This window comes from Paralichthys olivaceus, chromosome 9, assembly GCF_024713975.1.
Source record: "Paralichthys olivaceus isolate ysfri-2021 chromosome 9, ASM2471397v2, whole genome shotgun sequence".
NCBI classification, from domain to species: Eukaryota; Metazoa; Chordata; class Actinopteri; order Pleuronectiformes; family Paralichthyidae; genus Paralichthys; species Paralichthys olivaceus.
In genome coordinates this window covers 830,476-974,654 of record NC_091101.1, presented here as the reverse complement: position 1 = coordinate 974,654, position 144,179 = coordinate 830,476, and the positions used below count along the sequence as shown (strand labels likewise).

General features: G+C 39.7%; 2 protein-coding genes and 1 long non-coding RNA gene across 3 annotated transcripts; 1 reads left to right on the top strand and 2 right to left on the bottom strand.

Moving 5' to 3' along the window:
* Window positions 1-34,144: 34,144 nt before the first annotated feature.
* LOC138411432 (uncharacterized) lies at window positions 34,145-113,649 on the bottom strand. The gene is made up of 3 exons (XR_011244075.1): window positions 113,253-113,649; window positions 111,606-111,718; window positions 34,145-34,262 (listed from the first exon to the last, which is right to left on the bottom strand). It is a non-coding gene; the product is annotated as an uncharacterized lncRNA (long non-coding RNA).
* LOC138411430 (tissue factor-like) lies at window positions 69,909-72,295 on the top strand. Its single transcript, XM_069531744.1, has 3 exons — window positions 69,909-70,520; window positions 71,755-71,936; window positions 72,031-72,295. The coding sequence occupies exons 1-3, from the start codon at window positions 70,304-70,306 to the stop codon at window positions 72,130-72,132; spliced, it is 501 nt and encodes a 166-aa protein (XP_069387845.1). The 5' UTR covers window positions 69,909-70,303; the 3' UTR covers window positions 72,133-72,295.
* LOC138411431 (tissue factor-like) lies at window positions 105,440-108,889 on the bottom strand. The gene is made up of 2 exons (XM_069531745.1): window positions 107,382-108,889; window positions 105,440-106,137 (listed from the first exon to the last, which is right to left on the bottom strand). The coding sequence occupies exons 1-2, from the start codon at window positions 107,596-107,598 to the stop codon at window positions 105,956-105,958; spliced, it is 399 nt and encodes a 132-aa protein (XP_069387846.1). The 5' UTR covers window positions 107,599-108,889; the 3' UTR covers window positions 105,440-105,955.
* Window positions 113,650-144,179: the final 30,530 nt, after the last annotated feature.

Here is a 144,179-nt window from a genome sequence, read left to right as displayed (position 1 = left end):
TACATGGTAACTTGTGCATCTAATGTTTTTCAGTTCATAGTGTTACTTCGCAGTAAGTGAAGTACTGGTTAAATGATTTGTTCCTAAGGTCAATTGGTCAATTCAAAAGGAATTGACCATTAGGCCTGTCAGCTGTATCCCACTGAAGCATATATACCTTGACTAAAACCCAGGTAAACTTGATTGGGTGAATGGCTGTGTTGCTGTGTGCAAGCAGTGCTGCCAGTAACCTTGGTGTTGGTTTCAGCTCATTTAGGTTGACAAATACACCCGGACAGAAATGAAACCACAGTACTTCAGGAGAGATGGTAATTATTGACTACCATGGTGGTGGAGGTTGGTTGCAATGATCTGCAGCATGCCTATCTTTATTGTGCCCATGCCTTTCCTCACTTCTCACCGGCCTCTGACAGGGAGAGGATGACAAGTGATGGTAAATGGTTTGTATTCATATAGAGCTTTTCTAATCTTGATGACCACTCAGAGCGCTTTACACTACAGTTTGCCATTCATTGTCGTTCACACACATTCATACAGTGCGTCTATTAGCAGAACTTTTTTTTTCTATTCAAGGACACTTCAGCATGCAGATGAGGCAAACTGGGGATTGAACTGCTACCCTTCTGGTAACCGCTCTACCCCTCCACCATAGCTTCCCATGATCAGGACAACTTACCGCCATTTACTTTAAATGTGACATTAAACATGTGACAGATCCCACGTTATTTTACATTTCTAATGGACATTTATATTCTGCATGTGCATGTGTTTGCTAACTTTCTGAATTTTTAATTGCTAAATGCACTTACATGAACAAATCAAGGCACATTTACATTTTTACTGAAAGTATGTTATTAAGTCAACAGTGAAATTTACCAAAGCAGCTGCTGGGACCTTCCAGAATGCAGGAGGGGGAGGAGTGGGAGGGGAGGGAGGAGTGGGAGGGGAGGGGTTCTGGTTCAGTTATAGGAGAGCCAATTCTAAAGGTTGAAATGTGTCTGTATATCTTAGCTTTAGCACTGTTGTTTTCAATGCTAGAACGGGCTAACGTTAAGTCAGTACGATTTAGCCTGATGATATTATGGCTCAAAAGAGTTCATGTAATTAAAGGAGACGGACGTCTGTGAAGAGAGAGAGAAACTGAGATGGTTGCTGGTGGATGGACCCTGCTGTTTTATTCTTCCCTGGATTTTCGCCACTGTGTGTGCTGCCTGTGTTCGGATTGTGACTGCCATCACCCCTTTCTGTGACTGTCGTTGCCCCATTGCTCCTCGTTTTGGACCTGTGAGTATCGAACTGATATGACAATGCACGTGCTTTTATTTTATGCTCTTGATTGAGTGAAGTGGCCACTCAGTTTTCAGGCCTCACCGCACCCGAGCATCACTACAGGCCTGCAACTAAGTTTCAAGTTGATCATTTCTGAAGTGGGCCCACATGTGATGTTTGTGAGTTAATTTACAGTTGATAGGAATTGTGTTTGTTTTTATTCAGAGACCTGTGAAAGGTAAAGATTTTATTTAACCAGTGAATTAAAGGGTAAATTGAGAAGTCAAAGGAACAGTTTAAACAATTTAAAGAGACCCTGTATTTTATTTTGTGCATTTATTTTGTTTTGTAAATATTTTACTTCCTGAGAGGAATTCACAGCCTTTTCATTTATTTCCTATTGTAAATAAACACCTGTGAAGGTTTTGACTTTTAAAATACAGTTGTGGTGGTCTTTAATATTAATTAGAGGAATTTAAACAAAAGATAAGATTCGTTTCAAATATTCTTCTGAGATCATATTAATTTTTTTTTTGTGTTTACGAACTCAGGCCCAGGAGAACTGGGTTACATAAATATAAGACTTCATTTGTCCAATTGTTTAATAAGGTTTCATTGAAAACCCGAGATAACAATTAGCACACATCCAGTGCTCACAGACAAAAATCTATGTCCTTATAAAAATCAATTAATTAGCTTAAACTGTACCTGAGTCTTCACCTGGAACAAAAGTTGTGTTCAAGGATCAATTTTAAAGTAAAAGTAAAATTAAAATAAGTTAGTCATTGATTAGGCACTCCCATGCCCTTGGTTTATTATTATTTAGGGTCAAAGAATAACTCAGACTAAAGGTCCCATTCATTTAGATAACATATATAATCATATTCAAACCACTACTTCAGGTGATTTTCAGTTGCATAACCTGTGAGCCACCGCTTTTCCCACACTAGTTGGCTGCCTAATCACTCCTGGCCCTTTGCTACATACATCAGAAGGGGGTTATCTGTAATCAGCATGATCTTTCACAAGATCCATGAGTTTAATTAGCACAAAAAAAAATGTTGTTAATAATAATAATAGAAAACAGTTCAACATATCTGAAAATAAAATATACAATTATTTGAAACAATATGAAATTAAGAGCAAAGTATAGTGATAAAAGGCTGTGTAATGTTTTAGAGTTTAATATTTAGAAAGTAACAAAATGTCCTTTCAGTTTGTCTGATACAAATACATTGTGTATACATCAATCTCTTGTTCTGATTCTGTTTGATGAGTGCATTTGATGGCTCATCAGATTTTTTTGGTAAATTGAGTGGATTTATTTTGAGAATACTCGAAGTGCACAGTATGACACTGCACCCCACATTATCACGGACAGCTTTGGAAAAGTACTAGTTTGCAGCAACGTCACTCACATGAGAAGATACTGTAGCTCTGTGCATCAAACAGTGTCAGGTCTAGGATATGATAAGCTTTTATAACATAAAGACTGGAACTGCAAGCCTAGCTACATAGTGTAAATATTTTATTTTTTTTAAACTCTAACACTGTCTGATTTACACATTACATACTGTGAGCTGGCTGGTAAACGAGCAGCCTGGAGGATTTAGTTTGTGGTAGTAGTTAGAGCTCTAGACTCTATTAAACGAACAGGACTTTTGAGCACACAGGAAGTGTTTGAGAATTTAGTTCAGTTTGTGATAGATAGATAGATAGATAGATAGATAGATAGATAGGGAACCTCCAGCCTTAAAATAAAAAGTCATAACATTTTTGATCTGTGATAACACACCCTGACAAGCTTGACCAAATCTGAGACAGTCAAAGCCATAGAAAGTCAACTTGGATCCTTGTTCCTGTTTTACCCATTTAGTTTTTTATTTTTCTGCATCATTTGGGCCTCTGTCTGTGAGAGAGAGAGAGAGGAGCCATACAATCACGCCTGTTGTTATTCTTTGGATGTTTACATACTGAGTTCTCGTGCAGCAAAGCGCGCTCTCTGATCTCACCCCGTATCTGGTTTTTATTCCCCCTCACTTTATCTATTTTTTTTTTTACCATTTTCACATTCAGTATGGCCAGAGGCATTACGTTTTCAAGTTGTTTATCCATCTGTCTGTCCCATTCATGTGAATGCGATATCTCATGAACAACTACGTTATGTTAGTCAAAGGTCAAAAGGTCAAGCTCACATGACTTTGCATTGTTTTGAATACAATTTATCAAGATTGTCCAAAGGAAATATCATTACATTTGGCACAAACATTCATTTGGACTCAATGATGACTTGAATAGAATTCAGTTGTCAAAGATCAAATGGCAAGGTCACTAAGACCTCACAAAGCACACCACTTGCCTTCAGGGAATTCTTTCACATTCACATGAATTTGGGTTTCATTTTGGTAGCCAAATGTCACAGTGTTCTCACAAAGTATGTAAATATTTTTCCTTAAATTGATATCTAAAGATCAGCTTATGGGAATGTCGTCAAACTTGGTAAAAATATTAACTTCAATTCAAAGATGAAGGATTTTATTCCCTTCGAAGTTAAAGGTCAGAGTAACGTCACTGTGAATGTGATATGTTAGGACTGTCAGTAGGGAATTTCATTATATCTGGTAACTTGGACTGCTTGAGGGAATTTCTTGAGATTATATCAAAGAATAAAGTGATTGAACAGAGTAAGGTATTGAGATGAATCGCATATGATTCAGACTTCACACCAAACACAGCAGATAGTAGATTCAGTAGATGGGATGCGGGACCAAAAATATTTTGTGAACTTTTTAAAAAGAAGACCATCAAAAGTTTTCAGGATCTAAAAAATCGGTATGGATTAAACAATCAAGATTTATACAGATATCTACAGATGCGGCATTATATAGAGAAAACTATAAAAAAGTTTAATTCAGATGAGCCTGAGTCAGGAATCATTAAGTTATTCATCTCAGCATATGATTCAGACCAGGGAAAGAAACTAATCACAAAACTATATTAAGAAGTCGAAAGATTAAAGGGTAACAATATGACATATATAAAAGAAAAGTGGGGAAAAGAGGCTGGGTGGCAGTTATCAGAGGAGGAATGGGACAAGGTAAATGAAGGACAGTGCAAAACAACATGCTCCCTCTCATGGAGAGAATATGGTTGGAAGAACATTGTAAGATACTTTATTACACTAACACAACAGAATTCTCAAGACACACAACGCTGGAGACTGTGTGGGGAAAATAAGGCCAACCATTTTCATATCTTTTGGGGATGCCCTTGTATTATACCTTTTTGGCAAGAGTTAAAGAAGAGTATGGAAACAATTCTGAAAGTGCAATTTCCACTTTCATTTGAAGTTTTATATTTGGGAAAAGAGAACCAGGAGATTAAATACATATTTCGAATAATGGTGGTGGTGGCTAAAAAGGCCATCACCAGAAAATGGCTAAAAAAAGATCCACCAAAAATAGAGGATTGGGTAGATGTAATGCTCGATATATATAGAATGGAGAAGCTGACTTTCTCAGCTAGACTAAAATCAGAAACTTTTAAAAACTACTGGGAAAACTGGATTGATTTTGTGTCTCCATTGAGAGCAGACTTTGTGCAATAAGGACAGTGTGTATTGCAGAGTGTTGACCCCCTTGGTTCAGGCTACAAACTTGTTTATTGTTCATTTATTTATTTGATATGTTTACCCCAATCAGGAGACAAGGAACAATGCAGGAGAGGTGTGAAAATAAGGACAAGAGTGAAAAAGCGGTTCATTTTACTTCACATTTACTCTACTGTAACTTTACTTGAGAATTCATGTCCAATTATGTCTCTGCTCTGCGGTGGACAAGCATAGGAATGTTTTATACTGTTGTAAAATTATACAGATTATGTAAAATATTGATGGAATATTGATATGTGGAATCAATAAAAAAGATAATTTTAAAAAAAAAGCTCTGGGTGTTGCAGGTCAAAAGATCAAATTTAGGGCCTTTTGGGTTCAAATGCCTGGTTAGGGTAACTACACCTGCTCTTACTGCTGCTGGTGTTAGAATAACGTTTTGAATATAAAAACACAAGAATAAATAAAAATACTGTTCTCTAAGTGCTGCAACTGACAGTAAACATTACAACCATAACATGAATATGCTCTAGTATTAGAATAAGAGAAATTAAATGTTACTCTGCTACTTCAGCTAACTTGCGGGTAAGGCTTCTGTCGTGGTTTCAAAGCTCTATGTGCTTTGTGGCATTTGCTGGAGGCCCGTCCAATTGCAATTCATAATGAAAAGGGAAACAAATGTTCGTGTAAATCCCTAGAATATGCTGGCCCCTCATTTCAGACAAAAAAGCCTCAAACTGTTTGTACGGTTTTATTAAGCTAGCTACATTAACATAATAACTCCCACCGTATAGGGTGTTCTAAACTGATGAAACAGTGTCTCACTCAAGCTCGGACATCCGTTTACTGTCTTTCAAACGTTTATTAGCATTCCTATGTACACATGCTAAGCTAACTAGTACATTAACAGTAACCGTCCCGTTCGCCAGGTAATCAACTGAAAAGACATAAAATGAACACAAAACCACACTATTAATAACACGGACATATTATCCATTGTATAATGTGTATACATGAACATATTTATAGCATTTCAATAAGTTATAAGAAAAGTGTACGCATCTCTTAACTCACCAGCTCAGCTTCACCAGTTAAAACAATAGCATATAAAGAAGATCCGGCAGGTTGATACATCCGCCCCAATTAACCTACAGGGGGGTTTGCTGCCACAAGAGGTCGCTATTACACAAAGGTTGAATAACTTCACACCTCCCACTTGGGCTACTCGTCTTTGACCAAGTAGGCCACAATAACTATCCTCAATGCATATCGCAATACACAGAACATGCAAAACCACTCAGGTAACATAATAAAGAAACAGCATACAACTCTTCAATGAAACAGATACAACCCAAGTCCTGCATTCAAGTCCCACAATCCTAGCACCTCTTAGGTACTTAGGGGAGTAAGCGAAACCCCCTCCTGCTCCTCTACTGGCAGCAACACCACCAGCCTCCTGACGTCCCTATGTAGGATTGTGGAAGGACACGGCTCCTTGTCCTTCCTTACTTGAGACAGGCCAATGGGGAGGCTATGACAAATCCTCACTTTGACGTCTCGGACAACACCCTCATCATCTGGACACGACTCCTCGACACGACCCAGCCTGAATCGACCCCGGAGGGCGTTTTGGTCTGCAACCCACACCAGGTCTCCGACGGTGACATTTCTGGCCGGAGCATGCCACTTTTGCCTAACGAACAGGTGAGGTCCTGCTAACTGGCTCCAACGTCTCCAAAACTTATCCACCTCCACCTGGACTGCTCGCAGATGACTGAACGGGTAGGTGGGGAATTCAAAATCCTGGGTGTCACCTCTGGGCCCCGCCCGACCCAACAACAAAGAGTTCGGTGTCACAACGTCCACAGTCTCCTCCTGAACCTGGGCTCTGGCTCCGATCGGTCTCTCATTGGAAAGGTTGGCAGCCAGATAGAGGAGGGTTTGGAACTCCAGGATGGTCAAGTTGCCCTCTTCACCGACACTGCTCAACGACCTCTTCAACACGCGGACAGCTGCCTCTGCTGCCCCATTCCGATGAGGCGAGTCCGCTGGGCTAAACTCCCACATCCAGTCAGTCCCAGCCACAACCGCTCTCCTTTGGACTTTCTCCTTGTCGATACCCGCCAGGAAACTGTAGAGATCCTCCAGCGCAGGTCTGGCTCCCAAGAAGTTGGTGCCCTGGTCGGACCAGAGCCTTTTGGGATGACCTCTTAGGGCGGTAAATCGCTGGTAAGTTCTGAGAAAGCCCTCAGTCGACAGATCTTCAACCACATCTGCATGGATCGCTCTCGAGGCCATACAACTAAAAACCACGCCCCAGACCTTCTTCTTCGTGCGCCGCCTCACAATGTCCCTGACTGTGTATGGACCGAACAGGTCCAGCGTTGTGTACTCGAAAGGAGCTGCTGGCCCGGTGCGTACAGAAGGGAGACCACTCATAACTTGAGAGCATAACTTGGCTCTGCGCTTCCGACAATGAATACACAAGTCCACAACTCTGCGAGCGACTCTAGGGCCTTGCACCACCCAAGCTCTTTTCCTCATCCGAAGCAGGGTACCGGCTACGCCTTCATGGTTAGCACGGTGGGCTTCTTCGGCAAGGAGGGTGCTGATCCGCTCCTTGTAGGGGACCAGCGGAACCCCAGGTCCTCCCTTATCAACTGACTGGATCCGGCCATGGCACAACAAGAGACCCGTTTCACTGTCCTTATTCACAACCAGACGGTTGAGTGTCGTCGTGGGAAAGGTCACACCTGTCTGGGCAGCGAGACATAAGTCCTTGAATGCCTCCTCTCGCTCCTGGACTGTAAGTCCTGCCTCCCACTGTTCTCGCTCGCCGGTTCGATTTTTTCCTAGTAACCAGGAGAGCACGGCTCTGCGGAGGTATCCCACTGCCCCACAGAGTTTAGTTAATGTAGCAAACCTCGAAAGATTCACCTGTCCTACAAGAGCCGAACCCCAAAACCTCTTCGTTCTGCAGGCTCTAGATGCTGTTGATGAAGACCCTGTGGTAGTATCTGGCGAGGGTCCCTTATTGTCGACCGTGGGAGGCCACGTGATCACCGTGCCCCCAACCATGGCACCCACACCAGTAGGACCGCCTGATGCAGACAACTTTTTTGCCTGCGCCCTTGTAATTGTGGCAGAGAAAGCTTTCCTTTGGAGCTTACTCACGACCTCCCTGGTACCAGAGGCCACTTCCGCAGCAGACTTCATGGGCCATTCCTCTACCGCCCTAGTCAGGAACTCGGGACCTCTCTGCCACAAGGAGTGACCATCAAGCTGCTTAGGGGAACACCCTCTTGTGACAAGATCGGCCACGTTGTACTGACCGGGGACCCACCACCAATCTGTTACAGGTCCGGCCTCCTGGATCTCCCCCACACGGTTAGCAAAGAAAGTCTGGAACCCATAGCTTTCCCGCTGGATTGCTCCCAACACAGTCTGGCTGTCGACGAAGTGGTACCACCTACCCACTTTCAACCGCCCATGCGTTAGTATGTACTTCTTCAGGCGGGCGGCAAAGACAGCTCCGCATATCTCCGCTTTAACAGCGTCGCCCTTCTGGTCGAGGGGGGTCAATTTAGCCTTTGACTCCATGAGCCGGGTCACAAGACCCTCTGAGGTTTCCCAGCGCAGGTAGAGAACCGCCCCATAAGAGTCACAGCTCCCATCGGAAAACGTAATCCCCCAGGGTTTGCCCAGCCAGCCGGATGGTGTAATACTCCTGGGGAAAGTGATGGTACTCAGCTGGGCATACTCTTTGAACAGCTCTATCGCCCTCCCGCGCAGCTCACCAGACAGGCTTGTCCCACGTATCCTTAGTCAATGTCCCGGCCTCTTGGAAGGCCCTCCTGACAAGAATGACGCCCTTCTGTTTCAGGGGCGTTGCCAGACCAAGGGGGTCATAAAGCCCGGCTACCTGGCTTAGTAACATACGACGGGTAAGGGGATCTGGCGTCTTCTCCTCTATGTCCTCCATGGTGAGGTCGAGCTCGGTGCGCATCTTTTTCTTTCTTGCGGAGAAGTTAACAGCCACCATGAAGAAAAGTTTGTCCTCCCCCACATGGTAACCCACTCCCAGGGCCTTGTTATCCTCGTCGCGTAACTGGTTGGGCAACATGATAGTCTCAGTTTTGGTGGGAACACTACTCTGCCTCCCACTTTGGCCAGACCGCACCCACGGCTTAAGGTAAAAACCCCCGGTTGCAAGAATGGCCTCAACCCCCTGAAGAATCTCGCTCAGTCTTTGGGGGTCATTGTGGGACACCAGAATGTCATCCACGTAGGCGTTGTCTACTATGACATGTCTTTCTTCCACTTTGTCCGCAAACTGTGGCAGATGGGCAGTCTCTCTCATTGCCACCTGGGCGATACATCCAGCCGGCTTATCGCCCATGTTCACCCGTACCACTGCGTAGTCCTCGATTTCGTCCGCCGGAGAGTCCCTCCACAGGAATCGATGGACATGCACTTCCTGATCCTCCAACCACACCGAGTTGTACATTTTGGACACATCTCCAACAGCAGCATGTTCCCCCTCCCGGAAACGGATCAGGACCGCCCGGATGGGGTTCAGGACATCTGGGCCCTTTAGCAGGATGCCATTCAGGCTAACACCCTTGAATTCCCGGCTGCTGTCCCAGACTAGTCTCACTGGGGTGGAGACAGAGTGTGGGTTGGGTGCTGTCAAGTGGTTGACCCACCACACAGCTCCGTTCCAACTGTCCATCGCAGCCTTGGAAAGCTTGATTGCGGCCCCCCTGGCTACCATGTCGTGCACCTGCCTGGCGTATGCCTCCTTCCACTTCGGATCCCTCTCCAGGCGCTTCTCTGATTTCAGAAACGCTGCCTTGACAGCTTCACGATTGTTCGGTAGGGTGGCAGGGTTCTCTTTCCAGGGGTACCTGGCGTCCCAGTGGGGCTTATCACTGTGGCTGTCGCTTAACTTGAAGACCAGACCTCCCCTGATGATCTCTAACTCACGCTCGTCAGCGAGCGACATCTCCTTCCCTCCAGGGGCACACTTGCCACAACGACAACCACCACACATAGGGTTACAGGCAGCCCCAATGCTGTCCCACTGCATCCACTTGATGATCTCAGCATTGCACGCAGCCGTGGTTCCTACTTCAACGCTGCTCTTTAGCTCGGGGCAGTAGTTATGGATGACCTCGACTCTCTTGGCCTCTGCCCTCATGGAGCATGCAAAGTGGGTTGATGAGTGGCGCGCAGTTACCTCAACATTCTCAAAGAGGTCAGGATGCACACCACTGACAGTCTTTCCGAGTGGACCATCCCACAACACCAGATCGCCGCACCTCATCATCCACTGGGGGGCAAGGCGACCTTCCCGGGTACTGATAAGCAACTCAACTTTCTCCGGGCGGGTCAGCTCCCCCGGTTTGACAACACCAGGGAAGAAGTTCTCCAGGCGCTCCGAGGCCACTGCATGGTCCAACTTGGCAATCTCCTCTAGACCATAGCAGAGCATCTCATGGAGCCGCCATGTCCCCTTTTTCGTGGCTACTTTTATGCTAACACGGTACCTCTTTGTCTCAACCCTCGCCTCCATACCACCCACACCGTATACTACCAGTGTGATTGGCTCACCTGCCAATCCAAGTCTCTCTGCTGCTTGGTGAGTGATATAGTTAGTATCGGAGGCTAGATCGATTAGGGCCCGAACCCAGTCTCCTCTCTTGGTCGTGACCTCCACCAACATCATGAGGACTGGGTGCTCTTTCGGACCACCCTCGTCCACCAGATCTTTGCCAGCACATATTGTTGAAGACACCTTGTTTGTGCAAGCCTTACAAACAGCCTCCAGCTGCTCTGGGGTCAGTCCTAAACCAGCAAACAAAGCCTCTTGTTCTTCGGTCGGACCGCGGGTTTCTCTCCCCTTTAACCCCTTGGTCTCCGCCCTAGCAGTGTCCCTTTTTGCTGGTGATTTGAGGCACAGGAAGAAGTGGTGATCTGGAGGGGCGTCACCTCTTTTGCATTCTTCATTGCGACACAGAAAGTTTGTCTTGCAGGGACTGTCCCTCCCATGTAGATCCAAGCATTTGGGGCAGGCTTTGGTCCTTTTTACTTGGGCCCTCCGCTCTACTGGATTGGCCTTTTTAAATGCCTTACAGTGGTATAATCGTCCAGTATGCCCCTCTTCGCCACACATACTGCAAGGATCTCGCGATGGTCCTTCTCTCGCCTCGCTTGCCGTGGCCTTGGTAAATGAACGCCTCTCCGGCCTTTGGACCCCCAGTCTTTCCTTAGGCTTTTCACGAGGGCTTGGTTCACTTGCTCTGGCAGAGCTCGGTCGTCTCGTGATCTGTAACTGCTCCAGTTGCACCAGAACCGTCTTCTGATCTCTCAGGAACTCCCATAGTTTGTCGAACCGGTTACGTGGGTTGACGTTGCTGGCCGCATCACACCGGTACAAGAGCCACCTTTCCTTCATGCTGTCCGGCAGCTTACATTCAAGTGACCGGATCACCAACTGGTTTTTTATGGCGTCCTCACAACGCCATAAACAATGGCCACCGCTTGGATCAATTGCAAAGTCTCTCTTGGTTGGTTGTTGCGGACAGCTGGTACATCCTGTAGCTCCAGTACGATGTCGTCTGCTATTTGCGACATGTCCCCATAACAGTCCTCCAAAACCCGGAAGACCTCCTCCGCAGTACGGCAATGAGACAGTCTGAGTTCACGTTTTACTGCATCAGCGATACTGTCCAGCAGGTGGAAGAGCCTACACTCTGGGGAGCCCGTGGGCTCTGCTAATGCTTGAAGGGTCCCCCAGTTTTTCTTCCATCGCCAATAGCTTCTCCTGTCTCCAGAGAACTTTGGTAAGCTTAGCGGTGCAAGCGCAATCCTGGGCCCAATTAATCCCTGCGAGGTGGTAGATAGGCTCCGTCCTGCACCAAAACTGTCCGGTAGCACAGCGTGCGCTCCTCGCTGCTGCCGTGGTGTGCTAGAGAAGTCAGGGTCAAATGTTGGGTTCATGGACCGCTGTGGTGGATACCGCTGTGGTGGATACCGCTGTGGTGGATGCCTCTGCGGTGGCGCTTGAGGAGACCCCGACGGGGGGCCTGTGCCTTGTGCCCCATCAGGACGGTCCACGTTACCATCCAGTGCACTGCCAATCACAGCAGCGGTTGAGGTGGTGGCAGGGCCTGCACCCGGACATTGTACACCATCATCCCGAGCCATGCCACTGTCTCCACCACCATCCGAAGGCTCACCTGGTTTATCAGTGGCGGCCATTCCTCCATTGTCCACACCGCTTGCCAGGACATCATGGTCGCCATGCGCCGACCTGCTGCTTAGACGCATGGAGTTAGTCAGTGCAACTGTCGTCATTCTTTTCTTCTCCTTGTAGACCTTGAGGCAAACCCGCATGTCATCTACCTCCTTGTCCGGGACATAGCGGTCCCAGTCTCGCACGAACTCCTCCAGTGCTTCGACTCTGCTCTCTAATGCTGTGTGCACCATGTCATACTGCTCATGGGTCACGTAGCCTGACTGGATTGTTTCAGCCTGACCCAACACTTCTTTGAGGTCCGCCTTCAGACTGCCAAATTGACCCGATGCAAAGCGGGACCACAATGTGTTTTTTACCCTCATCTCAGTGTCTTGATACTTTGTGCGGCAATCATGCAGCCTTTTCTTCACATCAGCTACATCCATTTCGTTTCCACTTGCCTCTCCCTCTTCCATAACAGCAATGTAATCAAAACTACTATTACAGATCTCTCCATAACTGTCCTTGAGTGCCCTCAGTTCAACTTTGAGGTCATGCTCATTTAAAAGGTCCATGTTAAAATCAATGGCATTTGCCCTTCTGTTAAAAGTCCCTTGTGCATAGGAACGTTTCTTCTTTAATTCTCCACAGTCCGCCATGCTTTTATTGTTCCTTTACTGTTAGATGACGTACTTCCGGTCCGGAACGTACGTACCTGTACCACCAAGATGGCGCGCCTGTTAGCTTAGCAGCTAGCTAACGCGCTAACAGCGAGTTCGCGGCGATCGGCTTATCCTATGCCGTCACGCCAAACAGTCACAATGAAGTTGCACAAGCACAGTCACAGACCAAGCAATATCCCTTCCGGAGGGCTTGATTTGAGTCCGACGCGTTGTCGATCGGCCGGGATGCTCCGCCGGGTCGTTCCGCCGGGTCTCGTCCGCCCGCTAGCCTCCGGTGGATTGTTGCCGTTGACACTGTCCGACCTCCGCTTCTCCGTCACGGGGCTGGCTTAGTGTTGATTACTGTACGGTTTTATTAAGCTAGCTACATTAACATAATAACTCCCACCGTATAGGGTGTTCTAAACTGATGAAACAGTGTCTCACTCAAGCTCGGACATCCGTTTACTGTCTTTCAAACGTTTATTAGCATTCCTATGTACACATGCTAAGCTAACTAGTACATTAACAGTAACCGTCCCGTTCGCCAGGTAATCAACTGAAAAGACATAAAATGAACACAAAACCACACTATTAATAACACGGACATATTATCCATTGTATAATGTGTATACATGAACATATTTATAGCATTTCAATAAGTTATAAGAAAAGTGTACGCATCTCTTAACTCACCAGCTCAGCTTCACCAGTTAAAACAATAGCATATAAAGAAGATCCGGCAGGTTGATACATCCGCCCCAATTAACCTACAGGGGGGTTTGCTGCCACAAGAGGTCGCTATTACACAAAGGTTGAATAACTTCACACTGTATGAAAGTTACACCTTTGGGATCATGTAGGCCCCCCGATCAACATTCTTCCCTCTCATATCAATTTATGTACTCTGTACGGCTATCAAAATGGAGCCCTTAGAAATGGGCTTAATTGATACCAAAGGTCACAAAGGTCACCTGGGACCCTGTGTGGTTTTGGTGAAAATCGGTAATGCAGGCTCAAAGAGCCCCTCGTGAGCAGTGGGTCATATTTGGAGCTTCTAGGCCCTTGGGAAGGCCCCAAAAGGGATTGTTATTTTCCCAACAAGCTCCAGTACTTAGGCCCCTGACCAGGTAGAGGGCTAAAATCCAAATGACAACTCATGTAACGTTGATAAGAAATTCCCTCAAGCAGTGAGTCCAAGTTACCAGATATAATGAAATTCCCTACTGAAAGTCCTAAGATATCACATTCACAGTGATGTTACTCTGACCTTTTACTTCAAAGGGAATAAAATCCTTCATCTTTGAGTTGAAGTTAATGTTTTTACCAAGTTTGACGACATTCCCATGAGCTGATCTTTAGATATCAATTTACGGAAAAATATTTACATGCTTTGTGAGAACACTGTGACATTTGGCTACCAAAATGAAACCCAAATTCATGTGAATGTTTGTGCCAAATGTGAAAGAATTCCCTGAAGGCATTTCGGATATATTGCATTTACAAGGCAAGAAGTGTGCTTTGTGAGGTCCTTGTGACCTTGCCATTTGATCTTTCACAACTGAATTTTATTCAAGTCATCATTGAGTCCAAATGAATGTTTGTGCCACATGTAATGATATTTCCTTTGGACAATCTTGATAAATCACAAAACAGCTGGAAAACAGTAGCTCTGCGTGCACAAAAGCGCTGGAAACGGCGAGAGAAGCTTAAAAATGCAACCTTAGTTCAGAAGATTTACTATTGTTCACAAAGTGGTTCTGCGTGCACAAAAGTGCTGGAAATGGCGAGAGAAGCTTAAAAATGCAACCTTAAATCAGAAGATTTACTTTTGTTCACAGAGTGGTTCTGAGTGCACGAAACCGCTGGAAACAGTAGCTCTGCGTGCACAAAAGTGCTGGAAACAGCGAGAGAAGCTTAAAAATGCAACCTTAGTTGAGAAGATTTACTTTTGTTCACAAAGTGGTTCTGAGTGCACAAAACAGCTGGAAACAGTAGCTCTGTGTGCACAAAAGCGCTGTAAATGGCAAGAGAAGCTCAAAAATGCAACCTTAGTTCAGAAGATTTACTTTTGTTCACAAAGTGGCTCTGCGTGCAAAAAAGCGCTGGAAACGGCGAGAGAAGCTTAAAAATGCAACCTTAGTTCAGAAGATTTACTTTTGTTCACTAAAAGGTTCTGAGAGCACAAAACAGCTGGAAACAGTAGCTCTGCGTGCACAAAAGCGCTGGAAACGGCGAGAGAAGCTTCAAAATGCAACCTTAGTTCAGAAGATTTACTTTTGTTCACAAAGTGGCTCTGCGTGCAAAAAAGCGCTGGAAACGGCGAGAGAAGCTTAAAAATGCAACCTTAGTTCAGAAGATTTACTTTTGTTCACAAAGTGGTTCTAAGAGCACAAAACAGCTAGAAACAGTAGCTCTGCGTGCTCAAAAGCGCTGGAAACGAAGAGAGAAGCTTAAAAATGCAACTTTAGTTCAGAAGATTAATTTTTGTTCACAAAGTGGCTCTGCGTGCACAAAAGCGCTGGAAACAGTAGCTCTGCGTGCACAAAAGTGCTGGAAACGGCGAGAGAAGCTTAAAAATGCAACCTTAGTTCAGAACATTTACTTTTGTTCACAAAGTGGTTCTGAGTGCACAAAACAGCTGGAAACAGTACCTCTGCGTGCACAAAAGCGCTGGAAATGGCGAGAGAAGCTTAAAAATGCAACCTTAGTTCAGAAGATTTACTTTTGTTCACAAAGTGGTTCTAAGAGCACAAAACAGCTGGAAACAGTAGCTCTGCGTGCACAAAAGCGCTGGAAATGGCGAGAGAAGCTTAAAAATGCAACCTTAGTTCAGAAGATTTACTTTTACTCACAAAGTGGTTCTGAGTATACAAAACAGCTGGAAACAGTAGCTCTGCGTGCACAAAAGCGCTGGAAACGGCGAGAGAAGCTTAAAAATGCAACCTTAGTTCAGAAGATTTACTTTTGTTCACAAAGTGGCTCTGCGTGCACAAAAGCGCTGGAAACGGCGAGAGAAGCTTAAAAATGCAACCTTAGTTCAGAAGATTTACTTTTACTCACAAAGTGGTTCTGAGTGCACAAAACAGCTGGAAACAATAGCTCTGCGTGCACAAAAGCGCTGGAAACGGCGAGAGAAGTTAAAAATGCAACCTTAATTCAGAAGATTTAGTTTTACTCACAAAGTGGTTCTAAGACCACAAAACAGCTGGAAACAGTAGCTCTGCGTGCACAAAAGCGCTGGAAATGGCGAGAGAAGCTTAAAAATGCAACCTTAGTTCAGAAGATTTACTTTTGTTCACAAAGTGGCTCTGGGTGCACAAAAGCGCTGGAAATAGCGAGAGAAGCTTAAAAATGCAACCTTAGTTCAGAAGATTTACTTTACTCACAAAGTGGTTCTGAGTGCACAAAACAGCTGGAAACAGTAGCTCTGTGTGCACAAAAGCGCTGTAAATGGCAAGAGAAGCTTAAAAATGCAACCTTAGTTGAGAAGATTTACTTTTGTTCACTAAAAGGTTCTGAGAGCACAAAACAGCTGGAAACAGTAGCTCTGCGTGCACAAAAGCGCTGGAAACGGCGAGAGAAGCTTCAAAATGCAACCTTAGTTCAGAAGATTTACTTTTGTTCACAAAGTGGTTCTAAGACCACAAAACAGCTGGAAACAGTAGCTCTGCGTGCACAAAAGCGCTGGAAATGGCGAGAGAAGCTTAAAAATGCAACCTTAGTTCAGAAGATTTACTTTTACTCACAAAGTGGTTCTGAGTGCACAAAACAGCTGGAAACAGTAGCTCTGCGTGCACAAAAGCGCTGGAAACGGCGAGAGAAGCTTCAAAATGCAACCTTAGTTCAGAAGATTTACTTTTGTTCACAAAGTGGCTCTGCGTGCACAAAAGCGCTGGAAACGGCGAGAGAAGCTTAAAAATGCAACCTTAGGTCAGAAGAATTACTTTTGTTCACAAAGTGGTTCTGAGTGCACAAAACAGCTGGAAACAATAGCTCTGCGTGCACAAAAGCGCTGGAAATGGCGAGAGAAGCTTAAAAATGCAACCTTAGTTCAGAAGATTTACTTTTGTTCACAAAGTGGCTCTGCGTGCACAAAAGCGCTGGAAACGGCGAGAGAAGCTTAAAAATGCAACCTTAGTTCAGAAGATTTACTTTTGTTCACAAAGTGGTTCTGAGTGCACAAAACAGCTGGAAACAATAGCTCTGCGTGCACAAAAGCGCTGGAAACGACGAGAGAAGCTTAAAAATGCAACCTTACTTCAGAATATTTACTTTTGTTCACAAAGTTTTTCTAAGAGCACAAAACAGCTGGAAAAAGTAGCTCTGCGTGCACAAAAGCGCTGGAAACGGCGAGAGAAGCTTAAAAATGCAACCTTAGTTCAGAAGATTTACTTTTACTCACAAAGTGGTTCTGAGTGCACAAAACAGCTGGAAACAGTAGCTCTGCGTGCACAAAAGCGCTGGAAATGGCGAGAGAAGCTTAAAAATGCAACCTTAGTTCAGAAGATTTACTTTTACTCACAAAGTGGTTCTGAGTGCACAAAACAGCTGGAAATGGCGAGAGAAGCTTAATAATGCAACCTTAGTTCAGAAGATTTACTTTTGTTCACAAAGTGGTTCTGAGTGCACAAAACAGCTGGAAACAGTAGCTCTGCGTGCACAAAAGCGCTGGAAACGGCGAGAGAAGCTTAAAAATGCAACCTTAGTTCAGAAGATTTACTTTTGTTCACAAAGTGGTTCTAAGAGCACAAAACAGCTGGAAACAGTAGCTCTGCGTGCACAAAAGCGCTGGAAACGGCGAGAGAAGCTTAATAATGCAACCTTAGTTCAGAAGATTTACTTTTGTTCACAAAGTGGTTCTGAGTGCACAAAAGCGCTGGAAATGGCGAGAGAAGCTTAATAATGCAACCTTAGTTCAGAAGATTTACTTTTGTTCACAAAGTGGTTCTGAGTGCACAAAACAGCTGGAAACAGTAGCTCTGCGTGCACAAAAGCGCTGGAAACGGCGAGAGAAGCTTAAAAATGCAACCTTAGTTCAGAACATTTACTTTTGTTCACAAAGTGGTTCTGAGTGCACAAAACAGCTGGAAACAGTAGCTCTGCATGCACAAAAGCGCTGGAAACGGCAAGAGAAGCTTAAAAATGCAACCTTAGTTCAGAAGATTTAGTTTTGTTCACAAAGTGGCTCTGCGTGCACAAAAGCGCTGGAAATGGCGAGAGAAGCTTAATAATGCAACCTTAGTTCAGAAGATTTACTTTTGTTCACTAAAAGGTTCTGAGAGCACAAAACAGCTGGAAACAGTAGCTCTGCGTGCACAAAAGCGCTGGAAACGGCGAGAGAAGCTTCAAAATGCAACCTTAGTTCAGAAGATTTACTTTTGTTCACAAAGTGGTTCTAAGACCACAAAACAGCTGGAAACAGTAGCTCTGCGTGCACAAAAGCGCTGGAAATGGCGAGAGAAGCTTAAAAATGCAACCTTAGTTCAGAAGATTTACTTTTACTCACAAAGTGGTTCTGAGTGCACAAAACAGCTGGAAACAGTAGCTCTGCGTGCACAAAAGCGCTGGAAACGGCGAGAGAAGCTTCAAAATGCAACCTTAGTTCAGAAGATTTACTTTTGTTCACAAAGTGGCTCTGCGTGCAAAAAAGCGCTGGAAACGGCGAGAGAAGCTTAAAAATGCAACCTTAGTTCAGAAGATTTACTTTTGTTCACAAAGTGGTTCTAAGAGCACAAAACAGCTGGAAACAGTAGCTCTGCGTGCTCAAAAGCGCTGGAAACGAAGAGAGAAGCTTAAAAATGCAACTTTAGTTCAGAAGATTAATTTTTGTTCACAAAGTGGCTCTGCGTGCACAAAACAGCTGGAAACAGTAGCTCTGCGTGCACAAAAGTGCTGGAAACGGCGAGAGAAGCTTAAAAATGCAACCTTAGTTCAGAAGATTTACTTTTGTTCACAAAGTGGCTCTGCGTGCACAAAAGCGCTGGAAACGGCGAGAGAAGCTTAAAAATGCAACCTTAGGTCAGAAGAATTACTTTTGTTCACAAAGTGGTTCTGAGTGCACAAAACAGCTGGAAACAATAGCTCTGCGTGCACAAAAGCGCTGGAAATGGCGAGAGAAGCTTAAAAATGCAACCTTAGTTCAGAAGATTTACTTTTGTTCACAAAGTGGCTCTGCGTGCACAAAAGCGCTGGAAACGGCGAGAGAAGCTTAAAAATGCAACCTTAGTTCAGAAGATTTACTTTTGTTCACAAAGTGGTTCTGAGTGCACAAAACAGCTGGAAACAATAGCTCTGCATGCACAAAAGCGCTGGAAACGACGAGAGAAGCTTAAAAATGCAACCTTACTTCAGAATATTTACTTTTGTTCACAAAGTTTTTCTAAGAGCACAAAACAGCTGGAAAAAGTAGCTCTGCGTGCACAAAAGCGCTGGAAACGGCGAGAGAAGCTTAAAAATGCAACCTTAGTTCAGAAGATTTACTTTTGTTCACAAAGTGGCTCTGCGTGCACAAAACAGCTGGAAACAGTAGCTCTGCATGCACAAAAGCGCTGGAAACGGCAAGAGAAGCTTAAAAATGCAACCTTAGTTCAGAAGATTTACACTTGTTCACAAAGTGGCTCTGCGTGCACAAAAGCGCTGGAAACGGCGAGAGAAGCTTAAAAATGCAACCTTAGTTCAGAAGATTTACTTTTGTTCACAAAGTGGCTCTGCGTGCACAAAAGCGCTGGAAATGGCGAGAGAAGCTTAATAATGCAACCTTAGTTCAGAAGATTTACTTTTGTTCACTAAAAGGTTCTGAGAGCACAAAACAGCTGGAAACAGTAGCTCTGCGTGCACAAAAGCGCTGGAAACGGCGAGAGAAGCTTCAAAATGCAACCTTAGTTCAGAAGATTTACTTTTGTTCACAAAGTGGTTCTAAGACCACAAAACAGCTGGAAACAGTAGCTCTGCGTGCACAAAAGCGCTGGAAATGGCGAGAGAAGCTTAAAAATGCAACCTTAGTTCAGAAGATTTACTTTTACTCACAAAGTGGTTCTGAGTGCACAAAACAGCTGGAAACAGTAGCTCTGCGTGCACAAAAGCGCTGGAAACGGCGAGAGAAGCTTCAAAATGCAACCTTAGTTCAGAAGATTTACTTTTGTTCACAAAGTGGCTCTGCGTGCAAAAAAGCGCTGGAAACGGCGAGAGAAGCTTAAAAATGCAACCTTAGTTCAGAAGATTTACTTTTGTTCACAAAGTGGTTCTAAGAGCACAAAACAGCTGGAAACAGTAGCTCTGCGTGCTCAAAAGCGCTGGAAACGAAGAGAGAAGCTTAAAAATGCAACTTTAGTTCAGAAGATTAATTTTTGTTCACAAAGTGGCTCTGCGTGCACAAAACAGCTGGAAACAGTAGCTCTGCGTGCACAAAAGTGCTGGAAACGGCGAGAGAAGCTTAAAAATGCAACCTTAGTTCAGAAGATTTACTTTTGTTCACAAAGTGGCTCTGCGTGCACAAAAGCGCTGGAAACGGCGAGAGAAGCTTAAAAATGCAACCTTAGTTCAGAAGATTTACTTTTGTTCACAAAGTGGTTCTGAGTGCACAAAACAGCTGGAAACAATAGCTCTGCGTGCACAAAAGCGCTGGAAACGACGAGAGAAGCTTAAAAATGCAACCTTAGTTCAGAAGATTTACTTTTGTTCACAAAGTGGTTCTAAGAGCACAAAACAGCTGGAAACAGTAGCTCTGCGTGCACAAAAGCGCTGGAAACGGCGAGAGAAGCTTAAAAATGCAACCTTAGTTCAGAAGATTTACTTTTGTTCACAAAGTGGTTCTAAGAGCACAAAACAGCTGGAAACAGTAGCTCTGCGTGCACAAAAGCGCTGGAAACGGCGAGAGAAGCTTAAAAATGCAACCTTAGTTCAGAAGATTTACTTTTGTTCACAAAGTGGCTCTGCGTGCACAAAAGCGCTGGAAATGGCGAGAGAAGCTTAATAATGCAACCTTAGTTCAGAAGATTTACTTTTGTTTACAAAGTGGTTCTGAGTGCACAAAACAGCTGGAAACAGTAGCTCTGCGTGCACAAAAGCGCTGGAAACGGCGAGAGAAGCTTAAAAATGCAACCTTAGTTCAGAAGATTTACTTTTGTTCACAAAGTGGCTCTGCGTGCACAAAAGCGCTGGAAACGGCGAGAGAAGCTTAAAAATGCAACCTTAGTTCAGAAGATTTACTTTTGTTCACAAAGTGGTTCTGAGTGCACAAAACAGCTGGAAACAGTAGTTCTGCATGCACAAAAGCGCTGGAAACGGCGAGAGAAGCTTAAAAATGCAACCTTAGTTCAGAAGATTTAGTTTTGTTCACAAAGTGGCTCTGCGTGCACAAAAGTGCTGGAAATGGCGAGAGAAGCTTAAAAATGCAACCTTAGTTCAGAAGATTTACTTTTGTTCACAAAGTTGTTCTAAGAGCACAAAACAGCTGGAAACAGTAGCTCTGCGTGCACAAAAGCGCTGGAAACGGCGAGAGAAGCTTAAAAATGCAACCTTAGTTCAGAAGATTTACTTTTGTTCACAAAGTGGCTCTGCGTGCACAAAAGCGCTGGAAATGGCGAGAGAAGCTTAATAATGCAACCTTAGTTCAGAAGATTTACTTTTGTTCACAAAGTGGTTCTGAGTGCACAAAACAGCTGGAAACAGTAGCTCTGCGTGCACAAAAGCGCTGGAAACGGCGAGAGAAGCTTAAAAATGCAACCTTAGTTCAGAAGATTTACTTTTGTTCACAAAGTGGCTCTGCGTGCACAAAAGCGCTGGAAATGGCGAGAGAAGCTTAATAATGCAACCTTAGTTCAGAAGATTTACTTTTGTTCACAAAGTGGTTCTGAGTGCACAAAACAGCTGGAAACAGTAGCTCTGCATGCACAAAAGCGCTGGAAACGGCGAGAGAAGCTTAAAAATGCAACCTTAGTTCAGAAGAATTACTTTTGTTCACAAAGTTGTTCTAAGAGCACAAAACAGCTGGAAACAGTAGCTCTGCGTGCACAAAAGCGCTGGAAACGGCGAGAGAAGCTTAAAAATGCAACCTTAGTTCAGAAGATTTACTTTTGTTCACAAAGTGGCTCTGCGTGCACAAAAGCGCTGGAAATGGCGAGAGAAGCTTAATAATGCAACCTTAGTTCAGAAGATTTACTTTTGTTCACAAAGTGGTTCTGAGTGCACAAAAGTGCTGGAAATGGCGAGAGAAGCTTAAAAATGCAACCTTAGTTCAGAAGATTTACTTTTACTCACAAAGTGGTTCTGAGTGCACAAAACAGCTGGAAACAATAGCTCTGCGTGCACAAAAGCGCTGGAAACGGCGAGAGAAGCTTAAAAATGCAACCTTAGTTCAGAAGATTTACTTTTGTTCACAAAGTGGTTCTAAGAGCACAAAACAGCTGGAAACAGTAGCTCTGCGTGCACAAAAGCGCTGGAAACGGCGAGAGAAGCTTATAAATGCAACCTTAGTTCAGAAGATTTACTTTTGTTCACAAAGTGGCTCTGCGTGCACAAAAGTGCTGGAAATGGCGAGAGAAGCTTAAAAATGCAACCTTAGTTCAGAAGATTTACTTTTGTTCACAAAGTGGTTCTAAGAGCACAAAACAGCTGGAAACAGTAGCTCTGCGTGCACAAAAGCGCTGGAAACGGCGAGAGAAGCTTAAAAATGCAACCTTAGTTCAGAAAATTTACTTTTGTTCACAAAGTGGTTCTAAGAGCACAAAACAGCTGGAAACAGTAGCTCTGCGTGCACAAAAGCGCTGGAAACGGCGAGAGAAGCTTATAATTGCAACCTTAGTTCAGAAGATTTACTTTTGTTCACAAAGTGGTTCTGAGTGCACAAAACAGCTGGAAACAGTAGCTCTGCGTGCACAAAAGCGCTGGAAACGGCGAGAGAAGCTTAATAATGCAACCTTAGTTCAGAAGATTTACTTTTGTTCACAAAGTGGTTCTGAGTGCACAAAACAGCTGGAAACAGTAGCTCTGCATGCACAAAAGGGCTGGAAATGGCGAGAGAAGCTTAAAAATGCAACCTCCGTTCAGAAGATTTACTTTTGTTCACAAAGTGGCTCTGCGTGCACAAAAGCGCTGGAAATGGCGAGAGAAGCTTAAAAATGCAACCTTAGTTCAGAAGATTTACTTTTGTTCACAAAGTTGTTCTAAGAGCACAAAACAGCTGGAAACAGTAGCTCTGCGTGCACAAAAGCGCTGGAAACGGCGAGAGAAGCTTAAAATTGCAACCTTAGTTCAGAAGATTTACTTTTGTTCACAAAGTGGTTCTAAGAGCACAAAACAGCTGGAAACAGTAGCTCTGCGTGCACAAAAGCGCTGGAAACGGCGAGAGAAGCTTAAAAATGCAACCTTAGTTCAGAAGATTTACTTTTGTTCACAAAGTGGCTCTGAGTGCACAAAAGTGCTGGAAATGGCGAGAGAAGCTTAAAAATGCAACCTTAGTTCAGAAGATTTACTTTTGTTCACAAAGTGGTTCTGAGTGCACAAAACAGCTGGAAATGGCGAGAGAAGCTTAATAATGCAACCTTAGTTCAGAAGATTTACTTTTGTTCACAAAGTGGCTCTGCGTGCACAAAAGTGCTGGAAACGGCGAGAGAAGCTTAAAAATGCAACCTTAGTTCAGAAGATTTACTTTTGTTCACAAAGTGGTTCTGAGTGCACAAAACAGCTGGAAACAGTAGCTCTGCATGCACAAAAGCGCTGGAAATGGCAAGAGAAGCTTAAAAATGCAACCTTAGTTCAGAAGATTTACACTTGTTCACAAAGTGGCTCTGCGTGCAAAAAAGCGCTGGAAACGGCGAGAGAAGCTTAAAAATGCAACCTTAGTTCAGAAGATTTACTTTTGTTCACAAAGTGGTTCTGAGTGCACAAAACAGCTGGAAACAGTAGCTCTGCATGCACAAAAGGGCTGGAAACGGCGAGAGAAGCTTAAAAATGCAACCTCCGTTCAGAAGATTTACTTTTGTTCACAAAGTGGCTCTGCGTGCACAAAAGCGCTGGAAACGGCGAGAGAAGCTTAAAAATGCAACCTTAGTTCAGAAGATTTACTTTTGTTCACAAAGTGGTTCTAAGAGCACAAAACAGCTGGAAACAGTAGCTCTGCGTGCACAAAAGCGCTGGAAATGGCGAGAGAAGCTTAATAATGCAACCTTAGTTCAGAAGATTTACTTTTGTTCACAAAGTGGTTCTGAGTGCACAAAAGCGCTGGAAACAGTAGCTCTGCGTGCACAAAAGCGCTGGAAACGGCGAGAGAAGCTTAAAAATGCAACCTTAGTTCAGAAGATTTACTTTTGTTCACAAAGTGGTTCTGAGTGCACAAAACAGCTGGAAACAGTAGCTCTGCATGCACAAAAGCGCTGGAAACGAGGAGAGAAGCTTAAAAATGCAACCTTAGTTCAGAAGATTTAGTTTTGTTCACAAAGTGGCTCTGCGTGCACAAAAGTGCTGGAAATGGCGAGAGAAGCTTAAAAATGCAACCTTAGTTCAGAAGATTTACTTTTGTTCACAAAGTGGTTCTGAGTGCACAAAACAGCTGGAAACAGTAGCTCTGCATGCACAAAAGCGCTGGAAACGGCGAGAGAAGCTTAAAAATGCAACCTTAGTTCAGAAGATTTAGTTTTGTTCACAAAGTGGCTCTGCGTGCACAAAAGTGCTGGAAATGGCGAGAGAAGCTTAAAAATGCAACCTTAGTTCAGAAGATTTACTTTTGTTCACAAAGTGGCTCTGCGTGCACAAAAGTGCTGGAAATGGCGAGAGAAGCTTAAAAATGCAACCTTAGTTCAGAAGATTTACTTTTGTTCACAAAGTGGTTCTAAGAGCACAAAACAGCTGGAAACAGTAGCTCTGCGTGCACAAAAGCGCTGGAAACGGCGAGAGAAGCTTAAAAATGCAACCTTAGTTCAGAAGATTTACTTTTGTTCACAAAGTGGTTCTAAGAGCACAAAACAGCTGGAAACAGTAGCTCTGCGTGCACAAAAGCGCTGGAAACGGCGAGAGAAGCTTATAAATGCAACCTTAGTTCAGAAGATTTACTTTTGTTCACAAAGTGGCTCTGCGTGCACAAAAGTGCTGGAAATGGCGAGAGAAGCTTAAAAATGCAACCTTAGTTCAGAAGATTTACTTTTGTTCACAAAGTGGTTCTAAGAGCACAAAACAGCTGGAAACAGTAGCTCTGCGTGCACAAAAGCGCTGGAAACGGCGAGAGAAGCTTAAAAATGCAACCTTAGTTCAGAAAATTTACTTTTGTTCACAAAGTGGTTCTAAGAGCACAAAACAGCTGGAAACAGTAGCTCTGCGTGCACAAAAGCGCTGGAAACGGCGAGAGAAGCTTATAAATGCAACCTTAGTTCAGAAGATTTACTTTTGTTCACAAAGTGGTTCTGAGTGCACAAAACAGCTGGAAACAGTAGCTCTGCGTGCACAAAAGCGCTGGAAACGGCGAGAGAAGCTTAATAATGCAACCTTAGTTCAGAAGATTTACTTTTGTTCACAAAGTGGTTCTGAGTGCACAAAACAGCTGGAAACAGTAGCTCTGCATGCACAAAAGGGCTGGAAATGGCGAGAGAAGCTTAAAAATGCAACCTCCGTTCAGAAGATTTACTTTTGTTCACAAAGTGGCTCTGCGTGCACAAAAGCGCTGGAAATGGCGAGAGAAGCTTAAAAATGCAACCTTAGTTCAGAAGATTTACTTTTGTTCACAAAGTTGTTCTAAGAGCACAAAACAGCTGGAAACAGTAGCTCTGCGTGCACAAAAGCGCTGGAAACGGCGAGAGAAGCTTAAAATTGCAACCTTAGTTCAGAAGATTTACTTTTGTTCACAAAGTGGTTCTAAGAGCACAAAACAGCTGGAAACAGTAGCTCTGCGTGCACAAAAGCGCTGGAAACGGCGAGAGAAGCTTAAAAATGCAACCTTAGTTCAGAAGATTTACTTTTGTTCACAAAGTGGTTCTGAGTGCACAAAACAGCTGGAAACAGTAGCTCTGCATGCACAAAAGCGCTGGAAATGGCAAGAGAAGCTTAAAAATGCAACCTTAGTTCAGAAGATTTACACTTGTTCACAAAGTGGCTCTGCGTGCAAAAAAGCGCTGGAAACGGCGAGAGAAGCTTAAAAATGCAACCTTAGTTCAGAAGATTTACTTTTGTTCACAAAGTGGTTCTGAGTGCACAAAACAGCTGGAAACAGTAGCTCTGCATGCACAAAAGGGCTGGAAACGGCGAGAGAAGCTTAAAAATGCAACCTCCGTTCAGAAGATTTACTTTTGTTCACAAAGTGGTTCTAAGAGCACAAAACAGCTGGAAACAGTAGCTCTGCGTGCACAAAAGCGCTGGAAACGGCGAGAGAAGCTTATAATTGCAACCTTAGTTCAGAAGATTTACTTTTGTTCACAAAGTGGTTCTGAGTGCACAAAACAGCTGGAAACAGTAGCTCTGCGTGCACAAAAGCGCTGGAAACGGCGAGAGAAGCTTAATAATGCAACCTTAGTTCAGAAGATTTACTTTTGTTCACAAAGTGGTTCTGAGTGCACAAAACAGCTGGAAACAGTAGCTCTGCATGCACAAAAGGGCTGGAAATGGCGAGAGAAGCTTAAAAATGCAACCTCCGTTCAGAAGATTTACTTTTGTTCACAAAGTGGCTCTGCGTGCACAAAAGCGCTGGAAATGGCGAGAGAAGCTTAAAAATGCAACCTTAGTTCAGAAGATTTACTTTTGTTCACAAAGTTGTTCTAAGAGCACAAAACAGCTGGAAACAGTAGCTCTGCGTGCACAAAAGCGCTGGAAACGGCGAGAGAAGCTTAAAATTGCAACCTTAGTTCAGAAGATTTACTTTTGTTCACAAAGTGGTTCTAAGAGCACAAAACAGCTGGAAACAGTAGCTCTGCGTGCACAAAAGCGCTGGAAACGGCGAGAGAAGCTTAAAAATGCAACCTTAGTTCAGAAGATTTACTTTTGTTCACAAAGTGGCTCTGCGTGCACAAAAGCGCTGGAAATGGTTGAGAGAAGCTTAATAATGCAACCTTAGTTCAGAAGATTTACTTTTGTTCACAAAGTGGTTCTGAGTGCACAAAACAGCTGGAAATGGCGAGAGAAGCTTAATAATGCAACCTTAGTTCAGAAGATTTACTTTTGTTCACAAAGTGGCTCTGCGTGCACAAAAGCGCTGGAAATGGCGAGAGAAGCTTAAAAATGCAACCTTAGTTCAGAAGATTTACTTTTGTTCACAAAGTTGTTCTAAGAGCACAAAACAGCTGGAAACAGTAGCTCTGCGTGCACAAAAGCGCTGGAAACGGCGAGAGAAGCTTAAAATTGCAACCTTAGTTCAGAAGATTTACTTTTGTTCACAAAGTGGTTCTAAGAGCACAAAACAGCTGGAAACAGTAGCTCTGCGTGCACAAAAGCGCTGGAAACGGCGAGAGAAGCTTAATAATGCAACCTTAGTTCAGAAGATTTACTTTTGTTCACAAAGTGGTTCTGAGTGCACAAAACAGCTGGAAACAGTAGCTCTGCGTGCACAAAAGCGCTGGAAACGGCGAGAGAAGCTTAAAAATGCAACCTTAGTTCAGAAGATTTACTTTTGTTCACAAAGTGGTTCTGAGTGCACAAAACAGCTGGAAACAGTAGCTCTGCATGCACAAAAGCGCTGGAAATGGCAAGAGAAGCTTAAAAATGCAACCTTAGTTCAGAAGATTTACACTTGTTCACAAAGTGGCTCTGCGTGCAAAAAAGCGCTGGAAACGGCGAGAGAAGCTTAAAAATGCAACCTTAGTTCAGAAGATTTACTTTTGTTCACAAAGTGGTTCTGAGTGCACAAAACAGCTGGAAACAGTAGCTCTGCATGCACAAAAGGGCTGGAAACGGCGAGAGAAGCTTAAAAATGCAACCTCCGTTCAGAAGATTTACTTTTGTTCACAAAGTGGCTCTGCGTGCACAAAAGCGCTGGAAACGGCGAGAGAAGCTTAAAAATGCAACCTTAGTTCAGAAGATTTACTTTTGTTCACAAAGTGGTTCTAAGAGCACAAAACAGCTGGAAACAGTAGCTCTGCGTGCACAAAAGCGCTGGAAATGGCGAGAGAAGCTTAATAATGCAACCTTAGTTCAGAAGATTTACTTTTGTTCACAAAGTGGTTCTGAGTGCACAAAAGCGCTGGAAACAGTAGCTCTGCGTGCACAAAAGCGCTGGAAACGGCGAGAGAAGCTTAAAAATGCAACCTTAGTTCAGAAGATTTACTTTTGTTCACAAAGTGGTTCTGAGTGCACAAAACAGCTGGAAACAGTAGCTCTGCATGCACAAAAGCGCTGGAAACGGCGAGAGAAGCTTAAAAATGCAACCTCCGTTCAGAAGATTTACTTTTGTTCACAAAGTGGCTCTGCGTGCACAAAAGCGCTGGAAACGGCGAGAGAAGCTTAAAAATGCAACCTTAGTTCAGAAGATTTACTTTTGTTCACAAAGTGGTTCTAAGAGCACAAAACAGCTGGAAACAGTAGCTCTGCGTGCACAAAAGCGCTGGAAATGGCGAGAGAAGCTTAATAATGCAACCTTAGTTCAGAAGATTTACTTTTGTTCACAAAGTGGTTCTGAGTGCACAAAAGCGCTGGAAACAGTAGCTCTGCGTGCACAAAAGCGCTGGAAACGGCGAGAGAAGCTTAAAATTGCAACCTTAGTTCAGAAGATTTACTTTTGTTCACAAAGTGGCTCTGCGTGCACAAAAGCGCTGGAAATGGCGAGAGAAGCTTAAAAATGCAACCTTAGTTCAGAAGATTTACTTTTGTTCACAAAGTTGTTCTAAGAGCACAAAACAGCTGGAAACAGTAGCTCTGCGTGCACAAAAGCGCTGGAAACGGCGAGAGAAGCTTAAAATTGCAACCTTAGTTCAGAAGATTTACTTTTGTTCACAAAGTGGTTCTAAGAGCACAAAACAGCTGGAAACAGTAGCTCTGCGTGCACAAAAGCGCTGGAAACGGCGAGAGAAGCTTAAAAATGCAACCTTAGTTCAGAAGATTTACTTTTGTTCACAAAGTGGCTCTGCGTGCACAAAAGCGCTGGAAATGGTTGAGAGAAGCTTAATAATGCAACCTTAGTTCAGAAGATTTACTTTTGTTCACAAAGTGGTTCTGAGTGCACAAAACAGCTGGAAATGGCGAGAGAAGCTTAATAATGCAACCTTAGTTCAGAAGATTTACTTTTGTTCACAAAGTGGCTCTGCGTGCACAAAAGTGCTGGAAACGGCGAGAGAAGCTTAAAAATGCAACCTTAGTTCAGAAGATTTACTTTTGTTCACAAAGTGGTTCTAAGAGCACAAAACAGCTGGAAACAGTAGCTCTGCGTGCACAAAAGCGCTGGAAACGGCGAGAGAAGCTTAAAAATGCAACCTTAGTTCAGAAGATTTACTTTTGTTCACAAAGTGGCTCTGCGTGCACAAAAGCGCTGGAAATGGCGAGAGAAGCTTAATAATGCAACCTTAGTTCAGAAGATTTACTTTTGTTCACAAAGTGGTTCTGAGTGCACAAAACAGCTGGAAACAGTAGCTCTGCGTGCACAAAAGCGCTGGAAACGGCGAGAGAAGCTTAAAAATGCAACCTTAGTTCAGAAGATTTACTTTTGTTCACAAAGTGGTTCTGAGTGCACAAAACAGCTGGAAACAGTAGCTCTGCATGCACAAAAGCGCTGGAAATGGCAAGAGAAGCTTAAAAATGCAACCTTAGTTCAGAAGATTTACACTTGTTCACAAAGTGGCTCTGCGTGCAAAAAAGCGCTGGAAACGGCGAGAGAAGCTTAAAAATGCAACCTTAGTTCAGAAGATTTACTTTTGTTCACAAAGTGGTTCTGAGTGCACAAAACAGCTGGAAACAGTAGCTCTGCATGCACAAAAGGGCTGGAAACGGCGAGAGAAGCTTAAAAATGCAACCTCCGTTCAGAAGATTTACTTTTGTTCACAAAGTGGCTCTGCGTGCACAAAAGCGCTGGAAACGGCGAGAGAAGCTTAAAAATGCAACCTTAGTTCAGAAGATTTACTTTTGTTCACAAAGTGGTTCTAAGAGCACAAAACAGCTGGAAACAGTAGCTCTGCGTGCACAAAAGCGCTGGAAATGGCGAGAGAAGCTTAATAATGCAACCTTAGTTCAGAAGATTTACTTTTGTTCACAAAGTGGTTCTGAGTGCACAAAAGCGCTGGAAACAGTAGCTCTGCGTGCACAAAAGCGCTGGAAACGGCGAGAGAAGCTTAAAAATGCAACCTTAGTTCAGAAGATTTACTTTTGTTCACAAAGTGGTTCTGAGTGCACAAAACAGCTGGAAACAGTAGCTCTGCATGCACAAAAGCGCTGGAAACGGCGAGAGAAGCTTAAAAATGCAACCTTAGTTCAGAAGATTTAGTTTTGTTCACAAAGTGGCTCTGCGTGCACAAAAGTGCTGGAAATGGCGAGAGAAGCTTAAAAATGCAACCTTAGTTCAGAAGATTTACTTTTGTTCACAAAGTGGCTCTGCGTGCACAAAAGTGCTGGAAATGGCGAGAGAAGCTTAAAAATGCAACCTTAGTTCAGAAGATTTACTTTTGTTCACAAAGTTGTTCTAAGAGCACAAAACAGCTGGAAACAGTAGCTCTGCGTGCACAAAAGCGCTGGAAACGGCGAGAGAAGCTTAAAAATGCAACCTTAGTTCAGAAGATTTACACTTGTTCACAAAGTGGCTCTGCGTGCACAAAAGCGCTGGAAATGGCGAGAGAAGCTTAAAAATGCAACCTTAGTTCAGAAGATTTACTTTTGTTCACAAAGTTGTTCTAAGAGCACAAAACAGCTGGAAAAAGTAGCTCTGCGTGCACAAAAGCGCTGGAAACGGCGAGAGAAGCTTAAAAATGCAACCTTAGTTCAGAAGATTTACTTTTGTTCACAAAGTGGTTCTAAGAGCACAAAACAGCTGGAAACAGTAGCTCTGCGTGCACAAAAGCGCTGGAAACGGCGAGAGAAGCTTAAAAATGCAACCTTAGTTCAGAAGATTTACTTTTGTACACAAAGTGGTTCAAAGAGCACAAAACAGCTGGAAACAGTAGCTCTGCGTGCACAAAAGCGCTGGAAATGGCGAGAGAAGCTTAATAATGCAACCTTAGTTCAGAAGATTTACTTTTGTTCACAAAGTGGTTCTGAGTGCACAAAACAGCTGGAAACAGTAGCTCTGCGTGCACAAAAGCGCTGGAAACGGCGAGAGAAGCTTAAAAATGCAACCTTAGTTCAGAAGATTTACTTTTGTTCACAAAGTGGCTCTGCATGCACAAAAGCGCTGGAAATGGCGAGAGAAGCTTAAAAATGCAACCTTAGTTCAGAAGATTTGCTTTTGTTCACAAAGTGGTTCTGAGTGCACAAAACAGCTGGAAACAGTAGTTCTGCATGCACAAAAGCACTGGAAACGGCGAGAGAAGCTTAAAGTTCTAAAACTTTCAATCCCATTTGTTCAACAAAATACAAAATTTGGAGGACCAAAGTTATGCTGATATGGGAAAAACATTAGAAATTCCCAAATTATTTCTAATTTACTTTTCTTAAAATTTGTTTTTTATTTATTTTTTATTTTAGGATTGAATTCTTTGTTAATAACGTCAAAAAGCCAATGATGCCCCTAATATACTTAAATTTACTTACCTTTACTTACCTTTGGCAGTTGAGAACTCCTCTCTCTCTCTTTTTTTCCCCTGTCTGCTTAAAGCAGATTGACCGCAGCGTCGATATAATCCTGGCTCAGGTCTCAGTCCTCCAGTCCTAGCCACATCTCTGGTGCAAAACTCTATTACCTATATAATATCATAGTTTGTTAAATCATGAGCCCGACTTCAGAACCCAATATAACAAGTGTATTAAATCAACAAACACTCCATATATATTTATACTCCTTAACTCTGTGACCTCCTCTTAGATCACCAGCATGTTTATTCCAATACTCTTCAGTTAACCCAGTTAACTACGTGATCTCCAAGATCACCAACAGGCTTATTCTCTATTCCTTAGTTAACCCAATTAACTCCGTGATCTCCAAGACCACCTGAAGCTTCCTTGATTCTACATCGGTTCCAAACCACGCCATGCAGACACGTCGGTCACTCACCCAGTGAGAGAATCGTTTCCCTTCTGAATTTGTCTTCCCAGAAAGACAGTGTCTCTGTGCTACTTGGTCCCCCAGATTACAGCAGTGAGAGCACTCTTTGGTTCTCAGGCATCAGGTGAGGTTGAGGTCAGAGACCCAGACTACCTGCGCAGTTTTACCTTTCATCCCTGAGATCCAGAGTGTCCTCTCATACGAGTGATCCTGCCGACAACGCCAAAATTGTGGTGGAAATTTCTGTGAAACAAGCACAAAGTCAAACACTTCTTTTCACCTGAATGACATGCACAAATGAGCAAAGAACTTAGGAGAATCTGTGTTCTTACAACTCGCAGCCCCTTTCCACCAAGCATGCAAAGGTATATATTACCCTCCTGTAGTTTCACTCAGTGGAGGAGACATCCCGTCCTTTTGTTTACATGTTCTGTGGATGACCCCCCCTGTGAGAACACAGTTGTTTGATCCCAATCAGAGATACTAAAAGATACCATAAAGTTGTGGTTTCTCAAGGCCATAAAACTCAAGTCTCTTAAGCCACCATCGTAAACCTTAAAGTTGCCCTTTCCGATTAACAATTTGGTCAACCATTTGGTCAGTCCTCAACATACAGTACATGTCTGCTCATGCAATTATACATACACAAATGTAACATTTCCATTACAGTGCTAAAAGTGTTATAGCTGAGCAGGGATCAGTGAGGATGAGGTCGTATTTAAAGGGACTGCTTTGGTGAGAGAATGGGCTGTGATTGGTGAGTGACTGACGAGCACCCATTAACCTATCGTTAGCTGAGCACATGACTCCGTGTCCTGCATGAACTAACACAATGCTTCATTAGTCACTATTTAAGTTCAGGATTTCCACAATGACATTCTCACTTTAAACTTAATTTAAGGTATCTCGAATTGAGGCAAATTAAAGCTGACCTTGAATAATGATCAGTCACAATCAAATTGTCATATATCACAAATCATAAACTGGATTTATTTTCATAATTAATTATGGATACAACTACAAAGTATGTATCTGAAATGGATATCTATATATGGGGGCAGCAGTAGCATAAGGATTTGGTTTGGGAACCGGAGGGTGGCCGGTTCAAGTCCAGCATGGACCATAAGCATAGAAGGTGGACTGGTAGCTGGAGAGGTGCCAGTTCACCTCCTGGGCACTGCTGAGGTGCCCTTGAGCAAGGCACCGTACCCCCCAATTGCTCATAGGGCGCTTTTCCTGGGGGCTGCCCATCACTCTACCATCTCTCTCCAAAAATATGCATGTCTTTGAGCCCTGTGTGTGTGTGTGGGATTGTGGGTTAATGCATGTATTAAAAATGAAAAACATGAGTGTAAAAAGAATTTCCCCTTGTGGGATCAATAAAGGAAGTTTAAGTTTAAGTTATATCATTGAGCATTGTAACAAGTTACATTGTACAAGTACATGTTCTACTGAATAAGGGATCAGCCACTTGCTAACTGTAATACAAACAGCCATCATCAGGAACATCAGAGATATCATAGTTAATAATCATCCCAAGGTACTTGTAGTTCTCTACAATGTCTACCACATGTCCCTTGATGATAGTATTCTAAGAGTTTGAGGACTGATGCCTAAAACTCATGTCCTTGGTTTTTGTCACATTTAGTAGTAAAAATGCACAGTCACACCACTACAGATTCACAATCCACAATGGGACCATGGTTGTTCTCATCTGCATGGAGGAAACTGACTGTCACAGAGTCATCAGCAAATTTGAAAAGTAATCTGTTGTCATGCCAGCTGCGGCAGTCATCAGTATACACATTATAGAGGGGAGGTGAAAGGACACAGGAGGAGACCCTGTGGATGATGACAATGTGTCTTACATGCATTACTTTCTGCGTCAGTTGCCAGTTGCAGCTCAACGCATGTATCCAAAATTATCTTTTCCAGGCACTATACTGATACTGTAGTCACTACAAGTTACGCACGTTCCAGTTTGCCTGGGGGACATTTAAAACAAACCAGTCTACAACACAATAAAAATCACATGAAAATCAACCTCCCTCCTCATCTTTTCATATTTTTTTCTCCTCAATTTTTTAATGTGGATTTAGAATTTGATACTGAGCATAGCCGTGAAATCGCCCCCCCCCCCCCCCAATAGAAATGGTACAAGTTGTCAAATAAATGTTATCTACATAAATCCCCACAGATTTCAAAAACCTTCTCAGAACACAGTTAACATCACAGTATATTGTAAGGTATCACATTTTTTATTACTCACCTTATTGATGGAACCTCAACCATATTTACTGTCCCTGGCTCAGACTCTCTCTCAAGCATCTACAGTAGGTGTTTTCATTCCCAAAACACAGGCTCTCTTGTGGTTCCAAGAGTCTGTAAGAGTAGAACAGGAGGTAGAGCATTCAGCTACCAGGCAGACAACTTCTGTGCATTTACGGTTAAACTTAAAACATTCCTTTTTGATAAAGCCTTGCTGGATCAGGTGAGTCCTGAACCATCCCTTAAGCTGCTATAGGTCTAGACTGCAGGGGAAACTCCCATCATCCACAGAGCACTTCTCCACTTCTCTCTGTCTCTCTGCCCCCCCCCCCCCACCCCCCCACCCCACACTCATTTTTTTTTTTTAATAAATGTCAAAAACTATGTTATTGTTGTGTCTCTTTTCTCCCATAGTCCCTCTCTCTCTTTCTCTCTCTCATTGCAGATACCTCTGACTCCAGAACTGAAGGAGAACAACTATTATTATTATTATTATTAACAACAATACTTAATTAATTAATATATTAATTGTTGCTGCTATCATTGATAATCAATAACTTCTTTACACTGTTATTGTTTACATTTTAACTAGTAAGAGCTGATACCAGATGATCCAGGCAGATGATCGTCCACATTGAGCCTGGTTCTGCTAGAGGTTTCTCCCTGTAAGTGAGGGAGTTTTTACTCTTCACAGTCACCAAAGTCTGCTCATTGTGGGAACTGTTAGGTTTCTTTATATTAAACAAGATTTGAAGGTCTTGACCTTCTATGTAAAGTTCCTTGAGATAATGTATATTATGATTTGGCGCTATACAAATAAAATTGAATTGAATTGAATAGGTGATGGGATAATAATAACAATAATTAATTGAGCAGTAGTATTGCAATATATTCAGTAAACTGTACAGAAATAATATGTTTTTTTTCTTTCATGAACATATTTTCCATTTCATATTATGCACTTACCAACCTTTAACTGTGGGCTGAGTTTCCTGAGCACATATACACATTCACCTAACACACTGGTAAATATTAACCCTTACTATGAGGAACTCATACCTGAAAAAGGGAGTATTTGAATGAACGATACATGGACACAAACTTTTCTCAAATCATGTGCATTATGACTGAAGGGAGTAAGCGAGGTGTCTCTTAATGTTCCTCAAAAGCTACATGCTCCCTCTCCTGGATCCCTCTGGTAACTACACCTGCTCTTACTGCTGCTGGTGTTAGAATAACTTGTTGAACATAAAACACAAGAATACACAAAAATACTGTTCTCTAACTGCTGCAACTGACAGTAAACATTATAACCATAACATGAATATGCTCAAGTATTAGAATATGAGAAATTGAATGGTACTCTGCTACTTCAGCTAACTTGCGGGTAAAGCACAATATTCCTTGTGTCACAAAAAGCAACAAGTGTCAGAACCTGTCTGACTGCCTAATTCAACCAGGCACAACTTTTTTTCTTTCGCGCCTGCGGACACCAGGCCGAAATAGGTGGATGGGCTTTCTGTAAAGAAGGCTCCTGTCGTGGTTTCAAAGCTCTACGTGCTTTCTGGCATTTGCTGGAGGCCCGTCAAATTGCAATCTATAATGAAAGGGGAATCAGAAGTTAGTGTAAATCCCATTATCAATGCCTAGAATATGCTGGCCCCTCATTTCAGCCAAAAAAGCCTCAAACTGTTTGAAAGTTACACCGTTGCGATCATTAGGCCCCAGATCAACATTCTTCCCTCTCATACCCGTATGTACTCTGTACGGCTATCAAAATGGAGCCCGTAGAAATGGGCTTAATTGATACCAAAGGTCACAAAGGTCACCTGGGCCCTTCTGCAGTTTTGGTGTAAATCGGTAATGCAGGCTCAAAGAGCCCCTCGTGACCAGTGGGTCAAATTTGGGGCTCCTAGGCACCTGGGAAGGCCCCGAAAGGGATCGTAATTTCCCCAAAAATCTCCAGAACCAAGAGGCTGCGAACCCTGTTTAGGCCCCTGACCAGCTAGAGGGCTGAAATCCAAGTGACAACTCATGTAGCGTTGATAAGAAATTCCCTCAAGCATTCCAAGTTACCAGATATAATGAAATTCCCTACTGACAGTCCTAACATATCACATTCACAGTGACGTTACTCTGACCTTTAACTTCGAAGGGAATAAAATTCTTCATCTTTGAATTGAAGTTAATATTTTTACCAAGTTTGACGACATTCCCATGAGCTGATCTTTAGATATCAATTTAAGGAAAAATGAGGGGGGCAGTTTGGGCTGGGCTCCTCCTGAAGTCTGCCACCATCTCTACAGTTTTCAAAGCGTTCAGCTCCAGGTGGTTCTGGCTGCACCAGGAAGCCAGGCTGTTAACTTCCTCTCTGTAGGCAGCTTCGTCCCCATTGGTGATTAATCCGATGAGGGTCGTGTCGTCTGCAAACTTCAGGAGTTTGACAGAGGGATGGCTGGAGGTGCAGTTGTTGGTGTAGAGGGAGAACAGTAGAGGGGAGAGCACACAACCTTGTGGGGCTCCAGTGCTGATGGTCCGGGACTCAGAGACAAGCTTGCCCAGCCTCACGCGCTGCTTCCTGTCAGTCAGGAAGTTAGAGATCCACCTACAGGTGGGCTCAGGCACGCTCAGCTGTGTCAGCTTGTCCCGGAGAAGAGCTGGGGCGATGGTGTTGAATGCGGAGCTGAAGTCCACAAACAGGATCCTGGCATAGGTGCTGGGGGAGTCGAGGTGCTGGAGGATGAAGTGGAGTCCCATGTTGACTGCGTCGTCTACGGACCTGTTGGCTCTGTAGGCAAACTGCAGTGGGTCGAGGAGGTGGTTGGTTATTGTCTTGAGGTGGGTCAGCACGAGGCGCTCAAAGGTCTTCATTACTACAGAGGTCAGGGCGACAGGTCTGTAGTCATTAAGGCCTGTGATCCTCTGCTTCTTGGGAACGGGGATGATGGTGGATGTTTTGAGACAGGCGGGTACAGCACATTCAGCCAGTGAGGTGTTAAAAATGTTCGTGAACACTGGCGAAAGCTGGTCTGCACAGTGCCTCAGTGTGGAGGGGGAGACAGCGTCGGGTCCAGGTGCCTTGCGGGGGTTCAACTTCTTCAGAAGCTTGTTTACATCTCTCTCCTGAATAGAGAGAGGTGTGATGGGGGGGAGGGGGGTTGAGTCTTTGTCCAGGCTGGGGTGAAGAGGTGTAATAGCTGTGTGGGGGGGCTGGGAGTCTGGGTTAGAACTGGTCCATTGTCTTTCAAATCTACAGTAAAAGTCATTCAGTTCGTTTGCAAGTTTCAGGTCTTCCACAGAGTGGGGGGATTTGGTTTTGCAGCCGGTGATCACTCGCAGCCCCTTCCAGACTGACGAGGAGTCGTTGGCTGCAAACTGTTGTTCCAGCTTCTTTGAGTACTGTCGTTTGGCCTCCTTAATCTCCTTGCCAAACGAGTATTTTGCCAGTCTGAAACTATCCATGTCCCCACTCTTGAAGGCCGCCTCCTTCTCCAAACGAAGCTGTTTGAGTTTTGCAGTGAACCAGGGCTTGTCGTTGTTATAGCTCACCCTGGTGCGTGTTGGGATACATCTGTCTTCACAGAAGCTGATGTATGACGTCACTGCATCTGTGTATTCATCGAGGCTGTTGGAAGCAGTTCTAAAAATGTCCCAGTCAGTGTTATCCAGGCAATCACGCAGCTCCTCCACAGCTTCTCTGTTGCTCCAGTTCTTGGATCTCAGCACAGCAGGTTTAGAAAGTTTGAGTTTCTGCCTGTAAGCTGGGATCAGGTGAATAAGAGCGTGGTCGGACAGGCCCAGAGCAGCGCGGGTAACTGCATGATACGCCTTGGTGATGGTGCTGTAGCAGTGATCAAGAGTGTTCTCCCCCTGGTCGGGCATTTGATCAACTGTTTATATTTCGGGAGTTCCTGAGATAAGTTCCCCTTATTAAAGTCCCCGAGGACAATAACAGGGGAATAAGTGTTCTCTCTCCTCCTCTCCACCCCCAGTACCTGCTCGGCAAGTTGTCGTTGTGCTTCGCGCACGACAGCTTGCGGGGGGATGTACACGCCGGCCAGGGTGAAAGAGGTGAACTCACGGGGAGAGTAGAACGGTCGGCAGGTAATGAAAAAAGTTTCCAGGTCCGGAGAACAGGACTGTAAAATGACTTTCACGTCGCTGCACCAGCCCTGGTTTATATAAAAACAAATCCCTCCGCCTTTTGCCTTGTCTGAGAGGATCGGGTCGCGGTCCGCGCGTAACAGCTGGAAGCCGGTCATCTGTGCGGCGGAGTCCGGTGTGGCTTCAGTCAGCCACGATTCCGTGAAACACAAGACAGAAGTAAGGGAAAAGTCTCTATTTGTCCGGATGAGGAGGCGCAGTTCGTCCATCTTATTGCACAGCGAGCGGACATTGGAGAGGAGGATGCTCGGGAGAGGTGAGTGTAATCCCCGCTCCCTGAAGCGCACCAGGGCCCCAGCGCGCTTCCCTCGTCGTCTCCGCCGGAGTCTCACTGCGTGTCCGAGGACCACCGCACCTTTGATGAGTAAGTCCACTAAATCCACGGAAGAGGCGATAAAGTTGGGACATAAATCGGATGGTGTTGTGTCCCTGATGGAAAGAAGCTCGTCCATCGTGAAAGTAATCCGAGTAGGGTCGCAGTAAACAGAATTAAATACTAAAAACAAACACAAAAGTGCGCACCAACACACCGAGGCGACCGTTCGTGGCGCCATCTTGATGTGATTTTGTTTACTTAATAAGTGTTTGTCCGAAAGTTTGTCTTGTTCGTCTCGTCTGTATGCGTTGGATTACAAGTACAGTCAACAGGCTCTGCTGAACATCCGTAAAAGCAACAATAACAACGTGTTGGACACTACAACAGAGAAAACAATCAAGGAGCTCGGACTACTTCGCCAGCCCTGGACTAAGCCGGACCCACACCGGACTACACCGGACCCACACCGGACTACAGCCCCGATCAGGAGACGTCGGAAGCGGTGTGCGAGAGTGCAGAAGAGGGGCAAGCGTGGAGGTATCCGAGCCAGGCTAGCGGCTAGCCCAACTCGCCCAGCCATACCATCCATCCTCATGGCCAACGTAAGATCCCTGGACAACAAAATGGACCACATACAACTGCTGAGATCAGCGAACCGAACAGTGAGTAACTGCTGTGTGCTTGTCTTCACTGAAACATGGCTAACTGACAACATCCCCGACTCTGCTGTACATCTTGAGCAGCTAACATGCTATCGAGCGGACAGAGCCCACGTTAACGGGTGTAAACAACGCGGAGGAGGAGTCTGTGTTTACATTCGTGACGCGTGGTGCCAGGACGTTGTGGTAGTATGCAGACACTGTTCACCACTGGCGGAGTTTATGATTCTAAAGTGCCGTCCTTTCTACCTGCCGAGGGAATTTACTGCGGTTTTGATAATCGCGGTTTATATCCCTCCAACCTCCAGCAGCAGTGACAGGAATGCGGCACTCTGTGAATTACATCAGGCCATCAGTGAACAACAGACAGCACACCCAGATGGATTCACTATCGTCGCTGGAGACTTTAATCATGCCAATCTGAAAACACTACTCCCCAAACTTCACCAGCATGTTAATTTCCCAACAAGGGAGAAAAACACCTTGGACTTGGTTTACACTTCACACAAAGGTGCATACAAAGCCTCCCCCCTCCCCGTCATCGGACTTTCTGACCACATCACTGTTATACTAATGCCAGCATATCGGCCCAGAGTGAGAGTGGAAAAACCGGTTCGGAAAGAGATTTCAGTGTGGCCGGAGGGATCAATGAGTGCTCTTCAAGACTGTCTTGAGACAACAGACTGGGACATGTTCAAGCAAGCAGCCACTCACAACAACCTCATTGACAATGAGGAGCTCACAGACACTGTTTGCTCTTACATCCGCAAATGCATGGATGATGTGACCCACACAAAGACCATCATCACTCGGGCTAACAAGAAGCCATGGCTGACAGGAGCTGTCCATCAGCTGCTGAGGGCCAGGGACAAAGCCTTCAGAGCCGGGGATAGGATTGGCCCAAGAACAGCGAGAGCCAGCCTGTCCCGTGGCATCAAAACAGCTAAACAGGACTTCACAAAAAAGATTACAAGCCACTTCAAGGACAGCAGAGACACGCGCAGCCTGTGGCAGGGCATCCAGACCATCACGGATTACAAGCCTGCATCACAGACCTGCGACGACAACATCTCTCTGCTCAACGACCTCAACAGCTTCTTTGCAAGGTTTGAAGCAACCAACAACACAAGCCCACAGAAAACTCCAGCCCCCCCCCACGACCAGGCTCTTCGCCTGTCTGCAGAAAGTGTGAAGAGGGCACTCGCCACTATCAACCCCCGAAAAGCAACAGGCCCAGACAACATTCCAGGCCGTGTACTGAGGGACTGCGCAGAGGAGCTTAAGGATATCTTCACAGTTATCTTCAACACTTCTCTGAGTCAAGCTGCTGTTCCATCACATTTCAAGACCTCCATCATCATACCTGTACCAAAGAAACCGGCTCCATCCTGCTTCAATGACTATCGCCCTGTGGCACTTACCCCCATCATAATGAAGTGCTTTGAACGGCTAGTCATGTCACACATCAAGACCATCCTCCCCCCCACCATGGACCCCTTTCAGTTTGCATACCGGGCCAAACGTTCCACAGAAGACGCAATCTGCTCTGCTCTCCACCCAGCCCTCACACACCTGGAAAAAGCAGACTCACATGTGAGAATGCTTTTCATAGACTTCAGTTCAGCTTTTAACACCATTATCCCACAACAACTCATCTGTAAACTGGACCAGCTGGGGCTCAACACCTCCCTTTGCAACTGGGTGTTGGACTTCCTCAGCGAGCGGCCACAAGCAGTACGAGTCGGCAACAACATCTCGAGCAGCATCACACTGAGCACAGGGGCCCCACAAGGCTGTGTGCTCAGTCCCCTGCTCTTCACCCTGCTGACTCACGACTGCACACCTACCTACAGCACCAATCACTTGGTAAAGTTTGCGGACGACACTACTCTGGTGGGTCTCATCACCAAGAACGATGAGACCTACTACAGGAAGGAGGTCAACCTCTTGACCACGTGGTGCAGAGACAACAACCTCCTGCTGAATGTCAGCAAAACAAAGGAGATTGTGGTTGACTTCAGGAGAAGACACACTGAACACCCACCACTGACCATCGATGGTGCTGCTGTGGAGCGAGTGAGCAGCACCAAATTCCTGGGGGTGCACATCAGTGAGGACCTCTCCTGGGCCACCAACTCTGCATCACTAGCGAAGAAAGCCCAGCGGCGCCTCTACTTCCTCCGCAAGCTCAAGAAAGCAAAAGCCCCCACTCCCATCCTGAACACATTCTACAGGGGCACCATTGAAAGCATCCTGTCATGCTGCATCACTGTGTGGGGCAGTAGCTGCACTGAATACAGCTGAAAAGCACTGCAACGCGTGGTGAACACAGCTGCTAGGATCATTGGTGCCCCACTCCCCTCCTTGCAAAGCATATACACCATCCGCCTCACCCGGAAAGCCACCTCGATTGCGAGGGACACCAGCCACCCCGCACACAGCCATTTCAGCCTCCTACCCTCTGGAAGAAGGTATGGGACCCTCCGTTCCCGCACCACCAGACTCAGCAATAGCTTCATCCACCAAGCTGTCAGGAAGCTAAATTCTCTCCACTCACTCCCCCCAGCCATATCCGACCGTCTGACAACAGGCTGAAATCCCCCCCCCCTCCAAAAATCACTCAGGACTCTGAAACAAACTGTCTCTGCACTTTATCACTTTATCACTTTATCACTTTATCACTTTATCACTTTTTTATCACTTATCACTTTTACCTCTTTTAACTTGCACTGCTGTAATGTAATGTTTATCTGTTGTTTATCTGTTGTGCCTGTGCACTTTATATGTTTCACTGTGGGGAGAGTGGGAAACGTTCTTTCGACTGCTTTGTATGTTTACATGTGAAATAGTTGACAATAAAGCTACTTTGACTTTGACTTGACTTGAGTAGAGTAAATGTGAAGTAAAATGAACCGCTTTTTCACTCTTGTCCTTATTTTCACACCTCTCCTGCATTGTTCCTTGTCTCCTGATTGGGGTAAACATATCAAATAAATAAATGAACAATAAACAAGTTTGTAGCCTGAACCAAGGGGGTCAACACTCTGCAATACACACTGTCCTTATTGCACAAAGTCTGCTCTCAATGGAGACACAAAATCAATCCAGTTTTCCCAGTAGTTTTTAAAAGTTTCTGATTTTAGTCTAGCTGAGAAAGTCAGCTTCTCCATTCTTACCATTCTTACTTACTTTGTCTCTCACATCTCCTTTTACCGCCTGCCTCTAAAGGTTGCCTATATAAACTAGTTTATGACAGTGGAGCCAAGCTTTTTGGATCTTTTTATGTTTGTTTTTTTATCTTTCTATTAATTGTTCTATTACAATATAAATTCTTGTAGAAGGGTCTCTTAAAATTGAGTTTTGATACTTTATTATCATTATTTAAAAGTGCAGTGTGTAAGATTTAGGTTAAAGGGAACTACTGGCAGAAATTTAAGGAAGTACAATCCTCATGATGTTTTCACTAGTTTTCTTTACCCCAGAAAAGGCCCTTTATATTTAAATGCTTTATATTTACATGTAGGGGGGTCCTCTCTAAGGAGTCCACCATGTTTTTTACATTAGTCCAGACTGGACAAACTAAACACCTTTTGAGTTTTTATGACAACAAAGGCTACAACGGATTCTTTTTCATGTTTGGAAGGAGAGGGTGAGGTGAGCTGCAACATGAAATTTAAACACTAGATATCACAAAATTCTACACACTGTACCTTTGAGTTGATATGCTAAATATGTTATATTTATATACTTAAGAGATCTGTTTTTATGGGCGCTCTGTGTCTGGACAAAATCTAATGAGGCTGTGTAGTCTGCTGGATGCTGTTTACTTGATGGCTTTTCAAAGGCAACAGGACATATACTGTATAATGCAAAGCAATTAATTGAGGTATGGGGAGGGCAAATGAAAAATAAAATCTACATCAGAGGAATTATCTGGAGCTATTGTTATGGACTTTTAATGGGGATTCATGTGGAACCCCTGTTCTGACACTGTACAAACTGCAGCTGGGCTGTTATATTTCTCTCTATATATATAAGACATAAGCCCCAGAAGCCTCAGGTTCAATCTGCATCATTTCTCTCTACATAATTTGATTAATCAAACATTTGTTAGAAATATACTGCACTAAAGTAGAATATGATTGGATATGAGGATCTACCAAAGATCTTGTGTTCTACTTCTTTTTGGTTATTTAACACATCTATTCTTTTACTATCACAGAAAACCATATAGTCGTAAAAGTCAGCCAAAATTGGGGAAAATGCAGTGATGGGTTTGTCATCACCCAATTAATATAATGTGATAATTTATTTAAGAAAATGCCTTGTTTATATTTCTTTTAGCAAATGTAAAATTACTACAGGGTGTATCAATGTATCTATATGTATCAGCTTTTCAAATGTGGACAGAGGCTGTAGCTATTCACAAAGATGTGAGTGCAGTAGTTCGTGTGAGTGGCTCGTGTGAGTAGCCAGAGTTCGTTTCCAGCTGAATGCTCCGATGGTATTTAAAGTTTGTTGTGGCTCAGAGAACAACGGGCCTCACACACATGTACACACACATAACTCTCTTACCATTTCTGTGAGAGGTTCAGGTTTGAACACTGCTGTTATATCGTGCTTCCTTGTTGCATATTTTTGTGCTCTCAAGAGTTTGTTTAAACAAATCGTAAATTAATCAATGTCAACAGAACATTTATCAGAAAATTAATCTGCACAGGAAACCTTTAAGAAGATTCAAATGAATGGAATTGTCATGTGCTCATGTTTCCCGGTTCCCGGTTCCCGGTTGTTGAGTGAAGTCAAAACCCAAATCGTTCATGAAGGAGCATAACTAATGTCGTATATTGGGGTTGCGATGATGTGAAGATGATGAAGGAATCTCCGATGACACCGTCTTAATTGTATAAAATGTTTATTACAAAAAAGTTCAGCATCAATACAAGCAATGCAATCTGCCTATGGAGAGATCCGAAGTCAATGTGAATCTTCTCTCTCGAGTCAACTTCATCTCCTCGTTTATATAGGAGGGTTGTTTGCGTAAACCTAAAGAAAACACATCTGGTTTCTTTCCAGCTCTTCTCGGTTGTCCAGTGACAAGAAGAGAGACAACACTAGCTCAAATATAGTGTTGCACTTAGAACTGTGACCTAATGCCCTACCATACGTTCAGGCTCTCTCCAAATTCCTCAAGACCTGTGGACCTCAAACCTAGAGATAAATTTATTTTATGGGGAGGACTACACATAGCATTTCAGACACCACATATTTCCCCCCTTCGAGACTACGCAGAGTCTCGAAAAACAAAAAGTATAACATATATGTTGAAATTTGTGATTTAGCAACATTAAGTAACTTTATGGAGTGCGAGAGTGAAAAACCTGTCAGGCAGCTATCTTTCCTGAAACATCCCTCAATCAATCAAAACAGGAAAATTCTCTCACGGCCCCTCTGCCTTAGGCGGCCACACGTAGTACTCCAGACCAATCAAAAAAATGAAGAATTTAATAATCTGTATATGAATATTACTGAATCAAATACATATGGAAACCTCAGAAAAATAAAATCAAAAAATGTCCAAATTCAGGCTGGTCGACCCATCGCACCTTCCAATGAACCTGTCCTTGCCTAGCCCCAATATCCCTAGACATCAAAACAATAAAAAAATCTGAGGTCCCAATATATTCACCCAGTAACAACATCATTCTTCAAAAATTATCGTAAAAAGAAAATGTTATAAAAGTTGAATATTGCTCATACAATAATAAAAAACTAAAAGCTAAGTCAAACATTTATATTTTACTAAGATTATCATAAGCATTATCAAAGATTACAACAATATAATCAAAAATATATAAGAAAAGACAAGAATATATCACACTGCAGCTCCTTCGCAGCGTCGACTCTCAGTGTAGTGTCGATGGTGTGGTGACTTCTAGACATGTTATCACAGTGTCCTTGCTCAGAGTCCTTCAGTCCATTCTTATTGTCCATGTTTGAGTGTCTTAATCCCTTCAGCATATCCCCCAATATTGTTCTAGGAGGAAAGAAAAGAAAACACCAAACAGTATCTTTTGCAGAAACAATCAAATGCATAGAAATGTATAAGTCATGACATCACATTATTTCCAATTATGAGTCACTATTTCCATTTCCCCCCTTTTATAATAACATTCTATATATATAAAAAATACCAGAAACACAGGGCGGATGATAGACTGCACCGAGACGTTGTTTAAGTCCTAGTTTTTGTAGTATTAGTTTTATCGTCTTATCCACGAACTCTTTGCCATTGTCTGAAGAAATTCGATCTGGAAGTCCCCATCTACTGATGACTTCTCTACACAAAAATTTAGCTACAGACTGAGCATCCTTCCGCTTGGTTGGACAAGCTTCAGGCCATCGTGAAAATCTGTCAACAACAATCAGCATATATCTTTTACCTTCAACTGGTTTTATCATGTCAACATAGTCCACTACTAACTCACGCATTGGACCTCTCGGAGTTGGAATGTAACCAGGAGGTACTGGAACACCCCTCCGAATATTATTTTTCAGACAGATGGTACATCTGCCTATAACAAAATCAATTCGTTCAAGCAAGTATGGTGCCCAAAAACCATACTCCTTTGTGATTTTTCTCCTAACTTCCCCCCTTGCAACATGAGCTAACCCATGAGCTTCCTGAATCATCAGACCTAACAGGTCTGAAGGTGCTACTATCAGCCCCTCATGATTTCTCCAAAGTCCAGTAGAATCTCGGGTTGCACCTCGATCTAGCCACAGCTGTTTATCAGCTGCAACAGTAGTTTCCTGCATTAAAATCACATCTCTAAGTGTAATTTTTTCTTCTAAGTCCACTTCATGAGTGACTAGAAAGATCTTTCCCAATTTGTCTGCACATGTGACTGCTTTTGCAGCTTCGTTTGCCGCTTTATTTCCTTGTGTGACTTTTGATACATCGGTTTTATGTGCTGCACATTTAGCTATCGCTATCTCTTTAGGTTTCATCATGGCATGCAACAGTTTCATTATTTGATCGTGATGTTGTATTGGAGAACCATCTGTTTTCTTCTTCTGTCACTCGTTTACCTTCCGCCAACAAACATGCTTCAGTTAGCCCCACTAGTTCAGCAAGTTGTGCTGATGCAGGCTGTGGCACTACTTCAGCCTTCTCAACAACAAATCCCGTTCCTTGGGCTTTTACCACTGCATAGCCAGCACTCAATTTATCACCCACACGATAACAAGATCCATCAGTCCAATACTCAAGATCCGCCTCACGCAAAGGGAGGGCTTGCAAATCTGATCTAAGTCTAGAGTATTTTTCTGCTTCATGCACACAGTCATGTGGTTCACCATCCTCTGGGGTTGGCAAACTCTCAGCTGGATTCACCGTGACACACCTGGCTAGGGTGACATCTTCCTGCTCTAAAAGCCTATGATAGTCTCTAAGTCTAGACATAGTCAATGTGTATTTACCATAGTTCAAGAGATTTCTGAGACTATGATGTGTAAGAATTGTCACTGGATAGCCCATTGTGACAGATGACGCCTTATCATACATTAAAGAAACTCCCACCATTGCTCTGTAGCACAGTGGTAGTCCCAGTTCAACTTCTGAATAAGCAGTGGAATAGTAAGAAATAGGTTGAGGACTTGTCCCCGTTCCTGTTGGTTGACAAAGAACTGCACATGCATATTTATCCCCAGAAGAGGTGGACACATACAACAAGAAGTTCTTAGTGTAATCTGGAAGTGCTAATGCTGGAGCCTCCTGTAATCTCTGTTTGATTGTCTCAAATGCCAAAAGGCCTTCCTGTGTCCAGGAAAGATTACCATGAAGTTGATTATTACCAGTATCTTTTATCATAGCTCTCAAAGGTCCCGTTTAACTAGCATAATCCTCTATCCATACTGAGGAATAGCCAGCAATACCAAGAAACGTCATCATTTCTCTGACTGTTCTAGGTTTTGGAGCCTTTTGAATGGCTTCTAACTGACTATCAGAAATGCTTCTATGTCCCTTTGTTATCGTCTGACCCAAATAAATCACTTTCTCCTGACAGTACTGCAGCTTCTTCTGAGAGGCCTTGTGCCCCTTCTCTGCCAGTATCTGTAGTAGTTTAATCGAATCCTTATGACATGTCTCTTTATCTGGTGAACAGATGATAATATCATCCACATATTGAACAACAGTGCTTTTTAGTTCCTGATTTATCCCTGCCAAATCATCTTTCAACACTTTGTTGAAAATGTGCGGACTATGTTTGAACCCTTGTGGCAATCTCTTATACTCATAAAATTGTCCTTTGTATATGAATCCAAATAGACCCTGGCTTTCTAAACTAAGTGGAACACTGAAAAAGGCACCACATAGATCTAATACTGTAAAATGTGTTGAATCTGGAGGAATTTGAGTTAACAAAGTGTGCAGATCCGGCACTTCTGCTGGAGAATCAGCTACTACTTCATTTACTGCTCTCAAATCATGTACCAGGCGATAAGAATCATCTGGCTTCTTCACAGGTAACAAAGGCGTGTTACTTTGAGGATTCTTTGTTATCTTTAGAACATCTGCTTTCAGAAGTCCTTCAATTTGTGGTTCAATCCCTCGAATTGCCTCTTCTTTTAGTGGATACTGGTTCTTCCAAGGAGGTCTGGCTCCTGGTCGGAGTTCAACTTTCGTCGGTTGGGCTGACTTTACAAGTCCAATATCAGTACTATGTCGTGACCATAAGCATTCTGGAACTTGTTGCAGCATCTCCTCTCTCATAGTGTCTAAGCTCTCCTTAACACTGCAGATCGACTCATGTGTCATCCGCACTGTTTGTGGCTGTCCTTGTCCTTGAGCAGAGATCATAATCTTAATGAATCGTTGATCTTCACTTTTCCAGTCTCATTGGAGCTAGCATCTCCCAAGTCCTTTGTCCTCCAAGTTATATCACCTCTCTTTTCCGCTCTAGCCAGCATCCATCTGATTTCAGAGTCATATCCACCTATCATCTGCTCCGAGTCACTCTGATCATCATCATCATCTCCGATTTCCATCCTCCTCATACTTAGTCTACCTCTGGCTTCCAGAGTTGACGTTTTCCTCTTACTTTTGGAGCTTGGATACATCCTTATGGTTGTTTCCGCTTTTCCCATCTCTATCGTTCGGTCATCATCATCTCTGACGCGATAGTTTCCTTCCTGACTGATCACTGGGAGCTGAGGATAGACATCCTTGAACTTCAACTCCTTCTCATAAGGTGGGGGTCTCTTTACTGGATCCTTATGTGAGAACGGTGCAGTGATTTCTATCATCAATTTTTCTGTTTCTTTAGCATTTTGTCCTATTTCTTCTGCTCCTCTGTCTCTGTTATCCTTTGCAGCTTTTATCAGTTTCTGTCCCTCATTTTCAAACAACTGGAGAATGCCGAGCTCCACTTGTCTCTTTTCTTTACGTTTTGCCCCTTTTTTCCCTTTCTTTTGGTTTGCCTTATATGTAGACACAAGCACCTGCATTATTTTAATTACATCAGGGTTAAGAGTCCCCTGAACTGGCCATGGTTGGTCAATATCAGGCCAACGCTTATGCCATTTCTCTGATAACTTTACGATGCCTATGCCTTTAATTAAAGGGTTATTTTTCTGTACTATATCAACCGGAGTGATTGCTTTTGAAGTTTTAATGTCCTTTTTAAACATTTTAATGGTGCTTTTATATCCCCTTATTGTATTTTAAACTAATTATTTAGACTTAAGACAATTTAAAGCTAATTGAATCACTTTTTTATTTTATTTGTTTCTTTTAATTTAATTTAATTCATTAATTAATTGATTTTTAATAAGCCATTATGTTATAACAATCAGTGAGAGAAAATTAAATTAATTTGTCAACTCTAAAGAAATCAAGCACTTATTAATATAATAGCAAGATCACCACAATAAGTCCACATAAAATGTTGACTCAGCACACAAACAATCTATCAAATTATAAACACACTTTTCTCAATGTCTTGCAAACAAAGAAAAGCCAATCAGAATTAAAGCTCAAGAAATCTAGTGTTCCCACAAGGGACAAACTATCACCAAATGTGCTCCCACTCACAGCCAGACAACCACCTAATTGTCATCAAACTCACACACATTCACCTCAAATCATCAAACAATCACAAAATTGAATTACCAATGAAGCTCAAATCAGAATGAACCATACACAGACAACAAATTCACTTTTGCAACTTTCAGCATTGAGTTTAAATCAAATCATCATACTCCATGAATTAATTAAATGCATCAACTGGTCAGTGCTTTACCAAGCGTCCCTATTAAAAAACTACAGCATGTGAGATGTCATATATATAAGCAGACAGATGGATGTACTAATGCACTAAAGGTAAAAATGTACAAGTACAAAAATTGATAGCTCAGATTAGTCCAAGTATAGACAATGGTAGTTTTCTGCTAAAAAGGAAACAACTCAGAGTCTCAAGTTGCTTAATGAATATCAGGCAATACTGAAATGTTTATCTAAGTCAATTTAGTGTAAGAGAAACACATGATGTAGGAGAAGTGGCAGGAGTTCATAAACAAACCATACAAAACCAGATGTTCTACCACTAAGTGTTTTAAAAGGTCAAGCAAACACCAGAAGTGTCACACAAACATCAATCACAACCAACTCAGAGCTATAAAAGTAACACTTTAACGATCTCCCAACTCGCTCAATTTTATCTTCTCACTTTACTGAGGTATTTCTCCAACACCCCCCAAATTGAGAAATATCTTTATAAAAGCCTTTAAGTCAAAGAAAACTAATATCTATCAATAATAATGACTATAAATGAGTGGACATACATATGTTTAAATGCAGATATAGGTTAAAGAGTTTGTGGATAAAACCACACTGGCCTTGATCAGATTGGAATTAGGAGCTGCACACAGCAAGTATCGCTCCTTGGGACACACTGGTCAGCGTCTCCGCTTATCGTCTATGTCTCTCTTCTCTCCTCTCCCTTACACACCATAGGTGGATAAGGGAAAAAACAGACAGAAACTTAATATCCCACTAAGGCCTTATAACAGCAAAATAACAATTCAATACAATTTACGCACATCTGCTAACACATTAGATCTGTTTTATCTATGACAGAAGTCATCCACTTTTCAAACATCAGCGCACAGTCACATACCAGACATCATCAATATAAAATTTTATTCACCCTAATAGCATCTCAAATTTTAATAGTATTTTATTATCCCCAAGCAGTGTTTCCCAATACTCTCTTGTTTTATCCATGCTTATGCACACAAAACATCCTCACTGATTTCTTTATTTCTCTTAATAGTTATAAACGTCCTTTTTGGGGCTCATGTTTAACCAATCATTATGTCCCCCCTTTCAGAGGCTCATTTGGTTTATTAAAATATTTGAAGCGTCCCCAAAAAAGGCTCATGTATTTAATCAAATCATAAAGTCCCTTTATCATCAATAGGGCTCATGAATGTTCTTTAACAGATTAAAAACAAAATATCTTATATTATAATATAGTAAATCTCTTTATTACTCAACCACATGTATTTATTCAATTTAAACCAACACAGCAACACAAACCACTCAGATCCAGCGCTCTCAACTGATCTCACACACATACACACACAGAGCTCCAACAGCTGATCTTACACACACACACAGAGAACTTCAGCAGCTGATTTTACACACACACAGAGAACTTCGGCATCATTCCAAAGACACAGACAGCATCCAATCCTAAAGTTTTAAGTCGACTCATTCATACTTTTCCTATAGCATGCTTTTAGCCGCTCCTTCCTTATCCTTTTAAATCTAAATTTATGCTACCTTTTGAGGTGTAGTTATTCAATGAGAGGTTAATTCAAGCATCTGTTCGTCAACTATTGCTGAAAACTTACAATTGAATTTTATTGAAATTTATCTCCAGTTCCTTGAACTGACCTGAAATTCACTTAGTGACTTTCTAGGATTTAGGCCGATTTAGAATCGCCTCCCTGAGGGCTTGGTCAAATCCGCGGCTTTTTCTTTAATCCTTACCTTTATTCCTATTTGCTTTACAAGCATTTACTCTTATTTCATCCTTTTACTTTATTCCTTATCTTTATCCTTTCACTTTATTCCTTATTTACTCTTTTACCTTATCCATTTTCACATCTTTTTACACATTACCAATTACTCCTGGGCCCAGGATTGTTACTTTTCTCTTTTAAACCAAATCCGACTATTCCTTAAAGTCTATTTTCACGCAGCGTCTAATCTACACATGTCTTACCGTTAAGAAGATGAGGGCCCTTTCTTCATTAATCTCGCATGATGTTATTTAGCTCACCTTATCGTTACTAATCAGACTATTCTACACCTTTACTTTAACTCTGTACTATCTTCAGTACTTTACATTTTCTTTTACTCATATTCCTTATATTCCTTATATTCTCTATTGTACTCCCCCCTGTTGCGTTGTGCACTACGCAACAAAATCAAATTTAGAACGGAGCTCCACTCAACAGCAACACATCATGACATGCCCACACAGATGAATCATTTACGGTGCGACCAAACAGCAGCACACAACAGCAGCAACGAACGTACCAGCGCCCAATAATGTGAGAAATGCTCACCCTTTTCTTTTGCCGGCTTGGTGCGGGAGTAGGTCAGCTGAAGTTGTCGGCGACGCTGCAGGACACAGCACGTCCGAAGTTCGTGACGCCAAGTCTTGTCGTATATTGGGGTTGCGATGATGTGAAGATGATGAAGGAATCTCCGATGACACCGTCTTAATTGTATAAAATGTTTATTACAAAAAAGTTCAGCATCAATACAAGCAATGCAATCTGCCTATGGAGAGATCCGAAGTCAATGTGAATCTCTCCTGCCTGGAGAGAGATTCGGGGCCAATGTGAATCTTCTCTCTCGAGGCAACTTCATCTCCTCGTTTATATAGGAGGGTTGTTTGCGTAAACCTAAAGAAAACACATCTGGTTTCTTTCCAGCTCTTCTCGGTTGTCCAGTGACAAGAAGAGAGACAACACTAGCTCAAATATAGTGTTGCACTTAGAACTGTGACCTAATGCCCTACCATACGTTCAGGCTTTCTCCAAATTCCTCAAGACCTGTGGACCTCAAACCTAGAGATAAATTTATTTTATGGGGAGGACTACACATAGCATTTCAGACACCACACTAACTTCTAGCTCTATAACTACTAATTATTTTTGTTGACCATTATTGGAGGCACTGTAAAATTGTAACATGCTTTTTAAATCCTTTTCTTTTCAACTACTTGCAGATATACATCTGCATTTAAGGTTTAAAAACATTCCTTTTTGATAAAGCCTATAGTAAGGGCTGGATCAGGTGAGTCCTGAACCATCCCTTAGTTATGCTCCTATAGGGTAGACTGCTGGGGGAACTCCCATCATGCACTGAGCACTTCTCCCCTTCTCTCTGTCTCTCTGCCCCCCCACATTCATTTATTTATTTTAATACATATCAATTACTATGTTTCATTTTTCTTCCATAGTCCCTCTCTCTCTTTCTCTTATTGCAGATATCTCTGACTCCAGAACTGCAGGAGAAAAACTATTATTATTATTTTATTAACAATAATACTTTGGTAATTAATTATTATATGAATTGTTGCTGCTATCATTATTAATCAATAACTTCTTTACACTGTTATTGTTTTCATTATAAGTAGTCAGATCTGATACCTGATGTTGCTCGATTGTTCCTGGGCTCTCTCGCCTCTCTCTCCCCCTCCTCACTATCTCTCTCTCTTCTCTCCCCTCTTTTCCACCCATCTACCCTCTCCTCCCCATTTTTCTCTGCTCACCCCAACTTGTCGAGGCAGATGACCGCCCACATTGAGCCTGGTTCTTCTAGAGGTTTCTCCCTGTTAATGAGGGAGTTTTTCCTCTCCACAGTCTCCAAAGTGCTGCTTATTGAGGAAACTGTTGGGTTTCTCTATATTTAATACAATTTTAAGGTCCTGACCTTTTATATAAAGTGCCTTGAAATAATGTATGATTTGGTGCTATACAAATAAAATTGAATTGAATTGAATTGAATACACTCAACTAGCAAGTGGCTGCAAATGGGTCGTCCCACTATAGAGCTGCACCCAGATAATTGCCAAAAGTAGGATTTTCTAACTTCAGAACCAGGACAATGGAAATGAGCAATAAACTTAAATCTAAGGTTGAAGATAAAATATATATCAATAAATCAATCAAATTGTATTTGTATAGCCCATATTCACGAATCACAAATTCAACTTGTCTCATAGGGCTTTAACAAGGTGTGACATCCTCTGTCCTTAACCCTCAACAAGAGTAAGGGAAAACTACCAAAAAAACCTTTTTAACAGAGGAAATAGAACTCAGAAAGAGCCACATGTGATGAATCCCTCTCCCAAGATGGACAGAAGTGCAATAGATGCCACGTGTAATGGAGAACATCAGAAAAATAAGAGTATTTACAGCATTGGTTAGAGTAAACAGTTTGTAGCATGATGGAAGGTAAATGAATTGAGGAATTATTGTCAGTAATGGTAGCGTATCTGAGTAGACATATTGTATATCAAGCAGTCTTTTTGTAATCATAGTCCACGATCAGCTGCCACCACGATTAGGATACACCATTATAATCCATCATCATGATCCACCACCATCAGCAGCCACCTTAATCATGGTCCACCACTACGATCAGATGCCAGCACGATGCAGGATCCACCATTATGATCACGATCTCTGATTCGCGATCCACCATCATAATCCACGACGAGGCCGCAGTCGCAGCCCTGGATCTGCGAACGATAAGGCACAGGGACTCCGGGAAAGAAGTCAAGTCAGTAACATGAGACATTAAGTTATTTGATGTGATGAGGAGGGAGAAGAGGAAATAGAAGCTTCATGTGTCATGTGTCCCTCGACATTGTAAACCTCGAGGGACACATGACAAAAATTAGCAGCACAACTGAGAGCAGATTTAAGACAAGCCTGGACCAGCTCTAACTATAGCTATATCATGATGTATAAAGAAATAATAGATACATAATAATAATAATAATAACAATAAATAATAGACAGATAGACTGGGACATCCCTGGACTGTTGAAAGAAGGCAGGATGGCTCTATGGATTTTTACAGTTAACTCCAGATTCAGAACATCTGCAGCCTCAGCAGCTCTCAATCCAGTCTACAACTGTACAGTATTGGACAGTCTTTGTCCACTGCAGCCTCACGTCTGTTCTTGGCTCACAGAGTGGAACCTGATGTATAGACCATCCACCTCAAGGCTGGATGTGTTGTTTATCCTGAAATGCTTCTCTGCTCACCACAGTTGTAAAGAGTAGTTATCTGAGTTACTGCAGCCTTTTTGTCTTCTCCAACCAGTAAGACCATTCTCCTCTGACCTCTCTCTTTAACACTCTGTCTACAGAACAGAAGATCAGCAGTTACAGAAGAAGTCAAACCATGCTGAATACCATACCACAAGTCACTGTAATCACATATTTCATCATTCTGATTTAAAGGTCAAGCTGTATCTGCTTTCCCCAGGCTTTTGGTCTTTGTCCTTACCTGGGCTAAAAAATAGCCCCTAATTTCTTCACTGTATGAGACATACAGAGATTAATTAATGTGAATTTTTCTTATCTCTGTGTAAGAAAATATGTATTTCTACAACATCAGTGTGTTCTTTCAGTCATAACATTAACTTGTTTTAAACCTTAAGGAAAATCAAGTCTTGCTGTCACAAAATCATCTGTAAGACCTACAGACAGATTATTTTATACTCACATGAAGAATTTGACTACATTCCCTTACAGTGTGCTCAGACAAGGATAGAGATTACTGAATTACAATTTCCCCTCACCATTACTGTCTCTGCCTGCACTGTCACATGTTGCTGGAAAACTGAACAGTGCAGATGATGGATGGATATTGACAAAGAACACCGGCTGTGAAGAACATCACAGCTATAGTTGTATGTTGTAGACAGTGAATGTTATTCTGTGAAGTTGTAGATGTCATTGTGAACTAAGGTATATTTAGGATGTACAGGATGGTGTATACAAAGTGAAGTGAAGCCAGTGTAGGAGTTTAATGGCAGCTTTGGTGCTGAGTCAATGATGATACTGACCTCCTGTGGATTTTCTCCAGAATTACTATTGTACTTCAGTCAAGGGAACAAGTCCTTCCCTTGAAAATAGAACAACAAAAAGTGCTGCTATTAGATGCACTGTATGTATGAATGTGTGTGTGAATGTGTGAATGGCAACCTGTAGTGTTAAGCGCTTTGAGTGACCAAGTTACCATGACGTAAAAAAATATTTTGTCTTTGGGTTTAGGAGGCAGACACAGTCTCTACATTTATGGAAAGACTGCTTGCTCAGGTGAGCCCTGAACCATCCCCTAGTGATGCTGATATAGGCCTGAAGACTGCTTGGGGAACTCCATCATCATTTATATTCATATTTTCATTATGAGAAGTACAGTGTTTGTATTTTTTATTTCTATGTTTTGAATGAAATACAAAGGATTGCAATCCAATTCTGTATTATTTGTATAGCGCAAAAACATTATTTACATTATTTCAAGGTCAGGACCATACAAAATTATGGAGAAACCCAACAGCTCCCACAATGAGCAAGCACGTTGACAAATGTGGAGTGAAAAACTCCCCTTTAATAGAATGTAACCAATAGCAGAACCAGACTCAATGTGGGCGGCCATCTGCCTCATCCTTTAGGGTTGAGCAGAGAAAAAAATGGGGAAGAGTAAAGAAGTAGGTGGAAAAGAGGTGGGAGAAAAGAGAAAGGGAAGGAAGGGGAAAGAAAGGGGAAGAGAGGGGTGAGCAATACCAGGAATAGCTGTGCAACCATTATATTTAAGCTCTGTCATGGTTGTTATAATGGAAAATAATAAGAGTGATATTTATAGATGTAATTGTATTATTAATAATAGCAGCACCAGTTTCACCAGTTGGAATTACACCACTCCTGTTAGACACATATTTAGTCACTCCTTATGTCTGGTTCAATCAGAGCAGAGAGACAAACACAGCCAGAGCCTACAGATTGTGTGAGCCAAAATCTGAGGAAATACGTCTCCCAAGGACTTTCCTGTTGTTAACTAACACAAACAACCGACTGACAGGAAACATGGAGTCTCTTTCAAATAATATCAACATCTAACCCAAACCTAATCAGCCCTCACCCTCTCTCCCTTGACGAAGTCCCCAAAGCAAACAGACAGCTACCCATCAAAATTGTATTGTCTTCATATTTTCATTATTATTACCCTGTGTAGAGTTGTTGTTGTTGTTTGTTGTTCAATGTACTGTTCTGCAACTGCTGTACCTTGGCCCAAGACAAATTTCCCTATGGGACAATATAGTATATTTGATTTGAAAATTGACTCTCATTAGACTACGAAATAATTTAGTACGCTCTACAACATCTATGCACACACAAACACACTACACACGACATGTAACCTCTTGGCCTTATTACATAAACTCCATATAAATGGTCTGTATTTATAGAGCTTATAGTCTTGATCACAAATACTTAAAGCAGTTAAGCGTACTGTTTTACATTTACCCATTCATACAATGTATCTATGTGCAGTTTTCTCTTCTTTCTCAATGAGAAGAGGGTTCAGTATTTTGCCCAAGGGAAGACTGGGATCAAACTGCCGACCTTCTGGTTAGAGGACGACTGCTCTAGCCCCTGAGCACAGCCACCCCTTAACTGGACAAAACTGCCTTCCTTGATTTACTACTCCACTAATTGAGATAATTGTAATTAATAAGTGGTTGTATTTATATAATGCTTTCTAGTCTTGAAAACCACTCAAAGCGCTTTACACTACAGTTTTTGCCATTCACCCATTCACACACACATTCATACAGTGCATCTATTAGCAGTACTTTTTGTTATTCTATGGGGCAATTTGGGGTTCAGCATCTTGCTCAAGGACACTTTGGCATGCAGATTGGGAAGATTGGGGATTGAATTGCTGACCCCCTGGTTGGAGAATGACCACTCTACCCCTCAGCCACAGCCGCCCTAGTATTAGAGACTTTGTGAAATGGCTACAACCTTTCACAGGCTGGGTGAACTAAATACTTGTTAATGATGGGGATTTTTGGTGCGTAGGGAGATTAATACATAAACTATATGACTCAGCCAGGAGCAATCAGGAGACCAACTGCAATTTCAAAATGTCCCAGTTTGTATAATCAGAGAAGAATTTTCCTGACAACTTTTTACTTTTACTTCCTATATTTAAACACAAATATCTGCACTTTATAGTCCTTAAATTCTCAAAACTGGCTTGTTACTTGTTTCAACCTCCACGGATGATGACACGACGTAAAAGACATAACAAGACAGAGAGGACCTCAGACGACCTCACTAAACCATCCAATCTATGGTAGTGACAGGGGGTGTCTACAAAGGGCAGGGACTAAATCAACACAAATACATTCCCCATCCATTTAATCCCTGTACAAAATGATCCAGGTGCTCATGCAGGACCATGGTTCACTTCAGTCTTTATTACTCTGTCTGAAATTTGGCAGCAACGCTAGATTGTGTCCAGTTCTGTGCAGGTTGTTACCAAAAGAGGAAAACTATCCCATTTTATGTGCCTAGCATTTTTTTTTGGTTTTGCAGAGTTATCAAAATAAAGCATTGTGTATCGTTGAGTACATTTCAGAGCCTGTACTTTCTTACTTTTACTAGAGTAAAGTAGTTGTATCAGTACTTTTACTTTTACCAGAGTCTTTTTTTACTCAAATATCTGTACTTCTACTTAAGTAAAGAATTTGAGTAATTTTGCCACCTCTGCCTAAAACCCCAAAAGATCCTGTTAGTTACTTTACTCCTAGGCTTAAGGCTAAAATTGTCTTTTTTCTCCAATTTAGATTAAAGCTGGAAAAAAAAGTTGGAGACTAAATCTTCATCTTTATAGCCACTATATAGTTCAATGATTCCAGTCAGGAGCAGCCTGTGGACAAAAGGTCCTGAATGCTAATAAACATGAAGAAGCACTGAGCACTCTGTCTCTCTGCCCCCATTTATTAATTAATTATGTTAATATACTATGATATAACAATAACAGGTGACAAGGCCTTACATCTATAAGTATCCGCACATACATATACAGATCAGAAAATACTGTGACTTGCATGCTGTGTCCAAAATCTTCTGAATTTAAGAAGATATCTCTCTATATATACAATAGTGATTTTTATTAATGATTTTTCTGTATATTGTGCTTTATATATACTGTATTTTTTCATTTACCAATACCAGTACACATTTTAGAGACATTACAGTAGTAACAGCTCTACACTGTGTTTGCTTGATAGTAGAGACATCAAGAGGAGTCTGTGCTTCAGAGACTCGCTGGGAAACAGTGAACCTCTCAGTTGGATTGATCTCAGCTGTCATCTACAGCCCTGGAGAAGCCAGAGATAACAAACACAGAACCTTATTTAAACTTGGACAGCATTTTCTTGTGTCCCAGATGAGTAGGCTGAGGTAGACATGGAGAGGGAGTTCTTAGTCTGAATGATTGATTTCATTTCAACATTACATTTCTATTGCTATCTTAATTTCTACTTTGTTTTCATTTTTTGTTGTTTTTATTTTTTCAAATTTGAAATGTTTTATCTGTTACAGCGAAGACACAAATAGGACAGGATAGTAAAACTTGTGCTAACTGAGCTGAGACTTGACTGGCTAGTTGCAGTCAACAATTATGTAATACTGAACACCCTATGTTACATTTCCTCAGTGATGGACTCTAATATCGGTGTATGTCTCAAACTGAGATCAGGTTGTTTTCTGGGAAAAAAACTAATGGCATCTCTAGTATGTGCGTCTGTGACACTGTACCAAGTGTTTGGAGACTAAATATAATCGTATACAATGAAATAATGACTACTTCAACAAAAATTATTACCACATACTACCACACAAACACCGTTGCTTAAAATGTGAGCTCACAGTTCTCTTGTGTGTCAGAATATTGTTAAAATAATACTTTGTGTGGGGGTCGTGTCTTTTTCAAATGTGCCGGTCTCCATCTCTGAGCGATATTGATTGGAGCACTGGACCTAAAGGGACCAGACTAACGTCACACTGCCAGAATCACAGCCAGATATCTCAAGTTGTCACAATAACACAGACACAAATAACATGCCACTTCCACCATGAACTGTGGTGGCAGTCACACATGAGTGAGTGATGAGATGTCATGCGCCCATGGGATTTTTTTTAATGAGCTCCATGTAGGCCCAGAGTGAACCACAAGCAGGGTCATGTGAACAATCATCCACAGGATTTTGCATCTATATACAACAAGTAGGTTAATGACTGGACCAGTGAGGCTCTTATGGGTACCACACATTTAAGTGAAACATGGACTTATCCTCTGGGTCCATTAAGAATTTCATGTGTTTCATGTGTTTTACGCAGAATTTACAAGAAGTCATACGGCTTCTTGTGAAAAAAAAAGAAGTGATAGAGCTTCTTGTAAATTTTGCAAGGGCTCCATGTCAATGTCTAGGCATTCAAAGAAACCACAACATCCCTTAGTTCCACTTCCCATAAAGATAGAGAGATTACTTTATTCATCCCCGGAGGAAAATTAAGTCGTCATAGCAGCTTGTGTATCAGAACACAACAAAACACAATACAATAGAACAAAACAAAACATTGAGGTAAAAAGAACAAAAACAGAAACACAAGATGAATAGGCAGACAAGTAGTGCAGTGGCAATATGATGGTAATAGTAATGATGATATGATGGTAATGTTATTGTTAGATAGTATATAAGAATAGTAGTACAGTATATATATATATATATATATATATATAGTATACAATATAACATAATATATATTTATATATATATATATATATAGTATACAATATAACATAATATATATTTATATAGATAGTAATTATACCAATATAATAGCAGTATATAGTAATAATGGCAGCAACAGTATATATAATAATAATAATAGTAATAGCAGTAGTAATAATATAATAATAATAACATGTACACATGTATAAATATGTGTATATAGACTTATATATACGAAGAATATACAGAGAATATACACAGTATGATATAATATGATATGATATATAGTATATAGTAGGGTATAAATATAAGTACTTGACTATACAATATACTATCAGTGTAAGAATATGTAGACTGGGTGTGCAAAAGACAATATTATTGTATAAAATGGTCTGTAATATCAAAATGGTTTAAATTAACACATATCACAGAAGTAAATGTTCCAGTATATGGGGCGTAGTGTAGTACAGGGTACATGGTGCAAGGGTGACAGGTATATTAGTGCAGTTCTGTGATGGTGGCTCTGACAGAGGTAGATGAGTTATAGAGTCTTATTGCGGTTGGAATGAACGATTTCCTGTATCGCTCCTTAGAGCAGCGGGGTTGGATGAGCTTGTGGCTGAAGCTGCTCTTTAGCTTGTCCAGTGTTTTGTGGAGGGGGTGAGAGGGATTGTCCATGATTGCCAGCAGTTTTGCCAGCATCCTGTTCTCCACCACCTCCTCCATGGTGACAAGCTTAGAGCCAACCACAGACTCTGCTTTCCTTATGATTTTTTTCAGTCTGTTGGCATTCTTTGTCCTGATGCCCGCACCCCAGGACACCACAGCAAAGAAGATGGTGCTCGCCACAACAGACTGATAGAACATCTGCAGCATCTTGTTGCAGACATTGAAGGACCCGAGCCTCCTCAGGAAGTAAAGCCGGCTCAGGCCCTTCTTGTAGACGGAATGAAGCAAGAGCTGGATTAGTGGAATTACTTTCACAGATACATTGGAATTTACATTACTGGTGGTTTGTGCACATGGCACAGATGAAAAAAACACTTAAACGTGGTCAATGAAGATGCAAGTCATGTTTATTTATAGCTTGCTGGCTTCAGAAACTATCCAGTCTCAGCTCCGAAGATGACGAGAAACAGATGAAGTTGATTAAATATTTTGGAACGCTAAACAGTCATGACCATGAAAGACCCATTGGAAAATAAAAGACTTGTGTGGGATATAACAAATCAGCCTTTTCAGATCAGTGGCAGGTTATTTTTGGAGAGACGATGCTTCTGTTAAGTGTTGATTTCCACACACTAACTTCTTACTCACATCCGTTGTGCCATTAGCCCACAGTGGGTCCAAGCAGAAGTGATTCAAGATTCAAGGGTTTATTGTCATATGCACAACAATTACATTCAGCAGTTGCTGGCAATGAAATGCTCCCCTCTAGCCATGCTCAGAAATTACACAAGAAAAAAATACAACTAAAAATAGAATATAAAATATAAAAAATCGTCGGCCAGATGGCAGCAGGCAGGACAGTTAATGGTTTGGGTGCTGGGGTCTTTAACGATCTGGTTGCTCTTCTTCCTACACCGCTGGGTGTAGCGGTCCTCCATGGATGGCAGCTCTGTCCTGGCAATACACTGAGCAGACTTCACCACTCTCTGGAGAGCCTTGCAGTTCAGGGCGATGCAGCTGCCATACCAGGCGGTGATGCAGCCAGTCAGAATACTCTCAATGGTGCACCTTTAAAAGTTGCAGAGCATCCTTGGGCCCATGTTGAGCCTCCGCAGCCTGCAAAGAAAGAAGAGCCGCTGTCTGGCCGTCCAGGTCAGGTGATGTGAACCCAGAGGAACCTGAAACTGCTGACTCTCTCCAACATAATCCTGTTGATGGAGAGGGGGGCGTGTTTAACTCCCTGTCTCTTCCTGTGTGTCATCAGCAAATTTAATGATGGTTTTGAAGCTGTGGGTGGCCACGCAGTCATGAGTGAACAGGGAGTACAGGAGAGGACTGAGCAGGCAGCCCTGGGGGGCGCTGGTGCTGAGAGTCATTCGGAGAATGTGGTGCTGCCTATCCACACTGGTGTTGAGCCCAAGGTCTCCATGCTTGGTGACGAGCTTCAGGGGCACGATGGTATTGAACTCTGAACTATAGTCAATAAACAGCATTCTCACATGTGTACCTCTGGTCCAGGTGGGTGAGGGCAGTAGGAAGGGTGAGGGAGATGGCATCTGCAGTTGACCTATTTGGCCTGTAGGCAACTGCAGTGGGTCCAATGAGTCATAGAGGGAGTAGGTGATGAAGTGGTTTGCTTTCACAGCAACTCACAGCGTTCCCAACCTCAATGTTCAATAAAGATAACAAACTCCAACAGGCGCTAGGACAAATATGGCGCACCCACTGCAAACACAGGTGTCATCTCTGTCTGAATGTGTGTCTGCACAGTCAGTCACACAGTACAGTTTACTCTCTCAATAAACTAAGAAGGAACATGTGCATACCCTTTACCTGCATGCCAAGAAGCTATGAATCATTTAACCAGGTCAAAGTTCAAATCTAATATGTAACAATTAAAATGAACAGTTAGGATTAGTGTTTGATGCTTCACCAGACAATACCTGTGACACAGATTTGGGAGAACTGATGATAGCGTCATTGATGATCAGTGATTCATGTTCTGTGGGTTGCTGCCAGTTCCCAATCAGTATGTGATGCATGTTCCGGCACATGTTAATGACATTGTTACTCCCTACCTTGACGAGTGTGCTGGCCTCAATCAAGGAGGCATTCTGGACCAGCACCATGGTTAGGATCTGGTTAGAATTTTTAGAGTTAAGGAATAAATTATAAAATTATAAAATAAAACTAATTTTACTGTTCATGTTTACCTGCCCCACTTAAGATGTCACAATAGTTCCATAATCTTAAATTGTTGACAACAATGTTAGAAATGATGAGGAAATGTGAAAATAAAGCTGAATGAAACTTGTTACAACAAACAGGCATTACCATTATTTATGGTCTTTCTTTTTCTTTTCTTTTTGCTGCGTCATTGGCTGCTCAGTGCTTCTTTTGATGTTAATATATCCTCTTATTTAGAGTCAGTTGTTTTGCGTTATCCTCTTACTGTTTTTTCTGAAACAGGATTAATCAGGTTTATCAGCTGAGGTCATCTCAGCTCAGACTGGCAAGCCCTTTATCCCATCATAAAGGTACAGTGTGTTCTCACTTCCTTTGAAAAGCTCCTTCTGAATTCCCACACATACCTGACGCCCATCCCATATGCCTCAACAAGAACCAGAGTGTGCTGGTGCCCCTGTGTTGCAGTCATGCAACCTGAATCTTTATCTGATACCAATTCATGCTTTCATACCTGGTTTTGGAAATAATGTGCACACACAGTCATGTTCCAACAGGTGAACACCAACACACCAAACATCCCTCCTCTACATTCCTGGGCAAGCTGGGGCGTCATGTCCCAACCCAGTCTATTAAAGTGGAAATTCACTGCCTACACTCTCGACCTCAGTCTTCAGTATGTTGCAGTAAACCATGTGTCAAACCTGTTTTTTTAGGTATATTCCTGACCATAAGGACAAATCATGTGCAATTGTTTGGCCTCAGCACAGAACATTCAGTACATGAACAATGTAGTCTCACTCTAGAAATGACTCTTCCAGTGATCTGTTGTCGTTCATACTGCATTGGCCGGAACAGGATAGTACAAGTACATTTTTATATTACAGGATAGGCTGTGTGTGTGTAAAACCCATTAGTGCTACTTAATTGTTGGCATTCTACCTACAGCACACAGAAAGTATGATAAATAGTAGAAAATAACAGGGTGGAAGTAGAAAAGGCTGAAGGAGTGCTGTTCAGTGTCTAAAGTGGATATTTTGCAAACAATAACTGCATGTTTGGTGGATATTTCTACCAAATACAATCACATGCACATTGGATATTGTAAAAAAAAATGCATTCTTAGCGTTAGCTAAACTTATCGATAACGAAAAAATATCATTTTACTAGTATTAACCAGTTAGCTGTCATTTTTGCTTTTGAACTTCAATAACTAGCTCCACATGAAGCTAGTAAGTTGACTCAAATTATAAAATATGCATGGGAGAGCTAATACAACTTGCTTACAATTAAATTTCATTGTTTAAAAAAATGTAATTCTTGATGTGGTATAAGAAGGTACAAAAGATTGAGACCAGTTTGAGTGCACAGTACCTTATGATACTGTGAGGTATCAAGGTATTTGCTCATGTATGATGGTTACAGACCAGGATATGGCCAACCCTCAACTCAGACATAATTCTCTGCCTCTGGTCCTGAAAGAGGAGCAAATATTCACACTGTAGTGAATCATCAGTACAGGCAAACAGAAACCTGAGTCCGTTCAGGTGTTTGAAGAAACAACCCAGTGAAAACAAGTTGTCATTCGGTCAAAATCAGCAACATTGTCTCCATTGATGTTCTCTGTTCTTTTCTACAATATGTCTTTTCTGAATCTGTCAAAGTTTGTCAACGTTCTTCCTGGCTGTGTTCAGGTGCAGACAGGAAGCTGGAGCAGTAAACACATGAGAACCCAGCCAGCCAGGAAGGCATCACTCTAACCGCTGAATAATGACTATAATTCTGTATATGTTGAAATGCTCTGGTGCTGATATCAATCTAAGCTTCTCCACAGGTATTTCTTAAAGTTTATTACAATTCAAGTTCACACTGTGTATTGTTTCCAGGATGTAATCATATGCTTGCATTCCAAAGTCTGACGTGAGGAAAATCTGTTCTCTGTACTCTGCTTTTATATGCGATCAAACTAACTTCCCAACATTGTCAAATAAAGTCCCAGAGCCACTCAGTACTGTGAGAGTAGAGTTTAGCTTGCTATAAGAAAATGCAGTATGACTGACTACTGACTGACATGCTTCCTCTGGATATGTTTGTTGCTGAGACAGTTTATTTAAACCCATTAACTTATCAGCTTCTGGTACGAGATTTCATAAATACTGATTGCAGCCTGTAGATTGGAGGATACCAATGAAATAGTGAGAGAGCTCCAGGGCTCACCAGATTCACTCACGTACATAGTTATGTTACTCCTGACTCCAGAATTATCTACTAGAATTAACAGAGGCTCACTGCTGCAGTTACACAGCATTTAGTGCCTTTTATATTAAAAATTGTTTTGCATTTTGATTATTTCACTGTGAATTTATACACATAGTATCCCCTCAACTGTCATAGTTACCTGCACTGTTATGAAGTGAAAACAAATGCTGATACATTTAGAGGTCCACGCCCTGTTTGAACGATTAAACCTCTGAGGCTTTATCAATGAGTGTAATAGAAGATTGTCTTTTATGAAACACCCTTTACAAAGCTTTTTTTTTTTTAAATAATCTTGGTGTCAATTTAATCTCATATTATAAACACATCCTTAGGTTTTTGTGACACTGACAAAGGAGATCTCTCAATGACATGCTCATGACAGAGGTTGCAGTTAGTGATGGTCTCTGTGTTTTAAAAATAACTAACTCCCACAAATGCAACCCAGTGTGGGAGATGGATGACTCTTGTACACTCCCTCTCATGTTTAACTACATTGGCTGCTATTCACTTAGTCATTATCTTTGTTCAAAGAACAAACACCTCAGCTCTTCCAGCTTCACTGGAATAAGGCTGAGTTTGTTTTTAGCATCGCTGCCTGAAGCCATTTCATCTGTCACAGACTGTGACAAATTGTGTCGAATTTTTCTATGACTTCATGGACTCTTCCAGTGTTTCACCCACACAGCCCCTTCATGTGGTTTGGCCAGATTTTGTGATTATGGATGGTTTGTAGAGGCCAGGTCACCTGAAATTCCGTTCTGTAACACACATTTTTAAATAGCCATTTATGAGCTCTATCAAGATGCTCTTCGTTGTCCACTATTGCATTATGGAAATTTGTTTCCATCCTTGGTGTTGCGTGATAATGTGGATAAATTAGAAATAACTGATAATAGCTGCTCCAAAACATCGTTGTACACCACCGCTGAGGTCATAGCTAGAAGTGGAGATCTAGATCTTATTTCAGAGGTGTATATAATGAACATATTAAATTCCCAAAGTAACTCTACTTGCTTGCCCTGTGTCAGCTGGGATTGACTTCAGCCCTTGCGCAACTCTTAACAGAATTAGGTTTGATAATGGATGGAACTTGGTGCCAAGAAACTTGAAACTGATGCTTACTTTTCTTGTGTAAAATCTTAAATCTACTCAACACTTTGGTTCTGTTACCAAGTCAACAGAGCATACAGGTAGCCAATCCACTAAAGCCTGATTCAGACAACATGTTTATTTCACTGGCGGACTGATTTTAGTTCAATGCCCTCAGTTAATATAAGGTCGCTTTCAACATGACCACATCCATAGAGAGATCTTTGTATGACCTGATTATGTTTCCAGCAGAATTATGGCAGAACAATGGCGGCAACACCTGAAGATTTACTATACCAGATACCTTGCTTAATTTAAACTTTTAAAGGAACATTTAAATATCCAATGTTAAGTTAGTTAAATCAATGTAACACTTTTCATTCAGCTGATTGCATGCATGCTTTCCAAGTCAGTTAGGATAATGCTGTTAACGTCAACTTGCCGTCAGTGTTACAGAACAGAATTCTTTTTCTTTTTGAAATGACATATTAGCTTGATATGATTATGTGTACTATACCGTGATTACTGAAAAGAATCATTGTAATATTTAAGATGATCTGTTGCTGATTACTGTTTGTAACATGTTTTTTTTCTCTTTTAAAAGTTAATTATGCTACCTATAGACATGTAGGAGCTATATGTTTAAAGTCATTGTTGGGTATAATGAAAAAAATCGAAAGCCTACAAAAGATCTGTGGCCTCTTTAGATAGATAGATAGATAGAGTACTTTATTCATCCCCGGAGGGAAATTAAGTTGTCATAGCAGCTTGTGTATCGGAACACAACAAAACACAATGCAATAGAACAAAACAAAACATTGAGGTAAAAAGAACAAAAACAGAAACACAAGATGAATAGGCAGACAAGTAGTGCAGTGGCAATATGATGTTGCTGTTTAAACTCTGCAATAAATCTGCAGAAAGAGCATGGCCAGTGTAGTTCATTGTGAAACCTTTCACTGAACTTCTCATCTCGGGACAGTAGCTCAGGTTGTCACTGCATATTTACACATTCCACTGTGTTACTCAGAGGTGGAAAAGGTACTCACATTCTTTACTAAAGTAGAAATACAGATACTTGAGTAAAAAAAGACTCTGGTAAAAGTAAAAGTACTGATACAACTCCTTAACTCAAGTACAGGCTCTGAAATGTTCTCAAGTATATGAGTAAAAAGTAAAAATGAATTTTTATCTTCAATGATACACAATGCTTTTTCTAGGATATAGGATAGTTTTCCTCTTTTGGTATCAACCTACACAGAACTGGTGCTGAGAAAAAAAATCACTGGACACACATCTAGTTTTGCTGCCAAATTTCAGACAGAATAATGAAGACTACAGGGAATAAATGGATGTGGAATGTGTTCGGGTTGATTAAGTCCCTGCCCTTTGTACACACAAAGGGCAGTTGACAATAAAGTTCACTAAGACTAAGACTAAAGAAGCAATGGACCACAGAGCCAAGTGAATGCTTGATTGCTGCACTGAAGTCAGTACTATAAAGGTAAGATTTTTTGGGGGGGAGAAATTGAAATAGAATTACATAATTCACCAGGGTCTGGGAGCATTAAGCTTTTCTCTGGTATTTAAATTTAATCTCACCCACACAGGTCACTAAACTCTGCTGTTGTTGCTTTTCTTGACAATGTGTGCATGTGCAGGTATGTGTGCATGGGTTCCTGAAGCTTTATCCTGTGTAAACAGTTGGTGGACTCATTTAGTCATTTGGATTCAGTCCTTCCCTTCGGAGTGTTCCTTGGTATTCAAGCCACGGTGAACTTTAATACAGCCAGGCCCCTCACTGCCAGGGGTGGGGGGGCTTGTGGGACTAGAAGGATAATGGGGCAGGGGGAGGAGCTCTGGCAAAGTGCCACATGTGCCAACTCCATGGGAAGAAAAACTGCCGTCTACATTAAACAACCACTGTCTCTGCTTTGAAATTTGCTACAAATCATTGACAGTCCTTCCTAATCATCTCACAAAGCTATAGTGTTGTACATGCATTCCAACCTTCCTGCTGCTAGTTTCACTTGATTTAATCTGCATGTGAAACTGAATTTGCAGAGATTTTATTACAGTTACATTGTTGAAGAGGTTACCGTGTGTGGTGAAGTAATGTAGTAGTAAGACTGATTTGAAAAGGCAGGCCACCCTGTACATATGAGAGCAAAAACAAACAACAGAGGGCTTCCCTTTCAGTAACGTGGAATATTAACTGTGGTTAACACAGTATAAACCTCTCTATTAACATACCACAGTCCAAACTCACTCTCAGTGTCTCTGTATGTCTGGAAGCATAACTCTAAACCACTCAGTCTATGAATAGACCTCCAGATCACCCACTTGAGCTCTTAGTGGAAGTCCTGACTAATGTCCTCTGCAGAGACATGATGATGCCATCGACCTGGTCAGAGCTTGTAAGCTCCTAGAATATTTAGGTTCTCTCACGCTGTAGTAAGGGTTGTATGGTCAACATACCATCGGGAAGCATGTCATCCATTCCATTCCCACTATGACGACACTGAACCTACTATACCTCTCGGTTTGAGTCACATTACCAACATCTTTGTGTCTGTTGAACATTGACCAACCAAATTAAAATTTTTATAAATCTGTCATGAAACATATTCACCACCTGTTACATCTTTTTAAAACTTCTTGTGGTAGTTAAAATAATAAGCAAATATATAAATATTGAGCCAAATGAAAAACTCATTTTGAGATAAATAAGTCTAATGAATTATTTTGCATACAATAAATACTGGTGGGAAACTATTGTGTTGTTTATCACAAACCACCTTTTTAAAAAAAAACCTGGATTTGTTTTTTAAACAGTGGAATATAATAGCATCTGATATGTTCCTGGTCGAATTCAAGTGTAATAGTTTCGTCAACTTGGAATTACATATGATTGAATTAGTAACACTTGGAAACTTAATTCAATCACAAGATTGAATCATGTTATTGAACATTACACCGCAACAGTGTCACTAAAAATAACAAGTCAACCATTACAAGGTTGCAATATGTAAGTTTTTGCATGTGCCTGATTATTTGATCTCTTTTGTCTGTGAGGGTTGTAGAGCAGCGTGGAATGAATGTTGAACTGTTGAATACTGAAGAAGAGTTCAGGTGTTGGTAGCAGAAATATTCACAGAAACCACTGCGACTCAGGTGGACTATTGTTTAACGTTGGCCCATAAACTGTCTCTCACTTTCACAGAACAAGAAAACTTGTTATATCAGGCCTTTTGTGTTGAGGTAATAGAAGCCCTTGATTTGGAGCATGCATTGTAATTTGAGGACTTTGTTGCAACAATGGTTTTTCTGAAATCAGCCTCAGTTAGTTACTTGGAATTTGTTACAGATGTTCCATGTTTATTTCTTTCACTTGATTTCAAAGAATCTGCCAGGTGAAGTGAGAGAATGAATGAATGAATAGAGCTGATTTCATAGCTGTGATTGGTTGGTGTCCAATAATTATATGCTGACTGACCAAAACGTCGAACTTTCCCGCTATGTGACCTTGCAGGAATGAGTTTTTCCATTATTGATTCAGTAAAAGCTTTTACTGGAATGTATATTTTAGGCCAGAGCTCTTTAAATAGTAAGATAACTAAAAGACAATTGACCTTTGTGATTCAATAAGAGAAAAATGAAAGAGGCAAGAGCAATGTCAACAATCAAATAGAATTAACAAATGCCAACAGCTGCAAACAGCTCTTTCAGCTCATTGTTCCACAGTATATTCACATCAATGTTATTTTGCACAGATAATAAATTATTTATTTCTGACTGTATGCGTTATAAATGAAACCCAGACTAGACAGACTTAAGACCTAATTTATTGCTCATCTGGTGTCTATTATAGACTAAATAAGACTATTTTCATCCATCATTCATGTCCATATGAAACTTGTCAAATTTTACAGGGTTTCAGGGAACAATCAGAGGACTTCTCACTGTATCCAGACCACAGAAACAGTGTGTGATCTGTCCAGCTCTCTGACTGACCTGAACGCCTACTACACAGCTGACGTCCTGTCCGAAACCCCGAGGGGGGCCACCACTGACCTCATTGAGTCCCCTCACACCAGCACACCACGGTTCTGCCCCTACAAAGACAGTACGTTCTTCTGCTACACTCGTGAAGACTTTTTTCTAATTGACAAAACGTGTTGGAAATAACAGCTGTTAAATTGTCCCAGAGCCCGTCAGTGCTACGGTCCTTCTGAATGACCTCTTGTTGCAGCTCAGCTCTGTCTTTCTCAAGCTGCTTTCTGACATGCACCGAACTCAGCAGTTTCTCAGTATATTTGCCAGAGGAGGTGCATGTGTGAATGCAGATGTCCAAGTGAGACGCTCCCCAGTTTTTGCAGACTTTCTCCTCCTGGCCTCCTAGTATAATTTCAGGAGAATTCTATGGAAGTGTATTGCATTCACTTGAAAAAAAAAAAACAACAGTTTTTTCTGAGTAATTTATTTTTTTGTTTGTTTTTTTGAATATTTTTTTCTGTTTTTCTGACAAATTTTTTTTTTCTGTTTTTCACAGTAATTCTTATCTGTTTTTCGGAGTAGTTTTTTTTCTGAATTTCTGAATTATCGAGATACTTCGAACTCCCTCGGAACCTCCAACCTGCAAGTGACTCCCATGGACCTATGGTGACTCCTGCCCGCACATACATGCCCCATCTCAGCAGATCTGAATGGGCTTTCCTTCTGAGCAACCGCAAAGTCCTCAGGTGCCTGCGTAGATTCGACAAACTAATGATAATACCATCTATATGACTTAAAGACAGGACTATCTCCCAGTGTCTTAAACCCAGATCAAAGTAAAACTTGATTAAACTAAACAAGCAGGTAATTTTTGTTTCCATTACATCTAGCTCTCAATAAAGGAATGAAAGCGTCTATTGTTTCAAATGCTCTCTAAACGCAGAAAGAAAAAAAAGTCCGAAAAACAGAAGAAAAATTACTCCAAAAATAGAAAAAAAAAAGTCAGAAAAACTGAAAAAAATATTGATTTAGACATGCATTGTAAACAGAGTTTTTTTTTTCAAGTGAATGCAATACGCTTCTGTTCAATGTGAAAGCACTGTGAGAGAGAGTGTTTGTGTGTGTGTTGCTGTTCTGAACATGTCTGTGCAGAGAACCTCCTGTTGTGTTGTGCATGTTTGAAAGTCAGACTATGGGTAAACTCTGTAGCCAATACTGCTCACTTTACCTATCATATCTAAAAATGGCTTCAGCGTTGTCAATGCTCACAATTTTTTGGCCTCTAACATAATTAAAATGGTAACTTCCATGAGAGATACAGTGGTGTACATGCACAGATGACAGTCTCCCTCCCTTCTCCACAGCTGAGATAGGCAAACCTGACTTCAAGCTGGAGGTGATTGAAAGCCAAAAGAAAACTACCCTGTATGTGACTGACCCACTCACCGCCCTGTTTAAAGATGGCCACCAGCTGAACATCAGGGACATCTTTGCTGACCAGCTGCACTATAAAGTCACCTATCGGAAAAACAAAAGCACTGGAAAGGTGAGTAAAAGGAGACATCACGATATCGGTCTCAAACAGGCATACATTTTTACTCATTACAAACCGCATGTTTTCCATTCTGTGTTTTCTGCAGAAAGTCCACATCTCTAAGACCAATTTAATAGAACTGACTGATCTGGACTTGCCTGTATGCCAGATGCGTCAGTGGAGAGCAACACACACAGCAGTAGTCTAGTCCTGACACTGAAGTTTTGGTGGCATTTACTTTTCATTGGTATTCTGTGTGAACTTACACACCAAATAAGACATTGTGAAGTATTTTTGCTCAAAACCAAGCATGCAGTTAAAATCTCTATAGCTTCTTGATGTCAACAGTGTTATTTTCTACATGAATAGACTGGAGCATCTAAATGAAATTGAAATGAAAGTTGTGCGAAAGGATGGAAACAGGATGTATCCCTATATACCCTGTTTTATTCGTGGCAAAGCAAAGAATCAGTTAAAGCCGGATCTGACAGGACACTGGGTGTATTGCTGTGTGTGTGTGTGTGTGGGTGTAGCTGAAAAAGAAGCAGTCAATCGCAATGTCCCTTCTCGGGTTAAATAAAATGGTTGGCTGGTCTAGATATACCACATGGCTCTCTTCAAAAGATGCAAGCATCATATGCAAATCAAAACTCGTAATTTAGTCATTTAAACATGGCACTGGTTTTTGTTAGGTTGCTACGCACAGGTCCTTTATCTAAAACTCTCTAAGTTTTACATTAACTGGAGCTGGGGACCATCAGTGAAGTAGAGGTAGCTGGCCACTGCCTCATATAATAATAGCCATGCTCATCCTGCCATTCAGATGAGTTTTGATTTCTGTAGCATTAATTTGATCTTGTTTTGGTCTGGAATTCAGTTCCTGTCAGCCTTATCAGTTGAATTTCTTTTTTGTTTTAGTTCTTTATAAATTACTTTTTGTTAGAAAAATCTGATCCATCATGTGTCTTCCCTTATTTAGTGCCAGATGACTCTGATGCGCCAAACCAAGTTATAAATTGCCTGTGAAAATAAAACTGAAAATCTTGTAATTGGTACTGATGTTCAAGGACAAAAGATTATCAGCAAAGTTGGAGCAGCAAAACAAATCAAAAATAAAGAACCTGGGTGTTACTCAGGACTAGATTTTAATCCACACATAAACAATGTCACAAAGATTGCCTTTTATCATTTAAGAAACATTGCAAGAGTAAGACTGTACCTCACTTTGGAAACTGCCAAAAAGTTGATTCATGCTTTTATACTTTCTCGCCTGGACTACTGTAATGCACTATATTCAGGATTACCGAAAAAATCCATCGATTGCCTACAGCTTTTGCAAAATTCAGCAGCCATGGTTTTAATGAGAAATAGGAAAAGATTCCATATTACTTTTATTTTAGTGTCTTTACACTGGCTTCTAGCATCACTGAGGATTGATTTTAAAATTATTTTACTTGTTTTTAATTCTCTTAATGGTACAGCACCGTCATACATCTCTGACTGTTTATTGGAATATGTTACGAATCATTCCCTCAGGTCGTCTACAGCGGGCTTGCTCAATGTCCCCAAAACAAACTATAAAAGGTTTGGGGAAGCAGCAGGAAAGCTGTCTCAAAAGCCATCCTGCTGGGAAAGTAGATACAGTAAACACAAAGATCGATGTCATGAAGAAAAGCAGGAACTTGAAAGGTGCATAAAAATATCAAAAGAAATAGAGAAAACAACAACAATTTTCTTCTACAACTCCCAACATGCACTGAACTGTGCCTGTGGCCCCATATTTTTCTCATATTACTTCATGTAACTAAAGTCCATTGTTTGTGCTTCCATCTCTCTATCTCTCTCCCTCTCTCTCCAAATTTCACTACTAATACTACCACCATATTATGATTATGATGATGATGATAAACTGTTATTATTAATAATATAATTGCATCTCAATGTATCACTATTCATTATATTTATATTTTTATGACAACAACAGTCTCTCTCTCTCTCTCTCTCTCTCTTCTCTCCCCTCTTATCCACTCATCTCTCCTACAGAGACAGACAGCATTAAAGGCATCATTGTTGTGCTCAATTAGACCAAGATACAGCGAAAAAATTCATTAAAGGTTCAGTGTGTAAGATTTAGGTGAAAGGGAGCAGAAACTGAATACAAAGTAATCCTAGTGATGTTTTCCCTAGTGTGTTTTATCTAAATTGTACGATTGTTGTTTTCTTAGAATGAGCCATTTATATTTAAATACTTTATATTTACATGGGGAGCAGGCCCTCTCTACAGAGGCCACCATGTTTTTACAGTAGTAAAAACTGGACAAACTAAACGCCTCTTGAGTTTTTATGACAAGTGAAGGCTGCCACAGGTACTCTTTCATGTTTGGAATTCAGGAAGACTTTCTCATAAACCGTTCCTGGCAGAGGCCGTCTATCTCTCTATATATATTTCTTCTTATTAATCAGCTGATTGTGGGCATTTTGAATGGCCATTCAGATATTGCCACAATCTCATCCAGCCAGTAGTGCGGTTGTGATCAAATTTGAAATCCTTTCTCCTCTCTCCGGCAGTCAGCTGTCATTAGTGATCCGCTGCAACTCCCCTTCAACCCAATCTCCTCCGGTTTAATCCGAAGCCATGGTCCAGTCCAGCAGAGTCATTCATAATTATTTCTCCATCAACCCCTCTGATGCCGATGACATCACATAGGGGTCAAAATGCCAAAAGACTTAATTGCATAGAAATAAAAAAAAATATTCAACTGTCAAGTTAAAGTCTCTCCTGACTGAACTGTTTTCATATCCACCACTTGTTTCCAATCTTATTTCATTGTAGGGCTTTATGCAGCACATTGATTCCCTCTTACACTGGCATACACATATTGACAATCAACACATCTGTATGCTTAGACTGCAACACTCACGTTGCACAGTAGATTCCTCTTGCTCCAATGTGTTTTACAGACACACAGATCACTTTATAATGTTGAGGTAATTATAAAATTAAATATAAAACCATATCATACAAGTGGTAGATGAAGCTACCAGATATTCCATCACAGTGTATCATTCTGTTATTGTTTCCATCTTTTCAATCCCCCCTCCCTTTCTGCTTCTGTTGTGCAGTGACTTAAGTTTTTTTACAGTCATTTTGTGCCATACAGACTTGCATAGTGAAGATAAGGCTTACAGTGTACCATTCTTAATGCTGTCTTTACTCAGTAGCCATCACATTGTGCAATCATTTACTTCATTGAGATAAGTTGAAGCCAATTGTTGGACTGTAAGTTATACTACTGCAGGAAAAACAAATGCTCATCTTCCTGGAACAATATGTCAACACTGTGCTCATATAAAATAAATAAGATTTCATCTTTATGACTAATTATATTGACCAGTAATATCCGTTGAAACAAAGTATCATTTAACCCAATAACTATCTGGATGGTTTCTAATTTTTCGAAATGTATAAAACCTGTGATTGTGTAATGTGGGCACATGCCAGTCTTGGTGCCAGAAAATGATGCAAACTAGCTTTGAACTATCAACAAGTACAGTCTTTGTAGCACCCACTAGTGAATGCCACCTCCTGTACAGAGAGGGGCAATCTTGCACATACTCTTCTCAAACACAGTGTGATAAGTGGGATATGAAAAAGAATAAATAACTGTCAAAGAGACAGACAGACAAATAACAACACACTGAGATACACTTTCTTGATGAATCTATGTACACATGATATTTTTTATGATTGAGCGTGCACTCACTTACATACCTGCAGATTGTGGTCATGGCCAGACAAGTACAGAGTGACTCTGTATTTCTTCAGCAGGGGCCTCAGTCTGTTGACCAGACAGGATGTTGGTCCGTGATGGCCGATGGACCAGACAGGATAATGACCAGCCACCACAACATAGGCTGATCTGACACATGTCATACGTACTGGCACTTCAGTTAAAAGGCAACAACAGAGCAAAATGTAACTGTATCACATCTTAGAGAACAACCACAGTTCTGTCTCATTTGCTTCTGTTTCTGTATGTTAATTGAGAGTGGCATGATGATGCAGAAATCATTTGTATTTAGTGCCGTGCAAAAATATTATAATTAATAACATGCATAATACAATCATGCACATAGCAATGACTCCAAACATATAGCCTTATAAAGATTTATCAAGAACTATCTTCACAGATAAGAGAAACAAGTAGCTCTTCACATCATCAAGTTATTTTTTGACAGCATGACGTAACTGAGGAATGTTTTTTGAACAATGTTGCAGACCAACAAACACATTTTAATATAAGGTAAAGACAATGTGAGTACATCATTGGATTGATTGAAAGGAAAGATTTAATCTAAATCCCCCATTGAAAGGTAATCCACCCCAAAACCTAAATACTGTTCTATTTGCAATAACTTTAAGTCTTTTACATCCCTGTGGAGGAATGTTTGAACCATTGCCACTTTTTAAAATCCAGCACATAGGTTTTTGAGCATGAACTGTACATTCATGCTGTACTCTAAAGTCTTGCCACAGCATCATAACCGGGTTCAAGTTGAGAGCTAACATTTGGTGTTTGTCCTGATGCCTATGTAAGTACGTGCTCAGGACATTATGTGTTGCTCTACAAATTGTTTGGAGTGTCCAGGCAGTTGTATTGGCAGTTTGCTACTGCATGGCGTGAGTTTGGTTGCTTTGCAGCTTGTTTTTTCGAATTTAACTGTTGCTTGTGGGTATCGTTGTGTTATTGCGAAGTTGTGCTCTCCCTGTTGTTAAAAAAAATCCACTGTGTGTGTGTATGTGTGTGCAGAGGTGATAAAAGCACACACATTCTTTACTCAAGTAGAGGTACAGATACTTGTATTAAAAATAACTTGAGCTGAAGTTTAACCACTGTTTCGGCTTCTTTAACCAAGTAAAAGTATAAAAGTACAGGTTCTGAAATGTACTTTGACTTCTTTAACTGAACTACTCTTACTTCAAATAAAGTAAAAAACAATTCACTTAAACGGAGGGTTAAAGCAAAGATTTTTGAGCATGAAAAACTGTCCACAAGAAAATGAGTACAATGTATTGAATGAAGTATTTTCTTAAAAGGTCCAGTGTATAAGACTTAGGAGAAAGTGATCTATTGGCAAGAATTGAATATAAAATAATCCACCAGTGGGCAATCGTCAAAATTGTACAGATTGAACAGAATGGGCCCTGCTAGATGTAAATACTTTATATTTACATCAGGAGCGCGTCCAAACTGGACAAACTAAAGCTTTTGAGTTTTTATGTCAGCTGAAGTTCACCACAGGTTCTACTTCCCACCTCTGAGAGTGTTTATGTACATATGATATTCATTAGCGATATTCACTGCCACTAGATGTCGCACTAGCAGCAGTATCTCAAACCATAGCAAATGTGGAGGTAATCCTGTAATTCTCCATTTACTTTAATTAAATCTCAATAGGTATATGTTTATATCAGTGATGTAAGTGTGGATATTTCAGTAGATAAGATGCATGGTGCTAAAAAGGGAACCTTTTTATTAAGAGCACCTGCTAAGATGCAAAAATTAGACTTTTTTTCGTTTAATTTTTTCTTTGCCCAAACAACACCTAGCATAATATAAGGAGATTCACTTGGGGGTTGGGGGTTTACAGATAGCAAGTGGCTGATCCCTTATTCAGTAGAACATGTACTTGTACAATGTAACTTGTACAATGCTCAATGATATAGATATCCATTTCAGATTTCTGCAACATACTTTGTAATTTTATCCATAATTGATTATGAAAATAAATCCAGTTTATCATTTGTGATATTTGACAATTTGATTCTGACTGATCATAATTCAAGGTCAGCTTTAATTTACCTCAATTCAAGATACTTTAAATTAAGTTTAAAGTGAGAATGTCATCGTAGAAATCCTGAACTTGAATTGTGACTAATGAAGCATTGTGTTAGTTCATGCAAGGACACAGAGTCATGTGCTCAGCTACCGATAGGTTTATGGGTGCTCGTCAGTCACCCACCAATCACAGCCCATTCTCTCACCAAAGTGGTCTCTTTAAATACAACCTCATCCTCACTGATCCCTGCTCAGCTATAATACTTTTAGCACTGTAATGGAAATGTTACATTTGTGTATGTATAATTGCATGAGCAGACATGTACTGTATGTCGAGGACTGACCAAATGGTTGACCAAATTGTTAATCGAAAAGGGCAACTTTAAGGTTTACGATGGTGGCTTAAGAGACTTGAGTTTTATGGCCTTGAGAAACCACAACTTTATGGTATCTTTTAGTATCTCTGATTGGGATCAAACAACTGGGTTCTCACAGGGGGGGTCATCCACAGAACATGTAAACAAAAGCACAGGATGTCTCCTCCACTGAGAGAAACTACAGGAGGGTAATAAATACCTTTGCATGCTTAGTGGAAAGGGGCTGCGAGTTGTAAGAACACAGATTCTCCTAAGTTCTGTGCTCATTTGTGCATGTCGTTCAGGTGATGTGTACTGATGAGTCCATCTGCAGATGCTGAATTAAACTTACAAAATAAGTGTTTGACTTTGTGCTTGTTTCACAGAAATTTCCACCACAATTTTGGCGTTGTCGGCAGGATCACTCGTGTGAGAGGACACTCTGGATCTCAGGGATGAAAGGTAAAACTGCGCAGGTAGTCTGGGTCTCTGACCTCACCCTCCCTGACAAAAGAGGGTAGAGACGTGAGGGCCTGATGCCTGAGAACCAAAGAGTGCTCTCACTGCTGTAATCTGGGGGACCAAGTAGCACAGAGACACTGTCTTTCTGGGAAGACAAATTCAGAAGGGAAACGATTCTCTCACTGGGTGAGTGACCGACGTGTCTGCATGGCGTGGTTTGGAACCGATGTAGAATCAAGGAAGCTTCAGGTGGTCTTGGAGATCACGGAGTTAATTGGGTTAACTAAGGAATAGAGAATAAGCCTGTTGGTGATCTTGGAGATCACGTAGTTAACTGGGTTAACTGAAGAGTATTGGAATAAACATGCTGGTGATCTAAGAGGAGGTCACAGAGTTAAGGAGTATATATATATATGGAGTGTTTGTTGATTTAATACACTTGTTATATTGGGTTCTGAAGTCGGGCTCATGATTTAACAAACTATGATATTATATAGGTAATAGAGTTTTGCACCAGAGATGTGGCTAGGACTGGAGGACTGAGACCTGAGCCAGGATTATATCGACGCTGCGGTCAATCTGCTTTAAGCAGACAGGGGAAAAAAAGAGAGAGAGAGGAGTTCTCAACTGCCAAAGGTAAGTAAAGGTAAGTAAATTTAAGTATATTAGGGGCATCATTGGCTTTTTGACGTTATTAACAAAGAATTCAATCCTAAAATAAAAAATAAATAAAAAACAAATTTTAAGAAAAGTAAATTAGAAATAATTTGGGAATTTCTAATGTTTTTCCCATATCAGCATAACTTTGGTCCTCCAAATGTTGTATTTTGTTGAACAAATGGGATTGAAAGTTTTAGAACTTTGGACCAAAAGGAGGGGAAAAGACATGTGATCTCAATAATAATAATGATTTAAACAGATGTTAAGAAGTAAATCACAAAATATTTATGCAGTGATAAATGCAATTAGGAGTGTTGAGCTCCTTCCTGATTAGACTTTATCATTGTCAGACATACACCAAAAGTAGGGACATCTTTTGGATGTGATTGATGAAGGATCAAAGATCAAATGGCAAGGTCACTAGTACCTCACAAAGCACACTTCTTGCCTTGTATATGCATTATATATCCAAAATGCCTTCAGGGAATTCTTTCATATTTGGCACAAACATTCACATGAATTTGGATTTCATTTTGGTAGCCAAATGTCACAGTGTTCTCACAAAGTATGTAAATATTTTTCCTTAAATTGATATCTAAAGATCAGCTCATGGGAATGTCGTCAAACTTGGTAAAAACATTAACTTCAACTCAAAGATGAAGGATTTTATTCCCTTCGAAGTTAAAGGTCAGAGTTACCTCACGTCACTGTGAATGTGATATGTTAGGACTGTCAGTAGGGAATTTCATTATATCTGGTAACTTGGACTGCTTGAGGGAATTTCTTATCAACGTTACATGAGTTGTCACTTGGATTTCAGCCCTCTAGCTGGTCAGGGGCCTAAACAGGGCTCGCAGCCTCTTGGTTCTGGAGATTTTTGGGAAAATTACGATCCCTTTCGGGGCCTTCCCAGGGGCCTAGGAGCCCCAAATTTGACCCACTGGTCACAAGGGGCTCTTTGAGCCTGCATTACCGATTTTCACCAAAACCGCAGAAGGGCCCAGGTGACCTTTGTGACCTTTGGTATCAATTAAGCCCATTTCTAAGGGCTCCATTTTCATAGCCATACAGAGTACATATGGGTATGAGAGGGAAGAATGTTGATCGGGGGGCCTAATGATCGCAAAGGTGTAACTTTCAAACAGTTTGAGGCTTTTTTGGCTGAAATGAGGGCCCAGCATATACTAGGCATTGATAATGGGCTTTACACTAACTTCTGATTCCCCTTTCATTATAGATTGCAATTTGACGGGCCTCCAGCAAATGCCAGAAAGCACGTAGAGCTTTGAAACCGCAACAGGAGCCGTCTTTACAGAAAGCCCATCCACCTAGTTCGGCCTGGTGTCCGCAGGTGCGAAAGAAGAAAAGTTGTGCCTGGTTGAATTAGGCAGTCAGACAGGTTCTGACACTTGTTGCTTTTGTGACACAAGGAATATTGTGCTTCACCAGCAAGTTAGCTGAAGTAGCAGAGTAACATTACATTTCTCATATTCTAATACTTGAGCATATTCATGTTATGGTTATAATGTTTACTGTCAGTTGCAGCAGTTAGAGAACAGTATTTTTGTGTATTCTTGTGTTTTATGTTCAACAAGTTATTCTAACACCAGCAACAGAAGAGCAGGTGTAGTTACCAGAGGGATCCAGCAGAGGGAGCATGTAGCTTTTGAGGATTGTAAGAGACACCTCGCTTACTCCCTTCAGTCATAATGCACATGATTTGAGAAATGTTTGTGTCCATGTATCGTTCATTCAAATACTCCCTTTTTCAGGTATGAGTTCCTCATAGTAATGGTTAATATTTACCAGTGTGTTAGGTGAATGTGTATATGTGCTCAGGAAACTCAGCCCACAGTTATAGGTTGGTGTGTGCGTAATATGAAATGGAAAATATGTTCATGAAAGAAAAAAAACATATTGTTTTTGTACAGTTTACTGAATATATTGCAATACTACTGCTCAATTAATTATTGTTATTATTATCCCATCACCTATTCAATTCAATTCAATTTTTTTTGTATAGCGCCAAATCATAATATACATTATCTCAAGGAACTTTACATAGAAGGTCAAGACCTTCAAATCTTGTTTAATATAAAGAAACCTAACAGTTCCCACAATGAGCAAGCACTTTGGTGACTGTGAAGAGTAAAAACTCCCTCACTTACAGGGAGACACCTCTAGCAGAACCAGGTTCAATGTGGAGAGACAGAGAGAAGTGGAGAAGTGCTCTGTGGATCATAGGAGTTTCCCCTTCAGTCTAGACCTATAGCAGCTTAAGGGATGGTTCAGGACTCACCTGATCAAGCAAGGCATTATCAAAAAGGAATGTTTTAAGTTTAACCGTAAATGCACAGAAGTTGTCTGCCTGGTAGCTGAATGCTCTACCTCCTGTTCTACTCTTACAGACTCTTGGAACCACAAGAGAGCCTGTGTTTTAGGAATGAAAACACCTACTGTAGATGCTTGAGAGAGAGTCTGAGCCAGGGACAGTAAATATGGTTGAGGTTCCAACAATAAGGTGAGTAATAAAAAATGTGATACCTTACAATATACTGTGGTGTTAACTGTGTTCTGAGAATGTTTTTGAAATCTGTGGGGATTTATGTAGATAACATTTATTTGACAACTTGTACCATTTCTATTTGGGGGGGCAATTTCACGGCTATGCTCAGTATCAAATTCTAAATCCACATCAAAACATTGAGGAGTAAATAAATATGAAAAGATGAGGAGGGAGGTTGATTTTCATGTGATTTTTATTGTGTTGTAGACTGGTTTGTTTTAAATGTCCCCCAGGCAAAATGGAACATGCGTAACTTGTAGTGACTACAGTATCAGTATAGTGCCTGGAAAAGATAATTTTGGATACATACCTCGAGCTGCAACTGACACAGAAAGTAATGCATGTAAGACACATTGTCATCATCCACAGGGTCTCCTCCTGTGTCCTTTCACCTCCCCTCTATAATGTGTATACTGATGACTGCCGCAGCTGGCATGACAACAGATTACTTTTCAAATTTGCTGATGACTCTGTGACAGTCAGTCTCCTCCATGCAGATGAGAACAACCATGGTCCCATTGTGGATTGTGAATCTGTATTGGTGTGACTGTGCATTTTTACTACTAAATGTGACAAAAACCAAGGACATAAGTTTTAGGCATCAGTCCTCAAACTCTTAGAATACTATCATCAAGGGACATGTGGTAGACTTTGTAGAGAACTACAAGTACCTTGGGATGATTATTAACTATGATCTCTCTGATGTTCCTGATGATGGCTGTTTGTATTACAGATAGCAAGTGGCTGATCCCTTATTCAGTAGAACATGTACTTGCACAATGTAACTTGTACAATGCTCAATGATATAGATATCCATTTCAGATTTCTGCAACATACTTTGTAATTGTATCCATAATTAATTATGAAAATAAATCCAGTTTATGATTTGTGATATATGACAATTTGATTCTGACTGATCATAATTCAAGGTCAGCTTTAATTTGCCTCAATTCAAGATACTTTAAATTAAGTTTAAAGTGAGAATGTCATAGTAGAAATCCTGAACTTGAATTGTGACTAATGAAGCATTGTGTTAGTTCATGCAGAACACAGAGTCATGTGCTCAGCTACCGATAGGTTTATGGGTGCTCGTCAGTCACCCACCAATCACAGCCCATTCTCTCACCAAAGTGGTCTCTTTAAATAAGACCTCATCCTCACTGATCCCTGCTCAGCTCTAACACTTTTAGCACTGTAGTGGAAATGTTACATTTTTGTATGTATAATTGCATGAGCAAAGATGTATGTGGAGGACTGACCAAATGGTTTATATAGGGGCATCATTGGCTTTTTGACGTTATTAACAAAGAATTCAATCCTAAAATAAAAAATAAATAAAAAACAAATTTTAAGAAAAGTAAATTAGAAATAATTTGGGAATTTCTAATGTTTTTCCCATATCAGCATAACTTTGGTCCTCCAAATTTTGTATTTTGTTGAACAAATGGGATTGAAAGTTTTAGAACTTTGGACCAAAAGGGGTTATAGGAGGGGAAAAGACATGTGATCTCAATAATAATAATGATGATTTAAACAGATGTTAAGAAGTAAATCACAAAATATTTATGCAGTGATAAATGCAATTAGGAGTGTTGAGCTCCTTCCTGATTAGACTTTATCATTGTCAGACATACACCAAAAGTAGGGACATCTTTTGGATGTGATTGATGAAGGATCAAAGATCAAATGGCAAGGTCACTAGCACCTCACAAAGCACACTTCTTGCCTTGTATATGCAATATATATCCAAAATGCCTTCAGGGAATTCTTTCATATTTGGCACAAACATTCACATGAATTTGGATTTCATTTTGGTAGCCAAATGTCACAGTGTTCTCACAAAGTATGTAAATATTTTTCCTTAAATTGATATCTAAAGATCAGCTCATGGGAATGTCGTCAAACTTGGTAAAAACATTAACTTAAACTCAAAGATGAAGGATTTTATTCCCTTCGAAGTTAAAGGTCAGAGTTACCTCACGTCACTGTGAATGTGATATATTAGGACTGTCAGTAGGGAATTTCATTATATCTGGTAACTTGGACTCACTGCTTGAGGGAATTCCTTCTCAATGGAGTCACTTGGACTCAAACAAATTAAAGTGGTCAAGGGTCAAGGTTCACAGTGACCTTATATGAATTTAGTCTTAGTAATGTTTAGAGGGGGGGTTTACCTTTTAAGGACTTTTTTGGGTTCATATTTTTGCCATAATGAAAATTGAGCTGCCTTTCACTTTCTCAAAAAATTTTCGTAAAAAAAATTGAAATATTATAAACAAATAGTGGGCATCATCCTGAACGAGGATGAGGTGAAGATTCTAAGTCAGCTCTTAAGGATTTTTTTTTTTAGGTAAAAAAAAGACCTATCCTAACACATAATAGGAGAAGGTTATGGATGCCATAATTAAAATTTAACTGACTTTCCATAAAGTTGTGGTTTCTCAAGGCCATAAAACTCAAGTCTCTTAAGCCACCATCGTAAACCTTAAAGTTGCCCTTTTAGATTAACAATTTGGTCAACCATTTGGTCAGTCCTCAACATACAGTACATGTCTGCTCATGCAATTATACATACACAAATGTAACATTTCCATTACAGTGCTAAAAATGTTATAGCTGAGCAGGGATCAGTGAGGATGAGGTTGTATTTAAAGGGACCGCTTTGGTGAGAGAATGGGCTGTGATTGGTGAGTGACTGACGAGCACCCATGAACCTATCGGTAGCTGAGCACATGACTCTGTGTCCTGCATGATATAACATGTCCATGTTCCATGCTGTTTATTTAAAAATAATTTACTTGTCTTCTTGTACAATACTCAATGATATAGATATCCATTCCAGATTTCTGCAACATACTTTGTAATTTTATCCATAATAAATTATGTAAATAAATCCAGTTTATGATTTGTGATATATGACAATTTGATTGTGACTGATCATAATTCAAGGTCAGCTTTAATTTGCCTCAATTTGAGATACCTTAAATTAAGTTTAAAGTGAGAATGTCACTGTGGAAATCCTGAACCGATAGGTTCATGGGTGCTCATCAGTCACTCACCAATCACAGCCCATTCTCTCACCAAAGCGGTCCCTTTAAATAAGACCTCATCCTCACTGATCCCTGCTCAGCTATAACACTTTTAGCACTGTAATGGAAATGTTACATTTGTGTATGTATAATTGCATGAGCAAAGATATATGTGGAGGACTGACCAAATGGTTGACCAAATTGTTCATCTAAAAGGGCAACTTTAAGGTTTACGATGGTGGCTTACTGACTGACTCCCAGCAGACCTCAGTTTACACACTGTCTCCTTCCATTAGACAGACAATCCCCATTCCCGCAGCTTGTCAATATTATTCAAAGGTTTATTGTAAAGTTGTTTAATGTTGTAAATAGATATTTAAGGACCCGTGACTTGCCAATTCATTTACATGAAATACTAAGATGACCACATCCTCTCTTAGAGGATGCAGGCTTATGCTCCTGGTAAATATGCCATAAGTAACAAGTTTGCAAAACAGGAAGTGCTGGATGACGCCCAGCCTCACAGACCTTTGTCTTTGACATTTCCTCAATAGAATAACTTCAAATAAAGTAAAAAACAATTCACTTAAACGGAGGGTTAAAGCAAAGATTTTTGAGCATGAAAAACTGTCCACAAGAAAATGAGTACAATGTATTGAATGAAGTATTTTCGTAAAAGGTCCAGTGTATAAGACTTAGGAGAAAGTGATCTATTGGCAAGAATTGAATATAAAATAATCCACCTCACAAAGCACACTTCTTGCCTTGTATATGCAATATATATCCAAAATGCCTTCAGGGAATTCTTTCATATTTGGCACAAACATTCACATGAATTTGGATTTCATTTTGGTAGCCAAATGTCACAGTGTTCTCACAAAGTATGTAAATATTTTTCCTTAAATTGATATCTAAAGATCAGCTCATGGGAATGTCGTCAAACTTGGTAAAAACATTAACTTCAACTCAAAGATGAAGGATTTTATTCCCTTCGAAGTTAAAGGTCAGAGTTACCTCACGTCACTGTGAATGTGATATATTAGGACTGTCAGTAGGGAATTTCATTATATCTGGTAACTTGGACTCACTGCTTGAGGGAATTCCTTCTCAATGGAGTCACTTGGACTCAAACAAATTAAAGTGGTCAAGGGTCAAGGTTCACAGTGACCTTATATGAATTTAGTCTTAGTAATGTTTAGAGGGGGGGTTTACCTTTTAAGGACTTTTTTGGGTTCATATTTTTGCCATAATGAAAATTGAGCTGCCTTTCACTTTCTCAAAAAATTTTCGTAAAAAAAATTGAAATATTATAAACAAATAGTGGGCATCATCCTGAACGAGGATGAGGTGAAGATTCTAAGTCAGCTCTTAAGGATTTTTTTTTTTAGGTAAAAAAAAGACCTATCCTAACACATAATAGGAGAAGGTTATGGATGCCATAATTAAAATTTAACTGACTTTCCATAAAGTTGTGGTTTCTCAAGGCCATAAAACTCAAGTCTCTTAAGCCACCATCGTAAACCTTAAAGTTGCCCTTTTAGATTAACAATTTGGTCAACCATTTGGTCAGTCCTCAACATACAGTACATGTCTGCTCATGCAATTATACATACACAAATGTAACATTTCCATTACAGTGCTAAAAGTGTTATAGCTGAGCAGGGATCAGTGAGGATGAGGTTGTATTTAAAGGGACCGCTTTGGTGAGAGAATGGGCTGTGATTGGTGAGTGACTGACGAGCACCCATGAACCTATCGGTAGCTGAGCACATGACTCTGTGTCCTGCATGATATAACATGTCCATGTTCCATGCTGTTTATTTAAAAATAATTTACTTGTCTTCTTGTACAATACTCAATGATATAGATATCCATTCCAGATTTCTGCAACATACTTTGTAATTTTATCCATAATTAATTATGTAAATAAATCCAGTTTATGATTTGTGATATATGACAATTTGATTGTGACTGATCATAATTCAAGGTCAGCTTTAATTTTCCTCAATTTGAGATACCTTAAATTAAGTTTAAAGTGAGAATGTCACTGTGGAAATCCTGAACCGATAGGTTCATGGGTGCTCATCAGTCACTCACCAATCACAGCCCATTCTCTCACCAAAGCGGTCCCTTTAAATAAGACCTCATCCTCACTGATCCCTGCTCAGCTATAACACTTTTAGCACTGTAATGGAAATGTTACATTTGTGTATGTATAATTGCATGAGCAAAGATATATGTGGAGGACTGACCAAATGGTTGACCAAATTGTTCATCTAAAAGGGCAACTTTAAGGTTTACGATGGTGGCTTACTGACTGACTCCCAGCAGACCTCAGTTTACACACTGTCTCCTTCCATTAGACAGACAATCCCCATTCCCGCAGCTTGTCAATATTATTCAAAGGTTTATTGTAAAGTTGTTTAATGTTGTAAATAGATATTTAAGGACCCGTGACTTGCCAATTCATTTACATGAAATACTAAGATGACCACATCCTCTCTTAGAGGATGCAGGCTTATGCTCCTGGTAAATATGCCATAAGTAACAAGTTTACAAAACAGGAAGTACTGGATGACGCCCAGCCTCACAGACCTTTGTCTTTGACATTTCCTCAATAGAATAACAGAAGAAATTTGAATATCCTTTTATCTTTCAACAACATAAAAAGAGAGGATGGCACAGTGTTAAATAAACATCTGCCCCCAGCTGGTAAATTTAAAGAGAACAATTAATCCTGATGACTTTGTGAGAATTATGGTGTTAGGTATCGATCTTCACATTTTATCGGAGGTGATCATTTTTGTCAGTGAATAATTACTTAAGAAAGAGTAATTGTTTTCTTATTGTCTTGAACTCTCCCTCAGCTCTCTCTCTTTCCAATTCATGTCCATCACTGTGGTGTAAAGGCAATATCATTATTAACTGAACATAATAACAAATCCATGTTGCTGTTTAAACTCTGCAATAAATCTGCAGAAAGAGCATGGCCAGTGTAGTTCACCTAGTTCATTGCCATTGCAGGACTTTTTAAAATCCAGCACATAGGTTTTTGAGCATGAACTGTACATTCATGCTGTACTCTAAAGTCTTGCCACAGCATCATAACCGGGTTCAAGTTGAGAGCCAACATTTGGTGTTTGTCCTGATGCCTATGTAATTACGTGCTCAGGACATTATGTGTTGCTCTACAAATTGTTTGGAGTGTCCAGGCAGTTGTATTGGCAGTTTGCTACTGCATGGCGTGAGTTTGGTTGCTTTGCAGCTTGTTTTTTCGAATTTAACTGTTGCTTGTGGGTATCGTTGTGTTATTGCGAAGTTGTGGTCTCCCTGTTGTTAAAAAAAAATCCACTGTGTGTGTGTATGTGTGTGCAGAGGTGATAAAAGCACACACATTCTTTACTCAAGTAGAGGTACAGATACTTGTATTAAAAATAACTTGAGCTGAAGTTTAACCACTGTTTCGGCTTCTTTAACCAAGTAAAAGTATAAAAGTACAGGTTCTGAAATGTACTTTGACTTCTTTAACTGAACTACTCTTACTTCAAATAAAGTAAAAAACAATTCACTTAAACGGAGGGTTAAAGCAAAGATTTTTGAGCATGAAAAACTGTCCACAAGAAAATGAGTACAATGTATTGAATGAAGTATTTTCTTAAAAGGTCCAGTGTATAAGACTTAGGAGAAAGTGATCTATTGGCAAGAATTGAATATAAAATAATCCACCAGTGGGCAATCGTCAAAATTGTACAGATTGAACAGAATGGGCCCTGCTAGATGTAAATACTTTATATTTACATCAGGAGCGCGTCCAAACTGGACAAACTAAAGCTTTTGAGTTTTTATGTCAGCTGAAGTTCACCACAGGTTCTACTTCCCACCTCTGAGAGTGTTTATGTACATATGATATTCATTAGCGATATTCACTGCCACTAGATGTCGCACTAGCAGCAGTATCTCAAACCATAGCAAATGTGGAGGTAATCCTGTAATTCTCCATTTACTTTAATTAAATCTCAATAGGTATATGTTTATATCAGTGATGTAAGTGTGGATATTTCAGTGGATAAGATGCATGGTGCTAAAAAGGGAACCTTTTTATTAAGAGCACCTGCTAAAATGCAAAAATTAGACTTTTTTTCTTTTAATTTTTTCTTTGCCCAAACAACACCTAGCATAATATAAGGAGATTCACTTGGGGGTTGGGGGTTTACAGATAGCAAGTGGCTGATCCCTTATTCAGTAGAACATGTACTTGTACAATGTAACTTGTACAATGCTCAATGATATAGATATCCATTTCAGATTTCTGCAACATACTTTGTAAGTTTATCCATAATTAATTATGAAAATAAATCCAGTTTATGATTTGTGATATATGACAATTTGATTGTGACTGATCATAATTCAAGGTCAGCTTTAATTTGCCTCAATTCAAGATACTTTAAATGAGGTTTAAAGTGAGAATGTCATCGTAGAAATCCTGAACTTGAATTGTGACTAATGAAGCATTGTGTTAGTTCATGCAGGACACAGAGTCATGTGCTCAGCTACCGATAGGTTTATGGGTGCTCGTCAGTCACCCACCAATCACAGCCCATTCTCTCACCAAAGTGGTCTATTTAAATACGACCTCATCCTCACTGATCCCTGCTCAGCTCTAACACTTTTAGCACTGTAATGGAAATGTTACATTTTTGTATGTATAATTGCATGAGCAAAGATGTATGTGGAGGACTGACCAAATGGTTGACCAAATTGTTAATCGAAAAGGGCAACTTTAAGGTTTACGATGGTGGCTTAAGAGACTTGAGTTTTATGGCCTTGAGAAACCACAACTTTATGGTATCTTTTAGTATCTCTGATTGGGATCAAACAACTGGGTTCTCACAGGGGGGGTCATCCACAGAACATGTAAACAAAAGGACAGGATGTCTCCTCCACTGAGTGAAACTACAGAAGGGTAATATATATACCTTTGCATGCTTAGTGGGAGGGGGCTGTGAGTTATAAGAACATAGATTCTCCTATGTTCTTTGCTCATTTGTGCATGTCAATCAGGTGATGTGTATTAATGAGTCCATCTGCAGATGCTGAATTAAACTTACAGAAAGAAGTGTTTGACTTTGTGCTTGTTTCACAGAAATTGCCACCACAGCACAGAGTACAAACACGGTTGTGGTAAATCATCTTAACCAAAGTACCTTGCCTGCTACGCCCACTGGGGGGTTCTGCATATGTTCCCTGTTTTTATCTTAGCACGCTGCTCAGCTAACCAGGGAACATCCAAAGAATGGAGCCTTCAGCGCCAATCATAACTGTGTCCCCATTTGCAACAAATGGGTAAATCATAACAAAGGGTTCCTGACTGAACTCGGAATTAAATGGTTAATATCTGAAACTATAATAGTTCAACTGAATTGTAGAAATCTAATGTTATTTTAATGCTACCATTACCTGTCTTGACATGTACTGTAGATGCTTGAGAGAGTGTCTGAGCCAGGGACAGTAGACATCACTGAGGTTCCATCAATAAGGTGAGTATTGAAACACATGATATTTTACAATATACTGTGATGTAGATTCTCAGAAAGTTACAGAAATTTGTGGGGAAAAATTGTTTGCAGATGCTATGAATGTCATGTTAATTTCTGACACTCAGTTCACATTTATAGAGTTGGCTCGTTTTGTCAAGAAATCATCCATGTAAAATAAAAGAACATGGAACAAATTATTACTCATGTATTCCTATAATTATTTCTTTACAATTGTCACATTCAGTATGGCCACAGGCATTATGTTTTCAAGTTGTTTATCCATCTGTCTGTCCCATTCATGTGAATGCGATATCTCATGAACAACTACGTTGTGTTAGTCAAAGGTCAAAAGGTCAAGCTCACATGACTTTGCATTGTTTTGAATACAATTTATCAAGATTGTCCAAAGGAAATATCATTACATGTGGCACAAACATTCGTTTGGACTCAATGATGACTTGAATAGAATTCAGTTGTCAAAGATCAAATGGCAAGGTCACTAGGACCTCACAAAGCACACTACTTGCCTTGTAAATGCATTATATCCGAAATGCCTTCAGGGAATTCTTTCACATTCACATGAATTTGGGTTTCATTTTGGTAGCCAAATGTCACAGTGTTCTCACAAAGTATGTAAATATTTTTCCTTAAATTGATATCTAAAGATCAGCTCATGGGAATGTCGTCAAACTTGGTAAAAATATTAACTTCAATTCAAAGATGAAGGATTTTATTCCCTTCGAAGTTAAAGGTCAGAGTAACGTCACTGTGAATGTGATATGTTAGGACTGTCAGTAGGGAATTTCATTATATCTGGTAACTTGGACTGCTTGAGGGAATTTCTTGAGATTATATCAAAGAATAAAGTGATTGAACAGAGTAAGGTATTGAGATGAATCGCATATGATTCAGACTTCACACCAAACACAGCAGATAGTAGATTCAGTAGATGGGATGCGGGACCAAAAATATTTTGTGAACTTTTTAAAAAGAAGACCATCAAAAGTTTTCAGGATCTAAAAAATCGGTATGGATTAAACAATCAAGATTTATACAGATATCTACAGATGCGGCATTATATGGAGAAAACTATAAAAAAGTTTAATTCAGATGAGCCTGAGTCAGGAATCATTAAGTTATTCATCTCAGCATATGATTCAGACCAGGGAAAGAAACTAATCACAAAACTATATTAAGAAGTCGAAAGATTAAAGGGTAACAATATGACATATATAAAAGAAAAGTGGGGAAAAGAGGCTGGGTGGCAGTTATCAGAGGAGGAATGGGACAAGGTAAATGAAGGACAGTGGAAAACAACATGCTCCCTCTCATGGAGAGAATATGGTTGGAAGAACATTGTAAGATACTTTATTACACCAACACAACAGAAATCTCAAGACACACAACGTTGGAGACTGTGTGGGGAAAATAAGGCCAACCATTTTCATATCTTTTGGGGATGCCCTTGTATTATACCTTTTTGGCAAGAGTTAAAGAAGAGTATGGAAACAATTCTGAAAGTGCAAATTCCACTTTCAATTGAAGTTTTATATTTGGGAAAAGAGAACCAGGAGATTAAATACATATTTCGAATAATGGTGGTGGTGGCTAAAAAGGCCATCACCAGAAAATGGCTAAAAAAAGATCCACCAAAAAGAGAGGATTATATATAGAATGGAGAAGCTGACTTTCTCAGCTAGACTAAAATCAGAAACTTTTAAAAACTACTGGGAAAACTGGATTGATTTTGTGTCTCCATTGAGAGCAGACTTTGTGCAATAAGGACAGTGTGTATTGCAGAGTGTTGACCCCCTTGGTTCAGGCTACAAACTTGTTTATTGTTCATTTATTTATTTGATATGTTTACCCCAATCAGGAGACAAGGAACAATGCAGGAGAGGTGTGAAAATAAGGACAAGAGTGAAAAAGCGGTTCATTTTACTTCACATTTACTCTACTGTAACTTTACTTGAGAATTCATGTCCAATTATGTCTCTGCTCTGCGGTGGACAAGCATAAGAATGTTTTATACTGTTGTAAAATTATACAGATTATGTAAAATATTGATTGAATATTGATATTTCGAATCAATAAAAAAGATAATTTAAAAAAAAAAGCTCTGGGTGTTGCAGGTCAAAAGATCAAATTTAGGGCCTTTTGGGTTCAAATGCCTGGTTAGGGTAACTACACATGCTCTTACTGCTGCTGGTGTTAGAATAACTTTTTGAACATAAAAACACAAGAATAAACAAAAATACTGTTCTCTAAGTGCTGCAACTGACAGTAAACATTACAACCATAACATGAATATGCTCTAGTATTAGAATAAGAGAAATTAAATGTTACTCTGCTACTTCAGCTAACTTGCGGGTAAAGCACAATATTCCATGTGTCACAAAAAGCAACAAGTGTCAGAACCTGTCTGACTGCCTAATTCAACCAGGCACAACTTATTTTCTTTCGCGCCTGCGGACACCAGGCCGAAATAGGTGGATGGGCTTTCTGTAAAGAAGGCTCCTGTCGTGGTTTCAAAGCTCTATGTGCTTTGTGGCATTTGCTGGAAGCCCGTCAAATTGCAATTCATAATGAAAAGGGAATCAAATGTTAGTGTAAATCCCTAGAATATGCTGGCCCCTCATTTCAGACGAAAAAGCCTTAAACTGTTTGAAAGTTACACCTTTGGGATCATGTAGGCCCCCCGATCAACATTCTTCCCTCTCATACCCGTATGTACTCTGTACGGCTATCAAGATGGAGCCCTTAGAAATGGGCTTAATTGATACCAAAGGTCACAAAGGTCACCTGGGCCCCTGTGTGGTTTTGGTGTAAATCGGGAATGCAGGCTCAAAGAGCCCCTCGTGACCAGTGGGTCAAATTTGGAGCTTCTAGGCCCTTGGAAAGGCCCCAAAAGGGATTGTTATTTTCCCAAAAAGCTCCAGTACCAAGAGGCTGCAAACCCTGTTTAGGCCCCTGACCAGGTAGAGGGCTAAAATCCAAATGACAACTCATGTAACGTTGATAAGAAATTCCCTCAAGCAGTGAGTCCAAGTTACCAGATATAATGAAATTCCCTACTGAAAGTCCTTACATATCACATTCACAGTGATGTTACTCTGACCTTTTACTTCAAAGGGAATAAAATCCTTCATCTTTGAGTTGAAGTTAATGTTTTTACCAAGTTTGACGACATTCCCATGAGCTGATCTTTAGATATCAATTTAAGGAAAAATATTTACATACTTTGTGAGAACACTGTGACATTTGGCTACCAAAATGAAACCCAAATTCATGTGAATGTTTGTGCCAAATGTGAAAGAATTCCCTGAAGGCATTTCGGATATATTGCATTTACAAGGCAAGAAGTGTGCTTTGTGAGGTCCTAGTGACCTTGCCATTTGATCTTTGACAATTGAATTTTATTCAAGTCATCATTGAGTCCAAATGAATGTTTGTGCCACATGTAATGATATTTCCTTTGGACAATCTTGATCACGAAATCACAAAACAGCTGGAAAACAGTAGCTCTGCGTGCACAAACGCGCTGGAAACGGCGAGAGAAGATTAAAATGCAACCTTAGTTCAGAAGATTTACTTTTGTTCACAAAGTGGCTCTGCGTGCACAAAAGCGCTGGAAACGGCGAGAGAAGATTAAAATGCAACCTTAGTTCAGAAGATTTACTTTTACTCACAAAGTGGTTCTGAGTGCACAAAATAGCTGGGAACAGTAGCTCTGCGTGCACAAAAGCGCTGGAAACGGCGAGAGAAGCTTAAAAATGCAACCTTAGTTCAGAAGATTTACTTTTGTTCACAAAGTGGTTCTGAGTGCACAAAACAGCTGGAAACAGTAGCTCTGCGTGCACAAAAGTGCTGGAAATGGCGAGAGAAGCTTGAAAATGCAACCTTAGTTCAGAAGATCTCGCCGTTTCCAGCGCTTTTGTGCACGCAGAGCCACTTTGTGAACAAAAGTAAATCTTCTGAACTAAGGTTGCATTTTTAAGCTTCTCTCGCCGTTTCCAGCACTTTTGTGCACGCAGAGCTACTGTTTCCAGCTGTTTTGTGCACTCAGAACCACTTTGTGAGTAAAAGTAAATCTTCTGAACTAAGGTTGCATTTTTAAGCTTCTCTCGCCGTTTCCAGCGCTTTTGTGCACGCAGAGCCACTTTGTGAACAAAAGTAAATCTTCTGAACTAAGGTTGCATTTTTAAGCTTCTCTCGCCGTTTACAGCGCTTTTGTGCACGCAGAGCTACTGTTTCCAGCGCGTTTGTGCACGCAGAGCTACTGTTTTCCAGCTGTTTTGTGATTTCGTGATCAAGATTGTCCAAAGGAAATATCATTACATGTGGCACAAACATTCATTTGGACTCAATGATGACTTGAATAAAATTCAATTGTCAAAGATCAAATGGCAAGGTCACTAGGACCTCACAAAGCACACTTCTTGCCTTGTAAATGCAATATATCCGAAATGCCTTCAGGGAATTCTTTCACATTTGGCACAAACATTCACATGAATTTGGGTTTCATTTTGGTAGCCAAATGTCACAGTGTTCTCACAAAGTATGTAAATATTTTTCCTTAAATTGATATCTAAAGATCAGCTCATGGGAATGTCGTCAAACTTGGTAAAAACATTAACTTCAACTCAAAGATGAAGGATTTTATTCCCTTTGAAGTAAAAGGTCAGAGTAACATCACTGTGAATGTGATATGTAAGGACTTTCAGTAGGGAATTTCATTATATCTGGTAACTTGGACTCACTGCTTGAGGGAATTTCTTATCAACGTTACATGAGTTGTCATTTGGATTTTAGCCCTCTACCTGGTCAGGGGCCTAAACAGGGTTTGCAGCCTCTTGGTACTGGAGCTTTTTGGGAAAATAACAATCCCTTTTGGGGCCTTTCCAAGGGCCTAGAAGCTCCAAATTTGACCCACTGGTCACGAGGGGCTCTTTGAGCCTGCATTCCCGATTTACACCAAAACCACACAGGGGCCCAGGTGACCTTTGTGACCTTTGGTATCAATTAAGCCCATTTCTAAGGGCTCCATCTTGATAGCCGTACAGAGTACATACGGGTATGAGAGGGAAGAATGTTGATCGGGGGGCCTACATGATCCCAAAGGTGTAACTTTCAAACAGTTTAAGGCTTTTTCGTCTGAAATGAGGGGCCAGCATATTCTAGGGATTTACACTAACATTTGATTCCCTTTTCATTATGAATTGCAATTTGACGGGCTTCCAGCAAATGCCACAAAGCACATAGAGCTTTGAAACCACGACAGGAGCCTTCTTTACAGAAAGCCCATCCACCTATTTCGGCCTGGTGTCCGCAGGCGCGAAAGAAAATAAGTTGTGCCTGGTTGAATTAGGCAGTCAGACAGGTTCTGACACTTGTTGCTTTTTGTGACACATGGAATATTGTGCTTTACCCGCAAGTTAGCTGAAGTAGCAGAGTAACATTTAATTTCTCTTATTCTAATACTAGAGCATATTCATGTTATGGTTGTAATGTTTACTGTCAGTTGCAGCACTTAGAGAACAGTATTTTTGTTTATTCTTGTGTTTTTATGTTCAAAAAGTTATTCTAACACCAGCAGCAGTAAGAGCATGTGTAGTTACCCTAACCAGGCATTTGAACCCAAAAGGCCCTAAATTTGATCTTTTGACCTGCAACACCCAGAGCTTTTTTTTTTAAATTATCTTTTTTATTGATTCCACATATCAATATTCAATCAATATTTTACATAATCTGTATAATTTTACAACAGTATAAAACATTCTTATGCTTGTCCACCGCAGAGCAGAGACATAATTGGACATGAATTCTCAAGTAAAGTTACAGTAGAGTAAATGTGAAGTAAAATGAACCGCTTTTTCACTCTTGTCCTTATTTTCACACCTCTCCTGCATTGTTCCTTGTCTCCTGATTGGGGTAAACATATCAAATAAATAAATGAACAATAAACAAGTTTGTAGCCTGAACCAAGGGGGTCAACACTCTGCAATACACACTGTCCTTATTGCACAAAGTCTGCTCTCAATGGAGACACAAAATCAATCCAGTTTTCCCAGTAGTTTTTAAAAGTTTCTGATTTTAGTCTAGCTGAGAAAGTCAGCTTCTCCATTCTATATATAATCCTCTCTTTTTGGTGGATCTTTTTTTAGCCATTTTCTGGTGATGGCCTTTTTAGCCACCACCACCATTATTCGAAATATGTATTTAATCTCCTGGTTCTCTTTTCCCAAATATAAAACTTCAATTGAAAGTGGAATTTGCACTTTCAGAATTGTTTCCATACTCTTCTTTAACTCTTGCCAAAAAGGTATAATACAAGGGCATCCCCAAAAGATATGAAAATGGTTGGCCTTATTTTCCCCACACAGTCTCCAACGTTGTGTGTCTTGAGATTTCTGTTGTGTTGGTGTAATAAAGTATCTTACAATGTTCTTCCAACCATATTCTCTCCATGAGAGGGAGCATGTTGTTTTCCACTGTCCTTCATTTACCTTGTCCCATTCCTCCTCTGATAACTGCCACCCAGCCTCTTTTCCCCACTTTTCTTTTATATATGTCATATTGTTACCCTTTAATCTTTCGACTTCTTAATATAGTTTTGTGATTAGTTTCTTTCCCTGGTCTGAATCATATGCTGAGATGAATAACTTAATGATTCCTGACTCAGGCTCATCTGAATTAAACTTTTTTATAGTTTTCTCCATATAATGCCGCATCTGTAGATATCTGTATAAATCTTGATTGTTTAATCCATACCGATTTTTTAGATCCTGAAAACTTTTGATGGTCTTCTTTTTAAAAAGTTCACAAAATATTTTTGGTCCCGCATCCCATCTACTGAATCTACTATCTGCTGTGTTTGGTGTGAAGTCTGAATCATATGCGATTCATCTCAATACCTTACTCTGTTCAATCACTTTATTCTTTGATATAATCTCAAGAAATTCCCTCAAGCAGTCCAAGTTACCAGATATAATGAAATTCCCTACTGATAGTCCTAACATATCACATTCACAGTGACGTTACTCTGACCTTTAACTTCGAAGGGAATAAAATCCTTCATCTTTGAATTGAAGTTAATATTTTTACCAAGTTTGACGACATTCCCATGAGCTGATCTTTAGTTATCAATTTAAGGAAAAATATTTACATACTTTGTGAGAACACTGTGACATTTGGCTACCAAAATGAAACCCAAATTCATGTGAATGTGAAAGAATTCCCTGAAGGCATTTCGGATATAATGCATTTACAAGGCAAGTAGTGTGCTTTGTGAGGTCCTAGTGACCTTGCCATTTGATCTTTGACAACTGAATTCTATTCAAGTCATCATTGAGTCCAAACGAATGTTTGTGCCACATGTAATGATATTTCCTTTGGACAATCTTGATAAATTGTATTCAAAACAATGCAAAGTCATGTGAGCTTGACCTTTTGACCTTTGACTAACACAACGTAGTTGTTCATGAGATATCGCATTCACATGAATGGGACAGACAGATGGATAAACAACTTGAAAACATAATGCCTGTGGCCATACTGAATGTGACAATGGTAAAGAAATAATTATAGGAATACATGAGTAATAATTTGTTCCATGTTCTTTTATTTTACATGGATGATTTCTTGACAAAACGAGCCAACTCTATAAATGTGAACTGAGTGTCAGAAATTAACATGACATTCATAGCATCTGCAAACAATTTTTCCCCACAAATTTCTGTAACTTTCTGAGAATCTACATCACAGTATATTGTAAAATATCATGTGTTTCAATACTCACCTTATTGATGGAACCTCAGTGATGTCTACTGTCCCTGGCTCAGACACTCTCTCAAGCATCTACAGTACATGTCAAGACAGGTAATGGTAGCATTAAAATAACATTAGATTTCTACAATTCAGTTGAACTATTATAGTTTCAGATATTAACCATTTAATTCCGAGTTCAGTCAGGAACCCTTTGTTATGATTTACCCATTTGTTGCAAATGGGGACACAGTTATGATTGGTGCTGAAGGCTCCATTCTTTGGATGTTCCCTGGTTAGCTGAGCAGCGTGCTAAGATAAAAACAGGGAACATATGCAGAACCCCCCAGTGGGCGTAGCAGGCAAGGTACTTTGGTTAAGATGATTTACCACAACCGTGTTTGTACTCTGTGCTGTGGTGGCAATTTCTGTGAAACAAGCACAAAGTCAAACACTTCTTTCTGTAAGTTTAATTCAGCATCTGCAGATGGACTCATTAATACACATCACCTGATTGACATGCACAAATGAGCAAAGAACATAGGAGAATCTATGTTCTTATAACTCACAGCCCCCTCCCACTAAGCATGCAAAGGTATATATATTACCCTTCTGTAGTTTCACTCAGTGGAGGAGACATCCTGTCCTTTTGTTTACATGTTCTGTGGATGACCCCCCCTGTGAGAACCCAGTTGTTTGATCCCAATCAGAGATACTAAAAGATACCATAAAGTTGTGGTTTCTCAAGGCCATAAAACTCAAGTCTCTTAAGCCACCATCGTAAACCTTAAAGTTGCCCTTTTCGATTAACAATTTGGTCAACCATTTGGTCAGTCCTCCACATACATCTTTGCTCATGCAATTATACATACAAAAATGTAACATTTCCATTACAGTGCTAAAAGTGTTAGAGCTGAGCAGGGATCAGTGAGGATGAGGTCGTATTTAAATAGACCACTTTGGTGAGAGAATGGGCTGTGATTGGTGGGTGACTGACGAGCACCCATAAACCTATCGGTAGCTGAGCACATGACTCTGTGTCCTGCATGAACTAACACAATGCTTCATTAGTCATAATTCAAGTTCAGGATTTCTACGATGACATTCTCACTTTAAACCTCATTTAAAGTATCTTGAATTGAGGCAAATTAAAGCTGATTTTCATAATTAATTATGGATAAACTTACAAAGTATGTTGCAGAAATCTGAAATGGATATCTATATCATTGAGCATTGTACAAGTTACATTGTACAAGTACATGTTCTACTGAATAAGGGATCAGCCACTTGCTATCTGTAAACCCCCAACCCCCAAGTGAATCTCCTTATATTATGCTAGGTGTTGTTTGGGCAAAGAAAAAATTAAAAGAAAAAAAGTCTAATTTTTGCATTTTAGCAGGTGCTCTTAATAAAAAGTTCCCTTTTTAGCACCATGCATCTTATCCACTGAAATATCCACACTTACATCACTGATATAAACATATACCTATTGAGATTTAATTAAAGTAAATGGAGAATTACAGGATTACCTCCACATTTGCTATGGTTTGAGATACTGCTGCTAGTGTGACATCTAGTGGCAGTGAATATCGCTAATGAATATCATATGTACATAGACACTCTCAGAGGTGGGAAGTAGAACCTGTGGTGAACTTCAGCTGACATAAAAACTCAAAAGCTTTAGTTTGTCCAGTTTGGACGCGCTCCTGATGTAAATATAAAGTATTTACATCTAGCAGGGCCCATTCTGTTCAATCTGTACAATTTTGACGATTGCCCACTGGTGGATTATTTTATATTCAATTCTTGCCAATAGATCACTTTCTCCTAAGTCTTATACACTGGACCTTTTAAGAAAATACTTCATTCAATACATTGTACTCATTTTCTTGTGGACAGTTTTTCATGCTCAAAAATCTTTGCTTTAACCCTCCGTTTAAGTGAATTGTTTTTTACTTTATTTGAAGTAAGAGTAGTTCAGTTAAAGAAGTCAAAGTACATTTCAGAACCTGTACTTTTATACTTTTACTTGGTTAAAGAAGCCGAAACAGTGGTTAAACTTCAGCTCAAGTTATTTTTAATACAAGTATCTGTACCTCTACTTGAGTAAAGAATGTGTGTGCTTTTATCACCTCTGCACACACATACACACACACAGTGGATTTTTTTTAACAACAGGGAGAGCACAACTTCGCAATAACACAAAGATACCCACAAGCAACAGTTAAATTCGAAAAAACAAGCTGCAAAGCAACCAAACTCACGCCATGCAGTAGCAAACTGCCAATACAACTGCCTGGACACTCCAAACAATTTGTAGAGCAACACATAATGTCCTGAGCACGTAATTACATAGGCATCAGGACAAACACCAAATGTTAGCTCTCAACTTGAACCCGGTTATGATGCTGTGGCAAGACTTTAGAGTACAGCATGAATGTACAGTTCATGCTCAAAAACCTATGTGCTGGATTTTAAAAAGTCCTGCAATGGCAATGGTTCAAAAATTCCTCCACAGGGATGTAAAAGACTTAAAGTTATTGCAAATAGAACAGTATTTAGGTTTTGGGGTGGATTACCTTTCAATGGGGGATTTAGATTAACTCTTTCCTTTCAATAAATCCAATGATGTACTCACATTGTCTTTACCTTATATTAAAATGTGTTTGATGATCCAGATGATACAGAAACAGAAGCAAATGAGACAGAAGTGTGGTTGTTCTCTAAGCTGTGATACAGTTACATTTTGTCCTGTTGCTGCCTTTTAACTGAAGTGCCAGTATGTATGACATGTGTCATATCAGCCTATGTTGTGGTGGCTGGTCATTATCCTGTCTGGTCCATCGGCCATCACGGACCAACATCCTGTCTGGTCAACAGACTGAGGCCCCTGCTGAAGAAATACAGAGTCACTGTGTACTTGTCTGGCCATGACCACAATCTGCAGGTATGTAATTGAGTGCACGCTCAATCATAAAAAATATCATGTGTACATAGATTCATCAAGGAAGTGTATCTCAGTGTGTTATTATTTGTCTGTCTGTCTCTTTGACAGTTATTTATTCTTTTTCATATCCCACTTATCACACTGTGTTTGAGAAGAGTTGTGCAAGATTGCCCCTCTCTGTACAGGAGGTGGCATTCACTAGTGGGTGCTACAAAGACTGTACTTGTTGATAGTTCAAAGCTAGTTTGCATCATTTTTTGGCACCAAGACTGGCATTTGCCCACATTACACAATCACAGGTTTTATACATTTTCAAAAATTAGAAACCATCCAGATAGTTATTGGGTTAAATGATACTTTGTTTCAACGGATATTACTGGTCAATATAATTAGTCATAAAGATGAAATCTTATTTATTTTATATGAGCACAGTATTGACATATTGTTCCAGGAAGATGAGCATTTGTTTTTCCTGCAGTAGTATAACTTACAGTCCAACAATTGGCTTCAACTTATCTCAATGAAGTAAATGATTGCACAATGTGATGGCTACTGAGTAAAGACAGCATTAAGAATGGTACACTGTAAGCCTTATCTTCACTATGCAAGTCTGTATGGCACAAAATGACCGTAAAAAAACTAAAGTCACTGCACAACAGAAGCAGAAAGGGAGGGGGGATTGAAAAGATGGAAACAATTACATAGAATGATACACTGTGATGGAATATCTGGTAACTTCATCTACCACTTGTATGATATGGTTTTATATTTAATTTTATAATTACCTGAACATTATGAAGTGATCTGTGTGTCTGTAAAACACGTTGGAGCAAGAGGAATCTACTGTGCAATGCGAGTGTTGCAGTCTAAGCATACAGATGTGTTGATTGTCAATATGTGTGTGTCAGTGTAAGAGGGAATCAATGTGCTGCATAAAGCCCTACAATGAAATAAGATTGGAAACAAGTGGTGGATATGAGAACAGTTCAATCAGAGAGAGACTTTAACTTGACAGTTGAATTTTTTTTTTTTTTCTATGCAATTAAGTCTTTTGGCATTTTGACCCCTATGTGATGTCATCGGCATCAGAGGGGTTGATGGAGAAATAATTATGAATGACTCTGCTGGACTGGACCATGGTTTCTGATTAAACCGGAGGAGATTGGGTTGAAGGGGAGTTACAGCGGATCACTAATGACAGCTGACTGCCGGAGAGAGGAGAAAGGATTTCAAATTTGATCACAACCGCACTACTGGCTGGATGAGATTGTGGCAATATCTGAATGGCCATTCAAAATGCCCACAATCAGCTGATTAATAAGAAGAAATATATATAGAGAGATAGATTTGTGAGTAATTGTATATTTCAAATTTCAAATTTATATAGCACGGTATCACAACAAGCAGTTGTCTAAGGGTGCTGCACAAAAGTCCAAGTCCAAGAAGAAACACAAAATCCAACTTGTTCCACACCGAGCAAGCATGAGCAACAGCGGGGAGGAAAAACTCCCAGGTGTAAGAAACCTCCGGCAGAACTGGGCTCTGTGTGGACAGCCTCTGCCAGGAACGGTTTATGAGAAAGTCTTCCTGAATTATACTTCCTACTTATACTGCGCAGCTTCATGTTGCAGCTGAATACCCCTCATCTTACCCTCCTCTTCCAAACATGAAAGAGAACCTGTGGCAGCCTTCACTTGTCATAAAAACTAAAGAGGCGTTTAGTTTGTCCACTTTTTACTACTGTAAAAACATGGCGGCCTCTGTAGAGAGGACCTGCTCCCCATGTAAATATAAAGTATTTAAATATAGATGGCTCATTCTAAGAAAACGACAATCGTACAATTTAGATAAAACACACTAGTGAAAACATCACTAGGATTACTTTGTATTCAGTTTCTGCTCCCTTTCACCTAAATCTTACACACTGAACCTTTAATGAATTTTGTCGCTGTATCTTGCTGTCTGTCTCTGTATTTTTAACAGTTCATCAGAGAGGATGATGGGAGCTCAAATGTAGTCAGTGGGAGTGGGGTGGTCAGCGATCCTGACACCACTCACAAGGACAGTGTTCCTCAGTCCTGGCAGCTCTACTCCAGTCCTGTCAATCACACAATAGGAGGCGTGGCTTACTTCCAGGTCACTGAGCATAAGATGACAGTCACCTTCATGCAGACTAATGGGAAATGTGTTTACCTCACCTTCATGCAGACTAATGGGAAATGTGTTTACCGCACAGAGCTGCCAACACGTATAGTCAGAAGTAATGGAATGCTCTAAAACTGAAGATATGATTACTGATATCTTTGGGCGATGGCATGTTACTATTAAGTGAAATGTGTATATTCATAGTATTTTGTATTGTATGTATTGTTTTACACATGTAACAAAATATAAACTGTTTTATGTCTTTTGTTGTGCATTGTATTTCATGATGGAGGCCTCAATGTGCAGGATGAATTATAGCTCTACTTGCATACAAGTAAGTAGTAGAGCAATAGTAGAGCCAAGTAGAGCATTGTTAGGTTTGCAACCAAAACATCTGCTCTGCCATTTTCACTAAAAATTGGACCAAATTAATATTTGATTGTCATATTACTGCTTTTATTTGTTCAAGTTTTTATTTACTTTGCTTGCTTTTCAGTCAAAGCACTTCCGTTTTTTAAAGTGCTATATGAATAAAGTGTATTAGTAGTAGTAGTAGTAGTAGTAGTATCAATATTATTATTATTATTATAGTATTCAAGTGAGTTTACTATGAGTGAGTGACGACAACAAGTTTCTGGAATCAGTGTGGGCGCCCATCTGCCTTGACTAGAGGAGAATAATGGAGGAGAGGAGAGATGAGTGGATAAGAGGGGAGAGAAGAGAGAGAGAGAGACAGAGAGAGACTGTTGTTGTCATAAAAATATAAATATAATGAATAGTGATACATTGAGATGCAATTATATTATTAATAATAACAGTTTATCATCATCATCATAATCATAATATGGTGGTAGTATTAGTAGTGAAATTTGGAGAGAGAGGGAGAGAGATAGAGAGATGGAAGCACAAACAATGGACTTTAGTTACATGAAGTAATATGAGAAAAATATGGGGCCACAGACACAGTTCAGTGCATGTTGGGAGTTGTAGAAAAAAATTGTTGTTGTTTTCTCTATTTCTTTTGATATTTTTATGCACCTTTCAAGTTCCTGCTTTTCTTCATGACATTGATCTTTGTGTTTACTGTATCTACTTTCCCAGGAGGATGGCTTTTGAGACAGCTTTCCTGCTGCTTCCCCAAACCTTTTATAGTTTGTTTTGGGGACATTGAGCAAGCCCGCTGTAGACGACCTGAGGGAATGATTCGTAACATATTCCGATAAACAGTCAGAGATGTATGACGGTGCTGTACCATTAAGAGAATTAAAAACAAGTAAAATAATTTTAAAATCAATCCTCAGTGATGCTAGAAGCCAGTGTAAAGACACTAAAATAAGAGTAATATGGAATCTTTTCCTATTTCTCATTAAAACCATGGCTGCTGAATTTTGCAAAAGCTGTAGGCGATCGATGGATTTTTTCGGTAATCCTGAATATAGTGCATTACAGTAGTCCAGGCGAGAAAGTATAAAAGCATGAATCAACTTTTTGGCAGTTTCCAAAGTGAGGTACAGTCTTACTCTTGCAATGTTTCTTAAATGATAAAAGGCAATCTTTGTGACATTGTTTATGTGTGGATTAAAATCTAGTCCTGAGTAACACCCAGGTTCTTTATTTTTGATTTGTTTTGCTGCTCCAACTTTGCTGATAATCTTTTGTCCTTGAACATCAGTACCAATTACAAGATTTTCAGTTTTATTTTCACATGCAATTTATAACTTGGTTTGGCGCATCAGAGTCATCTGGCACTAAATAAGGGAAGACACATGATGGATCAGATTTTTCTAACAAAAAGTAATTTATAAAGAACTAAAACAAAAAAGAAATTCAACTGATAAGGCTGACAGGAACTGAATTCCAGACCAAAACAAGATCAAATTAATGCTACAGAAATCAAAACTCATCTGAATGGCAGGATGAGCATGGCTATTATTATATGAGGCAGTGGCCAGCTACCTCTACTTCACTGATGGTCCCCAGCTCCAGTTAATGTAAAACTTAGAGAGTTTTAGATAAAGGACCCGTGCGTAGCAACCTAACAAAAACCAGTGCCATGTTTAGATGACTAAATTACGAGTTTTGATTTGCATATGATGCTTGCATCTTTTGAAGAGAGCCATGTGGTATATCTAGACATACTCCCAGACCAGCCAACCATTTTATTTAACCCGAGAAGGGACATTGCGATTGACTGCTTTTTTTTCAGCTACACCCACACACACACACACACACAGCAATACACCCAGTGTCCTGTCAGATCCGGCTTTAACTGATTCTTTGCTTTGCCACGAATAAAACAGGGTATATAGGGATACACCCTGTTTCCATCCTTTCGCACAACTTTCATTTCAATTCCATTTAGATGCTCCAGTCTATTCATGTAGAAAATAACACTGTTGACATCAAGAAGCTATAGAGATTTTAACTGCATGCTTAGTTTTGAGCAAAAATACTTCACAATGTCTTATTTGGTGTGTAAGTTCACACAGAATACCAATGAAAAGTAAATGCCACCAAAACTTCAGTGTCAGGACTAGACTACTGCCGTGTGTGTTGCTCTCCACTGACGCATCTGGCATACAGGCAAGTCCAGATCAGTCAGTTCTATTAAATTGGTCTTAGAGATGTGGACTTTCCGCAGAAAACACAGAATGGAAAACATGCAGTTTATAATGAGTAAAAATGTATGCCTGTTTGAGACCGATATCGTGATGTCTCCTTTTACTCACCTTTCCAGTGCTTTTGTTTTTACGGTGACTTTATAGTGCAGCTGGTCAGCAAAGATATCCCTGATGTTCAGCTGGTGGCCATCTTTAAACAGGGCGGTGAGTGGGTCAGTCACATACAGGGTGGTTTTCTTTTGGCTTTCAATCACCTCCAGCTTGAAGTCAGGTTTGCCTATCTCAGCTGTGGAGAAGGGAGGGAGACTGTCACCTGTGCATGTACACCACTGTATCACTCATGGAAGTTACCATTTTAATTATGTTAGAGGCCAAAAAATTGTGAGCATTGACAACGCTGAAGCCATTTTTAGATATGACAGGTAAAGTGAGCAGTATTGGCTACAGAGTTTACCCATAGTCTGACTTTCAAACATGCACAACACAACAGGAGGTTCTCTGCACAGACATTTTCACAACAGCAACACACACACAAACACTCTCTCTCACAGTGCTTTCACATTGAACGGAAGCGTATTGCATTCACTTGAAAAAAAAAAAACTGTTTATAATGCATGTCTAAATCAATATTTTTTCAGTTTTTCTGACTTTTTTTTCTATTTTTTGGAGTAATTTTTCTTCTGTTTTTTGGACTATTTTTTTTTTCTGCGTTTAGAGAGCATTTGAAACAATAGGCGCTTTCATTCCTTTATTGAGAGCTAGATGTAATGGAAACAAACATGACCTGCTTGTTTAGTTTAATCAAGTTTTACTTTGATCTGGATTTAAGACACTGGGAGATAGTCCTGTCTTTAAGTCATACAGATGGTATTATCATTAGTTTGTCGAATCTACGCAGGCACCTGAGGACTTTGCGGTTGCTCAGAAGGAAAGCCCATTCAGATCTGCTGAGATGGGGCATGTATGTGCGGGCAGGAGTCACCATAGGTCCATGGGAGTCACTTGCAGGTTGGAGGTTCCGAGGGAGTTCGAAGTATCTCGATAATTCAGAAATTCAGAAAAAAAACTACTCCGAAAAACAGATAAGAATTACTTCGAAAAACAGAAAAAAAAAATTGGCAGAAAAACAGAAAAAAATATTCAAAAAAACAAACCAAAAAATAAATTACTCAGAAAAAACAGTTTTTTTGTTTTTTTTTCAAGTGAATGCAATACACTTCCGTAGAATTCTCCTGAAATTCTACGGACATTATACTAGGAGGCCAGGAGGAGAAAGTCTGCAAAAACTGGGGAGCGTCTCACTTGGACATTTGCATTCACACATGCACCTCCTCTGGCAAATATACTGAGGAACTGCTGAGTTCGGTGCATGTCAGAAAGCAGCTTGAGAAAGACAGAGCTGAGCTGCAACAAGAGGTCATTGGGAAGGACCGGAGCACTGACGGGCTCTGGGACAATTTAACAGCTGTTATTTCCAACACGTTTTGTCAATTACAAAAAAGTCTTCACGAGTGTAGCAGAAGAACGTACTGTCTTTGTAGGGGCAGAACCGTGGTGTGCTGGTGTGAGGGGACTCAATGAGGTCAGTGGTGGCCCCCCTCGGGGTTTCGGACAGGACGTCAGCTGTGTAGTAGGCGTTCAGGTCAGTCAGAGAGCTGGACAGATCACACACTGTTTCTGTGGTCTGGATACAGTGAGGAGTCCTCTGATTGTTCCCTGAAACCCTGTAAAATTTGACAAGTTTCATATGGACATGAATGATGGATGAAAATAGTCTTATTTAGTCTATAATAGACACCAGATGAGCAAATCAAATCAAATCAAATCAAATCAAAGTTTATTGTCACATGCACCAAATAACTTAGCGTCATCAGAGCAGTGAAATTCTTGTGACATGGCAGGCAACATCTACGCAGTAGACGGGAAATACAAGATAAAAAATAAAAATAAAAGATAAAAAATAAAAATAAAAGATAAAAAATAAAAATTTAAAAATTTGAAAAAAAAAAATATATATATATAATAACATATGACATATAACATAGTAACATATAACATTTAACATAACACATTTAACATAACATTTAACATTAACCTAGTAAATAACATTTAACATAACATTTAACATATAACCTAGTGACATATAACATTTAACATAACATTTAACATTTAACATACAACATAGTAACAACATATAACTTTTAACATATAACATAGTACAACAGTTTAAATTTGAATTTAAATGAAGGGCTAGCAGCAGTTTACAGGGTGAAGGAGTGCGGGATATTAAATTAAGTATTAAATTAAATAATATATGTGTAGTAAGTGTAGTTGTATGAATGAGGGAGCAGAATGTACATGGTGATGTGACTGTTCAGTGGGTCAGTGTTGCTGGTTCAGAAACCTTACGGCCTGGGGGAAAAAGCTGTTTGTGAGTCTGGTAGTCCGTGCTCGGATGCTCCGGTAACGTCTTCCAGACGGCAGCAGTGTGAGGATTCCATAGCCTGGGTGGCTGTGGTCCTTTATGATGTTCCGTGCTTTTCTCAGGCATCTTGTGTTGTAGATGCCTTGCACGGAAGGGAGATGGCAGCCGATGATACGCTCCGCTGTCTTCACCACCCTCTGCAGGGCCTTACGATCAGCAATAAATTAGGTGTTAAGTCTGCCTAGTCTGGGTCTCATTTATAACGCATACAGTCAGAAATAAATAATTTATTATCTGTGCAAAATAACATTGATGTGAATATACTGTGGAACAATGAGCTGAAAGAGCTGTTTACAGCTGTTGGCATTTGTTAATTCTATTTGATTGTTCCATAGGTGAGCTGTATAGGGGACTGTCACACAGTGATAGGGCCTTAGTGCCATAAGTTTTAAACTATTAAAGGCCCAGTGTGTAAGATTTAAGTGAAAGGGAACTATTATTTAATGTAGAATAATTCTCATGTTTTCACTAGTTTATTTCATCTAAAACCCTGTTTAGGCCCCTGACCAGCTAGAGGGCTAAAATCCAAGTGACAACTCATGTAGCGTTGATAAGAAATTCCCTCAAGCATTCCAAGTTACCAGATATAATGAAATTCCCTACTGACAGTCCTAACATATCACATTCACAGTGACGTTACTCTGACCTTTAACTTCGAAGGGAATAAAATTCTTCATCTTTGAATTGAAGTTAATATTTTTACCAAGTTTGACGACATTCCCATGAGCTGATCTTTAGATATCAATTTAAGGAAAAATATTTACATGCTTTGTGAGAACACTGTGACATTTGGCTACCAAAATGAAACCCAAATTCATATGAATGTTTGTGCCAAATGTGAAAGAATTCCCTGAAGGCCTTTCGGATATATCGCATTTACAAGGCAAGTAGTGTGCTTTGTGAGGTCCTAGTGACCTTGCCATTTGATCTTTGACAACTGAATTCTATTCAAGTCATCATTGTGACATGCACAAATCCCAGTCCAAATGAATGTTTGTGCCACATGTAATGATATTTCCTTTGGACAATCCTGATAAATTGTATTCAAAACAATGCAAAGTCATGTGAGCTTGACCTTTTGACCTTTGACTAACATAACGTAGTTGTACATGAGATATCGCATTCACATGAATTGGCAAGACAGATGGATGGACAACCTGAAAACGTAATGCCTCTGGCCATACTGAATGTGAAAATGGTAAAGAAAGAAATATAGCAATACATGATAAATAATTTGTTCCATGTTCTTTTATTTTACATGGATGATTTCTTGACAAAACAAGCCAACTCTATAAATGTGAACTGAGTGTCAGAAATTAACATGACATTCATAGCATCTGCAAACAATTTTTCCCCACAAATTTCTGTAACTTTCTGAGAATCTACATCACAGTATATTGTAAAATATCATGTGTTTCAATACTCTCCTTATTGATGGAACCTCAGTGATGTCTACTGTCCCTGGCTCAGACACTCTCTCAAGCATCTACAGTACATGTCAAGAAAGGTAATGGTAACATTAAAATAACATTTGATATCTACAATTCAGTTGAACTATTATAGTTTCAGATATTTCTTTCTGTAAGTTCAATTCAGCATCTGCAGATGGACTCATTAGTACACGTCACCTGATTGACATGCACAAATGAGCAAAGAACATAGGAGAATCTGTGTTCTTATAACTCACAGCCCCCTCCCACTAAGCATGCAAAGGTATATATTACCCTTCTGTAGTTTCACTCAGTGGAAGATACATCCTGTCCTTTTGTTAACATGTTCTGTGGATGACCCCCCCCCCCCCCCGTGAGATCCCAGTTGTTTGATCCCAATCAGAGATACAACGAGATACCATAAAGTTGTGGTTTCTCGAGGCCATAAAACTCAAGTCTCTTAAGCCACCATCGTAAACCTTAAAGTTGCCCTTTTATATTAACAATTTGGTCAACCATTTGGTCAGTCCTCGACATACAGTACATGTCTGCTCATGCAATTATACATACACAAATGTAACATTTCCATTACAGTGCTAAAAGTGTTATAGCTGAGCAGGGATCAGTGAGGATGAGGTCGTATTTAAAGGGACCGCTTTGGTGAGAGAATGGGCTGTGATTGGTGAGTGACTGATGAGCACCCATGAACCTATCGTTAGCTGAGCACATGACTCCGTGTCCTGCATGAACTAACACAATGCTTCATTAGTCACTATTTAAGTTCAGGATTTCCACAATGACATTCTCACTTTAAACTTAATTTAAGGTATCTCGAATTGAGGCAAATTAAAGCTGACCTTGAATTATGATCAGTCACAATCAAATTGTCATATATCACAAATCATAAACTGGATTTATTTTCATAATTAATTATGGATAAAATTACAAGGCATGTTGCAGAAATCTGGAATGGATATCTATATCATTGAGCATTGTAACAAGTTACATTGTACAAGTACATGTTCTACTGATTAAGGGATCAGCCACTTGCTATCTGTAATACAAACAGCCATCATCAGGAACATCAGAGATATCATAGTTAATAATCATCCCAAGGTACTTGTAGTTCTCTACAATGTCTACCACATATCCCTTGAAGATAGTATTCTAAGAGTTTGAGGACTGAGGCCTAAAACTCATGTCCTTGGTTTTTGTCACATTTAGTAGTAAAAATGCACAGTCACACCACTACAGATTCACAATCCACAATGGGACCATGGTTGTTCTCATCTGCATGGAGGAAACTGACTGTCACAAAGTCATCAGCAAATTTGAAAAGTAATCTGTTGTCATGCCAGCTGCGGCAGTCATCAGTATACACATTATAGAGGGGAGGTGAAAGGACACAGGAGGAGACCCTGTGGATGATGACAATGTGTCTTACATGCATTACTTTCTGCGTCAGTTGCTAGTTGCAGCTCGAGGCATGTATCCAAAATTATCTTTTCCAGGCACTCTACTGATACTGTAGTCACTACAAGTTACGCACGTTCCATTTTGCCTGGGGGACATTTAAAACAAACCAGTCTACAACACAATAAAAATCACATGAAAATCAACCTCCCTCCTCATCTTTTCATATTTTTTTCTCCTCAATTTTTTAATGTGGATTTAGAATTTGATACTGAGCATAGCCGTGAAATTGCCCCCCCCAAATAGAAATGGTACAAGTTGTCAAATAAATGTTATCTACATAAATCCCCACAGATTTCAAAAACATTCTCAGAACACAGTTAACATCACAGTATATTGTAAGGTATCACATTTTTTATTACTCACCTTATTGATGGAACCTCAACCATATTTACTGTCCCTGGCTCAGACTCTCTCTCAAGCATCTACAGTAGGTGTTTTCATTCCCAAAACACAGGCTCTCTTGTGGTTCCAAGAGTCTGTAAGAGTAGAACAGGAGGTAGAGCATTCAGCTACCAGGCAGACAACTTCTGTGCATTTACGGTTAAACTTAAAACATTCCTTTTTGATAAAGCCTTGCTGGATCAGGTGAGTCCTGAACCATCCCTTAAGCTGCTATAGGTCTAGACTGCAGGGGAAACTCCCATCATCCACAGAGCACTTCTCCACTTCTCTCTGTCTCTCTGCCCCCCTCCCCCCACCCCCCCACCCCACACTCTTTTTTTTTTTTTAATAAATGTCAAAAACTATGTTATTGTTGTGTCTCTTTTCTCCCATAGTCCCTCTCTCTCTTTCTCTCTCTCATTGCAGATACCTCTGACTCCAGAACTGAAGGAGAACAACTATTATTATTATTATTATTAACAACAATACTTAATTAATTATTATATTAATTGTTGCTGCTATCATTGATAATCAATAACTTCTTTACACTGTTATTGTTTACATTTTAACTAGTAAGAGCTGATACCAGATGATCCAGGCAGATGATCGTCCACATTGAGCCTGGTTCTGCTAGAGGTTTCTCCCTGTAAGTGAGGGAGTTTTTACTCTTCACAGTCACCAAAGTCTGCTCATTGTGGGAACTGTTATGTTTCTTTATATTAAACAAGATTTGAAGGTCTTGACCTTCTATGTAAAGTTCCTTGAGATAATGTATATTATGATTTGGCGCTATACAAATAAAATTGAATTGAATTGAATAGGTGATGGGATAATAATAACAATAATTAATTGAGCAGTAGTATTGCAATATATTCAGTAAACTGTACAGAAATAATATGTTTTTTTTCTTTCATGAACATATTTTCCATTTCATATTATGCACTTACCAACCTTTAACTGTGGGCTGAGTGTCATAAAATTAACAACACATTCATAGCATCTGCAAACAATACTATATAACAACATTCAAGCATACTATCTATATAACAACAGATCTTAACTGTGTTTGTTCTCAAGTGTGGGGTGTTTTATACATTTTTAATAACATTATACGGATCACATTATAGCGTGACATATTTCTGGTTGAGGACAGGAGGAAATTACTGCAGTAAAGTGTGAAAGATGGGTAAAGAAGAGTTGAAGTGGAGTATAAAATGACCGTGGTATTAATGATAAACTAATCACATGAGGGATCGTCTCAGTTGTTAATTTGGAAAAAGGGAAACTCTAATAAAGTTATTGCATTACCTGAAAGGTTTCACAATGTAACTTGATGCGAATCCCCTTGCGAGTCTGCTATTGATCCGAAAAGTCTGAATCTGTGAATGTCTTTCACACTTTCCTTCAGTCACTTTCCTCTTGTCAATCGTTCCTGCTTCAGCTCACCGGTCGTAGCCAGAGGTGTGTTCCATCCAGGGCTGAAGGTGATGTTGCTTACTGCGGGGTTAACCCCCTTCACTTCCACCAATTGGAAAACAACACACGGGAGCTCCGCATCATATCAACTCCTTACGCTATAATGTAATCCATATAACGTTATTAAAAATTAAAAAACAAAAAAGATCTTACCAGCCTATACACCTCTCCTACACAGGGGAAGACCACGCCTCCACGACACACACTTTCATCAGAAATGAAACTTATCTCTCTCTCTCTCACGTGTCTGTGTGTGTCGGGTCAGATCAAGGTGATCAGCGGGACCTTTCATGTGACACCTGCATTTAGAGACGCGGTCTTTCAGTCGCCTGCAAAGACCCCCTCCTTTGCGCTTACCGCTCTGAACGCTGTCTCTGTCCACGCGCACAGTATGGAAGCCCTTGATGGTGGTGTTTTCGTCGGGAACATCCTGGTGCAGCCATGTCTCCGTAAAGCATATTAAACTACACTCACGATACTCCTTCTGACTTTGGACCAGTGTAGTCAGCTCGTCCATCTTATTCCCCAGCGATCTCACGTTTCCCATGACAATGGAGGGAAGACTCGCCTTTTTCTCCGTAGTTTTTTGCGTCCTCTGCATCCCCTGTGTGTCCGTATCAAGATTTCAGCCGGAATATCATTGTCCGTGGTCACCGAAGGTCGCTTGCTCTCTCCAACTCCACGCAGGGAAAGACCGCGTCTCTAAATGCAGGAGTCACGTGAAAGGTCCCGCTGACCACCTTGATCTGACCCGACGCGCGCGCACACACACACACACACACACACACACACACACACACACACACACACACACACACGTGAGAGAGAGATAAGTTTCATTTGTGTGTGTCGTGGAGGCGTTGTCTTTCCCTGTGTGGCAGGAAAGGTGCAAAGGTAAGATCTTTCTTGTTTTAAATTTTTAATAACGTTATACGGCTAGAAGGCAGCAGGGGCAGACAGGTCCCTTTCAGGTAATGTAATAACTTTATTACAGTTTCCCTTTTTCCAAATTAACAACTGAGACGATCCCTCATGCGATTAGTTTATCATTACTACCACGGCCATTTTGTACGCTACTTCAACTCTTCTTTTATGGGGTGCAGTTTGTTAAGCAGCTCACGCTGAAAATAACAGCAACATTTTGTCACATTTAGCTTCAAACCATGTTTAAAAAACTTGTGTGAATTTTTGAGAGTCACTTTTGCACATTTACAACAATATTTGTCAACGTAGAGATATTTTAAATATTTAAATCCAAATGTTAAATCTAAATGTTAAATCTAAATGTTTCGGGTGAAACTAAATATTTAACTAATATGCAAATTCAAATGCCGGTAACAGGAAGTACCAAAATAAAAGCTCGAGGAGGTCAGAGTGTGTTTATAGTGGTAAATAACGAATAAAACCCATCTTATCCGGGGAAATGGACTCTTGGACATGGAATATCGTGTTAATAACTACATAAAATAACAAACACGTTTGGAGAAACTTTATTTGAAGAGTACTTTGAGTTTTTAGTGTCACTTTTATGAAGACGATTCACGATATTCCATGTCCACGAGTGTTTATTTGTATAGCAGAGAGACAGAGAGAAGTGCTCTGTGGATGATGGGAGTTTCCCCAGCAGTCTAGACCTATAGCAGCTTAAGGGATGGTTCAGGACTCACCTGATCCAGCCAGGCTTTATCAAAAAGGAATGTTTTAAGTTTAACCGTAAATGCACAGAAGTTGTCTGCCTGGTAGCTGAATGCTCTACCTCCTCTTCTATTCTTACAGACTCTTGGAACCACAAGAGAGCCTGTGTTTTGGGAATGAAAACACCTACTGTAGATGCTTGAGAGAGAGTCTGAGCCAGGGACAGTAAATATGGTTGAGGTTCCATCAATAAGGTGAGTAATTAAAAATGTGATACCTTATAATATACTGTGATGTAAACTGTGTTCTGAGAATGTTTTTGAAATCTGTGGGGATTTATGTAGGTAACATAAGTTTGACAACTTGTACCATTTCTATTCGGGAGCCAATTTCATGACTATGCTCAGTATCAAATTCTAAATCCACATCAAAAAATTGAGGAATAAAAAAATATGAAAAGATGAGGAGGGCGGTTGATTTTCATGTGATGTTAACTGTGTTGTAGACTGGTTTGTTTTAAATGTCCCCAGGCAAAATGGAACGTACGTAACTTGTAGTGACTACAGTACCAGTATAGTGCCTGGAAAAGATAATTTTGGATACATGCATGATACCTCAAGCTGCAACTGACAACTAACACAGAAAGTGAGGGTAAACAAATGCACCTAAGAGACATTGTCATCATTCACAGGGTCTTCTCCTGATCTTTGCACTCTGTAATGTGTATACTGATGACTGCCGCAGCTGGCATGACAACAGATTACTTTTCAAATTTGCTGATGACTCTGTGACAGTAAGTCTCCTCAGAGAGATATACTTAACACCTTTCGTCAAAAAGTGACAGTTTTACGACTTTGAACTTTTACCTAGTGAGGTCACGAGAAGAGAGGGGGGGGGGGGGTGATAAGAGGAGGGGGAGGAGGGGGGTTTAGGAAGTGGGGGGTCATAAAAAAAAAAAAAAAAAAAGATAAAGTGAGGGGGAATAAAAACCAGATACGGGGTGAGATCAGAGAGCGCGCTTTGCTGCACGAGAACTCAGTATGTAAACATCCAAAGAATAACAACAGGCGTGATTGTATGGCTCCTCTCTCTCACAGACAGAGGCCCAAATGATGCAGAAAAATAAAAAACTAAATGGGTAAAACAGGAACAAGGATCCAAGTTGACTTTCTATGGCTTTGACTGTCTCAGATTTGGTCAAGCTTGTCAGGGTGTGTTATCACAGATCAAAAATGTTATGACTTTTTATTTTAAGGCTGGAGGTTCCCTATCTATCTATCTATCTATCTATCACAAACTGAACTAAATTCTCAAACACTTCCTGTGTGCTCAAAAGTCCTGTTCGTTTAATAGAGTCTAGAGCTCTAACTACTACCACAAACTAAATCCTCCAGGCTGCTCGTTTACCAGCCAGCTCACAGTATGTAATGTGTAAATCAGACAGTGTTAGAGTTTAAAAAAAAAAAAAATATTTACACTATGTAGCTAGGCTTGCAGTTCCAGTCTTTATGGTATCAAAGCTTATCATATCCTAGACCTGACACTGTTTGATGCACAGAGCTACAGTATCTTCTCATGTGAGTGACGTTGCTGCAAACTAGTACTTTTCCAAAGCTGTCCATGATAATGTGGGGTGCAGTGTCATACTGTGCACTTCGAGTATTCTCAAAATAAATCCACTCAATTTACCCAAAAAATCTGATGAGCCATCAAATGCACTCATCAAACAGAATCAGAACAAGAGATTGATGTATACACAATGTATTTGTATCAGACAAACTGAAAGGACATTTTGTTACTTTCTAAATATTAAACTCTAAAACATTACACAGCCTTTTATCACTATACTTTGCTCTTAATTTCATATTGTTTCAAATAATTGTATATTTTATTTTCAGATATGTTGAACTGTTTTCTATTATTATTATTAACAACATTTTTTTTTGTGCTAATTAAACTCATGGATCTTGTGAAAGATCATGCTGATTACAGATAACCCCCTTCTGATGTATGTAGCAAAGGGCCAGGAGTGATTAGGCAGCCAACTAGTGTGGGAAAAGCGGTGACTCACAGGTTATGCAACTGAAAATCACCTGAAGTAGTGGTTTGAATATGATTATATATGTTATCTAAATGAATGGGACCTTTAGTCTGAGTTATTCTTTGACCCTAAATAATAATAAACCAAGGGCATGGGAGTGCCTAATCAATGATTAACTTATTTTAATTTTACTTTTACTTTAAAATTGATCCTTGAATACAACTTTTGTTCCAGGTGAAGACTCAGGTACAGTTTAAGCTAATTAATTGATTTTTATAAGGACATAGATTTTTGTCTGTGAGCACTGGATGTGTGCTAATTGTTATCTCGGGTTTTCAATGAAACCTTATTAAACAATTGGACAAATGAAGTCTTATATTTATGTAACCCAGATCTCCTGGGCCTGAGTTCGTAAACACAAAAAAAAATGAATATGATCTCAGAAGAATATTTGAAACGAATCTTATCTTTTGTTTAAATTCCTCTAATTAATATTAAAGACCACCACAACTGTATTTTAAAAGTCAAAACCTTCACAGGTGTTTATTTACAATAGGAAATAAATGAAAAGGCTGTGAATTCCTCTCAGGAAGTAAAATATTTACAAAACAAAATAAATGCACAAAATAAAATATAGGGTCTCTTTAAATTGTTTAAACTGTTCCTTTGACTTCTCAATTTACCCTTTAATTCACTGGTTAAATAAAATCTTTACCTTTCACAGGTCTCTGAATAAAAACAAACACAATTCCTATCAACTGTAAATTAACTCACAAACATCACATGTGGGCCCACTTCAGAAATGATCAACTTGAAACTTAGTTGCAGGCCTGTAGTGATGCTCGGGTGCGGTGAGGCCTGAAAACTGAGTGGCCACTTCACTCAATCAAGAGCATAAAATAAAAGCACGTGCATTGTCATATCAGTTCGATACTCACAGGTCCAAAACGAGGAGCAATGGGGCAACGACAGTCACAGAAAGGGGTGATGGCAGTCACAATCCGAACACAGGCAGCACACACAGTGGCAAAAATCCAGGGAAGAATAAAACAGCAGGGTCCATCCACCAGCAACCATCTCAGTTTCTCTCTCTCTTCACAGACGTCCGTCTCCTTTAATTACATGAACTCTTTTGAGCCATAATATCATCACGCTAAATCGTACTGACTTAACGTTAGCCCGTTTTAGCATTGAAAACAACAGTGCTAAAGCTAAGATATACAGACACATTTCAACCTTTAGAATTGGCTCTCCTACAACTGAACCAGAACCCCTCCCCTCCCACTCCTCCCCCTCCTGCATTCTGGAAGGTCCCAGCAGCTGCTTTGGTAAATTTCACTGTTGACTTAATAACATACTTTCAGTAAAAATGTAAATGTGCCTTGATTTGTTCATGTAAGTGCATTTAGCAATTAAAAATTCAGAAAGTTAGCAAACACATGCACATGCAGAATATAAATGTCCATTAGAAATGTAAAATAACGTGGGATCCGTCACATGTTTAATGTCACATTTAAAGTAAATGGCGGTAAGTTGTCCTGATCATGGGAAGCTATGGTGGAGGGGTAGAGCGGTTACCAGAAGGGTAGCAGTTCAATCCCCAGTTTGCCTCATCTGCATGCTGAAGTGTCCTTGAATAGAAAAAAAAAGTTCTGCTAATAGACGCACTGTATGAATGTGTGTGAACGACAATGAATGGCAAACTGTAGTGTAAAGCGCTCTGAGTGGTCATCAAGATTAGAAAAGCTCTATATGAATACAAACCATTTACCATCACTTGTCATCCTCTCCCTGTCAGAGGCCGGAGAGAAGTGAGGAAAGGCATGGGCACAATAAAGATAGGCATGCTGCAGATCATTGCAACCAACCTCCACCACCATGGTAGTCAATAATTACCATCTCTCCTGAAGTACTGTGGTTTCATTTCTGTCCGGGTGTATTTGTCAACCTAAATGAGCTGAAACCAACACCAAGGTTACTGGCAGCATTGCTTGCACACAGCAACACAGCCATTCACCCAATCAAGTTTACCTGGGTTTTAGTCAAGGTATATATGCTTCAGTGGGATACAGCTGACAGGCCTAATGGTCAATTCCTTTTGAATTGACCAATTGACCTTAGGAACAAATCATTTAACCAGTACTTCACATACTGCGAAGTAACACTATGAACTGAAAAACATTAGATGCACAAGTTACCATGTAAAATAAACACTATATAACAAGAAAACAATGGTAGCCTTGTCATAGCACCACATTACACCGCTTACACATATATAAAGTTTTACCTTAAACAGACCATTAGTTTTAGCCATTAATTTTCAACAATATTTTATAGTATTAAACAGTATAGTAGATTACATACAAATCATTTAAAAAACAGTAATACAAAATCTGTCTGCAGGCGGAGCATTAATCATTAATCATTAAGGAATGATAAAGGAATGATAAAAGAAATGTAAATGTTTTCTTTCCAGTCACTGTGACCTTTGGCCACTGAAATCTAACATATTCATCTTTGAATCAAAGTGGATCAAATAAATTAACTCTTGAGTCCAACTAAATGTGAAATGATTCCCTCAAGGTGTTCCGGAGATACTGTGTCATGTTCACAAAATAATTTGCTTGTGAGGCTACAGTGACATTGACCGTTGACCACCAAAATCTAATCAGGTCACATTTAAGTCCAAGTGAATGATCTGTGCCAAATTTGTAGAAATTCATCAAGACGTTCTCGACATATATGACAAGAATGGGAAAAAAATACCTAAAACATATGGACATTGGCTGTCAGGACAGGAAAATAGAAATCTGAAGCTGTGAGATGGTCATTATTTATGAATCATCAAATGGCATTAAAATGACATTAATTATCCCTTCTATGTAGTCTTATGTTTTGCTTTATATGTGGGTTTTAAGATGGGAGATGTTTGTACATAAATTTGCAGAGATAATAGTGTAACTTAAAAGATTACATGAGCTAGTCCATTCATGTGATAGATAACAAACTCTACAGAAACTCAGTCAATTCCCTTGAGTTTCGGTTCGTCTTCAACTCGGCTGAGGTAATCAGGATCTGGGTATCCATAGCTGCAAAGACAATGACAGAAAATAAATGACTTTATATGGACAGTTTCCTATCAATGAAAATCTGTACGCATGATTGGTGGTCATTAGCCCTGTAGCATGCTGCCAGCAAAAACACAAGACTTGTGTACAGATGATTACATTGAGGTCACATGAATAAGTTTCTCTTTTCACAAATACACAGATTATATACATTTTATTATATACATATTTTATATGTGATTTGCGGCTGTGGCTGCAGGGGGGTAGAGAGGTGGACCTCTAACCAGTAGGTCGGTGGTTCTATCTGCATGCCATACTGTCCTTGGGCAAGATACTGAACCCAGAATTACACACTCATAGAAAAAGTGCTGCCCATAGATGCAGTGTAGGAATGTGTGAATGGGTGAATGGCAATAAATTGTACTGTAAAGCTCTTTGAGTGGTCATCAAGACTAGAAAAGCTCTATATAAATACAGACCAATTACCATTTCTGTCACAGCCCTCTTACTTAGGCTCCGGCCATAATGAACTGATTACAGGGAAGGCCGTTTTGTTCTTGTGAATGTGTCTGAGCAGAGAATCTCCTGCTACGTTGTTTATATGTGGAAAACAAACTAGGGAATGTCTTTGCACATTCAAAGTGACAGTCTTGTGAAAACACCTCCTACTTTTCACCATCGCTGTTGGTCGTTCGTAGTATTATAAGCAACCAAGTGCGGAGTAGACAATCTACTTCCTGTTCACACTGACCTGGTGTCATGATAAACGTTTATGTACCAGTCAGATACAGGCTACTTAACTGTTGTTAAATGTTTAAGATAAAAGTACTTGTTTGACCTATTATTCTATCATTTTATTCATCTACATTATGTCATTAGACCATTTATACTGAAGTAGCTGAGTAAGCAGCAAGTGAAGCTACAGTAAAATACATTAAACTGTTTTATAAACAGAAATGTTAGATATATTGTGGGAGCTTGTTTCTCTTTGATTTGTGGTGAGTTACTGGATCATTTAAGCTTCTGAGAACTTCAGATGGAAAAAAAAAAAAAAAAAAAGCTTTAAACGACGAGAATTATTTTTCAGAAACAAAAAATGTTCAAAACCACTCGTAAAGTCTTTAACAATGTGTTTAACAGCTTGTTATATTATGTATTGTTTGAAATCTTCATTTTAAAGTAAGCTGTCAAATAAATGCAATGCAGTATAACATACAATATTTCTCTCTGAAATGAACAAGAGTAGAATTTTGAAGTAGTGTTAAGTGCTTTTATGTTGTGAAATAAAAAAGAAATATTGATATTTACAGTATTTGTATTTGTGAGTATTTTATGTGTAGTGTAAACTGTCCAGCCTGCAGAAGAGGAGTTATGTACATCTTGGGGAGCATATTCCTCTCTTAAGTGGAGAACAAAATATGCTTATTTAGTGTATAAGTATGTTTATTACTACACTAACAAACAACTAAGGCCAAAATATTGAAATCTACATTTTCTCTGTCTATTGCTACAATTTGAAGTGAAGAGGTGAGATCTTGAATCTGTCAATGAGCAGCGTGTCTCACACTGCTGAGCTGCGCTGATCACTCAGGCAGTGGACACTCCAAAATATGTTAACATGGGTGCCAAAATTATTCATAATGATCACAATATTGACTGAAATAATCATGATCATGTGACTGTATTATTCCTGCCAGTGTTAGTGGAGCGATCCACGGTGAAGATGAGTCTCTAATCAAAGGCACGTATCAACAGCTTCAGGATCCTCCTGCCCTCTGAGGAGTCTGGGAGATAGGCCATGCACGATACACCTTCATATGTCTGACCAGGATTAGGATGCTCCGCATGCAGACAGACAGTAGATGTTTATCCACCTAATTATGTTCTTCCAAGATGTCCATTATTATGTGGCTAAGAGTGACTCTGAGTCCACATTTTTATGGTTAATCGTTTATTTATTAGAAATATTAATTGAAAATAAGAAATTTCCAGCAACATACTGATGCTGATAAATCACTATAATAAGCATAGATAATGTCTGAGTACAAAAAGGAAAGAAAGAGGAGAATTAAATAAGAGTGTAAAAGACAAAACACAGATATTCCATTTTTTTCAAAAAATAATAATATCAGACAGACAGCTAATTAGCCTTATAAATTGTATCGGTATATTTCCACCAACAGATGATTGATTTCTTTTCCAGTGGGATGATTTAAGAGAACTCATAATTCATGAGAAGAACAGGGTGAGAATAAAGAATGTTTATGTAGAGTACTGCTGGTTAATGCTACACCACCGACAACTGGGAATGATCTTCACCACAAAACCTCAACACACGGGGGGCCAACTTGGTGAGGACACTTTTTATGGATGTAGATCACACACCTGTGACACAGATTTGGATTGCTCGATTATGGCAAAAAACATGATCATGATTATTTCAGTCAATATTGTGATCATTATGAATAATTTTTGCACCCATGTTAACATATTTTGGAGTGTCCACTGCCTGAGTGATCAGCGCAGCTCAGCAGTGTGAGACACGCTGCTCATTGACAGATTCAAGATCTCACCTCTTTACTTCAAATTGTAGCAATAGACAGAGAAAATGTAGATTTCAATATTTTGGCCTTAGTTGTTTGTTAGTGTAGTAATAAACATACTTATACACTAAATAAGCATATTTTGTTCTCCACTTAAGAGAAGAATATGCTCCCCAAGATGTACATAACTCCTCTTCTGCAGGCTGGACAGTTTACACTACACATAAAATACTCACAAATACAAATACTGTAAATATCAATATTTCTTTTTTATTTCACAACATAAAAGCACTTAACACTACTTCAAAATTCTACTCTTGTTCATTTCAGAGAGAAATATTGTATGTTATACTGCATTGCATTTATTTGACAGCTTACTTTAAAATGAAGATTTCAAACAATACATAATATAACAAGCTGTTAAACACATTGTTAATGACTTTACGAGTGGTTTTGAACATTTTTTGTTTCTGAAAAATAATTCTCGTCGTTTAAAGCTTTTTTTTTCCATCTGAAGTTCTCAGAAGCTTAAATGATCCAGTAACTCACCACAAATCAAAGAGAAACAAGCTCCCACAATATATCTAACATTTCTGTTTATAAAACAGTTTATAATGTATTTTACTGTAGCTTCACTTGCTGCTTACTCAGCTACTTCAGTATAAATGGTCTAATGACATAATGTAGATGAATAAAATGATAGAATAATAGGTCAAACAAGTACTTTTATCTTAAACATTTAACAACAGTTAAGTAGCCTGTATCTGACTGGTACATAAACGTTTATCATGACACCAGGTCAGTGTGAACAGGAAGTAGATTGTCTACTCCGCACTTGGTTGCTTATAATACTACGAACGACCAACAGCGATGGTGAAAAGTAGGAGGTGTTTTCACAAGACTGTCACTTTGAATGTGCAAAGACATTCCCCAGTTTGTTTTCCACATATAAACAACGTAGCAGGAGATTCTCTGCTCAGACACATTCACAAGAACAAAACGGCCTTCCCTGTAATCAGTTCATTATGGCCGGAGCCTAAGTAAGAGGGCTGTGACAGAAATGGTAATTGGTCTGTATTTATATAGAGCTTTTCTAGTCTTGATGACCACTCAAAGAGCTTTACAGTACAATTTATTGCCATTCACCCATTCACACATTCCTACACTGCATCTATGGGCAGCACTTTTTCTATGAGTGTGTAATTCTGGGTTCAGTATCTTGCCCAAGGACAGTTTGGCATGCAGATAGAACCACCGACCTACTGGTTAGAGGTCCACCTCTCTACCCCCCTGCAGCCACAGCCGCAAATCACATATAAAATATGTATATAATAAAATGTATATAATCTGTGTATTTGTGAAAAGAGAAACTTATTCATGTGACCTCAATGTAATCATCTGTACACAAGTCTTGTGTTTTTGCTGGCAGCATGCTACAGGGCTAATGACCACCAATCATGCGTACAGATTTTCATTGATAGGAAACTGTCCATATAAAGTCATTTATTTTCTGTCATTGTCTTTGCAGCTATGGATACCCAGATCCTGATTACCTCAGCCGAGTTGAAGACGAACCGAAACTCAAGGGAATTGACTGAGTTTCTGTAGAGTTTGTTATCTATCACATGAATGGACTAGCTCATGTAATCTTTTAAGTTACACTATTATCTCTGCAAATTTATGTACAAACATCTCCCATCTTAAAACCCACATATAAAGCAAAACATAAGACTACATAGAAGGGATAATTAATGTCATTTTAATGCCATTTGATGATTCATAAATAATGACCATCTCACAGCTTCAGATTTCTATTTTCCTGTCCTGACAGCCAATGTCCATATGTTTTAGGTATTTTTTTCCCATTCTTGTCATATATGTCGAGAACGTCTTGAGAGAATTTCTACAAATTTGGCACAGATCATTCACTTGGACTTAAATGTGACCTGATTAGATTTTGGTGGTCAACGGTCAATGTCACTGTAGCCTCACAAGCAAATTATTTTGTGAACATGACACAGTATCTCCGGAACACCTTGAGGGAATCATTTCACATTTAGTTGGACTCAAGAGTTAATTTATTTGATCCACTTTGATTCAAAGATGAATATGTTAGATTTCAGTGGTCAAAGGTCACAGTGACTGGAAAGAAAACATTTACATTTCTTTTATCATTCCTTTATCATTCCTGAATGATTAATGATTAATGCTCCGCCTGCAGACAGATTTTGTATTACTGTTTTTTTAAATGATTTGTATGTAATCTACTATACTGTTTAATACTATAAAATATTGTTGAAAATTAATGGCTAAAACTAATGGTCTGTTTAAGGTAAAACTTTATATATGTGTAAGCAGTGTAATGTGGTGCTATGACAAGGCTACCATTGTTTTCTTGTTATATAGTGTTTATTTTACATGGTAACTTGTGCATCTAATGTTTTTCAGTTCATAGTGTTACTTCGCAGTATGTGAAGTACTGGTTAAATGATTTGTTCCTAAGGTCAATTGGTCAATTCAAAAGGAATTGACCATTAGGCCTGTCAGCTGTATCCCACTGAAGCATATATACCTTGACTAAAACCCAGGTAAACTTGATTGGGTGAATGGCTGTGTTGCTGTGTGCAAGCAGTGCTGCCAGTAACCTTGGTGTTGGTTTCAGCTCATTTAGGTTGACAAATACACCCGGACAGAAATGAAACCACAGTACTTCAGTTGTAGGAGAGCCAATTCTAAAGTTTGAAATGTGTCTGTATATCTTAGCTTTAGCACTGTTGTTTTCAATGCTAAAAACGGGCTAACGTTAAGTCAGTACGATTTAGCCTGATGATATTATGGCTCAAAAGAGTTCATGTAATTAAAGGAGACGGACGTCTGTGAAGAGAGAGAGAAACTGAGATGGTTGCTGGTGGATGGACCCTGCTGTTTTATTCTTCCCTGGATTTTCGCCACTGTGTGTGCTGCCTGTGTTCGGATTGTGACTGCCATCACCCCTTTCTGTGACTGTCATTGCCCCATTGCTCCTCGTTTTGGACCTGTGAGTATCGAACTGATATGACAATGCACATGCTTTTATTTTATGCTCTTGATTGAGTGAAGTGGCCACTCAGTTTTCAGGCCTCACCGCACCCGAGCATCACTACAGGCCTGCAACTAAGTTTCAAGTTGATCATTTCTGAAGTGGGCCCACATGTGATGTTTGTGAGTTAATTTACAGTTGATAGGAATTGTGTTTGTTTTTATTCAGAGACCTGTGAAAGGTAAAGATTTTATTTAACCAGTGAATTAAAGGGTAAATTGAGAAGTCAAAGGAACAGTTTAAACAATTTAAAAAGACCCTGTATTTTATTTTGTGCATTTATTTTGTTTTGTAAATATTTTACTTCCTGAGAGGAATTCACAGCCTTTTCATTTATTTCCTATTGTTAATAAACACCTGTGAAGGTTTTGACTTTTAAAATACAGTTGTGGTGGTCTTTAATATTAATTAGAGGAATTTAAACAAAAGATAAGATTCGTTTCAAATATTCTTCTGAGATCATATTCATTTTTTTTTGTGTTTACGAACTCAGGCCCAGGAGATCTGGGTTACATAAATATAAGACTTCATTTGTCCAATTGTTTAATAAGGTTTCATTGAAAACCCGAGATAACAATTAGCACACATCCAGTGCTCACAGACAAAACTCTATGTCCTTATAAAAATCAATTAATTAGCTTAAACTGTACCTGAGTCTTCACCTGGAACAAAAGTTGTATTCAAGGATCAATTTTAAAGTAAAAGTAAAATTAAAATAAGTTAATCATTGATTAGGCACTCCCATGCCCTTGGTTTATTATTATTTAGGGTCAAAGAATAACTCAGACTAAAGGTCCCATTCATTTAGATAACATATATAATCATATTCAAACCACTACTTCAGGTGATTTTCAGTTGCATAACCTGTGAGTCACCGCTTTTCCCACACTAGTTGGCTGCCTAATCACTCCTGGCCCTTTGCTACATACATCAGAAGGCGGTTATCCGTAATCAGCATGCTCTTTCACAAGATCCATGAGTTTAATTAGCACAAAAAAATTTTTTTGTTAATAATAATAATAGAAAACAGTTCAACATATCTGAAAATAAAATATACAATTATTTGAAACAATATGAAATTAAGAGCAAAGTATAGTGATAAAAGGCTGTGTAATGTTTTAGAGTTTAATATTTAGAAAGTAACAAAATGTCCTTTCAGTTTGTCTGATACAAATACATTGTGTATACATCAATCTCTTGTTCTGATTCTGTTTGATGAGTGCATTTGATGGCTCATCAGATTTTTTTGGTAAATTGAGTGGATTTATTTTGAGAATACTCGAAGTGCACAGTATGACACTGCACCCCACATTATCACGGACAGCTTTGGAAAAGTACTAGTTTGCAGCAACGTCACTCACATGAGAAGATACTGTAGCTCTGTGCATCAAACAGTGTCAGGTCTAGGATATGATAAGCTTTGATACCATAAAGACTGGAACTGCAAGCCTAGCTACATAGTGTAAATATTTTTTTTTTTTAAACTCTAACACTGTCTGATTTACACATTACATACTGTGAGCTGGCTGGTAAACGAGCAGCCTGGAGGATTTAGTTTGTGGTAGTAGTTAGTTAGTAGGTAGCTCTAGACTCTATTAAACGAACAGGACTTTTGAGCACACAGGTAGTGTTTGAGAATTTAGTTCAGTTTGTGATAGATAGATAGATAGATAGATAGATAGATAGATAGATAGATAGATAGATAGATAGATAGATAGATAGATAGATAGATAGGGAACCTCCAGCCTTAAAATAAAAAGTCATAAAATTTTTGATCTGTGATAACACACCCTGACAAGCTTGACCAAATCTGAGACAGTCAAAGCCATAGAAAGTCAACTTGGATCCTTGTTCCTGTTTTACCCATTTAGTTTTTTATTTTTCTGCATCATTTGGGCCTCTGTCTGTGAGAGAGAGGAGCCATACAATCACGCCTGTTGTTATTCTTTGGATGTTTACATACTGAGTTCTCGTGCAGCAAAGCGCGCTCTCTGATCTCACCCCGTATCTGGTTTTTATTCCCCCTCACTTTATCTATTTTTTTTTTTTTTTTTATGACCCCCCACTTCCTAAACCCCCCTCCTCCCCCTCTTATCACCCCCCTCTTCTCCCCCCCCCCCCCCCCCCCCCTCTCTTCTCGTGACCTCACTAGGTAAAAGTTCAAAGTCGTAAAACTGTCACTTTTTGACGAAAGGTGTTAAGTATATCTCTCTCTCCTCCATGCGGATGAGAACAGCCATGGTCCCATTGTGGATTGTGAATCTGTATTGGTGTGACTGTGCATTTTTAGTACTAAATGTGACAAAACCAAGGACATGAGTTTTAGGCATCAGCCCTCAAACTCTCAGAGTACTATCATCAAGGTACAGGTGGTAGACTTTGTAAAGAACTACGGAACAAGTACCTTGGGATGATTATTAACTATGATCTCTCTGATGACTATGTCCCTGATGATGACTGTTTGCATTACGGATAGCAAGTGGCTGATCCCTTATTCAGTAGAACATGTAGTAACATGTCCATTTCCATGCTGTTTATTTAAAAATAATTTACTTGTCATCTTGTACAATGCTCAATGATATAGATATCTATTCCAGATTTCTGCAACATACTTTGTAATTTTATCCATAATTAATTATGTAAATAAATCCAGTTTATGATTTGTGATATATGACAATTTGATTGTGACTGATCATATTTCAAGGTCAGCTTTAATTTGCCTCAATTTGAGATACCTTAAATTAAGTTTAAAGTGAGAATGTCATTGTGGAAATCCTGAACTTGAATATACCTTTGCATGCTTAGTGGGAGGGGGCTGTGAGTTATAAGAACACAGATTCTCCTATGTTCTTTGCTCATTTGTGCATATCAATCAGGTGATGTGTACTAATGAGTCCATCTGCAAATGCTGAATTAAACTTACATAAAGAAGTGTTTGACATTTTGCTTGTTTCACAGAAATTGCCACCACAGCACAGAGTACAAACACGGTTGTGGTAAATCATCTTAACCAAAGTACCTTGCCTGCTACGCCCACTGGGGGGTTCTGCATATGTTCCCTGTTTCATCTTAGCATGCTGCTCGGCTAACCAGGGAACATCCAAAGAATGGAGCCTTCAGCGCCAATCATAACTGTGTCCCCATTTGCAACAAATGGGTAAATCATAACAAAGGGTTCCTGACTGAACTCGGAATTAAATGGTTAATATCTGAAACTATAATAGTTCAACTGAATTGTAGAAATCTAATGTTATTTTAATGCTACCATTACCTGTCTTGACATGTACTGTAGATGCTTGAGAGAGTGTCTGAGCCAGGGACAGTAGACATCACTGAGGTTCCATCAATAAGGTGAGTATTGAAACACATGATATTTTACAATATACTGTGATGTAGATTCTCAGAAAGTTACAGAAATTTGTGGGGAAAAATTGTTTGCAGATGCTATGAATGTCATGTTAATTTCTGACACTCAGTTCACATTTATAGAGTTGGCTTGTTTTGTCAAGAAATCATCCATGTAAAATAAAAGAACATGGAACAAATTATTTATCATGTATTGCTCTATTTCTTTCTTTACCATTGTCACATTCAGTATGGCCAGAGGCATTATGTTTTCAGGTTGTCCATCCATCTGTCTTGCCCATTCATGTGAATGCGATATCTCATGAACAACTACGTTATGTTAGTCAAAGGTCAAAAGGTCAAGCTCACATGACTTTGCATTGTTTTGAATACAATTTATCAGGATTGTCCAAAGGAAATATCATTACATGTGGCACAAACATTCATTTGGACTCAATGATGACTTGAATAGAATTCAGTTGTCAAAGATCAAACGGCAAGGTCACTAGGACCTCACAAAGTTCACTTCTTGCCTTGTAAATGTGATATATCCGAAATGCCTTCAGGGAATTTTTTCACATTCACATGAATTTGGGTTTCATTTTGGTAGCCAAATGTCACAGTGTTCTCACAAAGTATGTAAATATTTTTCCTTAAATTGATATCTAAAGATCAGCTCATGGGAATGTCGTCAAACTTGGTAAAAATATTAACTTCAATTCAAAGATGAAGGATTCCCTTCGAAGTTAAAGGTCAGAGTAACGTCACTGTGAATGTGATATGTTAGGACTGTCAGTAGGGAATTTCATTATATCTGGTAACTTGGACTGCTTGAGGGAATTTCTTGAGATTATATCAAAGAATAAAGTGATTGAACAGAGTAAGGTATTGAGATGAATCGCATATGATTCAGACTTCACACCAAACACAGCAGATAGTAGATTCAGTAGATGGGACGCGGGACCAAAAATATTTTGGGAACTTTTTAAAAAGAAGACCATCAAAAGTTTTCAGGATCTAAAAAATCAGTATGGATTAAACAATCAAGATTTATACAGATATCTACAGATGCAGCATTATATGGAGTAAACTATAAAAAAGTTTAATTCAGATGAGCCTGAGTCAGGAATCATTAAGTTATTCATCTCAGCATATGATTCAGACCAGGGAAAGAAACTAATCACAAAACTATATAAAGAAGTGGAAAGATTAAAGGGTAACAATATGACATATATAAAAGAAAAGGGGGGAAAAGAGGCTGGGTGGCAGTTATCAGAGGAGGAATGGGACAAGGTAAATGAAGGACAGTGGAAAACAACATGCTCCCTCTCATGGAGAGAATATGGTTGGAGGAACATTGTAAGATACTTTATTACACCAACACAACAGAAATCTCAAGACACACGACGTTGGAGACTGTGTGGGGAAAATAAGGCAGACCATTTTCATATCTTTTGGGGATGCCCTTGTATTATACCTTTTTGGCAAGAGTTAAAGAAGAGTATGGAAACAATTCTGAAAGTGCAAATTCCACTTTCATTTGAAGTTTTATATTTGGGAAAAGAGAACCAGGAGATTAAATACATATTTCGAATAATGGTGGTGGTGGCTAAAAAGGCCATCACCAGAAAATGGCTAAAAAAAGATCCACCAAAAATAGAGGATTGGGTAGATGTAATGCTCGATATATATAGAATGGAGAAGCTGACTTTCTCAGCTAGACTAAAATCAGAAACTTTTAAAAACTACTGGGAAAACTGGATTGATTTTGTGTCTCCATTGAGAGCAGACTTTGTGCAATAAGGACAGTGTGTATTGCAGAGTGTTGACCCCCTTGGTTCAGGCTACAAACTTGTTTATTGTTCATTTATTTATTTGATATGTTTACCCCAATCATGAGACAAGGAACAATGCAGGAGAGGTGTGAAAATAAGGACAAGTGTGAAAAAGCGGTTCATTTTACTTCACATTTACTCTACTGTAACTTTACTTGAGAATTCATGTCCAATTATGTCTCTGCTCTGCGGTGGAAGTATAGGAATGTTTTATACTGTTGTAAAATTATACACATTATGTAAAATATTGATGGAATATTGATATGTGGAATCAATAAAAAAGATAATTGAAAAAAAAAAAAAAGCTCTGGGTGTTGCAGGTCAAAAGATCAAATTTGGAGCCTTCAGGGTTCAAATGTCTGGTTAGGGTAACTACACATGCTCTTACTGCTGCTGGTGTTAGAATAACTTTTTGAACATAAAAACACAAGAATAAACAAAAATACTGTTCTCTAAGTGCTGCAACTGAAAGTAAACATTACAACCATAACATGAATATGCTCTAGTATTAGAATATGAGAAATTGAATGTTACTCTGCTACTTCAGCTAACTTGCGGGAGGATGAGGTTGTATTTAAAGAGACCACTTTGGTGAGAGAATGGGCTGTGATTGGTGGGTGACTGACGAGCACCCATAAACCTATCGGTAGCTGAGCACATGACTCTGTGTCCTGCATGAACTAACACAATGCTTCATTAGTCAAAATTCAAGTTCAGGATTTCTACGATGACATTCTCACTTTAAACCTCATTTAAAGTAGCTTGAATTAAGGCAAATTAAAGCTGACCTTGAATTATGATCAGTCAGAATCAAATTGTGCAGAAATCTGAAATGGATATCTATATCATTGAGCATTGTACAAGTTACATTGTACAAGTACATGTTCTACTGAATAAGGGATCAGCCACTTGCTATCTGTAAACCCCCAACCCCCAAGTGAATCTCCTTATATCATGCTAGGTGTTGTTTGGGCAAAGAAAAATTAAAAGAAAAAAACTCTAATTTTTGCATTTTAGCAGGTGCTCTTAATAAAAAGGTTCCCTTTTTAGCACCATGCATCTTATCCACTGAAATATCCACACTTACATCACTGATATAAACATATCAGTCAGGTTTGCCTATCTCAGCTGTGGAGAAGGGAGGGAGACTGTCACCTGTGCATGTACACCACTGTATCTCTCATGGAAGTTACCATTTTAATTATGTTAGAGGCCAAAAAATTGTGAGCATTGACAGCCATTTTTAGATATGATAGGTAAAGTGAGCAGTATGGGCTACAGAGTTTACCCATACTCTGCTGCTGCCATCTTCCTCATCCTGCTACTGATTGGCATAATCATTGCCATTGCAGTGGTCTGTTGCAAGTGGAGGAAGAAAGCTCTGAGAAAGGACAAAGAAGGAGTGCCACTCCGGGATGTTTAGTGTGTGTGTGTTTCAGCACATGCACACACATGCACACATATTATTGTGGGAACAAGCGGTACAGCTGAACTGGACTGAGGCCTGCAACGAAAGTAGTAGTTCAAAGTTCCACTGTCAAACACTGGAATCCACCCTTCCTTTAGTTTCTGTGAAACTGAATATGTTGAACATATTTTATTTTTACTTCATCTACTACTATCATTTCATGCTGCAAAAAATAAAAGATGGAAACACTGATAGTCATCTTACTGAAGCGGTTATATTTCATTCATTTTCTTTTGTATTTGCTTAGTGGTATTTGATAATTGTAGATAAAGACTACCATTTCATTTTATTTATTTCATTTTATAGAGACCTTTCTAACTTCACATTTATTTTTTTAGTCTGGTGAAAGCAACACTTTATGGGAAATCAAGACTTTGTGTATATTATTTTGTATCTGATGCGTAACTTATTGTGTTTAATTGAAATTAACACATTTGTATATGATGCTTTTGTTATACGTCTGTTTTTTGCAGATAATTTTGTATTTGGTGAAAATATTTAACATTTGATAAATATTGTTATAAACAGAACCATTTATTATTTCAGTTCTGTTAAATGGAAAATAGCAAATATTACAATTTGTGTCTGTGCCTTATTAGAGATGGAATTGGAGATGTCAGGATTGCAAAAATGCTTGGACTGAATGTGCAGAACCCAGAACCCCAACACACTGAATAAACAATAGTACTTGTTAATTAACCCTAAGTGATGTCCAGGGGGCTTACATCCATCTATAGTTTTAAGAACTTCACTGTAAAAGGAGTTCTGTGCATCTTCATCAAAGGGTGACAAAAAAATCTAAAAAGTGAAACCTGATCCATTTTATGTCTATTAAATCTTGACAAAAGGCATTCATATTTTTACACTCTTACTTTAATAATTCTAGATTCTATAATTCTGTATGGGTTTGAAAAAAATCCACTCTAGCAGATACTTATATGTTATGTAATCTACTTTAGTAGCCTCCCTCATAAATTTAGTTTGTTTTTTGTCTTCTGGCCTTGAGAGACGAGTAATCTCACCAGTTACAGTTAAAGCTGTAAAGTTACCCAGATTAACTTCATTATTTTCATTTAGTCAATCCAAAGAGTAAAGTGGACAGAATGCATTTTGTTGATTCTACAAATTTTAGCAGGGAGATAACACAATTTCTATGCCAAGATAGAAACAACAATAAGGTTTCACAACTAATATTCAGCAATGAGATGGTCATGATCACCCATGGGCATCATGTAAGAAAACCAAAATACAAATACAAAGTAGAAAAGATAAACCATAGTCTTTTACAAATTTGGGTAAATAACCAAGAATTAAGAATAGCCTTGTCCATGCCTACAATATGAAGAGCCACAGTGAAGGTAGAGGTAATGAGGTAGGATAGTAATCAAAGGAAATATCGTGTTTCAGGGCCATTCTGCACCCATCAATTAAACCTCAAATGAAACCATTTGTTACATTCACAGACTGACATTTCTACAGATAATTACATCTTGATGCCATACAATATAATATGGTTTACAGCAAACAAAAGAGAAGTACTTAAATGTCTCAGAGAAACATTGTCTGAACCATAGACTGTATATAAAGAGATCTGAACCCAGTTATCTTGCATGGCTTAAGCCTGGCCCCCAGCTTTACTGTGGGGAACCTTGGAGTTACATGAAAACAAGCCTCTGGGACAGCCTTCTTCCACCTACAAAATATGAAAATGAGAAAGATCTCGTCTCAAAGAATGCTGAAAAAGTAGTCCATGCATTTGTTACCTGTCGACCGGAATTCTGTGAAATAATAAAAATGTTGTGGCTTGTTCAGATGTGTTTTACTCACTGCAGAGTGGGGAGAGACATCACACAAGGCGGTACAATTCTTTCTAATGGTCAACATTCAGAGTTTAGGTTTTGAATCATCACTTAAATGGATAGTTCAACGCAAAAAGAAAATTCACTCATTATCTACTCATCTCTTTGCCGATGGAGGGGTCTCTGTGAAAACAAATGTGAATACAACTCCAGGAAGTCCTGGACAGGCTAATTTATTATACAATTATGCTCCAATTATTCACTAAGTCATGTGATAAACACCTTCAGCACCCCTGCTGATGTGGCATATCTGTATGCATTGGGGGTTCAAGTAAATTGAATTCACACTGTGATGTGAGAGCTTGTGAATGGATTGTATTTATATAGCACCTTTCTAGTCTTGATGATCACTCAAAGCACTTTACAATACAGTTTGCAATTCACCCATTCACACGCATATTCATTCAGTTTTTTTTTCAATGAAGGGCAATTTGGGGTTCAGCATCTTGCCTAGGTATACTTGCTTGTGTGTCTTGTATTGCAAGATCCTGCTTTGGCTGGAGCTGGGGGCCATCAGTGAAGTAGAGGTAGCTGGCCACTGCCTCATATAATAATAGCCATGCTCATCCTGCCATTCAGATGAGTTTTGATTTCTGTAGCATTAATTTGATCTTGTTTTGGTCTGGAATTCAGTTCCTGTCAGCCTTATCAGTTGAATTTCTTTTTTGTTTTAGTTCTTTGAAAATTACTTTTTGTTAGAAAAATCTGATCCATCATGTGTCTTCCCTTATTTAGTGCCAGATGACTCTGATGCGCCAAACCAAGTTCTAAATTGCCTGTGAAAATAAAACTGAAAATCTTGTAATGTTCAAGGACAAAAGATTATCGGCAAAGTTGGAGCTGCAAAACAAATCAAAAATAAAGAACCTGGGTGTTACTCAGGACTAGATTTTAATCCACACATAAACAATGTCACAAAGATTGCCTTTTATCATTTAAGAAACATTGCAAGAGTAAGACTGTACCTCACTTTGGAAACTGCCAAAAAGTTGATTCATGCTTTTATACTTTCTCGCCTGGACTACTGTAATGCACTATATTCAGGATTACCGAAAAAATCCATCGATCGCCTACAGCTTTTGCAAAATTCAGCAGCCATGGTTTTAATGAGAAATAGGAAAAGATTCCATATTACTCTTATTTTAGTGTCTTTACACTGGCTTCTAGCATCACTGAGGATTGATTTTAAAATTATTTTACTTGTTTTTAATTCTCTTAATGGTACAGCACCGTCATACATCTCTGACTGTTTATCGGAATATGTTACGAATCATTCCCTCAGGTCGTCTACAGCGGGCTTGCTCAATGTCCCCAAAACAAACAATAAAAGGTTTGGGGAAGCAGCTTTCTCTTGCTATGCTTTCCTATGCTATGCTATCCAAAGGTTTGGAACAAACTCCCACCACACATCAGACATGCTTCTTCTGTTGATAGTTTTAAGAAACAAATCAAGACCTGTTGCTATGATAATACATTTTAGCTGCATTTTATGTATAAATACATGTATTATTATTATTGTTATGGTCTCAGCCAGCCAGGCCATAACAACATGGAATCAGGAAAGCTGTCTCAAAAGCCATCCTCCTGGGAAAGTAGATACAGTAAACACAAAGATCGATGTCATGAAGAAAAGCAGGAACTTGAAAGGTGCATAAAAATATCAAAAGAAATAGAGAAAACAACAACAATTTTCTTCTACAACTCCCAACATGCACTGAACTGTGCCTGTGGCCCCATATTTTTCTCATATTACTTCATGTAACTAAAGTCCATTGTTTGTGCTTCCATCTCTCTATCTCTCTCCCTCTCTCTCCAAATTTCACTACTAATACTACCACCATATTATGATTATGATGATGATGATAAACTGTTATTATTAATAATATAATTGCATCTCAATGTATCACTATTCATTATATTTATATTTTTATGACAACAACAGTCTCTCGCTGTCTCTCTCTCTCTCTTCTCTCCCCTCTTATCCACTCATCTCTCCTCTCCTCCATTATTCTCCTCAAGTCAAGGCAGATGGGCGCCCACACTGATTCCAGAAACTTGTTGTAGTCACTCACTCATAGTAAACTCACTTGAATACTATAATAATAATAATAATAATAATATTGTGATACTACTACTACTACTAGTAATACACTTTATTCATATAGCACTTTAAAAAACGGAAGTGCTTTGACTGAAAAGCAAGCAAAGTAAATAAAAACTTGAACAAATAAAAGCAGTAATATGACAATCAAATATTAATTTGGTCCAATTTTTAGTGAAAATGGCAGAGCAGATGTTTTGGTTGCAAACCTAACAATGCTCTACTTGGCTCTACTATTTCTCTACTACTTACTTGTATGCAAGTAGAGCTATAATTCATCCTGCACATTGAGGCTTCCATCATGAAATACAATGCACAACAAAAGACATAAAACAGTTTATATTTTGTTACATGTGTAAAACATTACATACAGTACAAAATACTTTGAATATACACTTAATATATACACATTTCACTTTATAGTAACATGCCATCGCCCAAAGATATCAGTAATCATATCTTCAGTTTTAGAGCATTCCATTACTTCTGACTATACGTGTTGGCAGCTCTGTGCGGTAAACACATTTCCCATTAGTCTGCATGAAGGTGACTGTCATCTTATGCTCAGTGACCTGGAAGTAAGCCACGCCTCCTATTGTGTGATTGACAGGACTGGAGTAGAGCTGCCAGGACTGAGGAACACTGTCCTTGTGAGTGGTGTCAGGATCGCTGACCACCCCACTCCCACTGACTACATATGAGCTCCCATCATCCTCTCTGATGAACTGTTAAAAATACAGAGACAGACAGCATTAAAGGCATCAATGTTGTGCTCAATTAGACCAAGATACAGCGACAAAATTCATTAAAGGTTCAGTGTGTAAGATTTAGGTGAAAGGGAGCAGAAACTGAATACAAAGTAATCCTAGTGATGTTTTCACTAGTGTGTTTTATCTAAATTGTACGATTGTTGTTTTCTTAGAATGAGCCATTTATATTTAAATACTTTATATTTACATGGGGAGCAGGTCCTCTCTACAGAGGCCACCATGTTTTTACAGTAGTAAAAACTGGACAAACTAAACGCCTCTTGAGTTTTTATGACAAGTGAAGGCTGCCACAGGTACTCTTTCATCTTTGGAATTCAGGAAGACTTTCTCATAAACCGTTCCTGGCAGAGGCCGTCCACACAGAGCCCAGTTCTGCCGGAGGTTTCTTACACCTGGGAGTTTTTCCTCCCGGCTGTTGCTCATGCTTGCTCGGTGTGGAACAAGTTGGATTTTGTGTTTCTTCTTGGACTTGGACTTTTGTGCAGCACCCTTAGACAACTGCTTGTTGTGATACCTTGCTATATAAATTTGAAATTTGAAATATTCAATTACTCACAAATCTATCTCTCTATATATATTTCTTATTATTAATCAGCTGATTGTGGGCATTTTGAATGGCCATTCAGATATTGCCACAATCTCATCCAGCCAGTCGTGCGGTTGTGATCAAATTTGAAATCCTTTCTCCTCTCTCCGGCAGTCAGCTGTCATTAGTGATCCGCTGTAACTCCCCTTCAACCCAATCTCCTCCGGTTTAATCCGAAGCCATGGTCCAGTCCAGCAGAGTCATTCATAATTATTTCTCCATCAACCCCTCTGATGCCGATGACATCACATAGGGGTCAAAATGCCAAAAGACTTAATTGCATAGAAATAAAAAAAATATTCAACTGTCAAGTTAAAGTCTCTCCTGATTGAACTGTTCTCATATCAACCACTTGTTTCCAATCTTATTTCATTGTAGGGCTTTATGCAGCACATTGATTCCCTCTTACACTGACACACACATATTGACAATCAACACATCTGTATGCTTAGACTGCAACACTCACGTTGCACAGTAGATTCCTCTTGCTCCAACGTGTTTTACAGACACACAGATCACTTCATAATGTTGAGGTAATTATAAAATTAAATATAAAACCATATCATACAAGTGGTAGATGAAGTTACCAGATATTCCATCACAGTGTATCATTCTATGTAATTGTTTCCATCTTTTCAATCCCCCCTCCCTTTCTGCTTCTGTTGTGCAGTGACTTTAGTTTTTTTACGGTCATTTTGTGCCATACAGACCTGCATAGTGAAGATAAGGCTTACAGTGTACCATTCTTAATGTTGTCTTTACTCAGTAGCCATCACATTGTGCAATCATTTACTTCATTGAGATAAGTTGAAGCCAATTGTTGGACTGTAAGTTATACAACTGCAGGAAAAACAAATGCTCATCTTCCTGGAACAATATGTCAACATTGGCTCATATAAAATAAATAAGATTTCATCTTTATGACTAATTATATTGACCAGTAATATCCGTTGAAACAAAGTATCATTTAACCCAATAACTATCTGGATGGTTTCTAATTTTTGGAAATGTATAAAACCTGTGATTGTGTAATGTGGGCACATGCCAGTCTTGGTGCCAGAAAATGATGCAAACTAGCTTTGAACTATCAACAAGTACAGTCTTTGTAGCACCCACTAGTGAATGCCACCTCCTGTACAGAGAGGGGCAATCTTGCACATACTCTTCTCAAACACAGTGTGATAAGTGGGATATGAAAAAGAATAAATAACTGTCAAAGAGACAGACAGACAAATAACAACACACTGAGATACACTTCCTTGATGTGTATCATTTACACATGATATTTTTTATGAATGAGCGTGCACTCACTTACATACCTGCAGATTGTGGTCATGGCCAGACAAGTACACAGTGACTCTGTATTTCTTCAGCAGGGGCCTCAGTCTGTTGACCAGACAGGATGTTGGTCCGTGATGGCCGATGGACCAGACAGTATAATGACCAGCCACCACAACATAGGCTGATATGACACATGTCATACATACTGGCACTTCAGTTAAAAGGCAACAACAGAACAAAATGTAACTGTATCACATCTTAGAGAACAACCACAGTTCTGTCTCATTTGCTTCTGTTTCTGTATGTAAATTGAGAGTGGCATGATGATGCAGAAATCGTTTGTATTTAGTGCCGTGCAAAAATATTATAATTAATAACATGCATAATACAATCATGCACATAGCAATGACTCCAAACATATAGCCTTATAAAGATTTATCAAGAACTATCTTCACAGATAAGAGAAACAAATAGCTCTTCACATCATCAAGTTATTTTTTGACAGCATGACGTAACAGAGGAATGTTTTTTGAGCAATGTTGCAGATCATCAAACACATTTTAATACAGTATAAGGTAAAGACAATGTGAGTACATCATTGGATTTATTGAAAGGAAAGAGTTAATCTAAATCCCCCATTGAAAGGTAATCCACCCCAAAACCTAAATACTGTTCTATTTGCAATAACTTTAAGTCTTTTACATCCCTGTGGAGGAATTTTTGAACCATTGCCATTGCAGGACTTTTTAAAATCCAGCACATAGGTTTTTGAGCATGAACTGTACATTCATGCTGTACTCTAAAGTCTTGCCACAGCATCATAACCGGGTTCAAGTTGAGAGCTAACATTTGGTGTTTGTCCTGATGCCTATGTAATTACGTGCTCAGGACATTATGTGTTGCTCTACAAATTGTTTGGAGTGTCCAGGCAGTTGTATTGGCAGTTTGCTACTGCATGGCGTGAGTTTGGTTGCTTTGCAGCTTGTTTTTTCGAATTTAACTGTTGCTTGTGGGTATCGTTGTGTTATTGCGAAGTTGTGGTCTCCCTGTTGTTAAAAAAAAATCCACTGTGTGTGTTTATGTGTGTGCAGAGGTGATAAAAGCACACACATTCTTTACTCAAGTAGAGGTACAGATACTTGTATTAAAAATAACTTGAGCTGAAGTTTAACCACTGTTTCGGATTCTTTAACCAAGTAAAAGTATAAAAGTACAGGTTCTGAAATGTACTTTGACTTCTTTAACTGAACTACTCTTACTTCAAATAAAGTAAAAAACAATTCACTTAAAAGGAGGGTTAAAGCAAAGATTTTTGAGCATGAAAAACTGTCCACAAGAAAATGAGTACAATGTATTGAATGAAGTATTTTCTTAAAAGGTCCAGTGTATAAGACTTAGGAGAAAGTGATCTATTGACAAGAATTGAATATAAAATAATCCACCAGTGGGCAATCGTCAAAATTGTACAGATTGAACAGAATGGGCCCTGCTAGATTTAAATACTTTATATTTACATCAGGAGCGCGTCCAAACTGGACAAACTAAAGCTTTTGAGTTTTTATGTCAGCTGAAGTTCACCACAGGTTCTACTACCCACCTCTGAGAGTGTTTATGTACATATGATATTCATTAGCGATATTCACTGCCACTAGATGTCGCACTAGCAGCAGTATCTCAAACCATAGCAAATGTGGAGGTAATCCTGTAATTCTCCATTTACTTTAATTAAATCTCAATAGGTATATGTTTATATCAGTGATGTAAGTGTGGATATTTCAGTGGATAAGATGCATGGTGCTAAAAAGGGAACCTTTTTATTAAGAGCACCTGCTAAAATGCAAAAATTAGACATTTTTTCTTTGCCCAAACAACACCCAGCATGATATAAGGAGATTCACTTGGGGGTTGGGGGTTTACAGATAGCAAGTGGCTGATCCCTTATTCAGTAGAACATGTACTTGTACAATGTAACTTGTACAATGCTCAATGATATAGATATCCATTTCAGATTTCTGCACAATTTGATTCTGACTGATCATAATTCAAGGTCAGCTTTAATTTGCCTTAATTCAAGCTACTTTAAATGAGGTTTAAAGTGAGAATGTCATCGTAGAAATCCTGAACTTGAATTTTGACTAATGAAGCATTGTGTTAGTTCATGCAGGACACAGAGTCATGTGCTCAGCTACCGATAGGTTTATGGGTGCTCGTCAGTCACCCACCAATCACAGCCCATTCTCTCACCAAAGTGGTCTCTTTAAATACAACCTCATCCTCCCGCAAGTTAGCTGAAGTAGCAGAGTAACATTCAATTTCTCATATTCTAATACTAGAGCATATTCATGTTATGGTTGTAATGTTTACTTTCAGTTGCAGCACTTAGAGAACAGTATTTTTGTTTATTCTTGTGTTTTTATGTTCAAAAAGTTATTCTAACACCAGCAGCAGTAAGAGCATGTGTAGTTACCCTAACCAGACATTTGAACCCTGAAGGCTCCAAATTTGATCTTTTGACCTGCAACACCCAGAGCTTTTTTTTTTTTTTCAATTATCTTTTTTATTGATTCCACATATCAATATTCCATCAATATTTTACATAATGTGTATAATTTTACAACAGTATAAAACATTCCTATACTTCCACCGCAGAGCAGAGACATAATTGGACATGAATTCTCAAGTAAAGTTACAGTAGAGTAAATGTGAAGTAAAATGAACCGCTTTTTCACACTTGTCCTTATTTTCACACCTCTCCTGCATTGTTCCTTGTCTCATGATTGGGGTAAACATATCAAATAAATAAATGAACAATAAACAAGTTTGTAGCCTGAACCAAGGGGGTCAACACTCTGCAATACACACTGTCCTTATTGCGCAAAGTCTGCTCTCAATGGAGACACAAAATCAATCCAGTTTTCCCAGTAGTTTTTAAAAGTTTCTGATTTTAGTCTAGCTGAGAAAGTCAGCTTCTCCATTCTATATATATCGAGCATTACATCTACCCAATCCTCTATTTTTGGTGGATCTTTTTTTAGCCATTTTCTGGTGATGGCCTTTTTAGCCACCACCACCATTATTCGAAATATGTATTTAATCTCCTGGTTCTCTTTTCCCAAATATAAAACTTCAAATGAAAGTGGAATTTGCACTTTCAGAATTGTTTCCATACTCTTCTTTAACTCTTGCCAAAAAGGTATAATACAAGGGCATCCCCAAAAGATATGAAAATGGTCTGCCTTATTTTCCCCACACAGTCTCCAACGTCGTGTGTCTTGAGATTTCTGTTGTGTTGGTGTAATAAAGTATCTTACAATGTTCCTCCAACCATATTCTCTCCATGAGAGGGAGCATGTTGTTTTCCACTGTCCTTCATTTACCTTGTCCCATTCCTCCTCTGATAACTGCCACCCAGCCTCTTTTCCCCCCTTTTCTTTTATATATGTCATATTGTTACCCTTTAATCTTTCCACTTCTTTATATAGTTTTGTGATTAGTTTCTTTCCCTGGTCTGAATCATATGCTGAGATGAATAACTTAATGATTCCTGACTCAGGCTCATCTGAATTAAACTTTTTTATAGTTTACTCCATATAATGCTGCATCTGTAGATATCTGTATAAATCTTGATTGTTTAATCCATACTGATTTTTTAGATCCTGAAAACTTTTGATGGTCTTCTTTTTAAAAAGTTCCCAAAATATTTTTGGTCCCGCGTCCCATCTACTGAATCTACTATCTGCTGTGTTTGGTGTGAAGTCTGAATCATATGCGATTCATCTCAATACCTTACTCTGTTCAATCACTTTATTCTTTGATATAATCTCAAGAAATTCCCTCAAGCAGTCCAAGTTACCAGATATAATGAAATTCCCTACTGACAGTCCTAACATATCACATTCACAGTGACGTTACTCTGACCTTTAACTTCGAAGGGAATCCTTCATCTTTGAATTGAAGTTAATATTTTTACCAAGTTTGACGACATTCCCATGAGCTGATCTTTAGATATCAATTTAAGGAAAAATATTTACATACTTTGTGAGAACACTGTGACATTTGGCTACCAAAATGAAACCCAAATTCATGTGAATGTGAAAAAATTCCCTGAAGGCATTTCGGATATATCACATTTACAAGGCAAGAAGTGAACTTTGTGAGGTCCTAGTGACCTTGCCGTTTGATCTTTGACAACTGAATTCTATTCAAGTCATCATTGAGTCCAAATGAATGTTTGTGCCACATGTAATGATATTTCCTTTGGACAATCCTGATAAATTGTATTCAAAACAATGCAAAGTCATGTGAGCTTGACCTTTTGACCTTTGACTAACATAACGTAGTTGTTCATGAGATATCGCATTCACATGAATGGGCAAGACAGATGGATGGACAACCTGAAAACATAATGCCTCTGGCCATACTGAATGTGACAATGGTAAAGAAAGAAATAGAGCAATACATGATAAATAATTTGTTCCATGTTCTTTTATTTTACATGGATGATTTCTTGACAAAACAAGCCAACTCTATAAATGTGAACTGAGTGTCAGAAATTAACATGACATTCATAGCATCTGCAAACAATTTTTCCCCACAAATTTCTGTAACTTTCTGAGAATCTACATCACAGTATATTGTAAAATATCATGTGTTTCAATACTCACCTTATTGATGGAACCTCAGTGATGTCTACTGTCCCTGGCTCAGACACTCTCTCAAGCATCTACAGTACATGTCAAGACAGGTAATGGTAGCATTAAAATAACATTAGATTTCTACAATTCAGTTGAACTATTATAGTTTCAGATATTAACCATTTAATTCCGAGTTCAGTCAGGAACCCTTTGTTATGATTTACCCATTTGTTGCAAATGGGGACACAGTTATGATTGGCGCTGAAGGCTCCATTCTTTGGATGTTCCCTGGTTAGCCGAGCAGCATGCTAAGATGAAACAGGGAACATATGCAGAACCCCCCAGTGGGCGTAGCAGGCAAGGTACTTTGGTTAAGATGATTTACCACAACCGTGTTTGTACTCTGTGCTGTGGTGGCAATTTCTGTGAAACAAGCAAAATGTCAAACACTTCTTTATGTAAGTTTAATTCAGCATTTGCAGATGGACTCATTAGTACACATCACCTGATTGATATGCACAAATGAGCAAAGAACATAGGAGAATCTGTGTTCTTATAACTCACAGCCCCCTCCCACTCCTTAATTTCCCTCCGGGGATGAATAAAGTACTCTATCTATCTATCTATCTATCTAAGCATGCAAAGGTATATTCAAGTTCAGGATTTCCACAATGACATTCTCACTTTAAACTTAATTTAAGGTATCTCAAATTGAGGCAAATTAAAGCTGACCTTGAAATATGATCAGTCACAATCAAATTGTCATATATCACAAATCATAAACTGGATTTATTTACATAATTAATTATGGATAAAATTACAAAGTATGTTGCAG

Excerpts from the sequence above, each read along its gene's own strand:
- LOC138411430 (XM_069531744.1), top strand. The coding sequence starts at position 70,304 with ATGAAACTTGTCAAATTTTACAGGGTTTCAGGGAACAATCAGAGGACT. Across the intron at positions 70,521-71,754 it reads GTTCTGCCCCTACAAAGACA|CTGAGATAGGCAAACCTGAC; the intron begins GTACGTTCTTCT and ends CCTTCTCCACAG. Across the intron at positions 71,937-72,030 it reads AAAACAAAAGCACTGGAAAG|AAAGTCCACATCTCTAAGAC; the intron begins GTGAGTAAAAGG and ends TGTTTTCTGCAG.
- LOC138411431 (XM_069531745.1), bottom strand. The coding sequence starts at position 107,598 with ATGAAACTTGTCAAATTTTACAGGGTTTCAGGGAACAATCAGAGGACT. Across the intron at positions 106,138-107,381 it reads GTTCTGCCCCTACAAAGACA|CTGAGATAGGCAAACCTGAC; the intron begins GTACGTTCTTCT and ends CCTTCTCCACAG.